Source organism: Tetrao urogallus (assembly GCF_951394365.1).
Source record: "Tetrao urogallus genome assembly, chromosome: 23".
Lineage (NCBI taxonomy): Eukaryota > Metazoa > Chordata > Aves > Galliformes > Phasianidae > Tetrao > Tetrao urogallus.
The window spans coordinates 5,700,074-5,840,918 of record NC_136836.1 but is presented as its reverse complement, the minus strand read 5'-3'; the positions used below and the strand labels follow the sequence as shown (position 1 = coordinate 5,840,918).

General features: G+C 45.7%; 13 protein-coding genes across 18 annotated transcripts in view; 9 read left to right on the top strand and 4 right to left on the bottom strand.

Annotated features, from left to right (window-relative positions):
* Window positions 1-18,213, bottom strand: part of GRHL3 (grainyhead like transcription factor 3) — a gene marked incomplete at both ends in the record, with an annotated part of 21,207 nt that extends 2,994 nt beyond the window's left edge. Inside the window, 13 exons of one of the 3 annotated variants that reach the window (XM_079546089.1) lie at window positions 1-54; window positions 736-770; window positions 1,625-1,758; window positions 2,128-2,206; window positions 2,995-3,153; window positions 5,167-5,261; window positions 5,945-6,056; window positions 6,864-7,017; window positions 8,171-8,250; window positions 8,516-8,852; window positions 10,088-10,149; window positions 10,824-11,010; window positions 11,308-11,399. The exon at window positions 1-54 is cut by the window's left edge and continues 35 nt beyond it. In XM_079546089.1, coding sequence (XP_079402215.1) covers window positions 1-54; window positions 736-770; window positions 1,625-1,758; window positions 2,128-2,206; window positions 2,995-3,153; window positions 5,167-5,261; window positions 5,945-6,056; window positions 6,864-7,017; window positions 8,171-8,250; window positions 8,516-8,852; window positions 10,088-10,149; window positions 10,824-10,991 — 1,469 coding nt within the window. Of the gene's footprint in view, window positions 76-735; window positions 771-1,613; window positions 1,759-2,127; window positions 2,207-2,994; window positions 3,154-5,166; window positions 5,262-5,944; window positions 6,057-6,863; window positions 7,018-8,170; window positions 8,251-8,515; window positions 8,853-10,087; window positions 10,150-10,823; window positions 11,011-11,307; window positions 11,400-18,196 lie in introns of those variants that run through there. The other 2 variants (XM_079546088.1, XM_079546090.1) reach the window with 2 other exon arrangements.
* Window positions 18,214-47,123: 28,910 nt separating this feature from the next.
* On the top strand, window positions 47,124-51,691 carry IFNLR1 (interferon lambda receptor 1; the record flags this gene model as incomplete). Its single annotated transcript, XM_079545923.1, has 7 exons — window positions 47,124-47,181; window positions 48,000-48,123; window positions 48,384-48,565; window positions 49,082-49,224; window positions 49,727-49,883; window positions 50,435-50,559; window positions 50,774-51,691. The coding sequence occupies 7 exons, from the start codon at window positions 47,124-47,126 to the stop codon at window positions 51,689-51,691; spliced, it is 1,707 nt and encodes a 568-aa protein (XP_079402049.1).
* A 3,083-nt stretch (window positions 51,692-54,774) lies between these two features.
* On the top strand, window positions 54,775-62,737 carry IL22RA1 (interleukin 22 receptor subunit alpha 1; the record flags this gene model as incomplete). The annotated part of the gene is made up of 7 exons (XM_079546176.1): window positions 54,775-54,817; window positions 56,519-56,651; window positions 57,350-57,528; window positions 59,175-59,359; window positions 59,835-59,970; window positions 60,190-60,311; window positions 61,730-62,737. 7 exons carry the CDS (start codon window positions 54,775-54,777, stop codon window positions 62,735-62,737), a joined length of 1,806 nt encoding a protein of 601 aa, XP_079402302.1.
* A 5,933-nt stretch (window positions 62,738-68,670) lies between these two features.
* Window positions 68,671-91,454, top strand: MYOM3 (myomesin 3; the record flags this gene model as incomplete). The annotated part of the gene is made up of 36 exons (XM_079546175.1): window positions 68,671-68,777; window positions 68,938-69,012; window positions 69,662-69,821; window positions 70,072-70,229; window positions 71,335-71,430; window positions 72,086-72,174; window positions 74,265-74,309; window positions 74,522-74,662; window positions 75,208-75,369; window positions 75,642-75,783; window positions 75,873-76,072; window positions 76,410-76,463; window positions 77,207-77,334; window positions 77,911-78,094; window positions 78,898-79,072; window positions 79,693-79,814; window positions 80,362-80,549; window positions 80,714-80,840; window positions 81,292-81,470; window positions 81,542-81,656; window positions 82,129-82,285; window positions 82,463-82,572; window positions 83,043-83,087; window positions 83,220-83,356; window positions 84,513-84,657; window positions 85,943-86,002; window positions 86,365-86,432; window positions 86,721-86,831; window positions 87,206-87,293; window positions 87,934-87,972; window positions 88,514-88,619; window positions 89,535-89,698; window positions 90,311-90,347; window positions 90,459-90,481; window positions 90,567-90,622; window positions 91,155-91,454. The coding sequence occupies 36 exons, from the start codon at window positions 68,671-68,673 to the stop codon at window positions 91,452-91,454; spliced, it is 4,293 nt and encodes a 1,430-aa protein (XP_079402301.1).
* Window positions 91,455-94,232: 2,778 nt separating this feature from the next.
* On the top strand, window positions 94,233-96,489 carry LOC306954917 (fatty acid-binding protein, liver; the record flags this gene model as incomplete). Its single annotated transcript, XM_079546122.1, has 4 exons — window positions 94,233-94,299; window positions 95,096-95,268; window positions 95,593-95,682; window positions 96,439-96,489. 4 exons carry the CDS (start codon window positions 94,233-94,235, stop codon window positions 96,487-96,489), a joined length of 381 nt encoding a protein of 126 aa, XP_079402248.1.
* Window positions 96,490-98,979: 2,490 nt separating this feature from the next.
* SRSF10 (serine and arginine rich splicing factor 10) lies at window positions 98,980-105,334 on the top strand (the record flags this gene model as incomplete). Of its 2 annotated transcripts, none has more annotated exons than XM_079546243.1 (6): window positions 98,980-99,044; window positions 100,805-100,935; window positions 102,610-102,705; window positions 104,330-104,492; window positions 104,814-104,864; window positions 105,037-105,334. In XM_079546243.1, the coding sequence occupies 6 exons, from the start codon at window positions 98,980-98,982 to the stop codon at window positions 105,332-105,334; spliced, it is 804 nt and encodes a 267-aa protein (XP_079402369.1). The 2 variants fall into 2 exon arrangements, with proteins under 2 accessions (XP_079402369.1, XP_079402368.1); XM_079546242.1 differs by having other exon boundaries at window positions 104,811-104,864.
* A 6,241-nt stretch (window positions 105,335-111,575) lies between these two features.
* PNRC2 (proline rich nuclear receptor coactivator 2) lies at window positions 111,576-112,001 on the bottom strand (the record flags this gene model as incomplete). The annotated part of the gene is made up of 1 exon (XM_079546123.1): window positions 111,576-112,001. The coding sequence occupies one exon, from the start codon at window positions 111,999-112,001 to the stop codon at window positions 111,576-111,578; it is 426 nt and encodes a 141-aa protein (XP_079402249.1).
* Window positions 112,002-118,389: 6,388 nt separating this feature from the next.
* On the top strand, window positions 118,390-119,445 carry CNR2 (cannabinoid receptor 2; the record flags this gene model as incomplete). The annotated part of the gene is made up of 1 exon (XM_079546108.1): window positions 118,390-119,445. The coding sequence occupies one exon, from the start codon at window positions 118,390-118,392 to the stop codon at window positions 119,443-119,445; it is 1,056 nt and encodes a 351-aa protein (XP_079402234.1).
* Window positions 119,446-120,418: 973 nt separating this feature from the next.
* FUCA1 (alpha-L-fucosidase 1) lies at window positions 120,419-124,971 on the top strand (the record flags this gene model as incomplete). The annotated part of the gene is made up of 8 exons (XM_079546174.1): window positions 120,419-120,762; window positions 121,098-121,232; window positions 121,442-121,579; window positions 122,243-122,348; window positions 122,654-122,854; window positions 123,065-123,255; window positions 124,025-124,124; window positions 124,831-124,971. 8 exons carry the CDS (start codon window positions 120,419-120,421, stop codon window positions 124,969-124,971), a joined length of 1,356 nt encoding a protein of 451 aa, XP_079402300.1.
* Window positions 124,972-125,498: 527 nt separating this feature from the next.
* On the top strand, window positions 125,499-128,763 carry HMGCL (3-hydroxy-3-methylglutaryl-CoA lyase; the record flags this gene model as incomplete). Of its 3 annotated transcripts, none has more annotated exons than XM_079546129.1 (9): window positions 125,499-125,549; window positions 125,777-125,851; window positions 125,963-126,070; window positions 126,416-126,511; window positions 126,850-126,998; window positions 127,591-127,654; window positions 127,937-128,125; window positions 128,247-128,372; window positions 128,549-128,763. In XM_079546129.1, the coding sequence occupies 9 exons, from the start codon at window positions 125,499-125,501 to the stop codon at window positions 128,648-128,650; spliced, it is 960 nt and encodes a 319-aa protein (XP_079402255.1). The 3 variants fall into 3 exon arrangements, with proteins under 3 accessions (XP_079402255.1, XP_079402254.1, XP_079402256.1); XM_079546128.1 differs by lacking the exon at window positions 125,499-125,549 and adding an exon at window positions 125,646-125,696; XM_079546130.1 differs by lacking the exons at window positions 125,499-125,549; window positions 127,591-127,654; window positions 127,937-128,125; window positions 128,247-128,372; window positions 128,549-128,763 and adding an exon at window positions 125,646-125,696 and having other exon boundaries at window positions 125,777-125,809; window positions 125,987-126,070; window positions 126,850-127,002.
* A 632-nt stretch (window positions 128,764-129,395) lies between these two features.
* On the top strand, window positions 129,396-131,226 carry GALE (UDP-galactose-4-epimerase; the record flags this gene model as incomplete). The annotated part of the gene is made up of 10 exons (XM_079546173.1): window positions 129,396-129,516; window positions 129,587-129,702; window positions 129,794-129,907; window positions 130,007-130,183; window positions 130,264-130,377; window positions 130,460-130,526; window positions 130,604-130,689; window positions 130,780-130,857; window positions 130,981-131,095; window positions 131,171-131,226. The coding sequence occupies 10 exons, from the start codon at window positions 129,396-129,398 to the stop codon at window positions 131,224-131,226; spliced, it is 1,044 nt and encodes a 347-aa protein (XP_079402299.1).
* A 2,967-nt stretch (window positions 131,227-134,193) lies between these two features.
* Window positions 134,194-136,712, bottom strand: LYPLA2 (lysophospholipase 2; the record flags this gene model as incomplete). The annotated part of the gene is made up of 9 exons (XM_079546117.1): window positions 134,194-134,244; window positions 134,359-134,535; window positions 134,632-134,733; window positions 134,891-134,964; window positions 135,211-135,281; window positions 135,445-135,492; window positions 135,631-135,696; window positions 136,251-136,282; window positions 136,635-136,712. 9 exons carry the CDS (start codon window positions 136,710-136,712, stop codon window positions 134,194-134,196), a joined length of 699 nt encoding a protein of 232 aa, XP_079402243.1.
* Window positions 136,713-138,822: 2,110 nt separating this feature from the next.
* PITHD1 (PITH domain containing 1) lies at window positions 138,823-140,248 on the bottom strand (the record flags this gene model as incomplete). Its single annotated transcript, XM_079546104.1, has 6 exons — window positions 138,823-138,924; window positions 139,087-139,195; window positions 139,344-139,448; window positions 139,789-139,866; window positions 139,952-139,995; window positions 140,066-140,248. 6 exons carry the CDS (start codon window positions 140,246-140,248, stop codon window positions 138,823-138,825), a joined length of 621 nt encoding a protein of 206 aa, XP_079402230.1.
* Window positions 140,249-140,845: the final 597 nt, after the last annotated feature.

Here is a 140,845-nt window from a genome sequence, read left to right as displayed (position 1 = left end):
GGCACTGGGTCAAATTCATCTGTGAATGAGGCCCCGCTCCGCTTTAGGGGCAGCCTGAGAAAGAGGAACACGGTACTCTCAAGAGGACAGAACAATATAGCAAACAAAACAGTGGCAGCAGTTTGACTTTTGACTGAAAAACTGATTATCCCAATAAACACCCAGCAAATAAATATTGGTTCTGTAATTACAGCCACAGAGTATCTCCAGATCTGCAACTTCCTGCCTAATGCATATGGGACATTGGTGAATGTGGGCAGTGGTTTTGGTACCATGTAATTAAAAAAGCGTTTTCTGTCTCCATGTCCTCATTGCTCTGTTGGTATCAGCAGACACTGGATCAAGCCAGGGGGTAAATCCTGGCTTTTCCCCACACTAAGCTCATTACAAGCGTGATTTCTACTTCATTCCAGTTTCTTTTATAGCAGTGAAAAGATGATGAGAACACTTAAGTGATCATTCTGTGAATTATTTTTTGCCTCTTTTCAAATTTGGTCTCAGTAAGAGCAGTGGCCAGACACCTGGAGAGGGTCTCACTGACAGGGAGGAAAGAAGTGTCCTCTTAGTATCTTCTAAGCCAAACTTTAACATATACTTTGACATTCAAGGCTTCAGGGAGACACCATGCTTTTATTTTACATCTACAGATATGTACTACAGAAATTAATCTGCCATGATATGCCCAAAGAAATAGAACAGCTGATGGATGGAAAATACAGACTGCTGCATTCTTACCTGTTTGCAGAGTTGGGAACAGCAGGAGTAAGAGCCTTGAAACAAAAAGGAAACATCGATCATTTAGTTTGTGGTGTTGGGAAACAACAAAGCTGGCGGAGAACACAAGGGCACATTCTTAATGTAATTCCTTCTCCCAGTCCATCCATTTTTCCTTAAGAACACAATTAAACTCTATGGGCATCTTGGATTAAATGAAAACTGACATAAAGAACTCTCTAGACTCCCCTCCTCTGCCTAGAAGAGGCCTGAATGCATATCTGACTACACCAAAAAGCAGCTCAAATCCCATAACCTGCTTGGGATCAAGCACCAACTCCTTTCTCAGCGAGGTCTTTAGTTGCAACTACATTCTTCCAGTACCTGTTTTGCTGTGATGCATCAGTACAGCAGCCACTACAGTGCTGTCACAGGTGGCTTTTCTCCCTTCTTTTGATAAACCGACAGCTGTTTCATGAGGAAATGGTGATGAGCTCTGAAGGAGGCTATGTCTAGGATGTCTCAGGCTCAAGGGCAGATAGAAGGGCAGAGGAGCAGTGAGAGATGTCTCCTGCACAGGGACAGATGTGGCTGTATTTTTCTACAGTTTACTTTCTGCCAATATTTCTCCCACCACTCTCATCCTCTGTGGCTCCAGATGAAACGTGTAAACCACAGGACTATCTGCAAGGAACACAGAAAAGTCATCCTGCCCATCACTGCTGCGTGGCATCTAGGCTACTCCTGACAGCTGCATCTTCAAGTTCACCACATTTCCACAGAGGAGCTGTGGTTTGGTTTTCTTTTTTGACATAACACAAGTCATGCTGGCGGGTCTGATCAGGTTGGAAATGATGGGGGTGATGAGAGCAACAGGTTGGCTGTTCTGCAAAGTCCACTTTGGACTTACCGTGCCACATCTCTGCTGGTTTGAAAAATGGAGGTTGGGGATGAACAGGACTGGCTGGGTTTCGAGGTCAGTCTCTGGCCTCAGGAACGTGATCTCATTCCCTCTGAAGCCAGACAGCACACAGCCTTTCAGACCTACAGATGGAAAGTGCAGTTCACTTCAGTCCAAGCACTTAAGAGGTGACTACATGTGAGTGGGAAAGTGCCTGCTCAGCATCACTCAAGAGAAATATTAGAAAATGGATGGATCCCAAGGGACCCAAGTCTTCAGGGCCTGCTTACTACCATCTCCTCCAGGACTATTCTCCTGCATGATCCCATGGCAATTCAGAAGGGTTGGTAAGTATCAGTAATGAGCTTTGAGAGTCTTGACAGGAGGAGACCTGACTGACGAGTTGTTTCTGAATAGGGCTGATTCCATCAGACATGGCAATACTCAGGGCCAGATCTCGTGGAAGTTAACAGACAGGCCACCACAGATTAGGTGACAAACATCGCACTAACCATTGTTATTGGAGTCCAGGCATTTTCCTTTCCTTCTGAACTGTTTCCGTTCATCATCCCTCATTTTCCTCTCTGCTCCCTGTGGGAAACGTGAGGCAAAAATTAGGGCACTGACAGCTTTAACGTAATGTTGGGAGTAGAGGGTTTACTGACAAGAACTTGAAGGTGAATCACAGAACGGCTGAGGCTGGAGGGGAACCTCAAAGCCCATCCAGTTCCAAGCCCTGTCATGGGCTGGGTGCTCCCACCAACTCAGGTTGCCCAGGGCCCCATCCCACCTGGCCTGGGGCACCTCCAGGGATAGGGGCACCCACAGCTCTGGGCATCGGTGCCAGTGCCTTGCCACCCTAAAGGCAGCCTTTATTAAAAGTGATCATCTCAGAGACCTCCTAAAGGCCATCTGAAAAAAAAAAAAGAAAAAAAAAAAAAAAAAAAAAAGAGAACTGAACTTTCTCATATTTATAATTCTTATTATTTTTTTAAATCTTTTTAGAAACAAAAAATGCAGACAAAAATAGCTGTTAGAAATGTTTCAGTGGAAGGATGTCCGAGGCTGGGGAAGAACCTCAGAGGAAATTCTCATCTCTTCTACTATTTAAAAACTTGTCAGAATAGGAGAATCAATTAAAAAGGTAAAAGGCTCATGCAGGCCTGAAATGGGGAAAACTTTCTTAGGGCTCTGTTCTACAAAGGTCCTGGTGGTGCAGACACATCCTGGCTGCCCTGTCTTGCTCAACCAAGCATGCTGAGCCATCAGTGCTCCAGTACACTGTCTGCTGCACTGTTTGGCCTCTCACAACTTCTCTTTTTCACCTCCTGGAGTTTAATGTTTCTCTCAGCCAAGCTGGCGGAAGAGCAGTTTTGTACCTTATCACAGAATATCTTGATCTGGCAGACAGCGCGGTGCACCAGCTGGTTGGTCCCATTGCCATAGTCATAAGTGTCGATCTGGAGGTTCAGCGGGACACCTTTCACTCCCTTCTGAGAGGAGAAGTCGGTACTCAGGCAATTCACCCCAATAAACACCTGCAAATAGGAACAGAAATGGCTACAGCTTGTTGGCACTGCAAACATCCTCAAACATCCATCAGAAGCTTGATGGAATAAAAGGAGCTCACGAGACATGCCTCAACGTTCCCGGCCTTGGCTGTACTAGTAGGTTGTGGTTCCCCACCTGGGCACAGCTGTGGGTTGTTTCTAACTACATGCTCCCCCATCACCCACAGCAGCAATCCAGAGAAAGAGTTTTGCACAAGCAGCTTATAAATCCCCAGCTGTCTCCTGCTCTCTGTTGGGTCATCCACTCCCATCAGTTTAGGGAATCATAAAATCCTTAGAGTTGAAAGGGACCACTGAAGGCCACTTAGTCCAACTCCCCCGCAATGAACAGGGACACCACAGCTAGATCCGGTTGCCTAGGGCCTTATCCAGCCCTGCCTTGACAGTCTTCAGGGATAGGGCATCAACCACATCACTAGGCAACCTATTCCACTGCCTCACCACTCTCACTGTAAAATATCTTCTCCTTATATCTAACCTAAATGTAACCTCTTTGAACTTAAAACCTTTTTCCCTTGTTCTGTCAGCACAGATCCTCCTAAAGAGTCTGTCCCCTTCTTTCAGACCAGAAAGAAACTCTGGCCGGGGACATTCTTGGTGATATTTCTGCTCTTTCAGCTGAACAAGTGACTTTCAGATAGCAGTGCCCCAGAGGAAGGGAGAAGGTCTAGGCTTCATCTTTCAAGAATCAAGAATCACTGTTGTTAGCTAAACAAATACTCCTCTGCTGGTCTCCCTGGTCACTACTATGGAGTCAGTTACCTCCAAGTGGGAACTTATGAAGAAAAGCTGTATGCAGGTAACCCATGTTATATCTCCAAATTATCAACTCATTTGTGTGACTCTGAAATTTCCACCGGACTCCCTGGGAACAGATTTGCAGCTGCTGAAGCTCATATAGCTCCCTCCACAGAGCTTTGGCTGAGGATTTCAGCCTTGAAATCTAGCATCAGATCCACTCACTATCTACAGACAGAAAAGAAACCACTTATCTGCGAAATTTAGTTGCAAGAAAAGAACAGGTGCAATGGAAGGCCCAGACACTGGACACCCTCACACTGTGGCTCCCAGAGGAACTCTCTGAAGTCTCACTCCTAGTAGCCCCAGGCGAGTGCATGTACAGAGTTTCTGCTGAGAGTTAAATCCAGTTTTGCTGAGGTGCCCCTGAGGGCTTGCCACATACCTGACATATTTCCATTTCTGACAACTTTGCCTTGAAGACATTTGTTAACCTCTTGGGTTGTAAAAGAGTAAGGTCGCCTTTGGGCTAAAAGAAGGGCTTAATGAGATTCCAAAGCAAACCAGAATTTTCCCAAGATACCAGTTTCAGGGAGACAGAATTTATGTTCTTTTTTTTTTTCCTTAGGTCTTTCATCTTTTTTTTATATGCTCCTTTCAATCTGCACCGGAAAGCAAAGCATTAACTAGAGACGAAGAGATGCAGAAGAGACAGCAGAACTCTTTCTCTTTGTAGGAAAGATGTTGATATAAGCTTTGCAGATTTTAAGGTCAAAAGGGATTTTGTGACCTGCTTGGCTACCTTCCACATCACTCAACTCAGAAAAGGGTGGTCAGTCACTTCTGCACCAAAACTCCGCCTTGGAAGAGTTCCCTGAGCTTTGTTCCCTGAGCTGCAGTTTATTTAAATAGGCTTCAGCCACATGTGAGTACAGCCCTGATCACTGCTGGCTGCAAAGGGCTTTTTTCAGGAGTCATCCATCAGCACTAAGAAAACATCTCTGAGCCAGTCTCAGGTGTAGCCAGAATGTTTATTAGCTAATGGCAATGCTTAAACACACAGAGAAGCACTGTGTCCTTCCCTGCAGTCCTAGCAGACAAACACAACCTGGGGCCACTGGAATAGCATTGTTTGAATTTGAAACTTTCTCTGTCTTCCAGAGAACCAGAGAGTGGACGGACATGGCTGTGCTGTTTGAGAGGCCCAGGGCTTCCCATTTCCCCTCCATAAGCAGATTGTACCTTTGCTTCTTCATGGATATTCCACACAAAGGACAGCGCGTTGTAGGCCAGCTCCTCAATGTTCTGAACTGTGTTGAAGTTCTCCTTACAGTCAGCTGAAACACAATGAAGAAGCAGTTTATACTCTACCTGCCGAACTGTTCACATTCCCTGGGCTTTCCAACCCCTGAAAGTCTTCCTCTCACTGGCTGACCACTGCTTAAATCTTAGCATGCATCTGTAAAGCCAGGAATGACCCAATGTCCTAGCTGGCAACTGCTGTATGTGCAGTGATTTTATACAATGTATATTGGTTCTAAATTCAAACAACCACGTGTCCTGCTCTGAGCCATGACATGTTCCAGAAGATGCTACTCCTAACCCTACCTCTGCCCCTACCCTTTGGCCCAGCACAATGAGCTACAGACCCTGTGTGCTAGCAGTGGAAAAGGACAAGCAGCATCAAAGCCTTTCCTAACTTGGATTCCTAGATTCCAAGAGGCCATAGGTCGCATCTCTAAGAGCCAAAAGAGTTCAGCAGTTTCTGCTCCTCAGACTGAGGCTCTTTGTTGGTATATTTTGAGCTCCTTGTGCATATCCCAACACTTGGCAAACAACATCTTAAATGCTGGAGGACCATTCAGACAGAAAAGATCTGAAGCCAGCAGATCAGCCTGCTCCCCTCTGCTTCCCCCCAGGCCAGAGTTTTGAGCTGCAACAGTGTTATTGTGTATTGGAAATGCAGTAAACTGATGATAGAAGCTGTCAACCCAAGCCATTACCACAGCCGCGCTCATACCAACGTCAATGACTCTCTGCTTGGCTGTGGGCTGGCGAGAATGCCAGTGCTTCCAGAACTTGAGCTGCTCTGTCGGGATCTTCTCGTTGTCAAAAACAATCATCACAACACTCTGTAACACAGTGAGAATATCCCATATCAGTACACAGTGCAGGCTCATGCTCGGTGCCCTCACTGCCCTTTCCATCTGGTGCATCCATGCACGGGGCAAGAGCAAGGGCAGCTTAACATCATTGTTAACGTTACATTGCTGGGGAAACTAAGGCAGACAGGGAAGGGACTTGACCACGACCCTGCAGACATGCAACCACAGAGCCAGAAGCAGAACCAAGGTGCCCTGCATGTCCCCTACTTGCACTATCCATGTGTTTCCACTGACACCAAGGCATCCTGCACTGGAGAGTTGTTAGCAGTGTGGCAGTAAGTATTAGGCTGTGACATTCTAGAAGGTCTCTCGAGACATTCTCAGTTTCAGGAATCCTGTAAGCTTTGAGTTGTCCAAAATCTAGCTCCTAGACACAAGTCAGGGTTGGAGGACTACGTTTCTTTGGTAGAAGCTCAAGTTCAGCCATAGCCTTGGGAGTGACTGAGGCCTGGTCACACACACCAGAAGCAAGACAGAGCACTTCCCTGCAGCTCTGGTCTTTCTACCAGGCCCCTCAGCCAACCAGCAGCTGGGGGAGCATTTTGTACTTCCCAAACTCAACTGCAAAAAGTTTCAGCTGGCACATTACATGAAGGCTGTTGCTGTGCATCAGAGGATTAGCCTGCTATGACTGAATCCATTCAATTCATCACTTTAAGTCAACAAGAGCCACAAAGCCATTACTCTTTATGTTCAGCTGCTTTCCCAGGCCAGTACAATTGCTGGATGCCTGACTATAGCACATGTCAGCAAAATTGTCAGCTTGTCTCTTACCTTCACTTTATTTGAGGACAAGTGTAAACATTTGCTGTCTCCAGCTGTCCGCAGCGTGATGGGGTAGAACTGTCCTTTGTTGAGGTAGGCCATGGGAGAGTCCCCAGATTTTATATGAATGGCTTTGGGCGACCCCAGAGTATATTCAAAGTCACTTGTATTGAACAAAGAGAGAATGATGAATAAGTACATGCTGCTGTTTCACTTCAAAAGCAAAACAAGGCATGCCTCCATCCTTACAGGTGACAGACACTGCACACACAAGTCTCTACCCTATTCCCATCTCACATCGAATCATAGAGCCCTTAGAGGGTCAGCTAGCCCAACTCCTTTGCCATGAACATTCCCCTACGGCTGAGGCCAAGCACCTTGAAGCACAGCACATACTGATCCTCCCAACACCCTGAGGAACAGCACTTTTCCCATAGCCACATTTTACCATTTGTTATATTTTCTTCAAAAAAGAAAAATAACATACATTGCTTTGACCCATCTTTTTATGTGGATGGCTACAGAAACAGCACACAATCAAAAGCCTGAACCCAAACAAACCAAAACAGGCACTGCCAATGACACTTTCAAAACATCCTAAACTCAGATTCCAGTCGCCAAATTGTCTCCTGTCACCTGTAAACGGGTAATCCAAGAGGACTGTGTCCTAATGGGTCTGTAGAAACAGGAGGACTTGCAGGATGGGGATATCTCCAACTCCTGTTTAGTCACCTGCTCTTTTTCCTGCCCCGCCTTCCTGTGATGCCATCTCTGAAGACAGACTCAGCAGCTTCTCTTCTCTAGAGCCAGGAGAGCCTTCAGTGTGGGGACAGACAGCAAGCAGAAAGCCTCTGATTCATAAATGTGAGCTGCTGTCTGTCATAAAACTCCCACAGCTGATAGCTGAGTCATAGAGTCAGGTGACTCAGGAGGCAAATGAAAGGTGGGAAGTGGGATAATGCCTACTTGGAGGTTTGGTGCAATATCAAGAGCAGGAAAGCTCTCTCTGAGGGAAGGATGGGAAACGGAAAAATCTCCCATGTTTTAGGAACGAGAGGCAATAACGTTACAGCAAAAGCCTTCCAACACTAATCTTTACTTCAAACACCAAACACTAAAATTCATAACTCCTCTGCATCTAAAAAATCAAAGAAGAGCAATTTGCTTTTGAGACACAACCTCTCTGCAAAAGATCTTGGAGTTTGCTGTGGCTGCTGCCAAGGCCAGTACTGGGACGGGGAGAGGGCTGCAGCCATTCCCTAGGAAAGGTACACAGCCAACAGCACTGGAAACACAGAGTGTGGACTGATAATTACCTCTTAACATCACCTGTAGAATAACTCTCAGAGCAGGGTGGCTCTGGCTGGGGCTTGAGGATATCACTGAAGAGTAGTGACTATGGAAAAGTGGAAATGAAACAGTCACATTTAGAATCTTTCACCGCTTTGTCTGTTCACCTTCTCCCGCTCATTACAACAGAGGCCTCATTTCAAAGCCTTCTAAAACTAACGTAACACCCCCAGTAATTCAGTGGAAATGCCACCAAGCTTTTAATGCACAAGCAAAGCTCCCCCTGACTCCAGCACAAGGAAATCCCACATTATAGACATTCTTGTGTGGTACCCCAGCACTGCCAGCGTGTAACCCACTGTATCTCTGACCTCCTGAGGATCCTCTTTGAAAGTGCTGTCTGGCTGCCACCTCTGCTGTGGTGTGGCCACGGGGTTGGTCTCGAAGAGGGAGTTCAATGAGCTATTGTCGTACAAGTCTCCTGGAGGGAGCATGTAGGTATTTGGGGTGGCATCCAGTTTGCTGGTTCCTGGTGGAAGCATGGCTGGCTTGTGAGGTGTAGGGATGCCTTCAAGACTTAAACCATTCTTCTTCTGTGGTTCACAATATTCTTGGGTCATGGAAGTGTTTTCAGACAAGAGCTTCATGAGATGGGCTGAGCCGTCAAAGGACATGATATCTGAGTCATACTCCATTCCGTGGCACTGCCTGGTGGAGAAAGGGGTCCATCTCAAACTAGAGAAGAGGGTGGACCACCCCAGCAAGTTGTTACACCAAGGTGCAGATGTGCCGGTACACAGCTGAGGAGCAAGCTGCACAGTCTAGCTGCTGAGCCAGCTATGTACATCTGCTTGGTACGGGAATCTGACAGGGCCAAGGGTGATCTCCACTCACTCAAACACCTCGCAGTGTGAGCCAGAGGTGCTCTGCAGGTAAGAGCTGATCGCACAGAATCAGAGAATATGGTTTAGACTTGGTTGGGAGCTGCAGGTCCAGAGCCTATATCCACCATTTCTTGTTATGGGCTATTAAATGTTTAAAGCAGTGGGGAATATGAAAAAGAGAACTGCTATATGGACAAAAATGCATTCCCGTCCCACTCAACAAATCATCCTTCAGTGCAGCATTCCAAGAACTGGTCCCCTCTGCTGGAAGAGGCAGTTTGTTAACCCCGTCACCATGCTCAAAAAAAAAAACCAACAAACCAGCCCCCACACCTTTCGGGAGATAGAGCTGAATGGATAGCTCCCACCCGCTCTGCTTCAAGACTTTCACCTTTTGGTATGTGCTGGAATCTGTGTAGTTAATAAATATACTGCTGTTATAAATACGGTCCAGAAGTCTTTCAGAGAGAAGAAAATAACTTACTAATGAAGAAGGAATGGAGGACCATTTAAGAGGCTTATTCTGTTGAGGATTTAAAAATAGACAACCAGAAAAGGTTGCCAAAGTACACAGCACCCAGGAAGAGGAACTGAATCCATAGTGGTGAATGAGCTATTAATTTCATAGTTAATTATCTGAAAACCTCAAAGGACAAATGGGATTCACCGGAAGAGAATCCTGGGAGACTGCAAGCAGTTGGAACAGAAATCCTTATGAGCCTGGTGGAGAGGACTTCACCATTACCTTCCCTCAGTGCCTATCCGATTGGCACGACATAGGAAATAAAGATAAAATCTTCAGCTACTGCACATTAGCGCAACTCCTTCTGAACACAGTGAGATGGATCCTCAGTAGTGTAAATGGGTGTAGCTCAATGTATACCTGCTTGGGATTTGGCCTAAAGAATTTTAATACATGTCTCAGGGTTAATAACCTCCACTGTTGCTGGTAATAACACTCTGCTTTGATGTTTATTTTATGCAAGTGAGGAGACCTATCATGCATGCAAGCAGCTGCAGGGAAATGAGACAGCTAGGGAGAGCAAAAATGAAGCTCACCTCTTTCCTAGTTCATTACGTCCCATCATACCCGATGGAAGAATCCTCTTCTCCTTTGGGACCTAGAACAAGGCAGAACAAAGAGTTAGTTTGTTGTTAGATTTTATTCATGGAAAGCAAAGGCAAATTCCACCCTGTCTGCTTTGGCACAGATAAAAAACCAGGTGAATAATAAACACAGGGTGAGGATGCAGAAGACCCAGACCCTCCTTCTGGTTCTGGCATAGATTGCCAAGGTAACCTGAGGCTACCCAGCACATCATGTTCTCAAAACAACTCTGAAAAGCACCCAGGTGAATGGGAACATCAGTTTGTTGGTTCCATTCAGGTGTAAATCCTATCTGCATTTCATGCAGCCCCAGCCTAAAGCACTGCTGGAAGTGAGAAAGCTGGAGAGTCTGCAAGGCACCTGGCTGTTTCAGCTTTGTGCCTCTCAAAGCATCCCCACTTCTTATCAGAAAGCTGTTATATACAAAGAACCCCATCCTGAGACCCAAGACACTCATGTTCAGTTTTCCACTCTGTTCCAGCTTTGTAGAATTACGTAGAATGAGATCAGTTTACTTCTATGACTGGGGTCAATAGTGGTCCTCTATTGCTGGGTGTTTCCTAAGGATCACTGCACAACCGACAGAGAGCTTGGGGAGGTTCCCTCAGAGGGCTCAGCATGTTTTACCTTCACACTTGTCCTGTGTGACTGACTTCCCCAGGAAACCCAGCCCCAGTAGTAACGTACCATATAGTAGTCATAGAGGAGGCTCAGGGCAGCCACACTGTCATCATCTCCATTCACCCTCATCATTGCCTTAGTTGCTGCAGTCAGGGGGTTCTCCAGGTAGGTTTTCCAGGCTTCATCTTCATTAGTGTAGGAGAACTTCTGGAAGTTCATGGTGTCATTCTTCATCAGACGCACAGATCTAAAACTGAGCCAGACAGAGGGAGAAGGGGATGAAGGATATGGATTTTTCGCAGTAACTTCCATGCCACCCAGCTGGAGTCATGAAGGGCTTCTGAAAGGCACTGCTGCAATGGAGGAAGGCCACCTTCCTGGTCCTCAGCTCCCAGTCTGGGACCCAAAACCCAAGATCTCAAAACCAGGCCAGGGTCACGCTGGGGGCTGCATAGAGGGGCAGGATTTTCTGTCATTTGTAGGCGATTTCTCTTTGAGGGAAGCAGACAGGCCAATCTCAGCACACTCCCTTCCCCTAAGAAATAAATACCTGTCAGAGCTGAGGCTCGTGGGACTACGCGTGCTGAGAAATAATGCACCAGAATACTGTCCCTCCTGTTCTCTTCTGGCACTTTCTCCAGGTCTCTCTATCTGACGTTAACGAGCTGCCAGACACATAGTTATCCAAACACTGGTCACCCTTCCTTCTCCTCCAGCAAATCCTACATGCATACCCCCTGAGGCTCTGCACTGTGGGCTCACCCCACTCGGGGCGGACGAGTCAGTGGCTTCACACTGTCACATCCACGCAGATATGCTGTTGCTGCAACAGCTCATGGTATTCCCCATAAGAAAACACAACCTCTGTGTCCAAACTTACATTGGTTCCCAGCCTCTCCCACAGCAGCACAAGAGGCCAACAGTTGCCCCGTTGTCCTCGCACAGGAGAGAGCCTGCTATGGGCACTGCTAACAGCCTAGCACCCAGTCCCCACTGTTGTCAGTGCCCCCATGGAGGCATGGCAGCAGCTCCTAGTTACGGACAGCCCCCAGCACTGCTGTAAGGACATGCTGAGCTCACTCCTCTTCCTCACGCGCCAGGACAAGACACCAGCAGAGGTTTTAACCCATGCATGAAATCTCACCAGGTGCTCTGTGAGTTCTGTTGTCTTTAGCGTTTCTCACGCAGCCTTCCCTCCCCGTCAGTGCCACTGCCATCTCCAAGGCGAGCAATAGGCATGACTCAGATTTCATCGGGTTGGCTTGGCGATAGGCAGACGGTCCTGTCTGGGCAGGACTGCTCACCCGCTCCCAATCCTATCTTCTCAAGGAAGAATAGGCAGCGACAACACACTCTCAGGGTGAGATGCAGCTCCTGTTGCTGGTAATCAACACAGATAAACACACCATGGGAGGATGTAGCAACAAAGCACCCAGGAGCTTAAAAAAAGAAAAGATATCACAAGGAAGAATGCTTCAGAGCATTATTCTCCCTCACCTAAGCCCTCAACCAGGCCACTGTTGGTCGTGAAGATCCATGAGCCACTGTGAGCTCTTGAGCACCTTCCCATACCGTGGGGGAGATGCAGATGGGGCACGGGCAGAAGCTCCTAACTGCTCGCAGCTGTGTCCAGTTTATGAAGAATTAAGTTTGACAGGTGCCCCAGGAGCCTACATCTTGTGTCCACATGTGGCTCTGTTTTGCTGGCCAGCCCAGCCGTGATGCTCACAGCATCACCACCCCAGCACGTGCCTGCCCCATCATGGGTTCCATCCCATCTTTTTGCAAGCACTCTGCTCTGACCTGAAGGCTAACAAGGTGAGCCCAAACCTGCAGAAAGAGGGTGACCCAAGGAGATAAGCAGATATGATAACAGATTTGAGCCACCTCTTTGGCACCAGGTGCATCTCAATCCATGCAACTGCAACATACAGTCATGTCAACATGTTCTACACCTACCTCCAACCCAGCATTAGCAATCTCTGTGAAGTAGAGATCCGGAAAGAAACATTCAAATCCAGATCCAAAAACATATGAACTTTACTTTCATCACTCTCCATGATGCCTCTTCTGTGTGGCTATGTCAAGTTTGTCCACAGCAAACTGTCTGATCTGTTGAACAAAATGATCTTTCCTTTGCAGGCACTTGCCATGGTGCAGAGGCTCAGACAAAGCGGGGATCAGTCAGTAGAACACAGACCCATGGGGCCAGAGCTCTCCTTTCCTGGGAGCCTTGGGATCATGTGCAAAGCAGATTTGGGAAGGGAGCAGTCTGTTTCCAAACAGCTCCCAAGTTCGACACAAGGTGATACCAGCCCTTTTTCCCTGCTCCATCCTATTCCATCCGTTTTTCCGACTTATCTGCCCAGCCTACCATAACAGAGGCCTCCTGATTATGAATAAACACTCAGGGCTATGCTGAAACAGAAGAATGTAACCAGAGGATCTGGGTGGGGAGATCAGTCCTGAAGGAAAGAAGCACTCATACTCCTTTCACTTTTTCTTGGTTTCAGTGGATGATTTGCTGGCCTTTAAGCTTTGTGTTGCTCATCTTTGTTCTTGTCTGTCTAACTGCAACCCAAACATGAGCAGTGCCAGATACTCTGCAGAAACATCAAATTGTCCATGGCAACCAGCAGCAGAACTCAGAGCAGCACAGCAAAGCCCGCAGCTTACAGCACTGCAGAGACACTGCTGGTTCTTAGCCCCGGTTTAGTGCATTGTGCTCACCTCCCTGCTGGGATAGCCCCAGTGTTCCCCAGGGCCCCGTACGAACACATGGGAATGGACCAACACCACACTTAAGAGCAGGGCAAAAAAAGGAGCGCTCAGCATAATGGCTGCATCAGAGCAGAAGTTTTATCCATATCTCAGGCCCTCCTGCAAAGGAAGGACAGCATCCCCATGTCTAAACCCAAACTTCTGAGCAACATTCTAATTTTTACCCTATCTTTGCCAGTTTAATAAATAAGCACATCTGAAAACGCTCAGCTCAGAGCCATCCTCAGCTCTGTTGTCTCCCCCAGAACTGGGCTGTGCATGAGGCAGGCTGACCCTTGCACCAAGCAAAGATCCCACACTGTTCTTTACTGTGTGTGGAAACCGCCAAGCAGATGCACGCTGCCTGAGATGAAGAGGAAAAAGGCTGTTGTGAGCACGTTTGACAAATGACTCCTGTTCCCCACAGACTTGATCCTGCTCAGTGAGCACAAATGAACAGAACTAGGCCCAAATCTCTGCTCCCAGCTGCCCTGGACCATTCCACATTGGGGACACTGCTGGCACCCTGCTGTACTTAATTAACATCATCCCAGAGGCATCCACCTATACAGCCATATTTCACAAACAATAGCACCTTTCAAACAGCACCTTTCCTGCCTAACATAACAGATTACAGCACAGAGTTTGTTGGCAACTCAGGAATTACAGCTGCCTTTTCCCAAATCTGCATGTGATATCATGTGCTTCAGCCCTTGGTTTCAGGGTGATCTACCTTCAAAGGCTGGATATTAGAAAACCTTCTACCAAAGAGTGGTTGGACAATGGCACAGGCTGCCCAGGGAGGCTGTGGGGTCACCAAGGAGTGTTCAAGAACCATGGAGATGTGGCATTTGGAACCATAGTCAGTGAGCAGCATTGGTGGTACGTGGATCATTGAACTGGATGATCTTAGAGGTCTTTTCTAACCTTAATGATTCTGTGAATGCACAGCACAGCAGGCCCTGAACCAGTGTCCCTGGCAGCATCTGCCATTCACCAGCACATCTGAAGCACTTCCCACTCATATTTGCATGGCAGACAGATCAGGACACACCTCATGTATGTGTTCAGAACACAAACCATCCTCTCCACCAACACACATAGTTCATTTATTTTCTACTGCTCTCCAGGTAATTAGTTTTTAACATAATAAATATTTGTGGGTTATGAGGTTCCCAACAGAGACTGTTTCTGCTCACAGTTCCATTCTTCCCTCATCACATCCCCCAGAGAGTCGTGCAGTCAAACACTAGGAGATGGGGCTGTCTCCTCCTTATGTTGTTTCATCTACTTCTCAGTGCTCATTTACAAATGCCATAAGAGCAGAGGTGGCTGTTAATCTCACAGAAGGTTTGCTCTGTCAGGTACATAGCCAGGTCAGTGCTGGAACACACAGAACCACTCCCCCACTCCACGATGCATTTCAAGAAATGCTTTGCCCTACAAGTGATTCAGGTTGTATGTTAGGAAAAGTTTCTTTTCTGAAAGGATGCTCAGGAGCTGGAATGAGTTGCCTGGGGAGATGGTTGAGTCATCACGCCTGGAGGTGTTCAAGAAATGTTTAGATGTACTGAGGGACATGGTTTAGTGGGGAAATATTGGTAGTAGGTGGACGATTGGACTGGATGATCTTGGAGATCTTTTCCAACCTTGTTGATTCTATATAATTCTGTGATACAAGTATGAATCATCCCATCCTGGGTGTAAGCCTGTTAAACAATGCATTTCTTGAGAGCAAGCATTCCAGCTCAGATGCTCGGTAAAGACAAAAAAAAAAAAAAAAAAAAAAGAAACAAAACTTTGGCACCAGGAGTCAAGTGTGTTGGTAAGCAACTCCTGCTCTTTGTCTTTGAATGCTAAAGATTATAAACACTGCAGGGACCAAGAAGTACTCTGGGATCAGGTGCCTCACACCCTGCTACTCTCACCCATAACCACAGCCACCAGCCAGAACAGCAGCACTGGGAAGGACAACAACAAACATCAGTGCCACCACACTCCCTCATCTCCTGAGCCTCCGAAACTTGCATATTGGCAATAGAGTTCCAGCCAGAACACAATCATACTCTACTCCACTCACTGTAGTGCTCACAGTGCAGTGCGACCCCAACAGAACAGTTTACATCAACCAACAATTCCAGTGCCAGACTGAAATGGAGAGAGCAAACTCCCATCACTGTAACTTGTATCCATCAGTTGAAACTGTGATTCAAAACAGAGACACAATGTAAATGTTGACTTATGTCTGCTTTGAGTCTCCAGTTTATTTGGGGGGGGAGGAGAGGGGGGTTGGTTACTCCTTCATTTTGAATTGCATAGCAGTTATTGCATCTTTAATTTGCAAATCCCTACTCATACAACTTATAAAAAAACAACACATCCAATGCACATTTGCCGTGGAAGTGTACTTTGCTTCAGTGCAGTTATCCCTTGTATGCTTTGCTGCCAGCATTTCATAAAAGGGCTTTAACTTTTCATTCACTAGGAGCATAACTCAAGTTTTAATAACACGCCTTATGCATGACAAAAATTTGCTTCTGGCAATCATGGTTTCGACCACAAAACCACAACTGGGAGTAACTCCTGGTTAACTCCTTCAAGCCCACGCACTGCAGCACTAGACACAAGTTCAATACAGGCGACAATGGAAATTATCAGTCAGAATATTTTAGAATAGGCAAAACATCTCATTCTCTCATGTCATGCTAGCATCTTCCCAGGCCTTTCTGTGAAATTAAAGTCACAAAGACAAAGATAATAGAATTACAGAATCACTGAGGTTGTGGGGAACCCCAAAGCCCATCCAGCTCCCACCCCCCACCATGGGCTGCTTGCCCCCACCAGATCAGGCTGCCCAGGGCTCCATCCACCTTGGCCTCAGGCACCTCCAGGGTGGGTGGGATCCTGGGCAGCCTGATCTGGTGGTTAGCAGCCCTGCCCATGGCTGGGAGAGATGGCTCACCCTGCCAATTTTATGGCAGCAGCAGTGCACGGGACTACAGCAGGTACCTGACAGCTCTGCCTGGCATGTCCCACAGCTTGGATCCATCCTGGGATCTATTCTGCTATCTGTCCTGCTGTGCTCAGCCTCATGTGAGGGCTGCATTACAACACCTTATTTGTGAGAGGCACACAGACACCCACCATTGCCTTTCCTGAACCTTAGCTGCAGTCCCAACAGCCTGTTCCTCACTGGGGTCTGCACACCTGCCCCCAGGAAACCCTCTCTCCAGCTGCGGGCTGGGGACCTCTAAAGGGAGATTTTCACAGAGATCTGCAAAGGTGTCCCTGGGTTCAACCTACAGGAGCCTTTCACCAGCGTTTCACTGTGCTATCTGAGAGAAGATAGCAGCAACCTTTGTGTGTTATCAGTCCTTGGAACTGAATGACAAAGGGATGCTGCCCCTGCCAGCCCCCCCTTCCCAAGTGAAAGGCCCAGGGTTAACAGTCCGTTAGAAAAAGGAGTCAAGCAACCATGTAATTCATGGGTCACATCATGCCCTGCTCCATAATTACCGATACATCAATCTCAGTCTGCAATGTGCTCATGCACTCAGGATTACTACACGGCCTGACTTGAAGCCCCATCACAGTGACTGCAAATCACCTGAAGAGTTCAGAAGGTGAAAATTTGTCCCTGATTCTTAACTGACCCCTGAGTGTAAGGATCCCAGTATTTACATTAACCAACAATTAGCTCTGAACATTTTCAGGGCTCTTAACTAGGAAGAAATCAGTTGTCACAGTGCCTCTGTCAGGTCTGTAAAAACACACACCCCTGTGCATTTCTTTCAAAACAACCTTCTGAAGTGCCATATCTGTACACAGATACATCCCTGTCTGTGCATATACTGTAAATATATCTTGTTGTACCTATATTTCTAGATACGTTTTATTACACATACGTATTTCACACACAGCCACACATCTGGGCAGCTTGGGAAAGCTGCATCAACAACAGCATTCACTGATTTTCTTCATCACTTTCCAGCATCGATTCACGTCACACTGATGTCACACTCCTTAGCTTTGTTACAGAGGTGCGGGATGCAGGGGGGCAATACACAGCCATCAGCATCCGCAGCCACACACATGGAGGACAGGGAGTTATAGGGCATCAACAAAAAGTGCATTTTCTTGTTTTAAAAAAAAATACACGTCAAAACGAGTTTGTACAGTCAACTACAGTTATTTGATGGAATAATGTGAAGCCATGTACCTTAGCATGCTGTCCCACCCCCAAAAAAAATAAAGTAAAAAATGAAAAACAGAGAAACTCATCAAAAATTGTTAAATAATTTATACATTAAAAAAAAAAAAAAAAAAAAAAAAAAAGCACAAAACAACACCCGGAAAAGCACGGGATGGCTGCAGATTGTGTTAGATGGCAGATTTCCCCTAGATAGACCTGATGTGTCACATTTTATCCCAGGGGAAAAAAAAATAAATAAACCAGGTTTGGGACTTAAAAACCTGCTAAATAACACGAGTGGAGTGGAACCTCTGCCGGGCAGCAGCAGGTGGGGGGGAGTAGAACATCCCCCAGACATCCAATCCTCCATGCTGCTGGAGGGGATTCCCTCAGAGCTCCCTGAGACCTGCAGTCCTTCAATCAGCCCCCAAAAAGACGCTCAGCCCCATATTCAGGGGGGCCAGAATGACAAAAACACTCTACTTACTCGAGTTCATTGGACATCTTTCCTTGTGTTCCCAAATCCTTGCCAACGGTAAAACCCCCAGTGACTTCTTTCGTCTAGGACCTGCTGCACACAGACATTGCCTGCGAAGTGTTTGATTTATGTTGAGGTTTTGCAGGCAGGCATGTTGCTGACAGCAGCCCCGGGTCAGCGCCCATTGGCTGCCGGCACAGGTGCGGTGGGACAGGTACACCCAGACAGGTGCAGCTGTAACCCTGTGTGCGCCGGCACGGCGCTTCAGGAGGAGGAGGGAGAAGCCCTGGGGGCAGACGGGGCGATAAAGAAAGGAGTGGGTTTGGTTATTCATCTCCGTGATAATTAGTTTCAGTTTGGCGGACATGTTCGGTGTACTGCAGTGCCAAGAAGCTGTCATTTTTATGGATCTAGTTGATTTCTCTTCTTTATAGATAAACATACGGACAAAAAATGCATACACATATATACACAGGAATAAATCAGGGAAGAAGTAAACATCTTCATTTTGTCTCGTTCCTAAATGGTATTTGCACTTACAGACCTCTCCTTCCTTTTCTCCCCTTCCCTGAGCTGCTCCCTCCAGGAAGTCTATGCAGGTTGGTGTGCTTTCATCTTAAAACAGCAATTTATAGGAACCCAACTGCGAGATGCCACGACACGCAATGAGGACACTGACTCAGAATATCTCTACCATTACACTGAGTGCGTAAAGACTGGGATGTGGGATAACTCCTCTGTATGGCCTACACAGCTCTGCCACACTCCTCTGCAGGAATACCACCCGGGCAATGACTCTAGAGCAACTCACCTGCAAAGGGCGAGTAGGTTTATGCAATAGAACAAAACTCATCATGGATTCAAGCACTCCTGTTGGATGGTTTCTGTCATCCGTGTTGCAATGAGAGGCAAAGGATGGGCTCGGTGACTCATGTTGACTGGATTTGAAAGGCAGGAGAGGATTTTATGAGACAAGTTGGTGCAAGCCTTAAGACAAAGGGAAAAAGAAAGGCTTCCACCACTCTTTACCATGCCCCCATCACACCGTCTCACTGAATCTGCCCGTTTCAGTGCCCTGCACCAGCAGATGGATACAAAAGGGAAGAGGGCTGCTGAACTCTCAGCCTGGTGGCCAGTGGCCTTCCCAGCCCACTCAAGCAGGCAAAGGGCATGTCCACACAGGCAGATGTGGAAACAGCACATTACTCTGAGTACAACACCCTTTAAACACAGCTACACAGCACATGGCCATGTGCTGGGTCTGGCCCTGGATCAGGAGCCAGAATGCAGTCACAACCCGTCCTCTGGGAGTGAAACCAAGGGCCGGGAGAGCACCTACTACCAGAGCTGGGGACAGGGGAGGAGGGCAATGTTCAAAAATCAGTGGAGTGAAGGCTGGAATCAGAATTAATGCCACAACAGGGGTCATACCATGTGAGCACAAAAAAAAGGAGAGAATACGCACACCCTTTCCAGCCAAAGAAAAACATAGAACTTAGGCAGTGGTAGTCTTAAGTGATCAATACTCTGATTATACTCCAAATTAAGGAATCCTTGCCCAGGGCATGGCAACCAGAGTGGGAGCACTGGGAACTTGCCCTTCACTGGGGTCCAGCCAGAGGGAAAGTCCCCTCTCTAGGCAGTGCAGCAGGGAGGTGCATCCCTTCAGGGCATTTCCAATCCCTTCTGAATTTTAGAGAGACTTACTAGATTCCAGCAACAAAAGTGAAGGAGGGAAAACATTAGCAGAGCCTGGCCATGCTGGTGAATAGCAGGGCACAGGATTCTGACCTTCCTAAGAAAAAGCTAAGCTGAAGAGAGGGAGAAATGCATGCGACAAAGCTGACATGCTTTCTCTTAGAGAAAGGCTCCCCAGCACCTCTATGGATAGGTCCAATCTCCCCCTCTGGATGGAAAGGTTCTGATGTCCAGACTCCACTGATGGCTTAATAGTGGGGTTGATGTCGTCTGCTGCTCTGTGACAGGGGATAGCTAGGGAAGTTTGCGAACAGTCCCATTCCCTCCACAATTCATGTGTGCCTACTGCAGCACCGAGGAACCCCACAGCCTTCAAGAGTTACAGGGCCTCATTAAAACTGCTCACATCAGAAAACAGCCCTTTAGTGACAGCATGTATGGCCTTGCACATGTCCTTATGGAAGCACTGGTGGGCTCTGCTCTCCCTGGTACCTTCCTGGGGCCGAATAAATCCTAGCTTCCCACAGTGAGGATCCTCCAAGCTGTAATGATGCCAGAGGACCAGGACTCTTCTGCACACTCCAGGGGATGTGGGGACCACCACCCTCACCCTGCCACGTCCCTTCTCCAAGGTATCTCTGTCTTTTTTCTAATAATGAAAGTTTCATTGTGCCCATGAGGCCTTTGGGCCCAAATACCCTGACAATTCTTTAGACTATGATTTCAGTATTTTTAATTATTATTTTTTCTCTTTTTTTTTTTGTCTACACTCCACCCTCCAAGAGTATCTGGTGAGAGGGTGGGATAGAAGAAAAAGACCAAGAGATGCATTCCCTGTGCACAGAACCCTCCTACTTCCCTTCCACTCCCCTGTTAAATATACCTTGAAACAAAAGCTCTTTATTATACTCTAAAAATAAAGCATGCAGCAGTCAAGACAAACTGCAAGGTTTAAAAGACAGGGCCAAATTCTGTTCACAGCTACACCCTCTCTAAGGCAACAGGGTTGCATTTGTGTTTGGATTGTTAAACCCTCTTTAAACATCCAGGGGCAAACTGTGATTAGCTGCATTTCGTTACCAGTAGATCAGCATGTGACTAAGGACAACATCACTCACTGGCCCCCCGTACTCACCCCCCAGTGACACTGCTGCCCTGTGACCTGGCCACCCTGGTGCTGCCGCTTCACCCTCAGCCACCGATCTGGCACTTCAAACCCCTGTTCCCAGCTCTGCTTCTTTTCCATGTAACCTGAAAGTAACTTCAAAGCAAGGTTTCTCACAGAGTTACAGAAGCACAGCATGGCTGGGTTGGAGGTGACTCCAAAGCCCCTCCAGCCCCACCCTCACTATAGGCTGGCTGTCTCCACCAGCTTAGGCTGCCCACGCATGGCCTCGGGCACCTCCAGGGATGGGGCACCCAGAGATCTGGGGCAGGAGTGCCAGCACTTAACTCCCTTCTGGGGAGAGAATTTCCACCTGACATCCAACCTGCATCTCCCCTCCTTTAGGTTAAAGCTATCCCTCCTTGCCCTGTCACTGTTTGCCCTGTAAAAAAGTCACACTCCCTCCTGTTCTAAGCTCCCTGTAGGTACTGGAGTCCTTTAGCACACAGGGCTTTCCACCTGAGAGCTGTCAAACATCCCTCCTGATTGCCCTGCAGTGTGCCAGGTATTTCAGCTGTGCTCAACCAAGGGTTATCAACACACTTCAGCAATTAATACACAGTAAGTGGAAGCAGCCTGAAGCGGGTTAAAACAAGTTGCTCTGCAAAGGGAGATGTGGCTGCTTCAGGTGCTTTTCAGTAAAAAAAAAAATAATAATAATAATAATAATAATAATAATAATAATAATAATAATAATAAAAAAATCGCTTGCAACACACAAATTTTAAGAAACTTTTGAAAACCAAAGCAGGCACTGCTACTCAGTGACACCCCCACCTCCAAGAGCCCTTTCCTTGGAGGCAGAACAAAAGCTGAATGGGCACCACGCACAACACAACAGCAGCCACAAAGAATCACTCTGTTGTGCTACTGTAATAGCAGTAATGCGGAAAAGAAAAAAAGAAGAATTTGCTCTGAAGTGAGCAAGAGACATGGACCCCACAGTAACCCTCCACAGCAGCTATCCTAAGCCAGTGCCTGGAGGGCTGCAGGGTCTACCGGGTCCCGGTACCACTAAGCAGCCCAACCCAATGCTAAACCATCCTTTTAACAGAGCCGGGCCTGTTTATTATTACCTTTTGTAGCCCACAGGGCTATAGGAAAATTCCTGTCATCTTTATCTAGTTCTACCTGTTCTTACACAGTAACAAGTTGGGGTTGCAAACAACTGATTCAACCAACAGTCCTTGGGGCAGCACCTTCAGCTGAAAAGAACAAACACAGCCCACAGCCTCAGCTTCTCTCTGTGGAAGGAACTTCATTTTCTCACTAACTAGAAGGATTGGAGTGCTTGGGAAATTACCAAAATGGACCAAGTATTCTGAAATATTCTGAAAGTATTTCTGAAATGGATCAAGTACTGCTCCCAACCATTCCTTCCACTGACACATTCTGATCGGTTCTGCTCCCCTCAGGAAATTACCTGCCATCTGTCAGTAAGGATACAGCAGAGACGGGTCTGGTCTCAGATACCTCAGCTGACCCTACTCATCATCAGTCAGCCCTCTTTGAGGACAGGCAGGGAAACATCACTGGCAGAAGCTGCTCAGAAGAAATAGCCCCCATTAGCCGGTGGTTAACCCCAGCAGAAGGGACTGGGCTAGGGTTCAGCCTCCAGCTGCGGCCTCGAGGGTTTGCACTCCACTGTCTGCACAGCCACACAGCTGCAGCCCAAGCATGGCACAGAAATGGATTTCATCCAGTGAATTCCTAACTAGTGAATTAAAAAGAAAATACGAATATCAGTCAGCTGTAGTGGACCATAATGAATCTGCTTACAGAGCCCAGAAAGACCTGTTTACATGACTGTTTCTTTTCTGTAATGAATTAGAAAAGCTCAGGCCAGAAATCCATAACTACGTGCAACATCTGTAACTCATAATGTCTTGGGGAGGTTGTGAACTTCGATGGTTTCATCACAAATCTGCTGATACCTGTAGTACTGTTACCAGTTCATTTTATTGCCTTTTTAAACCTTGACTTCCTGTAATTATGCGATCATACTAAAGTTTTTTCTAAAAATCTCTGTCCTACAGGATCTTTGCAATATGCCGCAGAACAAAACCTCAGTAAGCTTATGAATGGAGAGAGATACATGAAAATAACCCCCTTATACACCCAAATCAGCCCTGTGGTTGGCAGGACCATGGCAGGTGATGCTGGGGCTGGTCAGCATTGGGATCTGATAGCAACAGGACAAAGAGGGATGGAATAAACCAAAAGAGGGGAGTTTTAGCTTAGATGTTAGGAAGAAATGTTTTACTCAGAGGGCAGTGAGACCTTGGCACCGCTGCCCAGAGATGTTGGGAGTGCCCAAACCCTGGAGGCACCCAAAACCATGGATAGGGTCCTGGGCACACTGGGCTGCTGGGAGGCATCCAAGTCATGGTGGGGGTTTGGAACTGGATGGTTTTTAAGGTCCCCTCTGAGCTCAGCCATTCTGTGGTTCTATTATTTCTGCATCTCAGCCCTTTGGCAGGAGCCAACTTTCCCACAGTACGTTCAGAAGACAGGTGTTGGACCTGGTTATCTATAGAGAAAAGGAAAGAGAAGTTGGCTTACAAGCTTGATTTGACTCTAAAATTAACTCTGGATTTAGTATTCTTGTGCTTAAATCCCAGGTCTGGTTTGGAGCCACCTTTCACTCCTGGAGCATTCAAACAAAAAGGCAAACATGGAGGGAGGGAAGCAGCAACAGGCTGGGCAGGGGCTTGGTACATCAACTGTGGGAAATGCATCTCATTTCCACTGGATGCATCAGATCCCCTGACAAAGGGCTGCCAGGTGACCGAGCTGTCGTTCTGTTGCTGAGCTCTAGCTCATGGCTACTTACAGGCAGGGAGGGATTTACTTCCCTTTGAAAAGCCCCATCCAGCAGGCCCAGCATTGGCCCTGCTTGCTGCCCAGGGGCTCCAACTTCGCCATCAAGGGAAAAAGCAAGACTCCTGCAGAGCGCACTGCACACAGGTGCTGCAGCAAAGCTAACAGTGCCAGAGCCTTTTGTAAAAATGACAATTTGGGGCTGGCAAAAGGGGAAACGTGGGCTTTCACAATTTATCTTCTGGTGCAAGCACAGCTCAGCAGAGCTCCTGCAGGACATCAACTCCACCTGATGGCTCACTGACTGCTGTAGCTGCTCATACTGCCCTAACCCAACAATGAAGGTGAAAAATCTGCCCATCATAAATTAAATCTGAATTCAAATCACATCAGCATATTGCCGTTTTGGATAACAAATCTAACTAAAACTCATACAAACTCACTAGATCCTTTTTTAATTGCCCAGTGCTGGGACAGGCTGCCCAGAAAGGTTGTAGATGCTCCAAACCTGGAGATGTTCAAGACCAGGTTGGATGGGGCCCTGGGCATCCTGGTCTAGTACCAACCAGGGAGGCTGGTGGTCCTGCCTGTGGCAGGGGGTTGGAACTCAGTGATCCTTGGGGTTCCTTCCAACCCTGGCAATTTTATGACTCTATCTCAGTGAAACCAATAAATTCACAAGCTTTCCTACATAGAAAATTCAGCAGAGGAGTTTGCTTTCAGTCTGAGTACATAGGGGTAGAATCCCTGCCCCAAGGCAAGAGGTTGAGGGATTAACAGAAATTTAACGGCATGGACCCACTGTCCCAAGGAGTGGAAAAACAGCAGGTAGTATTGCAATACTGAAAGAGATACACCATGATGCCTTGGGTGGTAGTTAGCACATACAAGCTGCCGGCCCTTAGGGGCTTGCGGATTTTCCTTCCCTGTAGAAAACACCTGCTGCAAGAACAACATACCTCTTACAAAAAAAAAAAAAAAAAAAAAAAAACCTGCTGCTTCAGCTTTGCTACATCGATGACTCCATCAATTCTGTTTCACTTTCAGGTCTGTGATCAGACTCTCTTCGAAGCTGACACTTCCATGCTTTCCCCCCCAATGCTGTGTAGCACTGAAATGTGAAGTTTACATCAACTTTCTAAGAATAGCACACTTGATTCACCTGCAAGCCTCTGCTGCTGGGATTGAGCAGAATGGCACTCATCACTGATAAATCTGTTGGCACAGGGAGGATCTGTTGTCACACCTGGCACCTATGGTGCAGAAACGGGAAGCGGGAAAGCAAAGCACTGCTCACCACATATCAGTGTGCTGAGCTTTGTCTCACACAACCACTGCTCAGCAGGGTCAGCTGGAGGCCTGTTGGGGCAGTCCTGCCCTTGGATAGATGCCACCCCTGGAGCTCTCATGGGATCCCTAGCCATGACCGTACAACAAGTAATTTTATGCAACTCAGAAAAATTTGCCTACCTGGAGTGTCTAGTCACCCACGCAAACCACTGGTGGAGATGTGACTTATAGCAATGCATTTTTACCCCAGTTTGAAACAAGATCAAAAAATTGCACTGCACCAGCAGAAGCCATGTCTGTGCTAGAGCCAGAACTGTGCTTGTGGCCAAAGCCCGAATGCACCTGAGTCCTAGAAAGACACAGAAAGGAAGATACAATCTCATCTGGACCTGAAGGGTTTACAACCACGAAGTCCTTCTCCTGTGAGGTCCTACTGTAGCTTTAGGGTTAATCTCTGCCCATGAAATCAGTGCTTGCTGCTCAGATTTTCAGCACAGAACAAAATCATTTTAGGATGAACTGGAAAAAAAAAAAAAAATCTGGGTCAGTCCTGGGAGAAGCCAGAGCTCAGTGGAAAGGTTAAGACAAGGACTGAGTTTGGATGAGCGATGCCACACTGTAACAGGAAGCCTTTCACAGGAGAGGAGCCCAGAAGAAAGCCTTGGAAGTAGAGTGTATTTTCCCTATTCTTGAATAAAAAGCCAAACAAACACATCACAAGGCCACTGCCTGGCCCCTGCCTCCCTGTGTGTTCTTGTGCTTGCAGGTCTCAGTAGGGGAGGGCTTGCTTCTTGTGCTTTGGATTGCGGGCGGTTCCTTTCGACACAGAAGAGACAACTGCCTTACAAAGAGCCCAGGGGGCAGCGGACACAGCCATGGGCAGAGGATGGCATTGGGAGATATCTCCCCCTTGACCTGAGCATGACTTCTCACCAACATTCATGTAGAGCCGCCCATCCCTGCCATATCAGATCCTCTCTCCCTGTGAACTCATCTGTCCAAAGGACCCTAGGCAGCTCCCCTGGGTAATGTGAACCTGCATCCAATACTAGCCATGTGCTGCCTGAGGTCAAGTCATAAAATGAACAATCCAAAATTGCCCTGAAAGGCAGATGTACTAATTAGAGAAACTTGGGTGGCAATTCTGAATACGATGCTTTTAATAACTGCAGGGATGTTGAGAAGCAAATAAATTACATGATGAAAGTCTACCAGGCTGCAAAACTCAGATATGTAATAAACAAGACTGGCACCAGGTCTGAAGTTCTGCCCCTGGGCTTGGCATTCTGTAGGATTGCCTTTCCAGATGAGAAGCAGCTGGAGCTTCCTGTCCTGCTAACTGCCTGACAGAAAGGCATTTCTCAACAGCATCCTGGGAAATCATCCCAGAGAGGCTGGAATTAGAGAGGCAGAACTCACCAGGGACAGGCAGAGAAAAGGTGGAATGGCTTTGAACTAGAAGAGAAGAGATTTAGGTTAGATTTTAGGAAGAAATGTTTTACTCAGAGGCTGGACCTTTTGCTAAATGTGAACCCCTGGACATGTGCAGATCCCTTCAGTTGTGAGACAGCAGAGACTGCTGACGAGGAGCAATGCAGAGAGTGTCTGTTCAGCCCTTGCCCAGAGCTGCCCTACGAAGGACAGCTCAGCAGCACTGCACCTAGAAGAGCTTCCACTCTCACACAGGCTGCTACAAGTCCCAAACAAGCCACACACACAGTTATTTTCAACGGCAATTAAAGGCTAGTTCTTGTTTCAAGGGCTGAAGAAAGAAATTGCAGGAAGAGCTGCCCTGACCAGTATGCCAATTCACTTCTATTTCTCCTGACCTGACATCCTCCTGGAATAATACATGGAGTTTGTAGCCATTGCGTAAGGTACTGGGAGCAGCACTTGCTTTAGAAATAATCAGCCCAGCAGGAGTAAAGTTTCTCCCTGCAGGTCTGAGATCCTTTATTGACCCTGCCTCAGCACAATGATAGTGCACTTTGTCAGTTTTGCAGAGAGCTTCACTGGGCTTTGCACTGTTTTGTCCTAACTCCTGTGTGGCTCTATTATGATTTTTTCAAAGACCTCTGATAAGGGTTAAATGACCTCACATTAAGTGCAAATTTGGGACTAAATTTCCTATTCAGCATATAACAAAGCAACTGCTGTTCACTCAGTTCCCATAAAGTGAAGAGACCACACACAACTTCACTGCCCTCAGCCCTCTTAAGCTACTGCTGTCATCTTAGAGACAGGGAGGAAAACAGAGAGGCTGGTGGAAAATCACCACCCCAAAGCACTCCATGGACCAAACTGAAGCACCAGCAGAGCATTCTGCAGCAGCTCAGATGCCATTCATATAGAGCAGAGAATGGCTATCTTTCCACTCCCCTGCATGGCTGAATTGCAACCCGCTGAGTCACAGCCCCACAGAACACTCGCCTGCTTCATTCCTTAGCTGCTTTCCTTCTCCACAGGCTCCCTGTTAAGTGAATTTTGCTTGTGTCAATTTGATGCCCATAAATCACCACACAGCTAATAAATTAAACGTCTCATTGACCCTGCATCTGGGATGGGAGGGGTTGGGCACAACAAGAGTAGTTGTGTGACCATCACCACAAAGGAACTGCCAGCCTCATCCCATTCACTGCCACATGATTAATTATGGATGCAAAGTAGGGCAGGCTGAAAGGAAGAACAAAGCGTGACTGATGTTCCCAAGCACAGAGTTAAGACATTCAAACGGTGCCATGACTGGAGCTGCACAGCACACCATGCACCAGCACTGCTCGTGGCATCAATCATACATTTGTGGCACAGTTGAGGTTGGTAGGGGCCTTAAAGACCATCACTTTCAACCCTCCTTCATGGGATGTATGCCCCCCCACCAAGTCGGGCTGCCCAGGGACCCATCCAAGCTGGCAGAGACAGAATACAAACATGTTACTGGCCAAATGAGTAACCATTTGGGGCTCTTTTGCAATCAATAATGATAGTAGAAGGAGTGCGTGAACTTCCTGCACACTGCTCTGCAGTTCATCCTGAATGCAACTAGAGTATCTTTTACACAAGAGCTGAAATTCGCCTAGATTGATTTAAGTATAATTTCCTCTTCAGAACTGCTGGAAATTAATCATCACTTCTCCATGCTCCATCTGGAATTCACTCTGTCAGCACAGCAATAGCGGTGGCATCTAAGAGAAATGCATGGTTGTTGACTTTGCTCAAGTATTTCCTATACTTAGACTGAGAAATATCCCAAATATGCAGCAAAGGCAACTATCCCAGCATGGCACATGCTGATTTTTTCCTCTAGTGAAAACCATCATGCAGCCAATAATCCCAGTTCTTCTTGTAGTAATTTTCATGGAGGCAAGTGTATCAACTTAACAGAATGAACTGTAACTTTTAGGAAGTGAAAGTGGTGGAAGAAAATAACAATACTTTTAAAATAAATTGAAGAAATACATGCAAGTTACAATTCTTCTGCATTCACACATAAAAATGTCAATTTGTGCATGCAGTCACCTTGTTCCTTATTTTCAAGGTTACCTGCCCAATTCAGGTGTGCAGAAAGAATTTGGGCAGCTCAGAGAGCAGTGAATGTTTCTGCTGTGACAGAGTTATCTGGATTCCAAGAAATCTGTTCTTTCCTTCCACCAAACTCAATGAAAAAAATCAATAGATGGAGTAAGACAAAGAAAAACAAGAGATAGGCAATTTCATGGTATATGGGGGCACTGCAGAATTGACTAGCAGCTAAAAGACTAGAAGGCTTCAGAAAGAAAACTGTTTTGTTTATTAAAACAATTAACATAGCTTAAAAGGAAGAGCCCTTTAGTAAGTAGGTGTGAATGAACTGCCCTTCTCTAAACTGAGGTGTGGCTGCTCCAGAGGTTTTCCCAGCATTTTGGTGCCTTTTGATGTGAACCACAGAAACTGAACTATATGAATTAAAATCAGAGCTCCTTAAAATTCACCAGTTCCAGAATTATTCTAGGGATAGGTCAGCTCCCAAGAATACCTCCAGGTGTACAGTCACAAAGGAACTCACATGAAAGTTTGAATGAGTCTTTGTTGACTTCTTCCACCCAGTGCTGACCCATTTCCAGCTATCAGTAGCTTTCAGCTTTTTTTTTTTTTTTTAAAGAATCTCTATGAATTCTCCATTCTTACGTATTTAATGAATTTAAACCAACTGACAGTAAGCTTTCTTTCCTCAGTTACCATCTGCAGACTCACAAAAAGTCATGCAAGTCTCCTCAGAATCTATAGTTAAAAAGACTTGATCCCCATCCCTTCATCGCTTTTCTTGGGAAAAGCCAGAATTTACTCCAGCATATTTTTGTTCCAGGCAATAAAAGTTAGCTCAGCCATAGAAAGCAGCATATTGAAAGTACTCTACTTGCACCATCCAATTAAAGCTAACAGCATCCCTAGGAGATAAATAAACCCAGCTAATTATGTCTATTGATAACAGGAGAAAATAGAATCAAAGGTGTAGTAACTCACTCAAGAGTACAGAATGAAAGAGCAGCAGAACCAACAACAAGCACTACTGACTCCTGTCATGCTGTTTCAGATTCTAGTTGGGAAAAGAGAAAAAAGGCTCCTAAAGTCTTCCTCATGCTAACTTTCTACTTCTCTTTAGAGCGATAATGGATGGAAATTGGTTGGATATTAAGAAAAATTTCTTCTCAGAAAGAGCAGCAATGCATTGGCATAGGCTGCCCAGGGAGGTGGTGTGGTCATCATCCCTGGAAGTCTTTAAGGAAAGGGTGGATATGGTACTTCGGGAAATGGTCAGCAGGCAATACTGGTGGCAGGCAAATGGCTGGACTGGATGATCTTAGAAGTCTTTTCCAGCCTAATGACTCTATGATTCTAAGAAATCCGTTGAAAATATTTAGTCTTAGAATACCTCCATCCAGTATTGCCAATAAACCCCCTAGCAAGGAAAAAAGATAACTAGCTGGGCTCTGGGATGCAGAAACGCATAAAAAGTGATCATATAATGGATGGCAAAATAGATGTGTAGGAGACAGAGTTACAGATAATTCCAATAGGATATAGGAGGATTTGAATTTCCTTTGCAAAAGAAAAGCCACAAACCTGGGAGATGTGTGGACCATAAGGAAAGAAAAGGCGGGGTAACTGCACCAAGTAGGAAACTGCCACAACAGACTTCAAACTTTATAAGTCTTCTCTTTTATCTACAGAGCTCTAGGGTAAGAATGGAGCAAGATGGAGTAATAAGCATAGGTGCAAATTGCACAGGGCATCTCCATGGAGCTTTAGATTAAAGACTCCAGAACCTTGGGGAGTAAAGGAATCTGTTGATCTTGGAGACAGTAGGTGGGGAGGCAGCTGCACCCTTTGTTACCAACCTGCCTCCCTTCCCCATCTGATCATGTAAATGAGGGCTACAACTGCTGGAGTTTACAGCATGCAACATCTGAGCTGGGATCTCAGGAGAGACAGGGATGGATTTATTTACACATTCAAGTTATCTCTGCAAACCATCTGACAGAGGCCCCCTCGCATTTGTGCTGATGAAAGTAAAAACATTGTGCCTGGGTGTTTCATGCTTTTAGCACTGAAGACCAGGTCTCCCTCTTAGTGCTTGTACTGCTTATAGTCTGCTCCTATGAAGCCTGGCACACCCCTGACAATGAATACGCATGCTTTTTGGGGGGCGGAGAGGGGGAAAGCAGGTTCAGACTCACTCCTACAATCCCATCCCTTTGCTTTCCTCTGCCAACAGCAAAGGGGAACAATAAGAAACAAAGCTGCAATCATTGCAGGGGAAGAAATACTGCTGCTCCACCAACACCAAGCCTACCTGGCATAACACCCCAATGCTGTGCCTATACTGCTGCACCCAGAGAAGTTTCAGCAGAAGAAAATTGGCTGTAACCCTAAGACACGGAAGCTGTTGGGCTGCAGGCATCGCTCACATATCCCAAAACCCTGGAAGTTCCTTATTTTCTGCAGGGCGATGGTGGCCCAGAACTGCTGAATTCACCATGATTCATACGCTCCTACATGACTGACCTTACACCCGCAGTAACAACATCAGAGAGCTTTTGGAGCAGACTCTCATGGAGTAAGCAGTCTTCATTCTCGTCCATCCGTCCACCCATCCATCTATCCCTTAATACTGGGGGATAGAGGTAGGAAGAAGCATCAGATGAACCGCCCTACAAATCAGCCTCTGGAGCTATTTGTAACAAGTGTGCTGGCAGGTGTGTAATTACTTGCCCTCCTACTGTTATCAACTAGCACTCACCTACAGTCCTGAGAATTGCAGTTCTGCAGCAGGACCCAGCTCTGCTCTCCCATAAAATAGCTTCTGCTGCAGAGCAGTTACAGCCTTGTTTGCCATATCTGCTACACAGAGTTTTTAGTGCTGGCTCAGGGGACAGCAAAAACACAGCTTATCTATTCCTTTTTCACTAGAGCAGTTGCTCTTTAGCACGGTTGAGGAGGATTTTGCTTTCAATAACATCCTTCCTTTGAAATAAAAAAAATTTACACATGTGTTATGGAAAGATGATTCAGAGAGCTCCCAGTAGGGCTGCTCTGCTTGCAGCAGGTATTGCCAAAACTGTACTCTTTGCTACCAGCATTGTGGTGCTGAGCAAAGCAAACAGCTCCTGCAGTATCACAACAGGAAGACTCTGTGCCCTGTGCATCTCTCCTTGCAGCTCTGCTGGCCCTAAGCTGGTCCCAAGCAGGGTGCAAAATTAGGGTCAGTGTGCAATGAGCTTCTAAAAAGTTAAAGCTGTGTCCAGTGCACAGCAGAGCAGAGGTATTTGCAGCTACAGGAAGACTGCTGAGACAGTGTTGACTGGAAAAACATTATGGCTCCTAATAACATTGGCAGTCATATAAAGGAGGAAGAAAAGGGATAATGAAATCTCCTGCTTCAAGACATGTGCAGGTGGCCTCTAGGGACAATGAAGACTTTTTCTTCCCATGCACAGCGTTGCTCAGGTAGTTGGGTGCTTTCTGTCAGGTTTTTCCATCCACAGAAGTACCATGCATCAGCAGGTGATGGTAAAAACAGATACTGCACTGGACTAGCCATTGGATTGGTTTGGTAAGAGCCTAGAAGAAATAAGCCACGCAGTAGTACAGTAACAAAATAAAGGGAGTGCTGAAGGTGAATCTGGCCCTGGGATCCTAAAGAATCAACAGGGAGCTCTCCAAAGACCAGGGAGGAACAGATCAGACATAGAGAAAGAACAGGTGTGGGCCAAATCACCGTGCTTTGAGTGGTGCAGCATATTCCATCCTGTAACACAGCCAGGCCAAGTAATGCATCAGCAGGGCTGATTTTCAGTGCTCCAAAAAGGAGTTATCTCGAGTAGACTAAATGGCCAGTTCTCCTAATTGCCAGTCGGTTTGACCCAGGGCCTCTTCCAATTCACTGATCATGATTTCAGTATTGCCTTTCCTCTGAAACAGTTCTCATTTTCCTAGAACTCATTTTCCTAGATGTTCTTTTCGGTATTTCTGATAATTTCTTGCAAAACCAGCCTTGTGCAAGGGCACTTACTCTTCTCTAACTCCCCTAGAAATACTTTCTTCCTCCATGCATCCTAATAGCTCATCTGACTTGCTCCAGCCCCCATAACCCATAGTTTTGCTGTTGGTACACTCACATACTTCTTTTGTTATCTCCAAATTAAACACTCTTTGTTTATAGCTGGTTAGTTATCAATCCCTGAATGCCTGAATTTGCATTCTGCACTCTTGGTGTCCTCTGCTCCGAGCAGTTGATACTATCAGTGCACACATTTTTTGGAAACACACACATTTGGAAAATACTGAATAAGACCAGGCCCCAAAATGATTCTGGAAGAATTCTTCTACTGACCCCCTTCCTGTAAGTCCTTCAGCTTTCAGCTCTACCTACGAGGTGAGTCCTGCTGCATCCGTTCTCCCTTCTGCTTCAAGTGAATTCTCATGTCTGGACAGCATCTCATTTTCACAAGGCCTCAGACATTGCTACATGCTGATAGTTATTCTTTCTTCCTGTGTTGCATGGAGATGGACCTGTAGAGGGGAACAGAGTCCACCAGATACAAGCATCAAACCCTCTCCATTAGAATGACTTGGAAACTTCCCTCAAGGAGATCTGTGCAAACAGCAAGAGAAGAAAGTGCCTCATGAAGCCTCTCAGCTGTCATTCATGTGCAGGGATCAACAGATACTGTTTTTCTTCCCAGTAATTAATTTCAGTGTATTATTAATTGTAATAACCAGCAATTTTTAATAGCACAGTGAGCCTCTCAAAGCCCTAGCATGATTAAACTGTGGCATCCCATAATGTATAATCAATGGATATTAAGGTGTTACAATCACGGTATAAACAAGAGAATTAGGCGAAGTAGATTACGATAACAAAGGAGAATAAATGGATGGCTTACCCTTATGCTGGGCTCACCACAAAACACCAGAAGGAGGGATCTCCAGAAGAAATCCTTCCCCACTGGTAGCCAGCTCTTAAATAGGTCTAGGAGGGGTGGAGCCAGGCTCCACCCGTTCCGGCAGCACAGGTGAATTGCCTTCACCTGTGCTCCTCTCTCCTCTGGCTGACTCATGGCTCACCTCAGGTGATCAATCAGAGGTTCAGGCCGTGACTCAGCAGTTCCCATACACCTAAGCAGCAGAATGATTCCTGCCGTGTCTTTCTGCTCTGCACAGCACAGCGCCCAGGCCTGGAAAGCGAAAAGGAGATCAGGGGCTGCAGATTTCCTACAGGATGTTGAGGAAAGCTCTCTTTGCCTTCATCTCATCCATAAGATCAATCCTGCACTGCAACAGTTTACCTGGGGATTAGCTTGTTTAAAAAAATGGGGATTATTCGGGTCCTTAGGATCCATGACATGGTGTCTGCTGAGAAAAAAGGCAGCATTCTGGAGATATGGCTGAAAATGGCTCCAAAAAAAGGCCTCGTTCAGGTTCTAGGCTGACTGGATGACCTTAGAGGTCTTTTCCAACCTTAATGCTTCTCAGATTCTATGGTCAGGCAGCTGTTGCACTGGTTGAACATTTAACCCAGGCTCACACAGTGAGAGCATCACAAATGTGTGTCATTTCCTCTGCACAGCTGCACCAATTAAAAACAAAACAATGGATTGCCACATCTGCCATTCACCTTATCCTTCTCACATCACAAGTACATTATAATCAGATAGAAAAAAAAACGGTATTAACTACAGCATGAATATCTCAGGCACATCCTGGTCAAAACAAAATCTTAAAAAATTATCATTAAAGAAAAGCTCTTTCAAATGAGCAGGAAAACACCCCACCTGAACATGTTAATGACAGATCCCATAGCAGCTGTAGTCTCCTTCAGACAGGGACAATCTCCTGTTCTGTCCCGGTCCCGATGTAGCACAGGAGGCCCTGCAATTGCAAACACTACTACAGTATCAATTAAGTTTCCTATTAAGACGCATATACCTTATTATCAAGAGACAGTAGTCACCATTACTGTAACAAAATACTCAAGGTGAAGTCAGTAAATGGATAATTGTTTTATCTCAATTCACTATATTTGTTTAAAGAGCTCATTTAAAAAATGTTGTCAAGGCTCTAAGAGTCAAAACAGCTAAAAAGACCAATAATTCTCAAGTCAGAGCGGAAGACATGATTAGATTGGGATCTTGGGCAGACAGATCTGGTAGTTGGCAACCAGCCTATGGCAAAGGGTTGGAGTTTGAAGATCTTTAACATTCCCCTCAACATAAACTGTTCTATGATTCTGTGTGACACTAAAGTTCACTTCTGTCTTTAACAAAATTATGTGGATCAACTAGACAAAGAGAAAAGGCTCTTGCTGTTTGTGCCAGGTTTTGCTTGTTAGCACAAGTTCCTGTGATGCTAATAAGACCAATGGACTTCCAGGCTGAACCAGCTTCATACTGGGTTGGCACACAGGGCATGGAGATGAAGCTCCTGATACCTGTGAGTGCCCACATAAACCTTAAGATTGAATCTAAGAAAGAAGTTTTTACAGTACGGGTGGTGAGGCACTGGCACAGGTTTCCCAAAAAGGTGGTGCTGCTCCATCCCTGCAGACACCCCAGGTCAGGGGATGGGGCTCTGAGCACTGATGAAGCTGTGGGTGTCCCTATGCACTGCAGAGGAGTGAGACCAGATGGCCGTTAAGGGTTCCTTCCAACTTAAAAGATTCTGTGATGTTATGAAACCTGGTCTAAGCTGTGGGCAGTTACCTGTTTAGTCACTTCCTTGCTCTGACATGATCAAACTTACAGATCACGTAAGTAGGTGTAATGTTATCACCTAGCAATGTTTTTTTAAATGAAAATTCTGGACAATAACCCAACACGATGGTTTTGGACAACAGGTGAATCTCAGAATCTTGCTGTCATAAACCCCATCCTCCCTTATGAGTCTGCACCCCTTTGTTTATTGCAATCCCTTCCTGTAGGACATTGCGCCTGGCTTGTAAAGTCCTGAGAGCAGAATCAGATCATGACACATAAACAGCTATTTGCATCCTCTGGGAGAGTAACCTGACCCGAGACTCACTCAGAATGGTAGAATCAAGATCAAATACATTTACATACATGCAAATTTTCCCATTTGCTGTGCAAAAATATTCATCTGAGATACGGGAAAATATGGTTCTGACTCAGAATTGATGCTATCTTTCCAGTCAAGATTAGAGTCTAAATTGTGCAACATAGTTTAGCTCACAGTATCAGTTGCCATGCAAAAGACTGTTTCATGCAGAGGTGTGGTCTTCTGAATGATTGCAACAAACACAGACCGCAGTTGGCTTCTCCTTCAGATCCAATACAGTTGGAAAGTGCAGCCAATTTTTCAGGTCTGATCCTAAAATAAACTGATTACTCCTCGTGAGCTGTGGACTGGCTTTAAATAATGGTGAAATTAAAGGGATCAAAAAGGTTTTGCATGTCTGTGAAGAATCTGTCTCTGAAGACTAAAACCAGAAAAGGTGAAAGCACTTAAAAAGAAGAAGAAGGAGAAGAGAAGCAGAAAAAGAAGGAGGATGAGGAGGAGAAGGAGAGGGAGAAGAAAAAAAGTTTTATTTTTCCCACAGGAAACTTCCATCACTGCTGAATTCTCCCTAAGGATGTTTCTATATCTGTCATTAAAAATTACTGCTGTCAACTGTAATGCATCAGCACAAACCAGAGGGCTAGGCTTTGGTGGTCTGAAAGGCAAAGAAAAAAGTTGTTTTTAACCACCACCTCAGCTTAATTCCAGTTAACATATTTATTATGCAATAAATCTAATTTTGGATGATGTTGGAAAGAAAAATTGTGTGGTGTTTTCACAAGCGCATGCCTGATGCTTAATCAAGGCTGAGAGAGACATTTTGCTCACATAAGGCTGAGAACTGCCAAAACAGAGGTGAGGGGATTAAATCAAAGGTGTGTGATAGGGAAGCAAATGTAGGAATGCCAAAAGCCTTTGAACCCCTGAAATGGCAAATCCATTTTCCACCAGGGCCCCCAGACAAAGGCTTTACAATTTCAGTGGCAAAAGAAACAAGCCAAAAGATTTCCTTCATACCCCGGAATAATCCCCTAGAAAATTGCACTACTGATACAAAGCTTGTGACAATGTCTACAGGGAACAGTTTTTCCTCTCCAGAAAACTTTAACCTGTCCCTCCTGATCTTAACGAATTCACCTGCCATTCTGACATGTTTCTATGGCACTCAAAGCCCCAGAAATCAGTATGCAAGCAGCTGTTCAGTGACAGCCTCTGTCCCAGTGGACATGATGTAACTCCTAAAAAGGCAACGATTGCTCATTATTTGTTATTTGCAGAGGGAATAAAAAAGATTTATATGGAACTAACGTATGGGTAAGTGTATCATTAGCAGTAATTATAGTAGCTGCCTCTATGATCCTCCTCTGTTATATGTGAGACTTCTTAAGTACAAGTTTGTCTGCTAAAAATCCTGTCACAACAGAGAGCCCTCTGCGAGCTGCTCTCACCAGTCCTTTCTGGTCGAGTGGGCTCCTTGAGAGAAGCAGAAGGCCCTGACCCCTGCTCTTGGTGCAGTAAAACTTCTTGCTTCTAGCTAGAATTCAACAGGGGACCAGAGGTGTGAGGAAAGTCTTCTGCGTAAGTGTTGTTGCTGGGTAAGGGGAGCATTAAATAGGATGAAGAGGGTGTGGACTGAAGATTGGCAGTGAGATCTGCTGTGATGCAAGCAACAGCTTTGTGCAACAGTGCAGCACAACGCAGAGCCCAGAGGCTGCAGCTGTGTCCACCCAGTGCCAGTGGTTCCCTCTGTGTGACTGCAGAATCACGGAATCGCAGAATCACAGAATGGGGACCGTAAAGACTATCTAATTCCAAACCCCCTGCCATGGGTTGGGTGCCCCCCACCAGATCAGGCTGCCCAGGACCTCATCCAACCTGTGCTTGGGCACCTCCAGGAATGAGGTACCCTCAGCCTCTCTGGGCAGCAGTGCTAGTGCCACACTGCCCTCTGAGTGAAACATTTCTTCACAGCATCTATCCTAAATCTCCCCTCATTTTGTTTAAAGCCCTTCCCCTTTGTTCTGTCCAGGGCCCTGGCTTAGCCCGTGCTTGCACCCAAGAGGCAGTGAGGAGAGGAGCACCAACCACAGCCTCATCACTCCCACACACCCATGAGTTGCCTTCTTTCTGCTTAATGAGGTGAGGATTAATTAGAGGAGGTAATGGGCTTCTGTGGACAGTACTGTCAAGTGCCACTGGCTGCTGTGTGTTGATTCTGTCATCCCACACGTTTCTTTGCAGTGACTACAGAACAGGCATAAAAGGCACTTGGCCTTCCCTAGTTCACAGCAGATCCTTTAGGAAGGATGGCTGATGCTGCGCAGTACTGAACAACACTAAGTGTACAACTGGCACTCGAATAACTGTTCATGCCAGAAAAGAGCAAATCTGTAACAGACACACTGTTTGAGAAAAGGTGACGTGGGAAAAGCTATGTTTTTATAACTCTAAGCAAAACATACATAAAAAGGCATTTTCAACACTAGTGGCGGTTAGTCCAGGCCATCTGCCAATGGGAGCATGATGACGAAAACCACAAATAAGCTGGAGGATGTGAACCAACAACACAACATTTATATTCTATTACTGTTGAAAAACAGGGGCAGAAAATATAGGGAAATTGTCTTTGGCATTTGTTTCCTTTAAACAAAAAGTTGCTTACCTTAACTTTTTCTTATAAATGCACTTTTCATCTGCTGGGGGAAATGCTTCTCAGAGAGGGTCCAAAAATTCCCAATGAAATGGCTTTCGCTTTATTCATTCACTCATAAGGTTGGGGTAACTCTCACCACCCTGGCCAGCCCACCTGGAAGCCAGTGTGCGCCCTCCTTCATGCAACCCAGTTCAGAGAGAATGAACAAGCACTAGGTTTAAGCTGCCCCATTTCTGCATTTGGTCTACGCAGACCTCAGGGCAGAGTGCCAATGCTGTCTTTGTGTGTACAAAAATAACTGAGCCCTGACTTTTCATCTTAGATTCTGGCAAGGAAGGTTAGGAATTCACTCACCTACAGAAAACTTGGGGTCCCTTTAACAGCTCCTCCAGGACTCTGTTTGCCTGTCCTGTAGGACAGGTGATGCATGAGATTCCATTTCATTTTCTCAAGACATGACATTTTTTTTGGCTCATGGAAGGGGAAGATATCTCATGCCCCACTAACGATCTTTGCATGAGCACACCTGAGGGCAGACAAAGCTTCTGCATTCCCAGGAGACCCTGTGAAGTGGGATGTGCTGTGAGGGGGGACATGACTCCTTGAGAAGTGTCTGTCATGAAGGAAGAGCAATCATTTTGGGAACAGCAGGTGTTCTGGGCCTCTTCTACACTGCCTGAGTCATCTGGGACATAGGCAGATCCCTGCCCTATGGAACAGGGTAGAAAAATGGCACTGAGATCTCATGTTGTTGCTGCAGTTTGGAATCTGATGACCTTCTCTGATCCTGTTCATCAAAATACACTTCGAATTAAATTACAGTAAATCCAGTGAAGACCCTTTTCTAATGGTAATTGAGTATGCATGGACCACTCTGACTCCGACTGAGTGTAAAGTGTAAAGGCTCTTAATAGATCACTTTATACTCACATCTTTAAGACACTATCAAAAAAAACCTTGAAAACACAACACAAACATAACTAAGTGTTCTCAGACAAAGAGATCACCCAGTGTTTTTCTATGGAGGCGTTTGAGGAAACAGTGGATGTAGTACCTAGGGACAAGGCTTAGTGGGCAACATTCGTGCTAGGTGGACTGGATGATCTTAAAGGTCTTTTCCAAGCCTACTGATTCCATGATTCTATGAATGTAAAACATCAGGATTTTCTGAGTTACTACATTTAGCTACAGAAATGCCATCTAGAAATGTCTTGCTTACTACAGAAGCTGCAACTGCTGAGTGTACAATGCAGACATCAGAGCAGAGATCCCAACTGTGGGCCCTCCACGTGCCCTCCTGACTCATCACAGTCTTCCTGCTAAGTTGGGCATGCGGCACTGCCTACAGCAGAGATCAAAGCAGGGCCGGAGCTGGGCAAATGGGCTGAGAGACAGAGAAGCCACAAATGGAGCTGCACACTTACTAATGAAAGCCAGGGCTTTGCAGGCATCAGGGCAAAATGACCACATTGGGATGGCAAAAAGCTGGTTCTTCCTGATTTACAGAACTTGCTGTGGGAAAGGCATGTGGGGAAGGGGAGTCTCTTGTTAGGGTAAGCCAGATCCAGGATGGTCCAGTGGCAGCCAGGAAAGAGGATAGGAGTTCAGACCATCTCAAGAAGCAGAAACACACACAAGTCTTACCGCAGCCTTGCAGTGCTGAGGCTCTCAGTTAACTGAGCTCTTGAGCAATGTCTTGTCTCTGACCATTCCAGAAGTGGCTTCTTACAACTGAAAAACCAATGACTTATTTTCTTTCAGTGTATCTGATAGAGTTAAAAGAAAACACCCTGGCAAATGCCATTGCATCATAGGACAGGCTTCGATCAGCTGGAGCTGCCAATGCTCCTCGATGCATGCTGTACATCACTGACTTGGCTGGCTGCATCCATCAAGTGTTCCTGCAAGGGAACCTTCTGCTGGGAAGGGCAGCATGGGGGAGAAATGGATTTACTGGATAGCCCTTGAGTTTTCTCAGAGGGAGAACTCAAAAGCACTTTATGTTTAGAATACCATCCAGCTATGGTAAGCAAAGGCCAGATGAAAGTGCATTTCTGAGCAAGATTTCTGCAAGAACTGACCTTCCAGCAGTAAAAAACCTTCAACAGCTCCCATGGGGCTTGGGTGCTCATTCAAACTCAGCAAAGGAGGTTCTGTGCTACTGGACCTCTTAGGCACTACTATGGTGGGGAATTGTCTCTCCACCCCTAGTGTGCAAAAGTGTTCCCGCCTGGAAACAGCACTGCTCAGCTCAAGGACCAGAGCACAGATTTCAGATGGGCTTCCAAAGATTCTGCTCAGGAGAGGAGATAGAGGATAGAGACAAGTATGGAAGAAGGAGAAACACTGTTGCTGAAATGCTATGGCATTTTGACATAAAATATGCTGAGAGATTCCAGAAACTTGCTTTATGGTTAAAAAAAGAAGAAAAAAAAAAGAACAAAAGCAAGCCCCATTTCCATTAGCCTTTTATTTCCTGCTAATTGTTCAGTACTCCTTCCAGTTTGGAGCATGAAGCACCATGGCTGGCTCATCTCCTGCCTACCCAGCTTTGTAGGTTACCTGGGGTGCGGTGCAGGAGGAAGGGGGAAAGGGAATGATGGAATGCGGTGCAGATGATGCTCATTAATTTTGGAAGAAGATATAAAAAGTAAGCATTAAAGTCTATCCTAAATACAAGGATTCAGCTGACTGAGAGCTCATCTGCTTCTATCTCTTGGCTAATCGTGAAGGCACTTCTGCTGTGTCACTTCAAAGGCTCAGCACAGCTGGGAGGGTTTTCATCAAAGCTTCTGCATGTCTGGGGGAGGTTTCCCCCCCATGAATATACATCACTGGAGGCTCATTTTCCCAACTTTTCCCATGCCTCTCTCTGATTGATCCTCATTTCATTCAGATGAGTTCTTTCTCTCTGGATGGCTAAAGGGCAAGAGACAGCTCTCTCCAAAGCTTTCCCACTTGCCTGATGCCTCTCTGAAGCTTTTCCTCCCATCAGAGTGGGGGAGGGAGGGAGCTGTTCAGACAAGAGATTGAGCCTTTAAATTAAATTCTTGTCATCCAAGGGCTGGGCCTGATAGCAGCGGGGGTGGGAAGCATTTTCTCCCAGTATCGAGATTCTGGCTGGAACCTCATCTGGTGCAAATGTATATCAGTGGACTGACCTCAGCAGTCATGCAATCTGAACTCTGAGCCTTAAAACACTTCCCCTCTGTAGCAGCTGGATAAAATCAGCATCATCCCCTGTGCTCTGCAGAGTACGTGAGCTCCACAGCCAAGGAACACTTGCTATTCCACCTCTTTTGCTCAGTTCCACCTCTTTTTCAGTGGGGAGGGAGGGCTGGGCAGCCCGGTGGAATTTCAAACACTCAGCCACCCTCAGCCAGGCTGGGATTTCATAATAGCCCAGGCCCTGGGTGCACACAGCACGTGCAAAGTGCTGGTGGAAACGCGGGCCCCTCTCCTAAGCTCAGAAGTGAGCTCAGCCCTCCTGGAAATTCTGGGCCTGGTGCCATGCAGTTACAGCACGTCTCCTGGCTGGTGGCCAGGCCAGGAAGCCCAAACCTCACCCCAGCTTTTCCACCCTCCACTCTCTCGTTGCTTATTCCCTGGGGCCAAAATGACCCCAGTAATCGGCAGGTCAAGACAGTGCTGGAGCAACTAGAAACACTCCCTTATACCACTGATAAAGGAACTCAAATTGAGTGATACTACATTGTTGGTGATGCCTTTTTAAAGAAATATTACAAATCTCCTCTGCAGTAACCGATGGAAATGAGACAGACTTAAGAGGGCATCATCTGGTTGGTCCTCTCTTGCTCCAGTGGCACCCACAGAATATGGGGACATCCCAAGGGCAGCAGGGCAGCAGAGCAAGCATGGACCATCCACCAGCAAGTCTTACAAGCAGAGCCTGCCTGTGTCCTTACAGCAGGGAACATCCTCTCTTAGCTCAGAGTCCCACCAGCCTGGAGCTCTGACAGGGAGATCTAACAAAGTCCCTAAGGACACGTCAACCTCCTGGGGACTCTTCCACCGCCATGATGTCTGTTGACACCTCCAAATCCTGTCCATCACATTCAGTTCCAGACTGCTGCCCTCCCCTTCACAGCAAGAGCCTCTCTGGAGAGGCATACAGAACCCACTCAGTTGCGTTGCTCCTGCATGGGACCGGGATGTTCCTTCTCCCAGACCATGATGGGATTTTCCCTCATCCATCCCCTAAATGGGTAATTGGATCTTGAATAGTGTACCACTTCTTTCACTGGGATGTGTGGTTGCATCTACTTTGACACAAGCCCCTTTCCGAACTGCAAGTTGGCAACAATAAAAAGGAGAAGTCTTTAATTAGTTATCTGGCTAATTAACTTTTACAGCACTGTATAGCTTTGGCATCCAAATACTACAATGCAAAACACTGCAAACATTCAAACAAATGCTGCCCTCCCTGCCAGGAAGTGCAGCTGCCGCTACAAGTGGTTGCAGAACAGCATCTCGCTGCCTCAGCATGGAAATCCACCTCTGGGCACCCTACACACCCCCTTGAGCAGTAATTCACCTAATGTTGATGTCCACATTAAAGACAGAGTACATACATAGCTTCCCAATGTCGTGTGTTCCCTTCCAGTGTGTGCATTCACTCCACCACTGAGTGAAATCCACCAAAGACAAAATGTGTTTCCTGGTTGAAAGGAGTATGTAGAGATCCCTGCATCCCCTGTCCAGAAAGAGGAAGAAGAGCCTCATAACAATGGCCAATGCATGCATCCTGCAGTCCTGGGCCCACAGAGAAACCCCCAAATTAGGCAGGGTGGCACGGCACACAGTACAGAAATGCTCTCAAGGCATCTGAAGCCTGTGGGATGATCCCCGAGAGCATAGTTTGGCTTAGAGAATACAACAGACAGGTTGCTAGAAATAAGTCACTCTCTCTGTTGGAACACGCAGGGTCCCCACCGCTTTTCCCACGCTGATCGGTGAGAGGTGGGGGTTTCGAGAGGCACGGTGCCCCCAGGAGGTTCCCGTGTTGTTGTATCTGCACTGCGGGCTAGCAATCATTTGACTCTGTGCATTGGAGTTTCACCGTTACTGCAAGTCCAGGCAAGCTCCTTGACTGCCTTCAGCATGAATAAAAAGGTGCTGTAAAGGGGAGGGGACAGATTTCAAGAAACATGAGAAAAGCATAAAACCCTGCAGTGACTTGAGTCCACTGCCTGAACAGTGCCATCTCACACTGCTGCCCTGCTGCTTGGGGTGGGGGCACAAAGACAGGACGAGTCCATGATTTCAGGCTGGGACCCAAAATAAGTCTGCTCTGTTGCAGTTCCGGCTTTACCTGAGATCCATATAACTACTGCATTTAATTCGCTTGTGGTAGAAAACCAGGTGGCAGGTTTGTGGCCCTGCTGGAGAAGCAAGTGGTTGACTTTCTGGTGATGCAGCCAGCTGCCCATGAAGGATAATTTCGGCAAGGCAGCACGATGTTTGCACACCACATGGCTGCATGCAGAAAGCAGGTCACAGGGAAGGTGAAAATGAAGTCAGTTTGGAGCCACAGCATGAGCAACCACTCCTGCATCAGGGGCAAGGCTCTTCCGACATCCCTTAAACATGCACACAGGAGACTCTTTTCATTATTTGTTTGCTGTGAACAAATTAGCAAACTCTCGGGAGGGAGTGGGCTCATCCCAATGAGAGCAGGGTTTTTGCCTTACTCAGCAGGGGCTTCTCCTGCTGAGGAAAAAAATCTCTGCAGATTTGCACCTGTTTCACAACAAAGTAGCCGGGGACAGGGCAAGTACAATGGTCCACGCCACTGTCATGGGACAAGAGATGAAGAGAAGGTCTTTCCCTTTGGAAAAGGGAAAGACATGCATCAAACCTGCCCTCCCCAAAAGAGAGGAAGATCTGAACCTGGAAGTGACAGTGATGCCTGTAAAGGCCCCTGCTCATCTGTCTGAGCTGCAGTCAGGACAGCTGTTTACCTGCACACAGCAGCACCCATTCCACCTGACTGCAGCGTTAGTGGTAATGAGGTTGGTAAGGGAGGAGGGTCTGCTGACTGGTGACTGCACACTGCTTATGCAGGTATGAAAAAGCTGGAAATGCTGCACTCTCTTGGGAAGCTCCCGAGGCTTTACCCAAGCACCCTTATTACCTACCAAAGCACAATGGCCTAATGAAGCTGTGACACAAATCCAGTATTTTACACCCTGTTGGGATTAACAGGGTCCAGGTGTCTTTGTGGGATTACTGTACTCTCCTTACCATGCAGAAGCAGACTTTGAGGTGCATACATTCTTTAATTGTGAGCCTTGTATCTGGAACTGCATCAGTTATAGCTGCTGTGTGTGCTTTGGCGACCCTGAGTTCCTTGAAAAATCCCAAACCAGAAATAAAGAATTTGTAGCATTTGTATGGAAAATATGGTATGTCATTTGTTTTGTTTTTCATTTTAAATATTTCCAGGCTTGGTTTAAAAACCAAATCAAGACTGTTCTTTTTTTCTTGGTGACAAGTTGCTGAGATGCCTGTCTGGGTCAAGGGGACACTGCTGTATTTTATTTGGCATCACTCAGCTCTGCTGACTTTTTAACCCTCTCATTACCAATAGCAATTTGTTCTTTTTCAGCAGAAAGAGGAAAACATTTTCCCCACCAACTCAGGCTTCCCAAGGCCCCAACCAACTTGGCCCTGAGTGCCTCCAGGGATGGGGCATCCACATCCTATCTTGGCAGCAGTGCCGGCACCTTATCGCCCTCTTAGTAAATAATGTCTTCCTAAACATCTGATCGAAATCTCCCCTCCTTTAGTTTAAAGCCATTCCTACTTGTCCTGTCACTATCAGAGCGTGTAAAAAGTTGGTCCCCCATTATAGTCTCCCTTCAGTACTAGGAAGCCACAGTGAGGTCTCCCTGCAGCCTTCTCTTCTCCAAGCTGAACAGACCCAACTCCCTCAGCCTTTCTTCATAGGAGAGGTGCTCCTACCCTCATATTGTCACAGCCCTCTTTTGGACCCATTCCAACATCTCTGCATCCCTCCTGTGCTTGGAGTCTGGACACAAAACCAAGCAGAAAACACCTAATCCTTCCTGCAAATTGTGGTCAACTGAAATGTTCTTTAACTTTTAGTTATGGATCATTATGGTTTGGTTTCCCATGGTGCCACTCAGACCAGAGATGCCTTATTAAGTGTTGCTTACACGTGGGCTTTTTCTCACCTGGATCTCAGCACGCAGCACACAGCGCCCTGCCAGGACGAGTGCGCGGGTGGGGCAGGGCAGGAAGGAGTGGCATGACAGCACTTTCTGCCGGCCAGTCCCCCCAGCGGTTTCACAAAGCCACACCACAGCATGCAGTGACCGCCCCGCAGCACGCTTCCTGCAGTGCCCCTCCTCAGGAAGGGATCGGGCAGGAAAGGTTACTCAGACAGGGTTTGCCCTCGTAGTCTGAATCATGTAGCGCGGACAGGCCAGAGACGGCAAAACAATGTGTTCCTCAGCTGCCAGCTGTACGCAGAGGCCCAGGTACAGCGCACTGAGGAGGGACAACCCCTGTCCCAAAGCATGGACATGACTGAGTAGGCCAGTGGGAGAATGCGGGATCTGCGCAGTGATGGATGCACCAATGCATCACTAAGCCCAGACTATGCAGCAGCCGCACGGTCGCTATGTGCAAACCGCCAGGCTCCCAGCAGCGCACTGACGGCTGCAGCAGCGTTCTACCCCACACATCCCTGTAGATGTGGCTCTGCGTACCGTGCAGGTAAGGCGGAGGGGGGGTCAACGCCCAGTGGGACGGGACGGCCAATCGCACTACACAGAGTGTGGCGCGCACACAGCCTCCACCCGGAAGTAGGTTCCGGAAGTAGGAGTGGGTTCCGGTAGTCTGTTCCGGAAGTACCCGCGGCCGGAGCGCGGCTCATCTCTCCGGGCGGCAGCGCCTCCTTGCGACCGGAGCTGGGAGAGCAGCGCAGAGCCCGGCCCCGCCCAAACTGGCCCTGAACGCCCTCAGAGATGGAGCTCAGAGATGGATAACCTCTCCGGCCAGCAGTGCGAGCGCTTCACCGTCTTCTGAGCAAAACATTTCTTGGTACCATCTAACCCAAATCTCCCTCTTTTAGTTGATGCCACTCCCCTTTGTCCTGTTCATCCTGGTTCAGAGCAAAATCCAAACATGGAGCATCCCAGCTCTGCACTCTTCTTTCCGCGCGGCGTCATTCTGTATCTTGTAGAACATACTCTTGGCCTGATAAAATACACTGAGAGAATACACCTTGGCTTCTCATAAGTATGAGACTGACATAACTTCACATAGTTCTGCTAACAGATTTCTATACCTGCTAGGTTATTATCAGGTATCTCATGCAGTAAAACGTTGTTTGATTTCTATAAATATTTGACAGCCACACAGGTAAATTCCAAAGGTCACTTTTTACGAGGTGCCTCAGAGGAAAGGGCTCATGCCATGTTCTGTTCTCACGTAGCCCATTCCAGAGATCAACTCTGTTACACCGGAGGGCATTGTGCTGCAATCTTTGCAGCATTTCTGCTTTCATCCTAAGCAGTCTCACCTCTGCTCCCTCTTCAGTTCGATGAGTAGTGCCACGCATGGGCTGCACAAGGAAGTGAAGCTGTGCACATGCGTGTCTGTAATTAACCACATATTCCTCCACCATCTATACAACTTAGTACAGGAAAACAATACGATGACAAGGTAGCAAGGAAAGAAATAAATTTCATGTGGAAAAGTTCTGCTTCAGTATGTCTGCATGGAGAATCAGAGTGCTGGCAGTTCTGTGCTTCCTGTGGCAGCCCAGAGGTACGTCATGGCTTTGTCACTTTCGCTTTGCTGGGCTATGTGGCTTTGCTTGGGGGAGGGAAGACATAGACAACATGTTGAAAGCAGTAAGGATGGGAATTATTTTCATAAAGTAAAACATTTCACTGTAAAGAAATGGCAATTTAAAATCAAAGAATCATAGCATGGCTGAGGTTGGAGAGGACCCTAAAGACCGTCCCACTCCAACTCCCTACTGTGGGCTAGTTGCCCCCCACCAATTCAGGCTGCCCAGGGGCTCATCCATGGTCTTGGGCACCTTCAGGAATGGGGCACCCACAACCTCTTTGGGCAGCAGTGCCAGTTATCTGACTACTGAATATGTCTTGTTGAAGATTGCAATGTACGTGTTTATTTACCGGAAACAGCTGGTGCCAAAAAGTGCAAGCAGTGAGCCTGCATGCTGCATCCTGTTGTACTTGTGACATGTCTGCCTTTATGAGTTGGAAGTGGATGGATGTGAGAGAAAAAGGGAGTCAGGCTGGAGTTTGTGGGGTTGTAAAACAGATCACAGGAGAATCCAGTGAAACTATGGGGGATGCTGCTCCAATTACAGAATTGGATGGCTCACACACATTGCAGTCCTAATTCTGACAGCTGTTGAGATGAAGATGTTTTGTGGTGAGGTGAGGAAAACACAACAACATCACAGACATACCTGTTTCCTCAACTAGTTTACAGTCATAAGTGAATTGAGCTGCTGTGCCCCAAATTTTGAAACCACCTTTGTCAACAACAAGTGATATTTCCTATTTCCAAAGCAATGTTTAATAACTCACTTAATTTTCCTTTTTGATCAGGTCATGGTCAACTTCCTCCTCCTCAAAATGTTACATTACTGTCAAAGGATTTTGATATGATTTTGACATGGACTCCAGGAAAAGGATATCCACCAGATGTGTCATACACTGTGAGATATGAAAGGTGAGTGCTTACAAAGGGATCTGATAGGACGTGTGGCACAGAGCAAACATCTCTGGGTGTGCTTAATCAGAGTCATTATGATCAGTGATCTGACTGCATCCTTTCACCGAAGTCAATCCTTTTCTGTCCGGAAAGCAGAAAAGCATTCTGCATGGATGCTGAATCTTTCAGCAAGATTCAGCATCCATGCAGAAAAACACTTCCTTCACTTGCCATATAAATTATAACAAAAGATGTTTGATGTGGTGCATTTGTTTTAGCAAGACACGCATGGACAAATGGATAAAGGTTCCTCATTGCAGAAACATTCACAGTATCTCTTGCAACCTCACGTGTGTGATTCCAAACTTCTTCATTAAATTCCGGGCTCAAGTAAAAGCCGCTTCTGGACGACTCCATTCGCCATGGGTAAAATCACAGTTCAAGGAGTACCATTTAGATGGTGAGTGTCTGTTAGGTACAGCCTGGCTGGAAGGACATCCCAGCAACAGTGTCTGCATGAGCAAATTAGTTAAACCAGGAAGAGAAACACGAAGCTTTATGAACGCCAGAATTGAGTGGGCACAAGCAACAGTGAGCCATGATGATTTGAAATTAAGTTTTGTGGCTGGTATCAGAATTTGTTTCATCAATGCTCTATGTGAATGAAGTGGTTTCAAGCTCACCACAACAGAAAGACAGTATCACTGAAGTTATGTTTCATTAAAAAATGAGATGTCCCTTTACCTTTCTGTTTCTTTTCTCTGGAAAAATAGGATCTTGAGCCTTAACAACTTCAGAGATCTTGGAAAGAAAAGCTGACCATAAGTGTCCATTATTAGCATAAAATATAGCACCTCCTTCCCTCATGTCCACCACAAGATATCAGCTAGAAGTTTAGATCAGCGAAATAAAACATTAGTTCTGTGAAACTATGATGTCAGCAAGCACTACTCTTATGTCTGTCACTCAATTGTAGTGGAACTGGCTCCCCCACTGCTAAACATGAATGTAAAGGAAGACGTAATCCATGTGAGTGCCACTTTTCCTATGGCCATCTGTGTGGAGAGTTTATCTTGGATGTATGACTTCAACTTTTGGGAAGCTGGATCTGAAGACAAGGTCAGTAAAAGAAGTACTATGTAGATGAAACAGAGGAATGAAGCTGAAATGAAATAGATGCAAATATCTATGCAGGGAGTGATTGGAGGCTTGCCCAGAGAAATTGAAATGGCCAAATCAGAGTTAACTAAAGCTGGAAAAGATATGAGTGTGTTACATTCAGTATCTTCGTTTTATTGGTAGTTCCGTTTCTTGCTGTATTTTTATCTATTATAGATGTGATGTTCAGAAGCAAATGAACAGTCAGAGAAAAATCCATGGTTTAGAACAGCTAGTTTGGGTGCTGCTAACAGCATAGCTGCGGCAGCAAAAAGCATAGCACAGACATGAAGAGATGCTTACTACAAATAGCAAGCAAGGCAAGTGCCTCACTATGCACCTTCCAACCACTGGTGCCATGCAAACAGGATGATGAGACTCACGGCAAAAAGGGTAGAGAAACACCATCCCAAAAATGAAAGAGTCATCTTTCTAACCCTCTGTTCCTTTTGTCTCCAAACAGAAGCAATACAAAAGTATCTTTAGGAAAAAGGCAGTGACTATCGACACCACTGCACTCAGAGGCAATTACTGCTTGAATGCCAGATCTTCCATTCAAAGTATCGACTTCAAGCACAGCAAATTCTCTCAGCCAGTGTGCATGCTGTTAAACCATAAAGGTATGATCTTCCTGAGGAAGGATGTACTAAGATATCAGATGAGGTTACAGAATGTCAAAGAATTCCATCAAAATCAGCTTCTCTGAAGAAAAAAAAAAAAAAAAAAAAAAAAGGCTTTCTGTTAAATTGTTTGGATTTGGATTTTCAAGTAAAAGGTTTCTGCCTTCTGTAGCAATGTTTTCATTGGAAATATCCAGTCCTAAGATATTTCCCAAAAATCCTGAATTATTATACTTCAGTTATGCTACCACTAAAGCCTTGTGAATTTTCAAATTTCTCCTGGCAGAGAGAAAAAAGAAATCAATAAAGCCTTACTTTTTACCTCCTCTAATTAAGGCACTGGCTGGTATCAACAATCATTTCTGACATTTCTGACTTAGAGGCTGGTCTTAGGCACGTCTGCCATCCTTTTCTCTAGAAAAACAGGATCTCAAGCCTTAACAATTTCAGAGATCTTGGAAAGCAAAGCTGACCAAGACACAAAAGTGTGTTATTAGCATAAAATATACCACCTTCATGAAATTTGTTTTTGTCTTTTTCTGTTTCACTAGGGGAATGGAAGTTCCCTTTTTCCGCCACGATCCCGGTCTTTGTCCTCCTCATCCTTCTGACAAGCGCCTCCATCATTTGGCTGCTGAAACAAGATGCAAAGCATAAGCAGATGCCTCAAGCTTTGGTATGGCCCAAATGCTGGAGTACCTTCCCGGATCGAAGTCTGGCTGATTTTCAGAGGGTATCTGGGAGGGAGTGTAAAAGTTGCTTATGGTCTGTGCTTCTCAGTTCTGCATTCAGAAGTCCCCTTACAAGACAGCTTTGATTCTGGCATATCCTATATCCAAAATTTTCTTTGAAAAGCATCACTGACCTATTTTGTGTCTTTTCTCTGATAGGATTTATCTAATTGTAAAATTGCTGGACCAACCTTTTGCTGTGAGCGCAAAGAAAATGAATTCCTCACAGACTGTCTTATCTGCACAGATAGGCCAGTGTCACAAGGGAAGAAAAACAAAACTTTAGCACAAAACAACAAACTATGGATGGCTTCCTTCCTACCATCATCATCATCAGAAGAAGAGGAAGAGGAGGAAGAGGAAGAAGACAGTAGTAGTTTCATACCATACACTGAAATGCTTCAGTTTCCAAGGAGACACTTCATCTGTCAAACATACAGAACAGCTGACGCAGAAACTATCTTGGGCTCCGCATCTGGAGGTCTCTCTCTGGATGGTGGATCCGCATTTGACTTAAGTGCCCTGCGTTTCTCTTTCTTTCCCACAAGAAAGAATGAGGTGGACACCTCAGGATCCCAAGGAAATGAAAAGGCATCACATTCTCACAGTTCCTCTTTGGGAAGAATATCACTCACTGATGTGAGATTCCCAGCTCCCAGGGAACATGGACAGCATGATACAGACAGCGATGAGTGCCTGGAAGGGAGCATTCTTCACCCACTAGCGAACAAGAGTTGCACCAGGCTTCCAGCTGATGAACACTGTCTGTATAGGAAAGATCATGATTTTACCATATATTACCAGAAATCAACACTTGATCAGCCTGTCCAGGTCAGTGAGAACTCGCTGCTCAATGAGGATCCCACCATGGAGAAACTCATTTACTTTCAGACATTACAGGTGGCAGAAGATGAAGGTATTGCAAGTGACTGTGACAGTGATAATTGCACAGGAGGAACACCTCCTGCATCCACGGTGCTAGGTGATGCATTTAGAACTTCAGATATGGAGAAAAGATATGATAAAAAGTTTAAATTCAAAGGCTATCAGCACTCTCATTACATGAGAAGGAGCTAGAGTATACCTTGCAATTCTGCAGCATGCCTGGAAGATGCTAGAGAGCTATACAAATCCAGGCAATGATACCTGGACAAGAACAAGGACAAATAATCGATAGTGCTGTGGATTGATATGTTTGTTTTTTGATGTCTTTGGTTTTGTGTTTTTTTAATTTATTACATACTTTTTAATTTATTAGATATTAGGTACTAGATAAGATTTTTTTTTCTACTGATCTCTGATCATCAAAGATATGGCTTTGGGACACAAAAGGTATATTTTTACTGCTAAGTAATGTACATTAACTGTGCCCCTGTAGGAATACAGCTGTGACAGACGTTAAAACTATGACATGGGACACCATCTGAACCCAGCAGGGGCGAGGCATGCAGTGATACCTCCTGTAGGTATCACATTGCAAACACGCAGTGCCTTGTGTTCTCTTGAGATTTGCCATCAACCTACAGAGATCACCTTCTATGTTTCAGTGGAGTGAACCAAAGTCACAGTGAGAAATGTGTAGCATGTTTATTTATTTATTTTGCTTTTTATACAAATGTACTTACTGTTTTCCCCTGCTGTGCAGGATGTCTGGGAAATGCTATATGCAGAAGTAATATATTTTCATAGATAAATCCGTGTGTGTGCTTTCATATTTCGCAGATCTACAAAGAGTGGCTCAGCTATTCTTGAAAAGCAATTTAAAACAGAACTCTGTCATAGGCTTTCCATTTCTACTCTTTTTTTCCTGAGTGGGGTTGTATGAGACTTCCCAGCCAGGTCTCCATCCGGGTCACTGAAAGAGAAGGATTGCAGCTCTCTGAGCCAAGAATCAAATCAGAAGTCCACCAAGAAAAGACACAGGAGATACAGGGCCTCTCTTTGCTGGGCAATGCTGACTTCTTCAGATTATTTTTAATTTGTGCTCTTTGCATCTCATGGAAACACATTCTCCTAGGTTTCTTCCCTCCCTCCTACCCCCCCCCCGTCCCCCGTCCCCCCAGTAAAAGGACATGGAGGAAAGCAATGTGTTTGAAGAAAGAGGGAGAAACAGAACTGTTTCATGTGAGGGAGGGGGTATCAATGTTAACATCTCTACAGAACCTGAAGAACAACATCAGAAAGAGGTAGGGAGGGATATGAGGTGCTGGGGCTGCTTCAGAAGAGGAGAGCAAGACGCACTAATTAAAATCCCACCTTAAAATTAAAGAAGGAGGTGGTTAAAAATATTACTGGAGTAGAATATTACTACTCTATTTCTTACCCATCACCCCCAAGGTATCCTTAGGTTCATCCTGTATTGAAATCCCTCCTCTTAATTTAGAAAGATACAGATCACCCAAATATAATTACCAACCAATTTCTTGTGCAATCAAGAAAATCCCTTAAGCCTTTAGTTACAGGAAGCTGAGAAGTTGAGTAACTTCTACAGAATTACTTGGATGTGTCATAACTTTCCCAAAAGGGCCTGTGATCAATTCTCTGTCTTGTCCAGGTTCTCCCAGGATGAGAGCTGGAGGGAAGGCTGCCAACCAGATGAGCCTTACTGGTGGAGGCAACATCCCACTCCTGGATGTCCTCTGCCCAGGCTTGAGACCTTCTGTCCACTGGAAAAGGATGAGGAACACCAGAGCACCTTGCTCCCTCTGTCAGTCTGTACCCTCTACCCTACCTAATGGCTGTAGCTATGCAATGAGTAAAGAAGCTCTCCCCTTTCATTGGAAGAGCTGTGATCCAGTTCACTAACAAGTCTGGCTATTGCTTAGCTGCTGAAGAAGCCTGGAGGAATTTGAGCCTTATGCAGTGGCCTAGTTAGCCCTACACATAATCAAGAACTCAGGACAGGACTTTCTCATTTTGTCAACAGTTATGTCCATGGGATAAAGTAATCCAGTGGGGTTACCCAGTCTGTGTTGAATGAGTAGTTAGATGATAAAAATTCAAAAGCAGTGCCTAAGAGAGCTTTCTAAGCTTCAAGTTAGGCTATACGTGTGAAGCTTTCTCTACCAATGATATCATAGGAAAAATAAGCAGCATGCAATAGTACCAGTTCTTCTGGTTTTACACACTTCTGCTGGTTCTAAATCCACAGCTCCTGAAGACAGACTACTGGTTTTCACTAAAGAAGGAAATGTCTTCCCTTTTTCTGAAGAGAAGTTGAAAATGTAACTGAACAACACCCTAAAAGCCTAAGAAAGGAATGGAAAACTATGAGCTATGTCTGTTTCTTGCTTAGATTTCATATAAATGTGTAGTTTTTTATTGGATGATATTGATGATATCCAGTATAGACCCTCATAGTGTCATCAGCCGCTAAAATTAACTGTAGGTCTACAGATGAGAAAAGCTATAAAAAAAAAAAAAAAACAAACAGTGGCAAGACACTCCTGCTACAGGAAAGCAGCCTCCCATCTATGTGAAAGGAAGATGCTCTGCAGCCACCCAGCAGGATGCACACCTTGGCAGACCTGATTTGTGCTCTGCCCAGTGCAGCAGGGCCATGTGAGTCATTTGGCTCCCATTCACACCCACTATGAATAACAGCTGAGCTTAAAAACTACTGATCTATTTTGACTTTCATTTCAGGAAAATATCAAAAGGTATTTCCTAGGGAAATAGGTGTCTTGTTCGCAGCAGTTACAATGCCAGCTATGTGCAGAGCAGAAAGTATTCACTTCCGGAGTTTTAAAAAGTTAAAGCTACCCAACTAGAAAAGCAAGCCCCAAAACTGAAAAATGTCAACAAGGGCCTTTAGTCAAGGAGCTCTTTGTCAGGAAAATGGCATTTGGCTCTCTTTCAAGAAAAAAGACGGGGATTTTCTAAGCCTCTGGCTTGTGCACCTTTGTACAGTTACGTGTGTACACTCGGAAGGAGTGTTCCTGTTTGTCCCTTAAATGCTCTCTTATGTGCTCACACATGCGTACAGATCTTTTGCTGGTGATCTCAGACGAGCACGCAGGCGGGACAGCAGCTCTGCAGCCAGTTACTGAGCAACAAATCCAACCTGGCCTCACAAACAAGAATTTAGCTGCTGTAAAAGGTGATTCACCAGCACACTGGCTCAACTGCCTGCTCTCCCAGCCCGCCTTGCACTGCTATTCATGAAGAAACTTCTGGTCGTCTTGGCTGTGTGTTCAGTGGTCGGTAAGTCCTGACTTCTATCTCTGATGGTGGTTGTTTCAGTTTGGATCTGTATTAGTGGAGGTAGTTCAGTTGTGTTTCCTGAAGTAAGACCTAGAGAATGAGCTATCATTCAAGACTGTCCAAAAGCTCTCTCCTGTGTTGCTCTTACCTTTTAACATTTTCAAAGACAAGAAAAGACTCCTTCAATCTAAAGTGTTTGCCACCGATACAATACAAGCTGAATCCCAGAAGAGCAAAGGATATTTACGGAGTTCATTCCCTTTGTCTTGTGCAATGAGGCATGTGAACAGAAGAACCGGAAGCTCTGATTTTAAAAGAGATACAAACAAATCATGGAATCATGAAATTGTTGGAGTTGGAGGGGACCCTTGAGGCCATCTTGTCCCTCTCTTCTGCAGCACACTGGAATGCCCACTACTCCATCAGTGCTCATCCCCTGACCTGGATGTCTACAAGCACGGGGCACGACCACCTCTCTGGGAAACCTGTGCCAGTGCTTCACTGTCTGTAGTGTAAAGAACTTCTTTCTTAGATATTGAATCTCCTCTCTTTTAGTTGAAAACCATTTCCCCTGTCCTATCACAACAGACCCAGCTAAAGATTCTGTCCCCTTTCTTCTTATATCCCCTCCCTAAATACTGAAAGGATCTTGTCCAGGTCACCTCCATTCTGGTTATGAATTTTCCTATAGGTGAAACGTTGCTTCTTCTACCTGCTTAGCACACCACTTTTTTCCAGGGATGAAGACATTTACAAATGCCATAAGGGGGCTGCTCCTTTCCAGCAAGATCAGGCTGAAGCCCAAACTATTTCAAGGAGTTGGTTGACAGTGAAAAGCAAGAGTTAAGAGTAATGTATGTGCTGTGTAACTTTGAGGACTTGCCTACAGTTTGAATTTACAGAGCTTATCAGTTCTGAAGGTTACTGTCCCAGTTAGGTTTTCTGAATCATCCTTCAGGAAATTCTGTGCTGTGTTCCCACGATGGAACGAAACCCATCTTCTCCAGGATATGTCATGTGTCGCAGGTGGATCGCCGTTCTGGTGTGCTCTATGTGCTTATCAGACACAGCAGACACTGCTGCTTAGCAAAGCCAGAACCCACTGCCCCTGGCAGGCCAAAGGCTGCAGAGAGCCTGGAGAGCTGCGTGCTTTACACTGGCACACCCAGAGCAGAGTCCAGGCCCCAGGTTCTTGGCATGTCACTCTGCACAGGCAGTCTTCAGCCCATAAAACATAGATTGTGGGAGGTTAGTGGCTGTCATACCCACAGTGGTGTGAAACTGATCTCAGCACATTACTTCCCTGAGTCTGGGCAGACAGCAGTGGCATTCCTAGACATGAATCTAGCCTCAAAATCAGTCTGTTCTTCATTTTCCATCCACTCAGCTGCTTTAAGAGAAACCTGATAAGACACTCCTGCATTCTCTTTTTGACTCTTAGGTTTTGAAGCCCTTCTGTATAAATTCCTGGCTTACATTCCTTTGTGATGAGCCAGTGATCTGCAGGGCCTACACAGCAGTGTGCCTGATCCAAGTTCTGCTTCTGTTCAAGCTTCTGCTTTGCAGCCCCCCTTTAACAAACTGGGAGTGGGATATCTGCTACTTCTGTTCACCAAAGGGCTGATCATCCATGGATTCATGTTCATCTGAGGGCTGAGGTGCCAAAATACACATTTTAACACGGTTTCTTTGTTACCATAGGCATTGCGACTACAGAGAGGTTGTCATGTCTGAAACGTGCGGCATTTTCTTCTACAAACTTTGAGAACATCCTAACTTGGGAAACTGAAGCAGATATCCCTCCTGGCACTGTATTTGATGTCCAGTATAAACAGTATGTGAAGTTTGCTTCCTTTTGGGATTTGGTGGGTTTTATGGCCACTTTTCTCAGAGAGAAGGGCCATGAAAGAAAAGTCAATGTTGCCCTTTCCGCTGCTTATTTTGCTGTTACAGGCATGGTTCTGCTTAGACAAGAATTCAGTAAAAGACAGGATTATTTAAACTGGCAGATGGTGCTTAGTTAAGCAATACTTTTACACCTTGACTCCATAACACAGTTTTGCCTTCAGCAACTTCTCTCTGTTCTGCTGTTTCCCAATCTGTAAGTGCCATTAATAGCAATTGCCTTCCTCTGGTTCAGCACCAGAGCTGCAAGAATTCCACCCTCTACTACATTAACTACATTATACTTTTGTTGCATTTGTGCAAGTCTGCAAACTCAGCAGCAAATCTGCATGCAGTCATTGGGTAAAAGAGCCCAGCAACTGCTGGCTTGCAGGATGCTCCTGTGTGTGCACCTTGAAACAAGCTGTCCTTCCTCAAAGCAACAGCCATGCAGAAGTGCCAATGGGAATAGACTAAGGGCTGTACCCGGGGGGGGTTGATTGCCATTTAATTCCCAGCCGCTTGCTAATTACAGTAATGAATTTTAAAACTATTAGAGTCAGCAGAGCAGCCTGTCTGCATTATTCTGAAGGACTGTATTGCATCTACTCTACCAAACAACCTGAAAAATTTTTTGTCCTGTCAAAGGTATGGAGAGAAAGCCTGGCTTAACAAGCGGGAGTGCCAGAGCATCACACAGCTCTTCTGCAATCTCACTCATGAAACAGAGAACTTCACAGAGCATTACTACGCCAGGGTGAGGGCTACTGGCCACCGCTGCTCCTCCAACTGGGTGCGCTCAGAGAGATTTGAACCCAAAAAAGAAAGTATGTACCACTGCTGGGGATTCATCCTAAGCTGGGGATTCATCCTAAGTCTCGCTGATGTTTAGGATCATGTCTCCTCCACTTTCAGTACTGCAAGATTCTGTGCTTGCTAGGGAGGGAGTGAAAGCTTTCCAGGGCTGAAGAGGTGTCCAAGGCCAGGTAGAATGGGGCCCTGGGAAGCTCTATCTTCTCGGGAGCAACCAGCCCATGGCAGGAAGTTGGAAGTGGATAGCCTTTAGGGTCCCCTCCAACCTCAGCCATTCTGTGATTCTATGATTCTATGAAGAAGATTTGCTGGACAAAGCAGCAAACAAGAACACGGGCAGGGCCACCCCTGAGGTCTGGCACCCAGCTGCAATTACATGGGAATGTCATCTTGTCTTTGGAGGAAGAGCTGCTCTTAAGGTGGCAGAGGAACTTAGTGAGAGAGGTGATGGGCACCCTGAGTCCAGACAGTAATGCAGGCATCAAAGCCACGAGACATTAACTCCAGCAAACAAGCAGCAAGTCCACTTGATGCCCCGGGTTCCCAACACCCAAGCGGGCTGTACCAAACACACAACAAAGTCTCTGGAAGTTCTCTGGCTGACTCTGTGTCTAAAGTTTTTCCACTGCATGTGTCAAGAACAATTCAAGGATTCAGTAACAGTCAATGGAAGTGAAGAGCCTTCACATCTTTGCACAAATCAAGCCATGAAGGAGCCATATCATTGCTCTGATCATTAAACATTCTCTTTCCATTACAGCATAAGCCTTAACAATCCCAGTTAGGTGATCATACTCCTCAGAGCCATTCTTTTGACTTCCTTAAGCAACGCATCCTTGAAGGAGTACTGAATGCTGCTTTTAAACATCATGTTATAGATTGAGTTACACCTGTGTATAATCAATGGCTATCAAGATGTTACAATCACAATGTATAATCAATGGCTATCAAGATGGCAAAGTGGACTATGATAACAAAAGAGAATAAATGGAAGGCTTACCCTTATGCTGGGCTCACCACAAAACACCAGAAGGAGGGATCTCCAGAAGAAATCCTTCCCCACTGGTAGCCAGCTCTTAAATAGGTCTAGGAGGGGTGCAGATTGGCTCCACCCCTTCCGGCAGCACAGGTGAATTGCCTTCACTGTGCTCCTCTGGCTGACTCATGGCTCACCTCAGGTGATCAATCAGAGGTTCAGGCCGTGACTCAGTAGTTCCCATACAACCTGTGTTTAAACATTCAGTATTGCCCACACTTTTCACTGCAGATGAGAGTAGATGCACAAGAGCTGAATGGCCCTAAAGACACAATCTGAAGTAGGAACAGGGATTTAAGCAGCAGTGACCTGTGATGTGATCATCTCATCACATGTGAAGGCAAGGGAACCAGTACACAGTGAGAACTTGGTCCTAAGGAAAAGCCTTGGGAAAGAATTTACAGAGACAAATGTTGGCTGTAGGCAGCAGAAACCTGAGGGAAGACAGTATCTCTCGTCTCCTGATTTTTCCAATGTCCAACAAAGCACAAATCAGAAACTTTTTTGTATGTAAGCAGACATCATCTCTTACAGACTGGGGTGCATGTATAAGATAGATTTAAAATTTGATAACCTATCAGCTTTAATCTAAACAGCTGACACTTTCTGTTCTGTATTTTCTAGCTATTATTGGAGCACCAGAAGTGGAGTGTATTCCTCATGTACGGTCCATAAAGTTTCTTATACACCCCCCTTATACGCCACTGAGAGGTGAGGATGGCCACCAGCTAACCATAGAGGACATTTATAACAAGTTCGGTGCTGTTGATTATCACTTAACAATATTCAACCTAAGGACACGTCAAAAGGTAACGGACAACCTCAGGGCATGAGGCATTGACTTTTGTGATCAGATTTTGCGATCAGGTGGAGAAGGGCATCGAAACTGATACACGATGGATGCAATTTCTGATATACTGAAATCCCACAGGGGATTTTTCCACGGGGGGAACTCTAAGCCTTTGACATTCAGCGGACAAACAGAACTTTAAGCATTTCTCTGATAATTTCGAAAAGAAGCCGGAGTTCAACAGTCCAAGTAGCCAAAAGTACCTGACAGAGACTGGAAAAGCAAGGGATGTAGTTCTAATCTCAATGAATTGAAATGCAAAAACTGAATACAGTAATAGTGAAAAGTAATTGTATGTTTAGAACTATACAGAATTATTGTTTCCTGTAGCACCTTATTAGTGAATAAAATATGCTGTATTTTGCAGTCTGAGTTCAGGAAATCGTATGTATGTAATCTTTCTGACATACAGAATTTGCTTTTGTTTTAAATAGTGGATAAAGAATGAGCATAACAAAGAATTTGAAGTTTCCAATCTGGACCCAGACACAGAGTATAATGGAACAGTGCATCTATATCTCCTTGAGAGAAGCAGCAAATCTCAAGTATTTTGGGTTAAAACACTACCAGGTGAGGCTGTTAACTCTGCTCAACTAAAAGTCTTTCTGGGATACCAGGTGCACAAAAGAGACCAATTTTTAGCTGGTATAGAATAACACAGCTTTTACAGAGGTGTTGAAGCAGTGCTAGTTTAAAATTCTTGTCCAGTGCAACCTATAATCGTTTGGGTGATCCCTTGCAACCGTTCTGACACTACATTTTCTCCTTGTTCTTTCCTTCATTGACCAGATAACACATGGCTCTTCTACTGTTTCGTGGCTCTTGGATTCTGTGCTGGGCTGGTGTTTGCTGCTATTGGTTATGTGATCTATAAGTACGTCAAACAACACAGTGCACAGCCCATGTCTTTGGTGAGTGTTCTTAAGTCAATACTGCAAATCTTTGAACTGTTCGGGACTTTGTATATTGCTAGCTGGGGAGGATGCATGAGCAGGTGAGGGCATCGTCTAGGTCATGGTGTCCAACCTGTTGGCTTGCCTGGGCTGCACTGAGTGAACAGGAACTGTCTCATACGTACAAAAACATGTATTAGCAGAGGGATCCCACTGTTGCTGCCACCACTGCTAAAATGCAGCAGATGCTGCCTCTCTGTGCTAAATCCTCTGGTGGGTCTCCTTAAATGCTCACAAGTGCCAGTGAATGTCAATGAGCATAGTTTTCCTCCACATGGAGGAATTCAATTCCACCATTTGCTTCATTCACAAGTCAGTGTCAGATGCCATTCTATCAGACTGTCCCTCTGCTGTTGTCTGTCTCAGGGAATGGCATATTGGTGGGAAGGTTCAACCACTGCCATACCACCAACATCCGCCTCTGACATTGGGGGGCTGAGATCATAAACCAGGAGGCATTACTTTAAGAGCAGCCCTCATTAAATATAAAATTATGTATTTAAGTAATACAATTTAACTTTTAATATTTGCATTAAAATGTAAAAAAAAGAGAGCAACAAAACCAAAATTCCTGTGGGAAACGTGACTTCTTTGTTGAGAAACTGACACATCAGTCCCTGGTTTGATGCCAGTAACTACAGTTCTCATGGTGTTCATCAGAGATTTTTGATGAAATTTTACTCCTCCTGCATTTCATCCTTGACAACAATGGTTCACAAATGTGCTTACTGCCAAAAGGCAATGATATGAATAAGGTATGATGGAGAAGTGAGGGGTATTTCTCTCTAGTAAAAGAGGGATTATGGACATCTGGCAAAGAGACATGATCAGATTTTTGAGCTGCATATTTGATTGCAACTCTATACGTTCCATTTGGAAATACTCAGTTCATGTGTTTAAGTCAACTGAAAATGGAGTTGCAAGTATAAATTGATACTTTTTTTGGCCATCTTGAAACCTACCCTCAGGTTTCGGTATCACAATGGAAAGCGCGTCTGCATATTTTCTGCTGCTTGCAGGGCTGCATTTGGCCAATTATCAGAATGCATGCAATGATTTGCCATCATGTGAGTCAACAGCACTGCGCTTTCCCCACGTCCTGGATTCAGCCCAGACAGTGCTCATCACACATCATTCCTTGTATCAGCATTGCAAATGCCTGGTGGTGGTTGCTGGCTCTTATTGGTGTTTCTCCAAAGAAAATTTCATAGACTCATGGAATTGTTTGAGTTGGAATTGTTTGAGTTGGAAGGGAACCTTACAGGTCATCTGGTCCAAATCCTCTGTGATGAACGGGGAATTTTTAAGACCCTTAAGCAGATCTTCAAAGTCACAGAGTTCTTGTTGATAACTCGTTTGTCTGTCTCCTTGAATAGGACTTCAGAGGGATCTCATCGTTCCAGCCTCTAACTCTGACAGTGGAACATGTTATAAAGCCTATAAATTTATCCAAACCTTCACTTCTCATCCCCGAAGCACAGTTCCCACAGGTAGGCCAATGTTTGGACAAAGCACTGGAGCCGCCACAACCATTCCATCCATCACTGTGTACCTACCAGCAGCAAGCCAACCTATCGGTGTTCCAGGGCGCCCATCTGCTGTGCCCAGTGAGTGCAGCTCCTACTGGATATGCTCCTCAAACCTCTGAGCAAAGCACTGCCAACCTCCCCATGACCTATGGTGTGTGTGTTGATGGCATAGACCATGGCAACAAGAATAACTTCCGTCTGAACCAGTTGCTAAAGGAAGTTTTGTCAGATAGCTCTGCTGGTGGGAAGCTTGTCAGTCATACACTGGGTGAAAGCTGCAGCCCTTGGAATTACAAAGAGCAGCGGCCAAATGTGGCACTGTGGGATAGCAGTGCCACGAGAGACTCAGCTCTTGTACGTGGGAGCCCTCAGCAAATACAGAAACTGCTGTTGCAGACGGATGGGGTTGAAAGCGAAGAGCATCTGCTACAGCTGCTGCTGCCTTCAATGGAGCAAGGAGGATGCTACAGGCAACAGACAGCAGAACTGCCACTGTTACTGTCTTCAGTGACAGTTAACACAGACTGTGTTCCAGAGGGTGAATCTCTGTCACGGCCATCAGCAGCCCACCTCCTCTCAGTCAGCACTGGTAACAACTTCCCTGGAGAGAACACAGAGTGGTGGGTGTCACCAGATTCAGTGTCACATTCCGAAAATAAAATGCAGTTTCAGGAAATTTGGGAAGCAGAGAAGCTACTGGAAGCACAGGAGTTAAACTGCATGAAACTGGACCGTGTCATGTCCCAGGACACCATCTCGGAGTACAGCAGTGGCATTTCTCTCACTACACTGTTCAAAGACCTGAACTTAAAAGTACTGTGGGATCAAGCAGATGAAAACAAAGAATTTTATTAAGGAGAGTTAATGATGTTAAAATCCAGGTTCTGTTTGTTTGTATGAAATAGAAGTGTGTCCTGCAAACAGCACATGCAAATAAATGTAGATAGTCTTGTCTTGTATGTAACACAGCTCTGACAGTTTCCACTATGGTTCCCTCATAGACATAAGTATCTTACTAATGTAAGTACTTCCTTCTGTACTATCATACTGTATCTTTTCACTTAGTACATTTTTAGTCTGCGGGTATTCCTCAGGTTGCTTATGAATTGGACTACTTTAAAGCTGAGTTAAGATTCAAGTTCTAATTCCAGATCCAGTTTCCTGAAAATTTAGCTGAGTTCACAGCAGAAACTGCATCTGCTCTTTACCAGCACCAAACCTCCAGGTCCAAAACAAACCCTCCTCTGAAGAAATTAAAGTGCAGACATATGCAAAGCTGAAAGAATTAAATATAACATACTACAGTGGAAGAAAGAAACAGAAATTGGTGTTCTACTCTCGCCATATGTGATTCTTGCAAAACAATTGGCTGCTCTGCAGAATGGACTTTGCCTTCAAAGCAGTCATTGAAACTGAGGCAACAGCTCCTAACGTGGCAGTTCTAAGAAACCGAAAGTGCTCTGCCCTGCTATGTTCTTCAGTTCTTCTAGAAAGATAAAGCCTTTTTCATCTCTACAACAGAATTATGCAGCCTTGTCCAAGTTCTAATGCATATTTTTCAGCTGCTGCTCATTTCTTTCTGATGAAATAGTTATATTCTCTTCTTTCCTTGAGAGCTTGAGGCATAAGGCAGTGAGGCTCACACTCCACATAGGTAGGAACACTGGGATTTGCACTAATCTGGGCTCAGCCCCAGGAACCCTGAATGAATTCTGAGTGCATGACAGCCAGTGACCTCCAGAGGAGAACAGGGAGGTGCTGAGCTGCTTCCTCTCATCCTTTACTACCAATGAAGAACGCACTCCATTGGAATGATGGAGAGGAATCTACAACTGCGGAGCTCTCCTTTGCTCCTGCGACCACCACACTATGTCCAGGGCTGAAATGAACCCAAACCAATTTAAAATGAGAGCCAAGCTCCCTTAGCGCTGCACCTTTACCAAAAGCAAAATGGTATTTATTTGAGGGATGGAGGCAGTAATCATTTTGCACTAAGAGCAGAGTGTAGTTCAGTCTGTTGGTTTCCACTGATGTAGTGAAAAGTGCAAGTGTCTGATGACCTCAGGTTTACAGGATAACTGAAACCAGGAAAAAGCAATTTAGAATGGGATGAGGAAGTACTCACTTGAAAAGTAATGCTAGGGAAAGGTTGACCAGAAGCAAAAATCAGGTGCTTTCTGAGAAGCTGAGACTAAATGTTGAATTCCACTTTTTTTTAATGTGCAGTTTTGCAAATAATCTGCGGCTGTATGAAGAGCTTGTGATGATTCAGCCCGGGATTGAAAGAGTAATCTTAGAAATGCCGGACTTTATAGGCAAAAATTCAGCCCCTGGCTCCAGCATTAGTAACAACCAAAGCATTATGGCCACGTCATATGAGATCAAAAGGTTGTCAGAGGCCCGAGGTAATGCTCTGTGCTCCTAACCCCCCTGGGGAAGCTGCATTTCAAACCAGTGATGCCCGTTCCTTTATCCATAGTTGCCACAGGTGACAATATCTTATGTCAACAACATTCCCAAGGATGCTACTCAGGGAATCATCAAATGCCACAGTGCCAATATTTTGGCTCATGTTGTGGAACACAGTTTTCTGTTCAGAGTCGGTATGGGCAGCACAGAGGGAAAGGGAAGAGAAGGGAAGGGAACTGGGTGGGCTTTAAGGTCCTTTCCGACCTCCGCCATTCTGTGATTCTATGTGGTGACCTTATTGCCTTCCACTTAATAGCTTTTCGTAATAATATCGATAGCCTTGTTTGCTTCAAAATGCATCACAGCCAACAGCTCTGGTAGGATCTAATTATCTCATTCCTATTCCATGTAAGAACACTTTTAGATAAACAGCATGGTTTCAGTGCTGTTTCAAAGGTCATGTCATGCAAGCCATCTGCACCAAACAAGAGTCTGTTCTTTGTTTCTCTTGACTTTCCCAGACAACAGCATTGATAGCTCTAGATAAAGAAAAACAGCACCGCTTCACAACAGAGACTGTGCTTATTCCCAGGCAGATGTCATGACGGTGACAAGTGAGCAGTTCCAGTTGTCCCAGGGATGGCAGTGCAGCAGGTGGCAGCTGTAACCCTAGAGCAGAGCATTGCTCTTTGTCTTCTCGGCTAAATCAGGGAGCTGTCACCGAGCTGCTCCCCGTGCCAGCAGCCCTGCTCCAAGCAACCCGGGGAGCTTTGCGTATCACTGGAGTGAGGCTCACATTCTCCACGTCAGTTGTTTTGGCACAGGAAGGCAAACTAGCTGAAGACACTCGTAATCACGAAGTACTTTTTTGATGCATTCCTTGAGGAAAATCATACTGAAGGAACAAATGGAAAGCTCCTAATTCTGGAGATGGGATGAGGCAGAGTTGAGGGGCAGCTCTGAAAGCATTAAGACCAGGTTAGAACAGACTTTATAGCTTCCGTCTGGCATCACTGTGGCCTAAATATCACTGTTTGCGATAGGGAGGAATGATGCAGCAGAGCTGCGTGAAAGAACTTGCACAGCAGCCGGGCAGTAGCCTTACACTCACTGGTTCTTAAATCATGGAATGGCTTAGGTTGGAGGGGACCCTCAAGATCATCTCATTCCAACCCCCAGCCCATGGGTTAGTTGCCCATGTGGTGCATGTAAATCTTTTTCTTTTCAGAATGAGCGTTTTTATTTTGAGAATGAGCATTTCATTTTCCCCACTGATGACACTAAGAATGATTCCCAGAATCAAGCCTTCATTTACGTGTTATGAGGAACACATAATAGTCACAGCCAGCTGAAACGTAAGAGCTGGTGTTGACCCTGATCTAATAATACATTGACATGATTTGGCTGGAGTTGCCATTCACTAAAGAGACGTCAAAATAAATGATTTCAGTCCATTATGCATTAAAGGCAGCATCAAACCAAGGGAAATTCCCAGAAGAGGTTAAAACATTCGTAATTACTTTTTGTTCCTCTGTGAGCCTCTATCCTAAAGAAGCAGAGGATAATACAATGTTCAGTTACCCAAATTTTGGAGGCACCTCTCATTCCTTGCATCACTGGCAATGGCAATAATTTGCTTGATCTAAAAATCAGTTTGCAATTAGTTGTCACTGCAGCAAACGGCTCAGGCAGCCCTGCATGGGTCTCCCCATTGTCACAGCGATGGCATGGCAGGATGCTATATTTAAGACTTGAGGATGGGCACTCCAACATGGGGAACATTCTTTTGGGGAGAGTCATTCTTAGTGTCATCAACAGGGAATAGGAAACGCTCCTTTGTCCTTTCTCTTTCGTGGAGACAGGAACTCTCACTGTAGTCTTCATAGGGTAAGTTGATTTATCTGCAAATAAACTCCGGTTTACAGCAGGATTTTAAATGATTTCATAGCAGCATCTTTGTATGATCCTGTTATTTGCATTGCACCACAGAGATGGGTTGTGCTTTGTGATTGATCTGCTCTGAAGTGTTGTTGCTGTTTTTCCAGTGTTGTTCTTAGGCAACTAGTTTTAATTCATGTTTGCTCACATGAATCTATTTTGCTTTGTTGATTTGTTAAGAAAAATGCACATATTTGGATTCAAAAATCTATCTTTTAACTGCTCAGAACTCTACTGCTTTGCAACAAACACCAGATTATAGAGCACTGGAAAATTACCAGGAAGAAAAACAGAAAGCAGTATATATTAAAAATAACCTCAGAACAGTAACTGTCTGTGTATGCGGAAGCAAAGATTTGATGCCCTGCAGTCATTCTGTGGCTGAAATGGTCCTGAAGAGAGTCATATTCTGGGAAATAAAAAGATATTTCTTTCTATAAAGATCTGTTTTATTTTTCCGTATTTTGTTCTTGCCAGTGCTTCTTTGTTTCTGCCAAAGTCAACATCCGCTGAGGAAATCTGTATTTTCATTTGCATTTGGGGATATTTTGCTCTAACCAGAACAGTGCTTTGCCATGCTGCTGTGCTTCTCCATGGGCTGGTCTTGCACTAGTTGTTTACTTTGACAGAAAATCAGAATGCTTGTCAGAGATGTGGGGCAGTCATGTTTATTATGTAGTATTAAAAAGAGGTAAAGCAAAAATGCAGTGAAAAATCTGTCAAGAGAAAATTCCAAGAACAGAGTATAAGACAGGAGCAGATTGGCAAGTGTGTTTGGTATCATTCAGCACCATTACATCTCCAAAGAGGCAAAGCAGGAAGAAATGAGTGTTGAGCATTCAGAGTGGTGGCTGAGCCTCGTGCTTTTCCCATGCAGGCAGGCTTACAGGAAAACTTAGAGCTCGGAAAAGAAGAATTCCATTGCTTCAGGTGGCAAAAATCAAAGAAATAACAATCACTGACATTTACTTACTCCTGTATATTTCCGAATCAAAGCCCGACTCCTTTCCGTAATAGTCTACAAGACAAGAAGGAAATGCATTTAGGAAATCTATTCCGGTGTTCATCTTCCCCTCAAATATGTACAATGACACTCAGCAAACTGCTCTTTTCTCTCAAAGCAACTCTTAATGTGACCTTCAAAGTGTCATCAGGCAGTAAAACATCAATTTGCTTAATGACAGAGGTCGTTCCTCATCTGGAGGGCAGCGAGTCTCCCACAGAATTCCTCTTTCAGCAGCTGTGGTTCTTTGGAGGCATTGCCCGCACCACCCAATGTTGCCCCAAGAGCTGTTGGTATCACAGCACAAAATGAGATGATTTGGAGCTGGACTCTAAGAACCAATGCACTGAAACGGGATGAAACCGAGGTGCTCTCTTACCTCTAAGCCCCAAGAAATGCACATAAAATAAGATATTTTTTCATTTTGGCAATAGCAAAGCTCACTCATAAGCACAAGACAGGTATTGCCTGTAAACAGCAGAAGTGGAAAGAAATGGACAGGATGAGAGGGGAAGCACAGCCTCATGCTGGGTCCTGTGAGACCTCCACGATGTCTGAAGGCACAGTGAGTTATGCTGCAAGAAGCATTGAGCCCAGAGACCATTACCAATTGTTTTCAGGGAGAAACAAGTGATTCCTTGGGATTCACTCGCAGGACTGGATAAAGCATTACCCTTTTGAAGTAGTCACTGTAACTGTCAGCAGCTTCGATATGCAGTTGTGTTATATGGGGGAAGAATTGCCCTGTGTCAGCAAATGATTAATTCCAGCTAATACAGCCCCCATGTGATTCCTGCCCACATGTTTGGTGCAGCTGCACTATATGATCCAACCTCTGCCACATTCAGGCAGGGTCAGAACACGGTGCACTTACAGTCTGAATAGCAGGGCACAGGCTATTTGGCATCCACTCCCCCCACAACATTGTTTCCAGACTGAAAATCTGCTGTTATGTGTTAAACTTTTCATTCATAGTTCACTACCTGATGTTCTGTATCTATTTTATCCCTAATCATCAGTGTTCCTCTCATTTCGCTTCTCATGGCTCTCCTCACTTGCCTGTATGCTATATTGGGGGTCTGAGCTAATGGAACACCCTGGAAGAATATCCAGCGGCTTTAGAGCATCAGCCTTCGGAAAACAGATCAGCCCACAGAACGCCGCTTGCTTACTCTTCTGTTTAAACTTCAGCCACCTTTAAAGACTTTTTGACTTATTTGTCTGAGTTCACCTTCGGCTGATGGGTCACAAAACATCTCTTTCTTAGTTCAAATGACAGAAGGCGGTATTATATGAACTTTCATTTGCAGCATTTGAATGTCAAAGCAAAGTAAGGACATAATGTTAACTGAAGGGCACTTTGTTCAGCTGCCTTGTTTGAAAGTCACTTTATGTTTTATTCCATTCCAGCAAGAAAGTTTGCCTCTGACTTCACAGCATGGGAACTCAAACATTCTTCCACCATAGAGAGGAGGAACAAAAGGAGGAGAGGCAGCAGAGGTTGCAAATGACCTCCACAACTAGAAAGAAAAGGTTCAAAACCAGGTAAGCACAGAGCTAGGGATGGTCTGAGTAAATCAGGTCCACACGGGACTTTCCGAAGCACTGCACTCAGTTTTGAATACAAACAGCTTTGTTGAATGTTTAATTTATGAAATTATGGGCAATTGTCTGGATTCTTTTTATGTGCATCTATCTCTGGAAGTGAGGAAGAAGAAACTTTCAGCCTTTCGGAGTTATCCATAGCAGCTGCCCTTGCCTTGACCTCTGAAACACCACGGTAAGTCAAAAATCGCTATAACAAAAACAAGCATTGTGTCCAACATCACCTTTCTACGGGGGTCACAGGTTCCAACTCATTCCATTGGAAGCAAAAAGACCAGGTTCAATCAAGAGGTTTTTCTTTGAAAAACGCCATCTGCAAATGCAGGAAACTAAATTATATTTCCTTGGTTCCTGTAGTGCTGAGTAACATTACCTTTCTCACAAGCAAGAGCTTAGGAGAAACTGTATTTCATGGGAATAAATGGAAAATACAGATTCAAATTAATGAATAATGGCAACAGATGGAACTCCCTCCTCTTTTATAAAAAATCTTGGCACTGGTCCTGCTGTCCATCCTTTTGCGATGGCTGAACAACACAAGTAGTTAGCAGCATCTCTCCTCTCTTTAGCTCTTCTGCCAGCTCTCCATGTGTGATTAGAAGTGATTAATAGCAGATCCCTTTCATGTGCCTTTAAAGCACTATAACTCATGGTAGCAGTGTTGGTTTCTGTGAGGCACAATTGCCTGACATCATACTACATATGACATTCAAATTGATATTTCTATCCTTGACACTTGTTTACTATAAAACAACAAAACAGAAAGATCAAAATAAAAGAGCATTATCCTAACTTTTGTTAGCTTTTGACATCCTCTGTTGCAGGAATTACAAGCTAAGAAGAGAAGCTGCCATCTTAGAGCTTGAGCAGAGGGGGCAGAAGAGAGTTTGTTTTGGGAATGAGATGGAAAAGTTGGAAGAGGAGGTTATTAAGAACTGCAGACTGCTGCGTGTGAGAGCCGACCGGAGAGTGCTTCGGAGGAAGGTCAGATCAGATATCTCTATTGATAGCAGAAATGCCTACAGGGTTATAATTTCCAAGACTAACTATCATTCAGGAGAGGATACCAAACCTAATCAGGTGATGGGACCACCTCAGTACTGTCAGCAATAAGGACAAGCCCTTGCATCTCTGTCACTGAAGCATTATCACACATGTCCCTTATGTAAGAGAACTTGTGTAACTGGAAAACAATCTCTTTCCACTGCCTTTATTTAGTCTGTCCCTGTCACAGGCTGTAGAAAAGGCACGCAGGGAGAAGGAATACATTGAGCTGTGTTCGGGTCGAGCACCTATGTTCTGGATCCCCCTCAGAGTACACGCAGTCTGGGAGAGGATGGAAGTGACACTGACATGTACAGTCCTGGCTTCCCCACTGCCACAGGTGACCTGGTATGTCAGTTGATGCCAATAGCTCATGTTGACAGCATGGCTAAAAAGTCTGTGTGCAAGTCAGGAGGCAACCAGAGCGGTAACATCTGTGTCCTGACAGAAGAAAGGGAGAGCTTAACAGGTCACGGAGTTTCCCAATTCCACTATTAGGACTAGTGAATATGTGAAGTACTCAGTGGGTCCTGAAGACAGCGGACAGTCTTATGGGGCTCCTTTGAGATAGCACAGACACTTTGATCTCCAGGCCTCCCTTGGTGCTATATACTCTGTCCTGTGGGCAATCTCGGGATTTAAGTGCTACATTTACTATTAATAATCAAGGGACAGAAAGAACTGTTGATGTATTAACCATTCCTCCCATGAAAAGTTCTAAGTATGCAAACATTTGAATTATTAATGACTCTGCAGGCAGATAGTGCTGGTACTGTCAGAACTCCTGATGAGGAGGACAAGAGGGAATGGCCTTAACTTATACCAGAGGAAGTTCAGACTGGGTATTAGGAAGAATTTCTTCTCAGAAAGAGTGGTGAAGCATTGGCACAGGCTGCTCAGAGAGTTGGTAGGGTCACTGTCCCTAAAGGCTTTTAAGGAAAGGATGGATGTAGTATTTAGGGATATGGCTTAGTGGGTAATATTGGTGACAGGTGGATGGTTGGACTAGATGATTTTAGAGATCTTTTCCGACCCTAATGATTTTATGATTTCAGAACAATCTCTTTGAATTATTCAAAGAACAGAGTAAGAACCTCCCACACATCTCCAGCTGACAAAAGGAAGCAAGAGACATTGTCTCAGACTCCATCAAATGACCGGCACAGCAAAGAGCATGAGAGGAGGAAGCAACAAACCAGTGCAGAACAGCCTACAGGCAGTTTCCAAGCAGCCCTAGAGCAGAAATACATGTAAAGTTAGGGTGGATTCTAGGTTAGCTGCAAGACTGTTCCAAGTTGATTTGGGATGAAAATAGTAACAGAGAGATGTGACCAGTTTTCTACTCCTCTTCTGTGCCTCTGTGGTGTTAGACATTGCTAGCTTTAAAAGGAAGTGTTAATTGCATCAGTCAGTCTCTTCATCCCTTTCTCATGTCACCTGTGTGTTCAACTAGGTATAAAAATGGAATCCCGATTGACCTCCGTTTAGCCCCAGCAGGAAAATACAAGATCAAAAACAAGTTTGGAATGTTGACCTTGTGCATCAGCAGGTAAGGTGTATGCTCTTGTCTTTGAGGAGGTTTATTTTACTTGAATAAGACTCACTCTTCTAAAACAAACACTTTCTGTGTGCTGGAGAAAAAGAGAGCTGTTCTGGAATCTGACCCAGCTTGGCATCGTTGTGTTGTGTTTGGGCTGAGCCTTTGCCATTAGTAGGCAATCTCAACAGTTCATAATGTTAAATATTTGTTATTACCAAAATTTTACAGCCTCGTTAATTTTTACTTCTGGGGTTTTTTTTGGCATGGCCAGAAGCCAGAACTTTGTCATTCGGGATGATACCATGCTCATTAAGAGCAATTCACCAAAAAAAAGGTGTACCAGTGTGATTTGGGACTGATCAACATGATTACAATTACGGCGGTTCATCAACCCTGTAACCCATGTGATAAATATTCCTGCATATCTTCACTGGAATATGGTGTTTGATGGGTCTCTGCTTGCATATTACATGTGATTCAAGATAAAAGAGCTGATCCCTAAGAAATTCTTCCAAGCAACAGGAAAAGCAGCTTCTCAGTGGAAAAAAAAGTGTCTGCTTCTAACTCTAGGGATTAAAGGGAACCTCTCTGAATTTGTCCTGTGAAGTATGATGACTGAAACCTAAAAAGGATGGGAATTTTTTTTTATTTTTTTTTTTTCCAGATGCTCCATGGAAGATTCTGCTGAATACAGTGTTGTAATTGAGAATCAGTATGGCAAGGCTTACTCATTTGCTACAGTGCTTGTCAGGAGTAAGTAGAAAATGTTCCCTTGCTTTTAAAATTTTCACATTCTTGAGATTCTTTCAAATATTTTCAGTACTATATATTATATCATTAAAAACCACCCAAGCACCCTGGAAAAAAAATAATAATTAAAAAAATTAAAATAGAAAGAAGTGAGCACTCTGCTAATGTGAAAGGAGAACACCTCTCGTTTATTAGGGACGGGAAAGCACAACTGCATGAAATACTATTTAGCTACTGCCAACCAATGTGCAACCGCAGATATAATGGCCCTTCTGTCACTTCTGGAGTCAGGCAAAATCTTCTGGATTGCATATGGACACAGCTGTCCTATCACTACGCTGAAATTGTACTAAATTTAGATAGTTGGATATATCTGGACTGATATAAAACTTGTTTTGATGTAAAACAGACAAACACACACAACATACAGAATACGTAGCACTCCTAGGAGTCTGGTTCACTTCTAAAGTTAAGCATGAACTTGGTGAACAATTGGTTTTCAGCGGGCTGTCTTAATGCAGTACTGCATGGAATACCATATTCGTCTCCCACAGTAGTAACCAAGAGCTAGTACAGCAGCTGGCGCAGACTCTTTGGGGTCTGGTGCAAGCCAAACTCAAGCGTGGTGAAGGAAGTAAACTATGACTGCCTGAAAAGGGAAATTATATCATGCTTTAAGAAATGTGCCACGTAATCTCACAGAATCATGATTTGGCTGTTCATACTTCCTAACTACATATATAAACATATATAGATCATAATTTTGTATCTAAAAGCCTGAATAGTCTAGGCCTACAGAACAGCAGACAACTGAATGCTTTCAGTATGAGTCCAGGGTTTCTGAACAGTTTGCAAGTGTTGTTCCTTGTGATTGTGGTGAGAGGCCCACACTTCTCCTTTTCCCTTGACCCTGTCTAATATTATCTTAGTAATACGATTCTTCTTTTTGCTATTTGTGTTTAACCTTCTGAAAATAGAGACTATACCAAGGCATTAATCCTTCCTCCACTGGAAACATTCCTCTTCTTGCAGGCAGGCTGATCACACCTCTTCTCCCAGCCCTATGCTGTCTGGAATGTCTTTGGTGCCAGGGTGAGGGTCTCTAGGCTCAGTGATTCACTATTTGCTGGGTGAAATTGGTTGGAGGGCCAGGTCCAGCAAGTGGTGGTGAATGGAGATGGATTCAGCTGGCAATGAGTCATATCAGTAGTGTTCCCCAGTGGATGGCTGGGGGGCTGGCCCTGTTTAATATCTGTATTGATGATTTGGATGAAAGAGGTGATGGCCTCAAGTTGTGCCAAGGGAGACTCAGGTTGGACATAGGCAACAAATTATTCTCAGAAAGTGTGGTGATGCATTGGCACAGGCTGCCTAGGGAGTTGAGGGGTCACGGATTCTAGAGGTGTGCTTTAAGGAAAGCATGGAAGTAATACTTAGAGACATATTTATGGACAATATTGCCAATAGGTGGATGGTTGGACTGCATGATCTCAGAGGTCTCTTCCAACCTTAACAATTCTATGCTTCTTGCAGCATAACTCACTGTGCCTTCAGACATCGTGGAGGTCTCACAGGACCCAGCATGAGGCTGTGCTTCCCCTCTCATCCTGTCCATTTCTTTCCACTTCTGCTGTTTACAGGCAATACCTGTCTTGTGCTTATGAGTGAGCTTTGCTATTGCCAAAATGAAAAAATATCTTATTTTATGTGCATTTCTTGGGGCTTAGAGGTAAGAGAGCACCTCGGTTTCATCCCGTTTCAGTGCATTGGTTCTTAGAGTCCAGCTCCAAATCATCTCATTTTGTGCTGTGATACCAACAGCTCTTGGGGCAACATTGGGTGGTGCGGGCAATGCCTCCAAAGAACCACAGCTGCTGAAAGAGGAATTCTGTGGGAGACTCGCTGCCCTCCAGATGAGGAACGACCTCTGTCATTAAGCAAATTGATGTTTTACTGCCTGATGACACTTTGAAGGTCACATTAAGAGTTGCTTTGAGAGAAAAGAGCAGTTTGCTGAGTGTCATTGTACATATTTGAGGGGAAGATGAACACCGGAATAGATTTCCTAAATGCATTTCCTTCTTGTCTTGTAGACTATTACGGAAAGGAGTCGGGCTTTGATTCGGAAATATACAGGAGTAAGTAAATGTCAGTGATTGTTATTTCTTTGATTTTTGCCACCTGAAGCAATGGAATTCTTCTTTTCCGAGCTCTAAGTTTTCCTGTAAGCCTGCCTGCATGGGAAAAGCACGAAGCTCAGCCACCCTCTAAATACAAGACAAAAAATATGGTACAAGCTAGAGATCTCTGGGACATATCTCTCATGCTGCATTTCATTTTTGTTTCATAGGATCTCTTCTCGCCAGAGAGGCAGACTTTGCCTCCTTGCTGAAACCACTATTTTCAAGAGAAAAGGAGCCTTTCACCCTCTCCTGTTACTTCACTTCTGATTTACTTGAACACCAGCGAAACATTACCTGGTTCAGAGATGGTTTGTATGCAGTTGCTACGCTTATACATATAGAATACATATACATATATGACTACACCATTTGATTTTATAGCTATATTCTAATGCTTATATGAGAGGATTAGAATTAGGGATTCATGAGCTGCTCTCAGCTCTTATCTCAATAGAGATGTTATTTATTTGCATCCTCAGGTAGAACTGCTAAATTATCTATCAGAATTCAGTGCATCCTGTTCCCAGCTGTGAAGAGTAGCTTTGACTCAGTAATTTCACTACTCTTTATTGCTTGGATTGTTCTCCAGGACAGGGACTGTTCTTTTTGATCTGTTCTTTCTGTGCACAGTGAACACAGAGGGATGGCAATAAAATAGGATCAGAGTCCATGAGTATAACTGTGAGGTATATTATCAGGAGTGTCTTGCAGATCCCTTATCTTGCTGCTCTAGTTTTGTTTCTCTGGTTTTTGATGGTGAGTTTGGTTGTATTTTATTTTTCCATTTGGAAATGCATCGATCCTCACTCCACCAGTTCAGGTGGATCTCCTTTACCCTTTTCATGCTTTACAGGTGAGTTGCTGCAGAACTCAGAACATCAGGAACTGAAGTATCAAGACCAGGAAGCTTCTCTAAGAGTGTCATGTGCTTACAAAGAAGATGAGGGGTTCTACACAATCCGTGTCCCCTCACTAGGTGGATGCAAAGAGCAAACCACTTATGTGTTTGTTCGAGGTAATAACAGGGTGCTGTCCTACTTAGAACAAAGGCTTGTCCCCTAATACTTTGGCATAAAGGAATTCACTGCCTCATTCTCAAGAAAGTCTGTCCCAATTTTGTACTTTTTTTCTGTTACAATTAACAGAATGTCCAAATCTTACATTCAATTGTGATTAAGATGTAAAAATATGACTTGTATTGCTGGGACACACTTGACCTTGACTCAGTAACTTAATTTTTTGATACAGAGAGAAAGTCTTAACCAAAATAGCTTGGTGTTCCTGCAGATGCTGCAGCAGAATCAGCTGGTGCACCTGGATCCCCTCTCAATGTGAAATGCCACGACATAAATAAAGATTGCTTGATTCTTTCTTGGATAGCGCCCAGTGATGATGGAGGAAGCCCAATCCTTGGATATTTTATTGAAAGGTCTGTACTTCTATCTGTTAGAGAAAGAAACCTCATGATTGTGTTGCGGGAAATCACAAAGGAACTCCATGGGATACATTCCATTCCAGGTGTACGGCTGGGTCAGAGAACTGGGTTCCATGCAATGAAAAGCCTGTGAAAACCTGCAGATACCCCGTGCTGGGCCTTGCTGAAGGACAGGCATATCAGTTCCGAGTGAAGGCTGTCAATAAAGCGGGGATCAGTCATCCTTCAAAAACCAGTGATCCAGTTATAATGTATGACCCCAGCAAAGGCAAGAGAGTGACAGGTGTGTACTCAAAGCAGGAAAATTTGTTCCTTCAGTACAATGTGAGGCTGCACTACAGATGAATGCAGTTTGTCCAGATTCTCCTCATTGCTAAAAACACCAATGCAGCACCCTGCTGTGCTGTTCTTTCACGAAGCCCACCTCAGTACTACTCTGGAACAGAAGACATCAAAACACTACAGATATGAAATGTCACTGAGTATGTCGTGAAACATACATAGTTATGCATAAAATTATATTACACAATTCTGATCTCTATCTTTTTCATCAGTCTCTAAGCATTCTGACACAGTTCTGTATCTCCTGCTGGATAACACTGTTCTGTTTGATATTACAGTTATTCCATATGATGAAGGCAGGATGATAGAAATTTTCAAGGATGACCTAGAAGGTAAGCTCAATCTATACTGAGCTGTTCCCTTAAAACTGATTGTTAGAGAGTGTATGGGAACTGCTGAGTCACGGCCTGAACCTCTGATTGATCACCTGAGGTGAGCCATGAGTCAGCCAGAGGAGCACAGTGAAGGCAATTCACCTGTGCTGCCGGAAGGGGTGGAGCCAATCTGCACCCCTCCTAGACCTATTTAAGAGCTGGCTACCAGTGGGGAAGGATTTCTTCTGGAGATCCCTCCTTCTGGTGTTTTGTGGTGAGCCTAGCATAAGGGTAAGCCTTCCATTTATTCTCTTTTGTTATCATAATCTACTTCACCTAACTCTCTTGTTTATTTTGTGATTGTAACATCTTAATATCCATTGATTATACAGAGAGCAAGGAGAAAACCTACCTGTAAGCTGCACAAGGATGTAGAAGCTATCATAAACAGTACAAACTCTTGTGAAAATCTTGGTTTTCCTGTCTCCAAAATACTTAAAATACTTAAGTCTCCTCCTTTATACTGAAGGATCTTATTTTACACCAGGAGAAAGTAATCTGTTTTACAGTAACATCGTTGTTTGTTTTTTTTTCCTTTGGCACTATATCTGAAGGCTGGATCAGGCCCTGAGCACTGATGAAGCCGTGGGTGTCCTTGTTCATTGCTGAGTGGGATCAGATGGGCTCTGAGGATCCCCTCCAACTCAAATGATTCCATGATTGTATGATTCTAAAGCATATTCGGTTCTGACTTCCCATAGGACACATTAAGATTCCCTTGCCACCCACCAATGTTCACGCAAGTGAGGTCAGGGAAGATTATGTGGCTTTGGCCTGGGATGAACCAGAACCGAGAGGCAGAGAACCACTGCAATATTATGTGGAAAAGGTAAGGAAATAACATCACAAAGAAAGGAGATTGCTGCTACTCCTGGACAGGAGTGTTTATTTCTCCCATGGCCTGAAGCACAGGAATCATTATTGAATGCAGTTAATTGCTGGTGGCTGTTTAGAGTGGACCAGTAGAAATAAGCCATCACTGCGCATAAGGTGGGGGGAAGCCTTGCTCTTAAAAAGACAAAGCGTCAATTAGTAAAGTGTAATCCACAGAATGGTAGAAGAGCGTTAACAGGAAAACTGTTTCTGCCCCATGGGCCTCCCAGGTGCAGAAAGGCTGTGAAGAACTGTACAGTAGTCCACTTTTCAATTCCCCTTTAGTCCTTTTGCTGGTTAATGAGTACCTCCTACCAATTTACCGGTACTCATTTCCCGTTTGCTGTACTCTTCCTGCTGCAAAGGGACCTTCTGTTTCCAAGGAAGAAAAGATAACATATGTCAACAAGAAATTGATCATTTACACTTTTTAATAAAGGAAATACACATATTTTTCTAGGAAGACTGACTCTGTTGTCTGTCAGGAGTTTTAAGCTTTTGTGAATTGTAAATGCCACCTTTTTCCTTACAGTTGCTTGTGGGCAGCAACTCCTGGCAAATGGTTAACCTGGATATGCCAGTTAATTCCCCAAGATTTGCACTCTTTGATCTCACTAAAGGAAAACCGTACCGTTTCCGAGTGCGGTCCATTAACAAGTATGGAATCAGTGAGCCATCCCTGCCCAGCGAACCCATCACAGCTGGAGCAAAACTCGGTAATTATTTCACTGCTATGCACTACACTAATGATGGAAGAGGAGATGTGCTACAAAGCTAATGTGTGGATTCCCCCCGTCCCCCATGCCACCTCCTTTAAACTTCATGTTATTTTGTTACACAGCCGTTGCTTTGATGTCAGGAGACCTCTTAAAGCCTTAAATCCTCCTTCAATTACTTTGCAGTTGGTCAAAGCAGTATAAATCTAACCAAGCCACAGTAGGGGAATTACATTTAATTAAGTAAGGGACGGTGGAAGCCTGTGTTTAATCCAAGTGTGCTTCCAGCACTTGGTTACATGTTGGTGTTGGAAGGAATGATACAACTGTGATTGCAGAAGCAGCTGCTTTCTAGGGCCTTCAGATAAAGAGCGGTGCTTAGAGCGCTGATTTGTTTGGGTTTCTTCCTGGGACTGATGAGACAACAGTCAGACTCATGTCCATGCTTCCATTAGGCAGAGAGGAGTAGCTGTTTCTCTTATTTCATATTCTTGCATTAAATCTTCCCTAGTGTTCATTAATACTGTCCTTTGTTTCTCAATAGTGAAGCAGGTCCCGTTTCATAGAGGTTACATGGGTGTAACTGCTGAAGCAATGGGCTGTCAGGGGAAGGAGAACGAGGAGCAACAAACCCAAATGTGAACAGACAGGGACAGGGACAGTGTTTATGGTGATTTGCTCTAATTTGTAAACAAAGCTCTGGGGAAGGTGAATAAATCAATGAACTCGCTTAATAAACACATTTGAGTTTACCTATTCTTCTAAATAACCAACTATTTTTCTGTGTTTTTTTTCTTTTGCAGCTCCTTTACCACCACCGTCTCAGGTTTTAGCTTTCAGAGACACCAAGACATCTGTTGTTTTGCAGTGGGATAAATTAAAGGATGGTCTGGAACCTTTGGGCTACTACATATATTGTCGGGAGACTGGGACAGAAGAATGGCAAACTGTTAACAATAAGCCCGTGATGTGTAATGAGTGCGTGCAGCTATTGTACTCCATTGAGATAGGGTGCAAGCTTGGATTCTTCTCTTTATGGCCAGAGTCATGTTTCAGTTAAAAAAAGAACTTCCTTCAGTGCACACACAGGCATGCATGCAAACACCAGATCGTCTTTTAGCACTAAGCGCTGCTCGTCAGCCAAAGTGCCCAGTCGCACTTTTATGTCTAAAGCCAGACTGACAGCAGCGTCTGTGTGTATCATCATAGACTCTCAGTCTGCAGAAGATAGACTTTGTGGCATGACTGGTAGAACCACATTCCATTTTTTAATTTGCTTTCCAGCAGAGTATTTTGGTGTCACATGCACAGTATTTAGAAAATCTCTCTTAGTTGTGAGAGTCGCACGTCAACTGCGAAGTCCACTGAAAGTCCTATTTGTTGTACTGGCAGTGCCAGGCAGCAGTGTGACACCTTGCTATCTGATCTATGCTAACTGTCTGACCTATCAGTATCTATTTTATGTGACGCTTCAGTTTGTAATGAGAAATAAGGATTTTGCAAGGAACAGTTTCTTATTAAAATATATTGCCATCTATTCAAAAGACCTTTCATCTGTTTTCTGAACAATCAGCACAAACGGTAATTTTTTCTCCTAGATTTACTGTCCCTGGGCTGAAAACTGGAAAGGAGTATGTCTTTTGTGTGAAATCTGTCAGTGAGGCAGGATTGAGCGAAAGCTCTCCAGAAACAGACCCTATCACTGTAAGGCCAGCAATAGGTAAGTAACAGATGTGCATGTAAATCCCTCCGAGACAAATCTGCCATGCACAGATATTATTACAGGTTATGGGAATAATACTGAGCAGATAAGCAAAGCAACAGGGAACTGATTTTCTTGTATCCCCCTGCTTCTGTTGTCATTTATGCTTGGCAAGAGTGGGCGATGTTAATTAGCGTTTTGATTCAGCAATGTGTTACACTTTTAGTACTCGTTTGGCACTGGTACAAGTGATCATTTTAAATGTACTGTTATCCTGGTAGCTGCTTTTACACAGCAGAAGTCATGCTGTGAGATCTTGACGTAAACAGAGTCACATCAAATGTGCCAGATATTTCTCCAAGCTGGTTTGTCCAATATGTACCCCCCTTTCCCTAATCCCTAGATCGTAAGCCATTAATGTTGGAAAAGAACTCTAAGATCATCCAGTCCAACCATCCACCTACCGCAAGTGTTACCCATTTGACCACGTTTCTAAGTACTACATCCACCCTTTCCAAACCTGCACTGAGCAGCACTGTCCTTTGTCTGTCCCTTTGCTGCTCAGCTCGCCCATCAGCACCACGTGGGTTTGTTCTGCTGAGCTGTGGGAAGACCAGCATGACCATCGGCTGGAAACCCCCGAAGCGTAAAGGAGGAACAAAGATTCTGGGTTATTTCCTGGATCAGCATGATGCATCTGAGCTGGATTGGCATGAAGTCAATAGTCAGCCGATTCCTCAGCGAGTTTACACGGTATTAATTTCAGATACAACGCTGTCCTTCTTTATGTATAGTGGGAACCATGGGATAAGGTGCTTTCTTCTATTTTCTTCAGTCCAGAACTTTCTTCATACTCTCGTAAGGTTACCACCATGCAAGGCCATGCTAATATTTTCTCTGCTTTTCTGAACACGAAGGTTAGCAACCTTGAAGAAGGCCATCTGTATGAATTCCGTGCATGTGCAATGAACATGGCAGGTGTTGGGGAAGTATCTGAGCCCAGCGACTTGTTCAGATGTGAGGAATGGACAATGCAAGAACCAGGTACCTCTCACAAAATGAACAGGCAGAAAAACACTTCCACATACACTAGTTCTGTTCTCACTTTTCAGTGACTCTGAGGGACTTCTCAAGACTACAGGTCTGTGTAAGGTGAGGTCCCAGTAAACAAATGCACACAAACATTTCTTGGGATGGTCTGATTCAGATGTAGGGTACTATTTCCACACTTCACTCATAAAGCATCGAAGTACTTTTAATAGCATTGTTTAAAAAAAAAAAAAAAAAAAAGCTCTAATATCTTAATGTTATTATACCAAAGCTAATAACATTAAATCATGTGTGCATTTTTTTTCTAGTTAATTAGCATAGAAAGTGTTGCTTCTGGACTCACTGTTCCCAGCTTATCATAAAACTCTGCTTTCTGATTTCTAACTTGTATGATGCATCAAATCTTTTAATGCCATAGCTTGACAGCACGCTCTTCCTTGAACAGGTCCTCCTTATGATGTGAAGTTCTCTGAAGTGAGAGACTCTTCCCTGATGCTGCACTGGCAAGCCCCATTGTACACAGGCGCAGGTCCAGTTACAGGCTATTATGTAGACATGTGTGAAGAAGGGACAGAGGAATGGAAGCAAATAAACAAACAGTCCACAGCTGCCACTCATATGAAGGTCAGTATATGCACTCAGTATCCAAGCATTGCTTTGCAACACTTATTGATTCCTGGCACTGGTTCCTGCAGGTTTCAGACCTAGACACAGGGAAATGCTTTATTTTCCGAGTAAGAGCGCTGAACAAGGCTGGAATTGGACCCCCTTCACTTGCCTCAGATCCAGTGGTGGCTAAAAGCAAGCCAGGTATGAAACTGAGTGATGAATTGCTATGTCTGTACGTGTTATGTTCATTCCTGTGAAAAGAACCGTGCTTTATTAAATATTTGCTACGCATTCCATGGCAAGAAAAAACCCCAGTCAAAATAAAGTTTAGTAAATTAATCTGCCCAAATGAATTTACTCTAGCTGTACATTCTGGCTTTAACATCCAATGTTCAGAATCAAAGAGTCATCAAGGTTGTGTAAACTTCTAAGATCATCCAGTCCAACTGTCCACCTGCCACCAATATTGCTGACTAAGCCACGTCCCTAAGCACCGCATCCACCCTTCCCTTAAACACCTCCAGGGATGGTAACCCCACCACTTCCTAAGCAACCTGTGCCAGTGCACTGTCTCTGGGAGAAGAAATTCTTCCTTATATCCAGCCTGAGAAGCTAAGCTGGTCTTTGTAAGTAATATTTTTGTTTACTTTTTTTCTTTCATTCTATCATTCAGGCACAAATGAAATTGAACTCGGGGTGGATGAAGAAGGGTTCATTTATATGGCTTTTGAAGCTCCTGAAAAGAATGATTCCTCTGAATTTATCTGGTCAAAGGACTATGAAGGACCACCAGATGCTGACAGAGTTCAGACAGAAGAGAAAGGCAATAAGTGAGTAGATAATGTGCAGAGAAAAACGTCCACTCGCTCCTCAGTGTCACATACAAATGACTAAGTACTAAATTTGATGTTGCAGATGTATCAAATGTGTTGTATTCTTTTAAAAAAAAAACGCCAATGTAAATTCTGAGTGAAAAATAAACATTTATTATTACCTTTATTTTTAAGATCTAAGCTTATATTGAAAGATCCATCAGAAAAGGATCTGGGAATATATTCAGTGGAGGTTACAGACGTAGATGATGATATCTCTGCCAGCTGCACTTTAACACAAGAAGGTAAAAACTTATAATTAACAAGCACAAAAAACCAGTATGCCATAATTTTCTAGTATTAGATGTCTAAAGGAAAGCTTCTCCCAGAACAGTGGTGGTTGATGTCGCTTAATGATAGTTGTGTCACTGGAAAGATGTTTCTCGTTCCCTGACAGACAGAGGACAGTTTTGTTTTCAGGCTCCTAAGAAAAATTACGATGATCTTGGAAGTCATTTTTTCCATTCACATTTCACACGCTGTCATAATTATCTAAAACTTCTCTACTGTATTTCTTGAGTTGATACAGTCAATGTTCTCTTCAGACAGAACTAAGAGTTACCTCCACCATCTTCTCTAGTTCTCCCTGTTTGGAATGTTTTGTACTTACCTTCTTGACATAAATAAGGCTCACTGACAAATTAAATCCAATTGCTATAATGATTTTGCTTTGGTCTAATTGTACTAACCTAAAAAATTATTTTTTGTATTTCAGATCTGGACAAGTTACTGAAACGTAGCCATGAAATCAGGAACCCATGTAAGTTGGATGACTAAATAAGCCACTTCCAGACATACAGATTTTGAAAGGGGAACACTGGCAGAATCTGGGCTCAGCTGAATTCTGTGGCTTACATACGAATTCCTGTGGGCAGTTCTCTTTGTTTTCTAGTAATAAAGCTGATATCTGGATGGAATGTTGATGTTCTGGAGAAAGGAGAAGTGCGGCTGTGGCTGGAGGTTGAAAAGCTGTCACCAAATGCAGAGCTGCATTTAATCTTCAATGAGAAGGAGCTTACAAGCACACCAGTACGTTCTGGTATTTTTAATTCTGACTTACTTTCCCCTTCCTGAACAGGGATACAGACCAACTGGGCACATGCCACATTTTCTAAATTTTCATCAGGCGTTTTGATGTGCGTCTTTGGGAGGCTCTGGGACTTGGTTTCACACTGTGCATAAACAGAAAGCCAACTGTCTGATTCTCAAGCTGTCCAGATCTAACGTCAGGCCAAAAATGGAGAAGAGAAATGGAAAGGGAAAGCAGAAGGAAAAGGGGAAAGAAAAAAGGAAAGAGGAAAAGGAAAGGAAATGAGGGGGGGGAAAACACACACACACACACACACACACACACACACACACACACACACACAAAATTAAAAATAGGGAAAAAAACAACAACAACTACCAAACAAATAAAAAGCAGGGATTAAAAAAGGGATAGGAGTGTGCAAAGAACTTCAGAATTTCATTGCAATGTTTTGGGGTTTTTTTGTTGTTGACTTTTGTTGTTGATGTTATTTTTCTCTTTTAAAGCAGTATGCAGTAAACCTTCCGTAGACCTTGTCCATTCTTAGAACTATATTTTCTGCACTGTTGAACTGACACAGAAATGCACGGTTACAAAGTGTTTTCCAAGCTCTTTGTAATGATATTATGTGCCTAAAGCAAACAAGGCGGTAAGGCATAATGATTGTATTTGCATGTGAGCATTAGGCAGGTTTCGGGGTGTGTGTGTATAAGGGATTCAGTAGTGCTTGCATGGTGTCAGAGGGTGGCAGTATTATTTACCATTGCCCAAACATGCAGTTACATGCCCCAGATATGTAATTACGTGCACTGCTTTCATTATACTAAAAATCACAGAGATCCTGGTAATCTGAGAAGTCTGTAAGACACAACAAGAAAGAAGACATTGTGTTATGTGGTTGTAACAGAAGCTGTCCTGGAGGAAAGTTTTGCTCTGTGCAGTTCTATTATACCCAACCACATAAAGAAACAGCAGATGAATCTCAGGATACAGAATATCAGAATGCATTGGTTCTTCATACCCGTGAGATGGGGGAAATGGATGAGGATGCACACGCAGAAGGGTTGTCTCATATCTGAGTGTTGTAGAAGACGCAGTGCTGGAATCTAGTTTTGAAAACCATTGAATTTATTATATTTGCTTTGTTTTATGCAGACACATAAAATAAACTTCGTCAAAGAAAAAGGTCTGGTTGAACTGATAATCCAGAACTTCTGTGATGGCGATAAAGGAGTGTACACAGCCCAGCTGCAGGACGGAAAAGCTAAAAATCAATTCACCCTTGTTCTTCTGGATGAAAGTAAGTGAAAATTCAGTACTGAATACAGGCTGTCATGCTGAGTGGAAATTTTTCTAGGCATGTAAGGACTCCAGGGACTTCTGGCAGTTGCACTGACTGCGCTGACACTGAGAACGTGGAGAGCAAATTTTAGCACACGTTGAAGTCATAGAATTGTTAACGTTAACAAAGACCTCTAAGATCATCTAGTCCAACCATACAGTTTCCACCAATACTGCCCACTAAGTCCATGAATCATGTAAGAAATAATCTGAATTCCTCTTCTCTTCAACATAAACTGGAGATTCTGATGTTATAAATAGGGTCTCTGATAATAAAAAAGATCTACTGGAGGAAAATATCCAAGGGAATCTTTCGTTGCTGTTTCCAAATGTTTCACATATCATCTTGCTGTGTTGAACACTCTGTATCTTGGCAGTAAACAGACTGACAAGAATTATGATTTGTACGTATTTATCTCAGCCCAGGATCAGGTTGAAAATTCAGAGTATTTAACAGCTGATTAATTGCATCAAACTGAATGCAGCAAGGAGACCAGTGTCGATTTTACTGGAAGATGAGTCCAAGCAACATGCAAAGGCTAACATAAATCACACTGGGTGAAACACATAGGGTGTATGTGCTACTACAGAGAGGCTCTTTAACTATTTAAAATTAGAAAGCAAGAAGTTTAACACTAAAATACTTCCTATACAATATCTATCCCTATTTTTAGTTCCTGTGAACAGTTTGACCATTTTAAATGACCTTCCAATGCTTCCATGTTCTGTGAACAGAAGTTACCCACACAAATGTCACGTTACTGGACTCTCTCTAAATGCAGTGGGGAGAATAAAGTGCCTTTATAGAGCAATTTGGCACGTGGTAATTTCAGAATACAAAATGAGTTTGACTTGTAAACTGTCAGTGATCATTTTTACTTACTGATGATGAAGAAAAACAGTTGTCTAAAACTGAGATAAATTTTACAATTGCTGCCCTATTTTGTTTCTTACTTTTAAAACATTTTATTTTCAGGGTTTCCAGCCTGTGTTTTTGCAAGGCCAAGCTCCTGTTTCATTTCTTAAATGCATAATGCTCAAGTCTTCAATGACACTTCTATTTTCATGACAGTAATATTACATACTGTTAATAAGTTAAGGTTCTCAGTGGGGCATTAGAAATGCCTTATAGACATATGTTACAGCTTTTAAGAGAAAGCCTTCTGTAACCACGATCTCTACAGCATTATATGAAGAAACTGTTGTTGTTGTTATTGTTTTGACTTTGATTACTGCTCCTACAGGTTTTGATAAAGTTGCAAAGGAAGCTGATGCAAAGCGAAGGGAATGGAAGAAAAAGCAGGGTAAGATAAGCAGAAGATTAATGACTTACCAGGACTGTGCCAAAAGGATGGCAAAACCCGAGCAAAGGCATTTCATCAAATGCTCTAAATGTTCATATCAACTTTACTAAGTGTATTATTTATGTTGATTAGTTCACTGACATTTTAAGATCTGATTCCTCAGTGAATACAAGATCTGTTGCCTTAGGACATCACAAAGCCAGCAGTAACTGTGTGATGTAAACTGTGTGTCTGGTGCATGTCTGGTGCATGACTGCCCCTCCTAGGCAGCACTGCTGGGGCTCAGCATGAGATGGGGGCATCCCAGTGGATCATTTTTGAGCTGTGGAGCTGCACGGCAAAATATTTATTTTCTTTTATAGGGCCGTATTTTGTAGAGAATTTGAAATGGAAGGTTACCGAGAACTGTGAAGTGCTCCTTACCTGCAAGGTATGTGCATCAGTGCAACTTTGCAGTCTGAATTCCTTTAGCGTTACATTTCAGATGTGCATTTTAAGGTCTGGGAATGAACAATGCTCATTCCAATGGTTATTTGCAGACTGATGAAGGGTAAGAGACAGCAGAACTCAAACAGACTTTTTAACAGAGAGGGAAGCTCACAGTACTCTACAGCAATCCTGTAGGACTGTTGTGATGCTTCACATTAAAAAAACATCTCTGCATTTATAAAACCAGATGTTTTGGGGACCCCGACTTCTAAGTCTTGACTTTAAACAGGCAACAAATCTGAGAAAGGACACCAGCTTCCAGTGGTTCTTCAATAAGAAAGCCCGAACAGGTGGTGTGTTTGACCCAAGGACTGGGATAGGAACTCTCCATATTAAAAAGGTGAAAACAGAAAAGCAATTTGTTGGCTTTGGTGACCACACTAACTTGCAAAAAATAATTATTGACCTTGTGCTTAACAGTCTGCATGTTGGGTGATGCCAACTAAGTGAAAGAAGAATTAACGTTATAGCCTGATGAATTAGAAATGAGATGGTTTTTAACAGAGGCTAAAAAGGAAAGTGTGGGCTCTTCAGGTTCAGGCAACCTGTCATGGTCAGGTCATGTTCTAGAGACAAACTGGAAGAAGAAATAAAACCTCAGCTCTCTGCCTTTTTTTGTGTCCTGTTTCAAGGGCATGTGAAAATTCTGTTGAGGGTTGTAATTATTTATTTATGTTTAGTTTAACGTTATATATTTGGATATATATTTGCCAGATAACCAAAGCAGATGAGGGTCAATACAAAGCAGTTGTTTCGGATGAGCGAGGAGAGGACTACACCCAACTTGATCTCATAAAAGGAAGTAGGACTTAGTTTTTATATACATATGTATATACATGGTGATCATTTTAAAAATCAAAAGCATTTAATGTCAGACTGGGGTCATAAAATAAACTGTTTTTAAAAAAAAATCTCTTACTCTTCAAAAGTTATACAAAGCCCAGTGAACAGATTGTTTTGAGAGGGCTTTGTGTACAATCCCTACTCTTTTTATCTATCCATGCCAGGATTCATTTGATAATCCACAAATTCTCAGCCCTGGAACTTCAGCCAGTCCAAACCACTCAGAAAACAAAATTCTGTTTCCATTCTGCAGCTCCACCTGTGGATCAAAACTCACATCTGAACCACAACCACAGAACATCAGTTAAAGACAACACAAAGCACAAAAGAAATGCCATATTATTTCAGCTTCCTGCCTTAATTACAAACTGAGTGCTAACAAAGACAGGAACATCTAAATGTAGTAAGAAATGTAGCTACCAGCATATAAAAATAAATAAATCTGTGGCAAAAATTCCATATCCTGCAAGATTTACAGCAGAAAAAGACAATTAATAACTGATATATTACACACATAAGAAAATTAAGTTGCCAGATGAGGTGTGATTTGCTCACTGTACTGTATTTATAAGTACTTAGATATCATTATATCTTTGCAGCCTTTGAAGACCTTCTCAAGGAGCTGTGTAGGATCAGTGGTATGTCCTTTTCTCCTCGGTGACAACAGCAGGGGAAGGGGGTGGGGTGCCAGGATAAGAGCAAACAGGACGGGAGCTGCCCCTGGATCTAGAGTCAGTGTGTACCATCTCAAGTACAACATACTGCCCTTTTAATATTACTTTGGCAGTAGAAGCACCTTCAAACTGTCAGAAAGGGCGGTCAGTAAATGTGTCCAGGGACACAAAGCCCTGTGCACTTACAAATTATTTCCATGATCTGCACGTGCCAGCAGCCTTTTCCTTGTCATGTCATTCGCTATGTGGATTTGGACAAGTTGTGCTTTTTCTGTCTGTGAGATGCCTACTATAGGTCTCCAGAAGATATGATGTCATTTTTTTGCTCTCTGCTGGCTAAAAGAGGAGCCTTGCAGAGGCAGAATACCATCCAACATCCAACCAGTCGCATTCTCCAGAGATAAATGTCAATAGGTTGCCTGGGATTTTCTTTGCATAACAAGTAAGATTGCGCGGATGTTTTTGGATTCCCTCTTCAATTCCAGTCTTTCAATTATACCATCAGCTCTTTCTGCTACACCTCTGAAAATTCAGCCTACTGACGAAGGCATCAAAATCTACACAGACGTGAAGTACTACACAGACTACATGAAAACAACCTGGTTTCACAAGTGAGTCCCCTAAAGGCACTGGGAAGGGTTCTGAGGGTACTGTTGCTTGAAATTGTTTATCACAAGAACTGGGTATCTTAAGCCTCAGACCACAGTTTTTTAAGGCAATGGGAGATTTTTCAGAGTCAGGGCTGAAAATCACGATTCTCTATGAATTCTGAAACACATCTGGGAATTCCAAAATGAACGATCATGTTACAAATATTCTGGCAGTGCTGAGATACAAATAACTGGTCATCTTAACTGGAATAGTAACTTTGGTTACAAACAGGAAAGGAAGCTGTTATTTTCTTGTTTCAAGCTCTTTATTTCTACTATTTTTATGCTTCCACAAACCACTGTGTTGCCCCACTCTGAATAATACAGCTCCCAAACATTACAAGACTCTTGCCAAACGTGAGCTCATTTAGTCTCACAACAACTTGGTAAAATAGAGAAATACTGTTTCATTACGCGCATCCTACAGACACATGGAAGGAGGCCAGTTTTAATGATGTTTAAGGACTAAATGCATATCATAGGATCATTAGAGTTGGACTGGATTATCTTAGAAATCTTTTCCAGCTGTCTACCTACCACTAATACTGCCCATGTCCTGAAGTACTGCATCTACTCCTGAACACCTCCAGGGACGGTGGCTCCACCACCTCTCTGGGCAGTCTGTGCTAGTGTGTCTAATTCTTATTTAATCTCCCAGATAAAAACTATGAGGTATTTTGTAGAACCTGAGAGCTTTAGCAAGCTACCTGAAAGCATGGATGCCCAGTGAGATATTCAAGTGACTGAGTACGTAACCCTTTACAAAATGATGGTCAAGGTCCTGACTCCCACTCTGTTGTTCTAACAGGTAGAGGTCTAACAGAAAGCATGCAGGTCTGCTAAACTGTATTGAAATTAAAGAATTTGTTTATTTAGGGAGAAGCGACTGGAAATTCGTGACAAACTGAAAGCTGGGAGCACAATGAATCAGATCTGGCTCCACATACTGAACCCAACAGATACAGATAAAGGAAAGTACATCCTGGAGTTATTTGATGGGAATGACTCTCACAAGCTGTCAACTGACTTGTCTGGGCAAGGTAAGCTGAATCAACAACTGCATCGCCGGAATTAGATCTCCCTGAGCTGCTTTCCAAGATTCCTTCAGATCTCTGGCAGCGCTGCTTCTCTTTCATTTGAGTTGGAGCTATGGTTCTGTGACAGCATGCTGCTAAACTGGGCTAAGAACATTCAAGTGCCCAACAAAGCCAAAGGGAGGACAAAGGGAGGAGAAGGGATCAGTGGAAAGGACAGAAGCCTTTAGGGAGAACTGCTGAGCATAAGGCACTCCTGGGGAGGGATGTGGGAGGACAGCTGCTCCCAGGATGTGTCTGGGTCCTGGAGGCTGACAGAGCTTATAGGGGACATCCTGGAAACAACATGGCTTCAAGTTTATAAAGACTTATCCAAACTGTTCAAAAGATTTTTTCCTCCTGAGGAAAGGAAGTACGAGGCTCTATTTTATACACTTTTACAGTTTATAAATAGATTCAGATTTCCTTATGGCAGATGCTCATGCCAAGATGAGAGTTAATAACGCATAGATTTGTGCACAAATACCTGCAATTCCAGCATTGATGCGTTATATTAAACCTACTATATCAAAAGAAATAAACAGCAACGTTCCCTAAAACCATTTCATTTTTTTGCAGCCTTTGAAGATGCTCTGGCTGAGCACAGAAGGCTAAAGTAAGTTCCTGCCTAAATATTTTTACAGCCAAATTGATCTATTTTGAGTGTTGTGTTCGGTACCATACCTAATAAATCATTATAATTTTGTCTTTGTCTCTTCACTTTCAGAGAAGCAGCAATTGCAGAAAAGTGTAAGTAAATGAATTTCTTCTGCCAAACAAAACCAAGTGGTACATTGATAAGTAAAACTGAGGGGTCATATTTGCTCATTCCCAGGTCGTGCCAGAGTTGTTCAAGGTCTGCCAGATGTAGCCACCATCATGGAGGATAAGGTAATGTTGAGTAATCGCTCGGATAACTGGACCTTGCACAGATGTAGGGAAATGACTGCTGGGGAGAAAACTCTTGGTTTTAAATGCTCGCTGTCATTTCTGGCATCGTACTACCAAGGATGTGGAAGTGACTCAAAGTCACTATTGTAAGAATTCTCTAGTTTCACAGAAGCAGCAAGAAATATTAATAACATTAAAATGAGCACCGCTATTTACATGGATCCATGATTAGACAGCAAGTTCAACGTAACTGCGAAGTAACAAGAATAACCAAATAACACATACCTTTCAGGAACTGTCACTCTCATTTTAAGTAACACAGACCTAAGAAAAAATATGTGCGCTATTTGATGAAGTTAATCTGTTCTAATCTGTTTAGAAAAGAGAGATTATAGATAAGAAGCTCCTGTGGATTTTTACTGATCTTGATTTTATTTTATTTTTTTTTTAATTATTAACATCATCACATCATCTGAATTTCCTTGCTCATTTGTGTCTTCATAATCTATCTCTACTCTTTGTTTTACAACAGACCCTTTGTTTAACTTGCTGTATCTCTGGAGATCCTTACCCAGAAATCACTTGGTTCAAAAATGAGAAAATGATCGTCTTTAAAGATCGGTACAGAATGGATGTGAAGGGGGCAGTTGTCACGATTACGATAGAGAAAGTCTGCAATGAAGATACGGGAAAATACAGCATCTACGTTAAGAACAAATATGGCTCCGAAACAGGGCAGGTGACTGTCAGTGTCTACAAGCGTGGAGAGATACCCATTGGAATGGAAGAAAAGGAAGACCCAAGTGAGACCATAACAAGAAAGCCTAAATGAACCAGGCAACTATATCTCAGTGAATTTAGAAGGAATTTAACCCCTTTGGTTTCTTTTGAGTGTCTCCACCCTAAAATTTAGGCTCATTCCTTTATTTTTGTTTCAGTAATGTTGCAGTATTTTCACTTTTTGGTTGCTAGAAAACAATTCTCATTTGTAAGTAATTCTCGAGTTTTTTACTGTGAGAGTGGTGAGGTGCTGGAGCAGCTGCCCGGAGAGGCTGTGGATGCCCCGTCCCTGGAGGTGTTCAAGGCCAGGTTGGATGGGGCCCTGGGCAGCCTGGTCTAGTATTAAATGTGGAGGTTGGTGGTCCTGCATGTGACAGGGGTTGGAAATTCATGATCCTTAAGGTCCTTTCCAACCCTGGCCATTCTGTGATTCTGTAACTGTACGTGTGCACATGTACTCACTCTCATGCTCTCTTTACAGAGAAACTGCTTCCCTGTAAAAACATGTTGTGTAGGAAATACCAGAGGGTACGTGAGAACTAAGCTATTAGTATAGGGGCTTTTTTTCGTATTAAATTCTTGTATGTTACTTATTATCTTGTAGCTGAGAAACACTTACGTCTATGTTATTAAACTTACAAAGAGTGACACCACTGTCGTCAAGTACATTCATTTTGAAATTAGTCAGAAGTTTTTTAAGTACCACGTGAACTGGGACTCCAAAGTGTTGACCTTCACAAACATGAATCGAATGGGACGAAAACAAGGCAGCGATACTCCCAAGGCTTGGAGCTTTGCAGAAGAACGCGGACAGCTTCCCTCTGGACTGGTGTGCTGTAATTGTTACACAAGAGGGCAGAGTGAAAGTCCACAGAGATGGAAGGCACTGTTCACATTGCTCTATGGTAAGGCAGATTATCACATCCTAGAATAACTCCAGTATAAGCACCCAGGCTTTGCAGTCATGTGAGCGACACCCCGCGCACACATACAGTGTTATCCAATACCAGGACCTCATCCCTGCCACTCAGACAACAAGGTATTATTCTGTGTAAATGAAATTAGAAAAATTGTGCATCTTGATTTAGAATATATATATTCACAATTAAAAAAACTAATACAGAAAAGCATCTAGACTGGTATTGCAAAGTAGCTCTGTAAATACTGTAAACATGTGAATTCCATCTCAAGTGTGTGGCATTTCTTTTTGGTTTCTTAGTGTCAAGCTTAGCTTCCCAGAGACAACAGTGCTCTTTAGAGGACAATGAAAAGATTACTAGAAAAGCTTTATCTAACTCTTTGATTTCACACTACTGCTCAGTTTGGAAAGGACTGCTGGAGATCAACTTGTCCAAATCCTGCGCAAGCATGGCTAACTACAGCAAGTTGCTAGGACTATTTTACCAATGATGAGGTTTTTTTTTTTATAGCCAGAGACTATGTTACGTACATGAGGAGTCCTTGAAGAAAGTATGTTACACTTGCTGGTATATGGATAGTTTGCAGTAATAAGAAATTTCCCAAAGTCATGAGAAGCGAGCCATCTATTGACCTCCCACTAACTGTTCTGGTCTGAGCGCTGCTAGGAGAAAGAGATTTGTTTATGCATATGAATTAAAAAATTCAGGATTCTGAAAACACAACAAAACAGATGACAGCATGTATAAACGAAATGTGGTCTTGAAACCATAAGGTTGATTAATCAGAACTAGAGCACGAGTTTTCTCAACCCAGAGCCTTGCATGCTCCCTTCTAATAAAAACCAGAAGAGAAATAGGCTTCAGCATGAACATTTCCTCCACTTCAGGCATCTAGCTCTTTGTCTGCATTTTCTTTAAAATTACATACTAAAAATAACTGTGAAATTGTAGGAAAAAGTTCAGCATTGTTTTTCCTGTTGAAATGGAAGAATTACTGATTGGTATGGAGTAATAAAAGTTAACTTAGGAAGGTCGGCAACCCCTGGGATATGGGCTCTGTTTGAATTAAGCAATATAACTGCAAGATACGTAATCTAGTCAATGTCTTCCAAAATCAACAATCATTCTTGCACGGACAACAAGGAATATCACTCGCTATCTCTGGGTGAGGAATTCTTGGTGTAATTGGCGAGAAGAAAAATAATTCACGCATTCCATTTACTTCTTTAATTTCGGTCTCCAAGTAATGTTTTGTATTTAATTTTACCTTTAATGTTCCTGTGTATGGTGGCTATTGGAGAAAAAAAAACAAACAACCCTACATTTAATACAGATTTAGGTACACTTTACTGACATCTACTGGATGAAATCAAAACTGACTGCTCCAGAATGATTTTCTCTGCTATCAAGAAACTGGAGTACCACAATTCCGGAAGAAGCATTTGTGGCTTTATTTCCACCACTTAAGTTCCAACTGCTCATAGCGCATACACTATACGCTGTCCTATCACATGACAGTGATCATCTCACATCTAAATTATGCTATTGTATCTGAAGAAATAAAAAACATATTACAAATAGAAGTTGTACACAAAAATAAAACTAATTAATCAAGGCAACACTTTGCAACTATTATGAATAATTATCTGAGTTCAGTGACCCACCAATAAACAGAACATCCCAAAAGATTTGGTCAAGGTAGGACTCTGTAGAAAGCAGAATGAACGAGAGGTTATGATCATTGAGAGCAAATATGAGATTAATAAGTGTTACTTCGCTGTTAATAATTAGCTGATCATCTCGCAGTCTGGGCTGGTGTCACCCTTTCTATAAATAGCACCCGGAGGACCAGCCAGAGCTCTGACTGTCTGCTAGCAGCACTGCCCTCACGCTGCGCCTCATCATCCACAATGGCATTCAGCGGCACCTGGCAGGTCTATGCTCAAGAGAACTATGAGGAATTTCTGAAAGCTCTTGGTGAGTGTTAAGTTCTCAAATAATTTGCTCTGTTTGTGACACGTGCTTTGCAGACATCTTTTATTATAGTATTTCTACATTGTTTTTTTCTTTTGTTTGTGTGATAAACTACTCATCAGGTAAGTCTATTATGTCTGATTTGAAAAAGAAAAGAAACGATGACAAGTCCCTTAGGAAAGAATAAGTACAAGTAATAAAGTGTCTTATTTTGGTTAACACATGATGTTATAAATACATTTAACTGTAACCAATTTGTTAATGGCTTGCAGATTTTCAGTGCTCTTTAGCAGAGGGGCACTTTCGATAGCGCTACTGATTAATGTATGTGACAGCTACTCAGTAATCTGTAAAGAATCAACTTGGTGGTTATGATTTCATGGGTACCACATAAATAAAAATGCACTTACCTTCTTGACAATCATGGCAAAACATTCACACTTGAGTGTTTTAAAGCATGTAATAGATACTCAGTAGAATTAAAACTCAGTTATAGTTGAAAAGCCCAGTCCTGCAGCGCGATGCCTACACCAACCCCTTACTGCTAAAGGTGGTACTTTCAAGTCATGCTAAAGACGCACTGAAAAAGTACCTTAAGGTCATTATAGTGCCAAAATCTACACAGACTACGTGGAACGGAATGCTACGTCCATAGAGAAGTGAGGAACCCAAGACAGCATTTGCCTTCAACCTCGCAGACTATTTTCTGTTATTGGTTTGTACATTCTGCACCCTGATTTGCTATTTCATATAAATACACAAATCCATAATAGAAGTCCTTTTCTGTCTTTCTTCACAGCACTGCCAGAAGACCTTATCAAAGTGGCTCGAGATATTAAGCCCATTGTTGAAATACAACAAAAAGGAGATGACTTTGTCGTGACATCAAAAACACCCAAGCAAAGTGTGACTAACTCCTTTACACTTGGAAAAGAGGCTGACATTACTACTATGGATGGCAAAAAGCTAAAGGTAATGTATTTCAGAAACAGGTGAATTTCTCCGCTCACCCTTATACTTCACTTTCTGTTCTGCAATGAGATTTGTTTTTACCATTTCCGTTAGCAAAAGTAAATAAATAAATAAAAAAATAGAGCAAACGCATGCATTTTGACCAACAGAAATTATTATTCTAAAACTCTTATTAAAATACTCCTGCTTCAATCAACAGATGCAATTACAAAGCATCGGTGTGACCTGCATTTATTTCCTATCTATGCTAGAGTCACTTCCTATCCATCTCCTAACTGAATTTCAAAATCTCCACTGTTTTCTGTTTTCAATCTGCTTTAACAGTGCACTGTGCAGTTGGTAAATGGGAAGCTTGTGTGCAAATCAGAAAAATTCTCACATGAACAAGAAGTTAAAGGAAATGAAATGGTAGAGGTAAGTGATGGAAAACTATGGTTTATTAAATGCTGAATGAAAACACGTTCTCTGTTGATCAGCTCTTCGTGTAGGGTCAATATGTTCAAAGAATAGTGGCCCCCAAATGACTACATTGCTTGCAGAGCTCTTAACAGATGTGTAAATCTGCAAATTCAGAATTTTAGTATTTCAGACTAATCGCAGTGGAAAACACCAGTGTCCCTTATTATTCCTGTTATAAAAACTGGGTGCCCTGAATGACTCTCTTTTAAACAACGCTTGTACATTTAACGCATCTTTCTTAACAAGTGTTTATTAATTATTATGCTGGGGACAATTCTAAGCACTGAAGTGTGAATGGCTTTAGCTATTGAGCACTGCATAGGAAAACAAAAAAAAAGTGCAAAACACTATGCAAAAGAACCCCTTACTATTTGGGATGATGTATTTCCACTACAGGAAGTATATCTTTATGCTCCTTAAAACAGTGATTAAATGCAGCTGATAATGGCATTTATATTTAGATTACCCCTCTTCAGAACCGGTTTTGTTTAAAAAAAAAGAAAAAAGAAAGAAAGCAACCAGAAACATTCTTTGATACGAACATTTTTCACATATATTTAGGCAGACATTGTAATTTCTGTAACTAAACTGTAGAATGTTTTTCTGTGATAATCTGGATTTATAAATGAATTACAGAAACTTCTAATGACTTAACTATTAATAGCTATCCTGAAGCCCAAATGAAAAACAAGTTGTATTTGTCATCTACAGACTCTTACTTTTGGTGGAGTTACACTTGTCAGAAGAAGCAAGAGAGTTTAAAGACAGATCACCTTCTTTGTGACATCTTTACATACTTAAAATAAAGTGCACTTTCCATAAGGTGTGTCCATCTTTGCTATTGCTGTATAGTACAAAAAATAATGATGACTTCTACTTTCATACATAAAATCACTTCCCGTTACTGTAAGATTCTGTTTTCCCCAAGTATGCTTACAGATCTCTTCTATACCCACAACAACTGAGGTCTCCCTCTCAGACAACCAAAGCTGGACATAGTTGAAAAATGCTGATTTACCATAGTGATCATTGAGAAGGGACAGAAGCTGATATGTTTCTCACTTCCTTACCAGATTAATAAACATATTCAACATTAACTGCTTTTTATAGGAAAGTGCCATGTTCTACTGGAAATTCTTTTCTCTCTATGCTATTCAGCAAAAAAATGAATAGATACTTGTTTAGTTGACCCACACTGGGACTGCAGTGAGAACAGCAGTAACATCCTAAACACTGTGAAGTATTTAACAGTCATTACAGAGTGGCCCCTCGAGCCAGCCTACCTGGATCCCTCTGCATCGTCAGTGTTTGCTCTGCTTTGGCAGGGGGGTTGGACTCGATGATCTCTGGAGGTCCCTTCCAACCCCTACAATTCTGTGATTCTGTGCACCCTTTTCCAGACCTTAAATTCCACGTGAGTTAACATAACTAAAAACAGCATGGAAGCCAAGACGCTGATAAACTCAGGAAGACTTTTAAAGCATCAGGACTGCGGAAGGCCATGTAAGAGTTAGGCAAATTTCTGTCTGGAAACTGCTGTGTAACTGCTGCTAACCACACAGTGACATATGACAACACAACTGTTTTCCAACAGCATGCCTGCAGAACAGTGAAAATCTTCAATGATCAAATGCTCTGTTAGTAAGTTGTAGGATACAAAATAAGAGATATGCCAGCTTGATTTCTGAATGACTTTAACTAAATCAGATCACTGGACAGAGCGCTTCCAAAGTTACAAAACCGTAATTCTTTGCTTTTGATTTGACATAAGATAGGGTTGACATTAAAGCAAAACGCACATATGTGTGTTTCTTTTTAAAATAAACACCTTTAAAATAAAGGTCTCAGTGGTGTTCATGGACTATTCAGACATTCCCTGCACACTTGAAAAGATGCTCTTCCTATTTGAACTCCTCTCCAAAGTTCAGGCTCAGTACAGGACTGCCAGAATCGAAAGGGGCACTGCACTCCAGACTGCAGATACATCACGTTGAAAATATCACATACTAAAGCATATTCATTCATATATGGAATATAAAGTGATGTCATTTTAATTTGAAGGCACCAAAAAATTATTAAATTCTTCACAGTTTTCAGGACGTCACATTTCCAGCAACTGTGCCCATCCAGTCAATCCAACATTCTTCTGCCTTGGGACACCAAGGATGTGGGAAAATCCTCAGCACTGTTCTGTTGGCAAAGCCGCCCAAACCTGATGACTGCGGCCGAGTTGTGAGCTTTATCCTATCGCTGGCTGGTGGTACCGATCCCCATCTGCATCGCCTTCTGCAGAGGGCTTCATTTGAATCTTGATGTTAGTACTATTTGGATCTTGTTGAAACTGCTCATTTGCAATTCTAAAAGCTCTAAAGGGGTAACCCTTGCAGCAGGAGTTCCTACCCTTCAACACTCTGCACCCTTCGCTGGTTTCACTGCTTATGTGTCTGCAATAGGAATTTTCCCCGTTTTACCACAGATGTTTTGTGTCACGCACTCCCACATAACTCTGGTCTCTAACGCTCTCCTGGCTCGTGTTCCTGTTCTTTTACAGCTCGCGTACAAACGCAGCCCCTTAACGTGCTGACACACGGAGCCCGTGGAGAGCAGGGAGAGGCAGGGGCTGTTCCTTTTGTGTCTGTGGGTCTGAAAACCCCTCACCACAGCAGGACGCAACACAGCCTTCATGCTGCCTGAGGTAACGAATTCAGCCACAGAATGAGTTTATCGGCACAAGGACCATTAAATGTCAGCCACAGAACTACCTGCTTTATTGTTCTCGTCAAACAAACGACTTAACTGAAAAACGGCCGCTCGCCTCCGCGCACGGCCCCCCCTACGGCGCCCCACCCGCTGCCACTTCAACAGCAAACAAGAAGCGGACCGCGCGCTCCCCCATCTTGGCGCGGGAAAACACAGCCCTTCCTGGAGAGGCTCAGAGCGCATGCGCGGAGCCTGCAAGTGGGAGGGGTCCTCTCCCGCATGGGCCGCGAGCGTCTGGTGGTCGCATTCTGCGCATGCGTGAGTCGAAGCCGCACGCGCAGTAAGGGCTGCGCGGGTTTTGGCGCCCGTGGCTCCTTTCTGCGCGCGTTCTTCTTCGCGCGGAGTTCTCGCCGGAAGCCCTGCGAGAAGTCTCGCGAGAGGCGGCGGGCGGGCGGCGGTGGCGCTGCGTGCTGCTTGGAGGGTCGCCTCAGCCTCGGCTCCCGCCGCGCCCGGGCCCCGCAGCTCGCCGCCCCTCGTGCCGCCGCCGCCGCCATGTCGCGCTACCTGCGCCCTCCCAACACTTCGCTCTTCGTGCGGAACGTGGCCGACGACACCCGGTGAGTTGGAGCAGGCGCCAGCGCGGCGCGGGGGCTGCGCAGGCTTTCGCGGGCTCGCCAGGCCGTGCGGGACCGGGCCGCCCACCGCCTCCCCGCGGCGCCGCCCTCTTCTCCTCCACCTCGCGCTGATCGCTTCCCAGGGCCTTGCTGAGAACAAAGCTCGGCCGCCCCGCGGAGCGCCGCTACCCGGGGATGGGGGAGGGGGACGCCGGCAGCCGCCAGGCTTTGCGGTCTGGACTTAAATGGGCGGTGCTGCCCGAAGGCGTAGCGGTGCCTTCGTTATGGACGTCCCCGAAATTCCGCGCGCTTCGTTCCGTTACTGCGGTAGTTGCCGCCCGCTCGATCACGCTGGTTGTTACGGGCTGCGGCCTCCGGTGGCGCTCAGTGGGAGGGGAGAGACGGAAAACGTTTTTCTCCGTAATAATTATGTTGTAGCAAAACGTAAACGTACGTGCAGGGGCTTAGGGGAGAGATCTTCGCAATGAGCGAAAAGAATTAAAAGGAATCCATTGCACGTGGCTGTCGGAGTATTGGCGTTCTCCGTTCCGTTTCTGCGGCGCGGCGGTTCTGCTGTTGGTGATCGTGGGGTTGGTGTGGAAGCCGTTGCGAGGTCTGGCTGTGTAAATCACAAGCCTGAGCTCTCAGACCTGCTGCCCGGAAGGTTGCACAAAAGGTGTTCAGTTAACAGTGGCGTAGGCATGGCTGAATGAATTAGGAACCTCATGACCATAAAGAATATAAGTAATTTCAAATTAAAAGTAATTCTTCTTGCACGGCTTTTCTTTCTTCTTTGCCTGCAGATCATTTTCTTCTAGAAGTCATGGAAGAAGGCTCGTTTTCAAACTTCTTTTTTTAACTGACAGTGCTCCCTTTTAGGCTTTCAGTGTAAGCTTACTTGGCTCATTCCTGTTAGAGATGGTTCCATTGTGAGACCTTGAAGCTGGTTGTTATAGCTACCTTCTGCTGTCATTGATAATGTACAGTGTAGTTATTTTTCCAACAAATGTGAAAGAGGAATAAGCATCAGTAACTCCTTGATGTAATATTGTGTTTACGTGATGTGAGTGTTTCCCTATTGTCCTAAAATGACACCAGAAGATATGAGTAAAGACGTTCCTCTGTTGAGGAGACAGCACTTATTTCAAGTGCTGTCACAAACTTGTTGAACAGTTTTGTCTTCTGCTCTAAAGCCACATCTTTGGGACAGTTGACCTAAGGGCATGAATGGTTTCTCACTCCAGCTTTGTTCTTTGATGTGGTTGTAAGTATTGATTATTCCATAGAAGTCAGTAAGAGTGACAAAGTTATTCTTGTGCTTTTCCTTTGGACGTTACAGCTCATGTTTACACTTTGTAAAATCAATGTTAATGGTTAGTATAATAATTGTTAGATTCCTTTTTTCACTTTCTGCCCACCTTTGCATTGAACTGGCTTGGCTACTGTGTGTCACTTCTCATCTCTGTTTACATTTATGTTGCTGAGTTGTGCTGAGCACTGATTTCAAAATACCGAGGTTATCCTAAGCATCCTGAACCATGGTGGTGATCTTGGGCAGCCTGGCGCGTTGTTTTAGCAATGAACAGCTCATACACTTCCCCCAACATTATTTGCTACGTGCATCTTCTACCATCCAAAAAGATGAGTGATTGTAGATTTTATATATATATATATATATATATATATATATACATACATATATATAATTATTTTTTAATACCTTAAATAGTGGGAAGACATGTAAGATATTTGTGATATTCTAGGTCTGAAGACTTGCGCCGTGAGTTTGGTCGTTATGGGCCTATAGTTGATGTATACGTTCCGCTTGACTTCTACACTCGTCGTCCCAGAGGATTTGCTTATGTTCAATATCCTTTCTTCAGATGGCTGATTAGTGAGGGGTGTTGAAGTTTGAAATTCAAGTTTGTGTAAGAGGTAACATATCTAAATGAAAAAGCAGTTTACTTTTGTGTTGTTTCTGATAAGTGTCTTATATGTGTCTCGTTATTTTTTTTAAGATTAACTTTTCTCAAATTGTCTTTACCTTTTTGCAAAACTTAAGTCCAGTAATATATAAGCCTTCTTATGTCACTGAAATTGATATTATGCAATTGAAATGAAAATTTATCACTGACTCAAAATTGTCTACCAGGTTTCTATTATAACTGGTACGTAAGTAAACTTGCGCTTAGCAAACTGTGGCTAGTATTTATTGTTAATTTAATAAATGGGAACTGGAATCACTTGATCAAAAGCAGATTGTATAACAAATGAGGTGAACTTTCTTTAATATTGTCCCCTAATTTACTGTCCTCTGTTGTTGCCTCAGAATGTAAAGCTGTACAGTATTGGCGACCCCAAAGAGAAAGCATGAAAGAACCTTTAGAGTAGAGTTCAACAATTGAGGCAAGTAGACAAGCCAAAGACCTCTTAAGGATCAGGCTTGAAGAGAAGGGACAGTTTGGGAAAAGAAAAAATAAAGAAAAGCTGGAAGAAGGACAAGCCATAATGGGAGACAAAGCTTCGCTTTATCTGCAAAAGGGGGAAAAGGTTGTTTTTCAAAGTTAAAGATAAAGCCATCTGTCATTTTTGGCCAAGCATCTCATGACAAGTCCTTCTGACAAGCCCTTAAAGAGTTAAAGGTCAAGATGAAGTTGAATGGTGGCCAAGCTTAAAGGAGTCATACCTGATGTATCCTACAGAATAACAGTTTTTCTTCTGTTTGTCATGTAAGCACTAATTTTGATGAATGATGCTGGTTTAGTCCATTGGCAAAACCTGTTACATTGTGAGTGCTGTCATAACTGTGGTCTGGAATGAAAGTGCATTCATTCTTTGGTAATGGAGATACTTATACCTGCCACTTGATAGTTTGTTTTCTGCGTAGATGCTGCTGCTGAACTGAGTTACTGTGAGAAGAAAGGCATCTGGCTCTTTGCCCCATAGCCGGAAGGTGTGTGAGTTAAAGTGGCAATCAGTCTCACAGATAAAAATTAGTAATTATTCTGTTCCTGAACGTTGGAGCGCAGGGGCTTCAGTGTATGCCTTTATCTCTGGCTGTTGAAGGTCTGTATGTATCTCCTTGGCATTATGTCATTTAAACGTAAAACAACCAGTGGACAAAAAGGAAAGCATCATCCCAATTTTGAAATTAATAGATAAATATTGATTTCTATTGTTTGTGTGCCTAGCAACTTCAGAACTAAGATTTCTTTTCAGTAAAGTGAATATAGTGCAGAAAGTTGAATCACCATTAGCAAATAATGCATTTTTGAGAAGGATACAGTTTTCTTCCTTATGAGTGGAAGAAGAAAAGTTAGGATATTGCATAGCAATTGCTTGCTGATTGGTAAGTTCGTGGCTGCATTGTGAGTTTTTAATTTTATTATAGGAAGTCTCAGGTAATTGGTGGTTAATTAAAAAAAAAAAAAAGCTGCAGTACTTACTGCTGTGAACAAAACATTCAGAAATAACGGCCTGTAAAACTAGAAGATAACTGATTTCTTCTCAATACTGAATCTGTAAGCTACTCAAATTCTCAAGTACCTTAACACTGCCACATTTGAAGATGTCCGCGATGCTGAAGATGCTCTCCATAATTTGGACCGAAAGTGGATTTGTGGTCGGCAGATAGAAATCCAGTTTGCACAGGGCGATCGGAAGAGTAAGTGCCTCCCTGGGTATTTCATCAGATCATGGCTTCAGCCATAATGTTTAGTGCCAGATGACGTTACCCTTGTTATTAATTGTTATGATACATTATTGCTGATATATAAATAGTACGTGGTTGTGGGTTTTTTCCTTTTATCAAAGGATGTTTTGTATTGAAGGCACGTTATTAATGTATCCTGGCTAATTAAAAACAGCTAGCTAAGTGTAACAGTCACCATGATCTAATTCTTGCTACTCGCTGAATGTACTTAAGAACTATCTGTGCAGCTGTCAAGCTTTTTCTTTTTTTCAGGAACACACTTTCAAAAATGTTCCCTGTCAAAATGAGTAACCCAATTTTAATGCATTGCAATGTTTATATTGTGGTTAAGTGTGTTCTTGATTCTTTGTTGACGTTTCCCAGTGCGGTCCGGTTTCCAGGATTGAGGTAAAATCTTCATTTTCATTTGGTTTCAGGAAAATTAATTTCAAAGCATCTCACTTCAACTTGAAAAATAAGTCTTGTTTTCTGAAGAAATAACTGTTATGTATTTTCTGTTACTTACGAATGTATTCATAAGTATAGGTAGATACAGATATATTAAAGAGAAGATGCTTTCAAGGAGCATAAGACATGGCTACCTACTGGTATAGAGCAGAATTATAATAGTCATGTGCAGCTAGTTAATAAAAGTGCCTTAAAGATTTTTCAGTTAAAACTATCAAAGTAGCACTTGAAACGTGCACAGTTAACTTTTACTGAACTCAATGGAAATGATGCTCTGCACAGCAAGCATCTGTCCTGTATGTAAACATTGGGATTTCTTTTGAGTTTCTGAACAAAAAAATTAGCTAGTCTGTTTTAGTGTTGTCAGCAGGAGCTGTTAAATCATGGAAATGGTAGCTGCCAGTACAGGTAGCGCTCTGTACAGCGTGGTGCATTTAAATCTGTGCTTTTTTTGTTAAGAAAGAAGACTTCTGATTTGTGTTCTATCTAATGATATTAATATTGATGTTACAGGGTGAAGTGCGTTGTTATATAGGGGAGAGGGATCCTTGTAGGATCAAACCTCTCTGTGTGACTTCATCAGTTGCAGCTTCTGTATAAGTTGACTTTTAATAATTAAGACTGTGGATCAGGTTTAATGCGTGGTACTGTGTTTAATTAATTCACTGTTAGCTGCTTAGGTCCATTTAGGAATGCTGGGACGTTTTGCTCATGGTTTAGTTTTTCAGGCAGCCTGTCACTCTTTCCAGGTGGCCTGAAATCACATTACAGAAACAATTCTGTGTTTCTGGCTCTGTGAAGCATTCCACTGTTGTTACTGTTTGTGCTGTTTTTTTCTGTCTTCCTTTGGGTTGTTTTGGTGGTGTGGGGGTTTTCTGGGGGGGTTTGTTTGCTTTCTTTCTAGGACAGTATTACTCACAAGGCAACAATGCTTTTGTCCAGCATTTAAAGCAGCAAAATGCAAGTGGCTTACTGCAATCTCTGTCCTTTTCATAAGCGCCTTTGTTAGAATCACTAATAGGTTCTCTACTAAATGTCAAATGTGTGGATAGCGGGAGTGCTGTCACTAAAAGGGAAGTAGGGTACTTAGAAAACTTTCAATGTTAAATATTGTTGTTGTTTTTTCCAGCACCAAATCAAATGAAAGCCAAGGAGGGGAGAAACCTATACAGTTCTTCTCGTTACGATGACTATGACAGATACAGGCGATCTAGGAGCCGGAGTTATGAAAGGAGACGATCTAGAAGTCGCTCTTTTGATTACAGCTATAGAAGATCATATAGTCCCAGAAAGTAAGTGTAGCGTGTGTTTGGCTTCAACAGCACAGCAGTCTCTTGGAAGAAAAACACCACATAGGCTGTTTAATTGTTAAAAATCTTGAGTATAGGCTGTTTAATTGTTAAAAATCTTGAGTTTTCTTTTTTGTATTGTCTTGTGGAAGTTATGTGCTTGCATGCTGCATCAAATCAGACACTGAATGAAATGCTTTTGTGGTTCATCAAAAAATAACTGAAAAGCAAATGCATGCTAAAAAAAAAAAAAAATATTAATCACTTGTATACATACATAGGTATTTGTCACTGTTTACTTTTTCTGATGTGCCTTTCTAGCAGTAGACCTACTGGAAGACCTCGTCGTAGCAGAAGCCATTCGGACAATGATAGGTAAAATAATTTTTACGCTTTTTACATTGAAAAGTAGACCATTGTATTCCCTAAATGTAGGTTTAAAAAAACGTTTCTCCTGCAAAAAAATGGTAAACAATTTTTAATGTACTAGATGTCTAAGAATAGTGTTTTTACATTCAAATCTCCTCTCTCCCCTTTATTCTGATAGGTTCAAACACCGCAATCGATCTTTTTCAAGATCTAAGTCCAATTCAAGATCACGATCCAAGTCACAGCCCAAGAAAGAAATGAAGGCTAAATCACGGTCTAGGTCTGCATCTCACACCAAATCTAGAGGCACTTCTAAAACAGATTCTAAAACACACTATAAGTCCAGCTCAAGATATGAAAAGGAGTCGAGAAAAAAAGAACCAGCTAGATCCAAATCACAGTCAAGATCACATTCTAGATCTAGGTCAAAATCCAGATCAAGGTCTTGGACTAGTCCCAAGTCCAGTGGCCACTAATAGTGAGTCCACGTTGGTTTTAGGCATGTAAGACTCATTTACACACAGTTCAGTTTACTTAAATTATCAGGAATATGATGTTGCAACAGTGCTAAAAAAAATCTTTTCTTCGTCAGTTTTCCCTGTAGCAGACAACAATGGTTAAAGTTTAAAACAGTGTGGAGCAGCCACTGAGACAGAGGGAGAGAGAGAGAGAATGTCCTCTTGGTTACGTGTTATGGGCAGCTCTGAATTGATTGTGGTGTCTCAATGTATATTTTTGTAAAGATTTGCATTTTGAATGCTTAGATATCGGTGATGACTTGATTGGTCGTAATTTGCAACCTTGTCCTGTTCAAAATGTCATGCCCATAGCAATTGATACCAGTTTGTACTGAACAGTTAAACCAGCTGTTTAACGTGTTCTTTAACGCTAAACGTGATGAAATGGAAAACTGGACAGCTGTAGCGCAACACTGACTGCTGTGAAATGCAGACTGGTAATTTTACGTTTTCATTGTTCAGAGGCAGGTTTCTGTGTTCTCCATGCCCAGTGACAAGTAGGTTCGTAAATGGAGCTCTGTGGAGAGAGATTTTTGACATTTCTCTGCCATCTGGAGAGGTGGTGCTAGCACTGCATGTACTGCACGGGACACAGCTGGTCTTGGAAGCCCGGTCAGAGGCTGTGCAGTGTTGTGACTTGTCAGGAAAGGGGCTTCACTGCTCTTGGCCTGGCTGCTAATACTACATATGTGAGGGTTGAGGGGGGGGGACCTTGAAATGGAAAATTAAATTCAGATTCCAGAAAATGGCAGAGCATCTAAATATTAGGTTGTGTGTATATTTTACGCAGTTTTTGTATCTATTCTAAATTTTAGTGAGCAGTTAACCATGAAATTGCTTAGTTTTCCCGCTGTTAGATGCAAGTAGATTGTTTCAAGTTGTGTGTGTACAGTATATAAGAACTCAACTTTTATGCCAATGACTCCTGTGGTTAGTTGGTGTATTCATAGGTATAAGACTGTAGCCATCTCTCTTCTCGAGTAAAAAAGGCTTGCTTTTATACATTGAGAAATATTTAGTCAAGCAAGTCTGAATCACTTCTTCCTCAGAATGGGTAGTGGTTTGGTTACAAAATTTCATTTTACTTAAGAACAAGTGTTTAAAGTTGGATATGAACAAGAGCTGCATCTCTAGCTATTTAGTTTCACTAATGCAGTGCATTTAGTAAATCGAATGTGAAAAATAACAAAACCAGTGTGTAATCTTAACAGTATTTCTCTAGAAGAAGGCAAGATATTTTGTTATGAAAATGGCTTTTGGCATTGTTTTTTTTTTCTCTTTGTCTTAAAAAGCCAGCATCAGACACCCGGTGTTCCATGCTGTCTGTGTAGTGAATAAAGACACAAATTTCAAAAAGATCATCTTTAGAGAAGTGTTTTAGGGTTTGGTTTTAGTGTTCAGCAGGGCCTTTCAAGAAATGCAAATGGCTTTTAAATGTTAGTGGCAGAACGTGCTTAGGGGATTGATTCTAGGAACCTTGGTACGTTTGATGGTGTTTCTAACTTTTTCCTTTACTGTTTGCAGTTACTGTTCATGTTCTGCTATGCAATCATTTATATGCACGTTCCTTTAGTTTTGTAGACTTTCCTGGATGTATAGTTTAAAAACAGCATAAAGTCTATTTAAAACTGTAGCAGTAGTGTGCAGCTCTAGCAGAGGAAAGTTGTGGGATTAAACTTTGTATTTCCTTTCTTATAGAGGCTTCTAAAAAGGTATTTTTATATGTTCTTTTTAACAAATATTGTGTACTACCTTTAAAACATCAATGTTTTGATCAAAATAACTAAAGACCCAGCTTATTTTCTGCTTGCTGTAAATTTAGCAAACATGCTGTAATAAAAAAAATGAAGGAAATACTGATCCACTGGAATTATTGTAGCTTTAGAATTTGACTCCAAAGCATGGCTAGGAAGAGCTGTGCATCCCCTATGGAGTAAAATCCTTACTATAGTATTTCAGTAAAATCAGGAATTTATCATTTGTTGCCTGAGTAAATATCATTTTCTATCTTTAAAGGGGTACTAGATGAAATAAGAATGATAAGCATATGCTTTGGTCTAACATATTGACATTTCTTTTTGGTTAACTTTCATTATTACTGGATAGGCTTCTCTATGGTTTTAATTCAGATATTAGTCACATTATGAACTACTGAAAATCAGTGACTGAAGATTCACATATAACCAAATTTCTCGCAATGGCTCATCGCCGTACATTTGTCATATTAAAAAAGTGCCAGCTGAGGTTCTCTAGCAACTTGGTGCTTAGAATTCAAGCTGCCTGTGGTATATACAAGTAGTCCTTTGTCAGCTACAGAATAAAAACTATTCTGAGAATCACTTGAATGCTTAGGAAGTGTAAGAGTGGGCTTACCGGTCACTGGGCTGTGGATATCATTGTTGTGCATAGAAATGGCTTGCAACAGCAGAAAGCCCACACTTCTTAAGCTTCTATAAATGAATGTGCTTTTCAGAACTGAAATACTGCTTAATGGTTCACCGTTCTCTTGGGAGTGTGCAGTTGTGTTTTAATCAGCAGCCTGCAGAGGATTGCTGCACCCAAAGTTCACATTAGCCCAGCCAGAACTACGGGTACAACTACAGGGAGGAAGGGAAGGAGAACATCCTTGTAGTCCAGACTGTTTCTGATTTGTGTTGAAAGAGTAATAGTGACATACCTTAATTATTGTGTCCTTATATTGTGTGCCTCAACATTTGTATATAGCACAGTTTAATTTTTTTTTTTTTGTTTTGAAAATCCAATTCATTGCAAGTATAATGTAGTATCTGACACTTCTGATGGTTCTTTCTTTCTCTCCCAGAGGTAGGACTAAACTTTGACTTGACTTGTGTATATGAACAAGCCAGAAAAGCCGAACACAAACCCACGATGTTTCAAGAGTGCATGAATAAAGATGTTGTCCTAGTTCTTGCTCCCATGGAAAAATTGTGAAGAAGCTGTTCTGTGGGCCTTTCAGTTGGGGACGAGTTAGCAGGATGTGGCCAAAAGGGCAGGGAATGTTTATGCATTCATGCAAGTCAAGCCACAGCCTATCTAGATAACATCTCCCTTCCTTGATGCAGGTATCCCATTCCTGCTCTAAAAAAAAACAAAACAGTAGCCTGTCTAGTGCAAGCTACCTGCAGGTTATGCACAGCTGGAATGCAAGAACATGCAGGCTGCAAAAGATCATGTATAAGCATCTTTCTTTTGGAGTCTCAAGAATGGTGGGAATTATGTTTTCTGTGGTAAGCTAGATCTTGTCATTCCTGCAAAATTTGTAGAATTGAAGTAGTATGTAAAATTCTGCTGAAAGTAATGGCTGTACTCCAAAATATTTGCAGAATATTGATTCATCTCAGCAGTAATAGAAGGCTCTATTGGAACTTCTTTTTCACTAAAAGCCCATGCACCCAACTGATAATTAAAAATCTTAAATTTAGTGGTTAAGTAGCTGGGTGTTTAAACTAGGGACTATGGCAGACCGGTCTCTGAAAGCTGAATGTTATCCTTTCTGTGTCTTTTAAATATGTTTAAATGTGCAGTATAATGGCTTTATTCAAAGTGGAAATTTTCAATTTAAATGTTATTTTGAACTCTGCTCTTGGAAAGAGCTTTTTTTCTTTTTCCTTAATGTTTAGTCTGGGGTAACAGCTTGGAATATACTCAGAGGCCATCTGGATTGATAAACGCTGCAGCACTGCTATGATTTTTGGCAGGAGTGTTGCAGATAATGGTTTGAAGTACAAAGGAAAAATTCACACATTTTTAGAACGTAATCACCCATTAATATTTGCTGGTTTTCTCCATTTATCTTGTAACATGCTTAAAGTCTGTAGTCCATTGCTATAATAATTGTCTAGAGATGCTCTTACTGATGAGACTATAATAGGAAGGGAAAACTATGTACCCTGTAGTGTGTTTGATCAAAAGATGCTAATGTTTTATTCATACACATCCTTTCTTCTGGAGTTTTGTGTTCCATCTGTGCAAATAACCCTGTGAATTGGGAATAAAATGTAAAAGTTTTGACTATAACTTGAGAGCACCTTCTGACTTAATTAATACAGCTGTAGATTGTTGCAGATTGGTCACCAAGCACTGAAACAATCAAGGATGTTTCTCTTCTAGCTCAGCTCTTGAGCCAGCCACTTATGAGGTAACAGAAAGCAGGAGTGCAGCTCTGCTCAGTTACACATGATCTGCATCTGCTCAGACTGGGTTGTCTTGCTTGCGAGTCGCCTTCTGGAGCAGAGCCTGACAGAACTTCAGTGGACGCTGAAGTTTTTCTTAATTCCATTGGAATTAAGAATTGAGCTCTGTGTTCATAAATCATGGGCAAGACATGAATGACAAGGCCATCGTTCAAAAAACATCCTTCACTGCTGAGTAACTTCCAGGTTCCTCTGACATTCATAGACTAGAGACATGCAGTCAGTACTTTATAGCACTCCATAAAAAGAATGCCATCCCACTTTTCCACGACCATCTTAAAACACTTTTTGGGGGGTATTTTATTTTTTTTTCCACTTCCAATTTGTACATGTGCAGTAAATGACAATTTGAAATAGAGTATACACAATTATAACAATTGTACTCTTACAGCTGTAAAGGTCCACATCAGAAAGACTTGAGTTTAAAGACAGCCACTTCTATCACATTTTGAATTGACAGATCTGTAAGCATTCAACCAGCTGCCACTGCATTTGAATGCACAAAAGAACGTTAAGAAGCATTCCATGATGTCGCCAAAATTCCCTTTTGAGTTAAACCACTTTTTCAGTTGTTACTGGATTTTTGCATAATCTCAGACTCTAATTGCTACAGTTCAGTTGTTTTTATTCTAGGATCAGCTGAACTGTGACAGCACTGAAATCAGTATGTTGACACTGACCCAAGAACTGAACTTCACAAATTTTAGTAAATACTGATTCATTTTGGAAGCAGTCCTTCGCTGTCATCAAACTGTCCTTTGTGACACCCAATTTGATTGTAAGCACAACATTCAGAGCATAAGTATCTTAAACTAAGCAGTTCTGTTAAATTTTATTACAAATTTCTAAATAATTATTTTTTGCACTGCTTTCATTTTAAAAATGACCCCAAGACCAAGTAAAATGTACACATTTGCTGTATATTAAGTCCAAGGCTACAGCCACAAATGTCCTTTTGTGTTTAACAAAATAATTTTTTAATTATATTTTTTAGATCAGGCCACAGACTCAGCATGGTCATCTTACATTTACCAGTTTCTAAAAATACCTCTGTGCAGGAAAGCCCAGCATAAATTTACATATGCTACAAAGTATTACATTTATTTACATGGCTCTCTTTTCCCTATCAAACACTATGTGTGCCTACACAAGGTATCGTAACTTAATTATAGGGTAACCAACTTAAAGTTATCTTAAGTAACCACTCCAGCTTTCTTAAAATTAGCAAATGATACAAAAAAAATTTTTTTAGAACTTATCAGTGCATCAGAATACAAAGAATTTTTGGAAGATCTTTTTGGCAGTCACCTGGCAGTGCATGCGTGTCATTAATTGGCACAGTCTACCTTGCTGAGGTTCCAGTGAAATACTGCTGGAATGAGACTGAAACACAGACCTCCTTAAAGTGTTCTTCCACCTTTTCAAGAACATGTAAAAATGTTTCCTAACACTAAATTTTAGTCGCAAAAGTTTGAGTGTCAGATCTCACAGGTATGAAAAAAATTATCTTTGCATTTCCACTGGCAGCTGGGTATAACTAGGAAATTCTGCTCAGAAGACTTTTAACTAGAAAATCTGATACTAGGTTAAAAGGCAGAGTACCTGACTAAAGCTTTCAGCGTGTTGGGTTTTTTTGCTGCATTAAGTTCAATAAAAGCTGGTCTTCCAATACCATTAACAAAAAGGACTCTCAATTTCAATTTTTAGGGATGGTCTCATTTACTCCTACAGTAAGTGGTGACAGTTTAGGATTTAATCAAATTAAGTATTGAGAATTTCCCTATGTAACAGCAAAATCAACAAAGTACACAACTTTTGAGGTAAAACACTGGGGATTTAAACTTCCCCACCTATCCCCTTCTCTTTCATTTATACGCAGCAAGAACATCTGGTCCTGTTACCTGTGCATCTGCAGTTCTGAATAACTACTCTCAAATTTGGAGGCCTATAAATTTAAATAACTGTAAAAGATTTAAAGTTCCATCTCAAGCCTGGACTTTAAGCAGTGTTTTAAGCTGAAATGTCATTATTTCTTTATCAGAAGGTTTAAAAGAAACAGGTACCCAGTGGCTCGGAGGCTTAGGAAGAACACTTGGTGAGGGTGGTTCACTAAACTTTGCTCCAGCATAGTTCTGGTTGGCTTGAGGTGAGAAAAATAGCTTACAATTTGATAAATTAGGACTCCAATTTTGATTACAGGGGAAATCAACGCTGTTCTTTCCTGCCTTCTGCATGGCCTGCCATGCACCAGACAGTGAGTTGCATCCATGTCCTCTTTCTTTCTTCATATAGGTTTTCTTCATCTGTGAATTCTGGTCTTTATTCTTCTGCCTGTTTTTAAGTTGTTGATGGTTCTTGGTAATATTTCTAGACTGGGGAACCTGAACGTTGAACCTCTCTCCACCACCCATTTTCAACTTAAATGTCACCTGTAAAGAAAGGGAAAAGTTTGGATTTTTCTTTTTTAAACCCAGGAAAACTGATGTGTCTTAACAATTCTGCTACTAATGGCTGACCTGCTGGTCATCATGCATTGATCCATCCTGTATACAGACCACTCCTTTGTGTGCAGACCTATACCAATGCACACCTTTGTCTACCTATTTATGAAAAAGCTGGTCCTCTGGACAGCCCAACCACTGGACGTGCCACCACTTCTTCCCTAACAAATTGTGCTACTAGGAAAATGTGAAAGTTTTACTGTTCGCAAAACACAATATCAAATGAAAAGTGTTAGTATTTAATCTTTAAGACATTTAAACCAAACCTATATTATACTTAAGCGATCTGGGTGAAATCTGCACTGATAAAGCATGCCCCAGTCTAAAAAAAGACTTATTTTGATTCCTGATATTCCTAAGTAGTTACACAGTCAGTCAAGGCAAAGTAGAGATCTACTTTCCAGAACCGATTTTTCTGGAAGGAGACAAGGAGGTAGCACACAGAGGCAGACCAGGGCACACCTGTGGAATACAAACTAAAAACCTAAGTGAACTGAAAACACACTCAAGTGTGAAGGAGCCATTTGTAACTGGATCTCTGAAGGAAAACCAAGATGCTGCCACATATTTGGCACCTTGATGCTGACTCTCCTGCAGTCATCCTATTTCCTCCATGTCTCATTTACCTTTCAGTAGTCTTCTCCGATTCCACTCTCTCCAATTCTTGCCCCCTTTCTTGCTTCCAAGCCTGAAAGAGTAAGTGCTGCCTTTCGCTACACTCCTTCCTTTGGCTAGGAACAGAAGTTTTCATGGGCCGATCCGCTGTATTCAGCCAGGCAGCCGAGCCCAACATCAGATTCTCGGCACTAAACTCCAAGGGGAGAAGTCGCAGCTGCATAAAAGAGAGTCTGAAATCAGGCACAAGAACAACTGTTTTCCCTTTCAAGTTTGGAACTACAAAAAAAAAGTAACCAAAAGAAGATAAAATTCACAGAATTAGCAGTCAGTTGTGTCCCTCTTAGTTGTTAATGCTGAATATACATTCGAACCTGGCAGCACTGGTTTTACTTTATTTATATTAACCTAACATCACACTTAGATTTACACAGAGAACAGCGTTTTTCCTGTACTGCTGACATCTTAGTCCAATGAGCATTTTAATTAAGGAGAGACGATCAAGACCCTCATCCTTGGTCTCATGGAAAAAAAGTCAAATCCAACGGGAAGCGCCCCGCGGGAGGCCGAGGGCCGAAACCTGACGGCACGCAGCGGGCGCAGCTCGGACCGCAACGCCAACCCCCACCACTGCCTCGGGCCGCTTTCCCACCTTTGTCGGCCCGTCGTCGTTCCTCGACAGCTCTTAAACAATTCCTCGCTCGGCCCACGGCTCGCCCTCTCCTCAGCTCCGTTCTCAGGGGCCGCGTTCCCCTCTCCGCCCCCGCCCCGCTCCCAACAATGGCGCGGCGTCGCGAGCACAACATGGCGGCCCTCGGCCGTTCCGCAGCGCCCCGCCTTACCGACTTCTGTCCGTGCCGTCCGTCTGTAGCCACAGACGCGCGCGCAGGCCCTTCCGAACCGACCTCGCCGCTCACCGCCGTCACTTCCCCGAACCCCCGCGCAGTAAAATCCAACCACACCGCCGCTTCTCCGTCTCCCACACAAAATGGCGGTCGCTCCCGTCGCTTTTTAAAACCTCTTCCCTCTCCATGCCTCCCAGGTCACCGTGCTCCAACCAATAGTAGCGCGTTGCGTGCTCCCTACAGCCAATGAGAGACAAGCCCCGCCCACCGCCATGACGGGGCGGGGTCCGGTTCGAATCCCCGCAGCGCGGGAGCGGCGCTTGGCGCCTGCCCGGAAGCGGCTGCGCTCCGCGTTCGCACAATAGCCGGCCGGGGGCCGCTCCCTTTTCTCCTATCGTTCTATTTCCTGGCACCTACTGTTATGCCTGCCTTGCGGTGGTTCTCTGTTTGAAAACTACAATGCCTGCTGTAACCGGGCATTTCAGCCTCGGAAGTGCCCCAGCCACCTCAGACACGGCCTGTGCTGCACCGCTCAGCTCTGGTTGCGATCGGTGCGTTCAGGTCAGCAGAACCATCAACTCATGGGGCCCAGCCCCGCGGCACCACCTGCACTGAGCTTTCAGCAGTGGAAGAAAGGAACAGAAGCTGTGGGCACACGGAGCTCCAGGTGCTGCTGCATCCTTAAGACCCAACACAGACCTCGGTCCTCACCAGGGATCTGCCTTACTCAGCTCTTCTACCGCACTTCTACAGCTGTGACAACTGAATGAGGCTCTTCCAGCCATAACGCCCTGGTCCATACCACCTGTCCCTCAGACAGGACACTGCAGGAGACAACATTTTGCATAAATGTTCCATTAAATCCTCAGAGCTTCATTAGCCCCAAACTGAGATGCTCCCAGCTACTCACCGTCTCGCAACTCCTGTTGGAACATACAGCAGTAAGTCACAAGAGCTCATGAAAGCCCTCAGCCCATTTAAACCAACTGACTTTTCATCCTATCAGCAGGAAAAGCATTTCCACCCTTGCAGTGCACACAGAGGAGTTCTCAGAGCAGCTCCCTTTGATGCAGGCACTGCCTGTGGGGATGGAGGGTGAGCCCAGCATGCTCTGCTTCTGAGCCACAGTATGCAGAAAAAAATAATGCTGTGTTGTTTTTTTCTTTTTTTTTTTTCCTCGGCGTTTCTTCAGAAGCACAGTCTTGTTGGTGCCTGGGTGTGCTGCTACGTTCAGTACTGCTAAATGAGATTGATGCACTGAACTCAGCCACCCCAGGTGATAGAAGCAGACCTTTAAGCGCAGCAGAGCAAGGGGTGCTCCAGCAGTGGTGCTGTGGTTGGTTCTATGCTTGTTCAGTGCCAGCTGACAAAACAAACAGGAGGAGGGGAAAAAAGAAAAAAAAAGAAGAAAAAAAAAAAAGCAGAAGGTGACTTTTGTGGGAACATAGAATTGACCACTGATCTCAGCAGTTGGCATGGAGTGGGGAGTTTCCAAGCCAGGGCTGCTCGCAGCTGTGCTAGCTGCAGATAAGGGAACAAACTCAAGCTGGAGGTGAACACAAAGTCCTCAGGCTATCGCAGTCATTCTGCCAGGGCGCATCAAAGTGCAGGTCGGACCGTGCTTCTGGATGTGCTGCGGAGAAAACGCTTCTTTCCTCCGAACCGTGACAGAAGAGCAGAGCAGGCCGGGCGGGGGCGGCCGAGCGCCGCGCACCGCAGCCGCCCGCAATGGGGCAAAATCCTTCGGTTTGGGAGCAGACTCTCACGTTCCCACCATTGCGATGCCCGTGGGCTTCCAGGGGCAGCTTTGCTCCGTGTCACCGCCTCCCGTCCCGGCTCTGCAGCACAGATCCTGCTGCACGGGCAGCCCCAGGCAGTGGGAGCTCCGCCCTTGTTCTCTAGGCCATGGTCTGTCCTGTCTGCAGGCCTTATTGTGTCACTTAGGCTATTATTTTTCCCTGCCATTTACAGTAAAAATACAACCTTACTCTTCTGGCATCAGCAGAGCATGTTGGTGCACAGAGAACTGGCCCCAGTGGCACAGAGAGGAGGATTCATGCTGTGAATGGGGCCCAAAGGCTCACATAGCAGTTCCCCGTGTGTGACAGCTGAACATAAATTATCTGCCTTCTGACTCTTTTCCTTCCCTTCCTCTTCCATTCCCTCATAGAAATCAGGAGAAGATACTGGAGGTCTCTTGCCTCAAAACTGCGTGAGCATAGCAGAACCGGGGGGGATTGGGCACATGTGAGCGTGGCTGAACAAGGTGGCATTCATGGCCAGCAGAACACAGACACAGAGGGGAACTGGGGAAGGAAAGAACCACACGCTCACTAAAAGAATGCGAAAGAGAGCAAGAAAGGATGCGTACTGATGGGTTTGCAGCACTGATGGGTTTGCAGCACAGGAGAATAACACGTCATTATGCGTGGAGCCCAGATGAGAGCAGAAGAGCTGTGAAAGAAGGGGGAAGCAGTTGCAGCTGCAGGAGCTGCCCTGGGCTGGAGCTGGGAAGGCCCAGCCACAGGAAGAGGTGAGAAGCAAGCCCCAGCCCCAGGGACGTCCCATAGCGCACCATCCTTTCTCAGGGTGAAGCATCATTCGCTTACTTCGAGCCACAATGCTGATGTGGGGGAGAAGTCTGGTAATATTCAGAACTAACTGCACTGTGTAACAATTTTTGTTTTGTTTCCTTTTTTTGTTGTTGTTTCTTTTCCTTTTTTTTGGTTTGTTTTTTTTTTTTTTTTTTTTTGGATGAATGCTTTCTTAACAAGAGCAAAAAGGAGGTAAGTGTTTCAGTGAAGACTGACTCTTTACAGCTGGTTTTAAAAAATATTTACGTTAAATATACTGGGGAGACTTCCAAATGCTTTTTAAACGTGAGTGGTGCTGAGCTCTGAGGCCAAGCACTCTGCTGATTGATGCTGCGTTTGGCTCCCTGTGGGATTTCAGTGGAGCACTGCTCTGCCATGTCATGTGCTTCGTGCTGGCACAGTGTTGCAGCTCTGCAGCAATGCACTAGTGTGCTTTGGACGCTGTTATTGCAGTCACACGTGGGCAGATAGTGACTGAAAACAAATAAAGTAAATAATCCTCAACGTGGCACTTGTGCCATAGAGTTTTTAACGTCAGGAAAATAACTGCTGGGCATTTCTTAATGTAGCCAGAGGGACTAGCCAGAGGGAACAGCTACTTCCAAAATAGTGCCAAACTGTGCAAAGAAGTAGAGCTAGGGCTGAGCAAGGCCCTGTGCCTTCCCTTGCAGTCACCAGAGTTGGAAGGAGGACTGGGGGGAGTTCAGTCCAAACTGCAGAAAGCTATCCTTGTCTGATATCCAGCCTGAGACACAGCAAATATGGGAAGAGGAGGTCTGGGCTGCCTGGCTGATGTCTACAAGCCCAGCACAGTGGCTGCATTTTGAACCTAAGGGCTTCTCTTAATTGTACCAGGTTAATGGAGGAAACTGTCCTAGAACAGTCAGTATGGTGGTTATTTTGCCACTATAACCAGTTTCTCCTGATGCAACACTGCACAGGGGACAGCGCTTTGCTTACCTACAGGCACTTGCTTTTTGTTCAAGTGGTTTCCCATCTCCTCAGCGTAGAGACATAGAATCATTAAGGTTGGAAAAGGCCTCCAAGATCATCAAGTCCAACCATCCACCTGTCATTTCCCCAGTAGACTGTGTCCTGTAGTACAATATCTAAACATTTCTTGAACACAGCATTGTAGTGTTCTTTGGACACTACATAAATGCAGGTATGGAGAATTTAAGAAAGGGAAAGCCGTTTGCAATTAATAGATATCAAAGTAGAGTTTGCTTAAGTGATGTCTTGGTTTGGATGGCAAGGTTTTGCTGAGGGAGTTTTGGGTCCCCAAGGGCCCTGGTGAGTCCCTAGATGTGTCAAAACCCACCTGGCTGCACAGTGCACTCCTCTGGGGAGACAAGGGCTGTCAGATTTGATAATGGCATCGAGCAACTACTGCTGCATTTGTAATGTTCTGTGAAGAGCTGCAGGAAACATGAGATGCTGAAGTTGGAGTGCAATAGCTGTGGTCCTGTGTGGTTGCCCCATGCCAGAAAACCTGACGTAAGAGGAGAGCAGCTTGCTGCAATGCTAAGCCATATTTCATCCCAAGGTCCAGAACTACTCCAGTCCAATAAGCCAAGAAATGCAAATCAGGATCAAAATGCTCTGGGTGTAACAAGCAACTGAATACCCTGCAGCTGCCAATGTTTGTTTCCCAGTGGGCAGGTGGGAGGAAAGTGTGGGGTCAGGGTCTTCTCAGTGGGTTCTGCACAATATCACAGGCTGATGGGTGTTTGCAGCTGCTGCAAAGCACAGGAACAACGGCAGCAGTCAGAGGAGTGGGTACTCAGTGGGGAAGGAAGTAATGGAGACAAGTACAAACATCTCTTGCTGCTTAAATGTGGTGGATGTGGTTTTCTAGAGTGTTGGTCTCTGCTATCTGTTGTAGCCTCCAAAGACATCTGCTGTCCTTGATGAATGAGAACAAGCTCTTCAGTGTGGTAAAAATGAAGGGATCTGAATGCATTAAACTGCAGAAGTGTAGAGAAAAATGGGACTTGACTGCCACAGCATGCACTGAGTTGCTCTGCACCCCCAGCAGGCATTTCCCCATCACACTACATTTCCTTGAGAGTAGGTTGCAACAGGATCATCTCCTTTTGTGTAAAAGGAGGGATACCACCAAGGGAACTGAATTTACTAATTGTAGTGTTCCCATCCCTCACCTTCCCCTCAATCTTTTTCAGAGCGTTTGGAGTACAGGAAGCCAAAACTCTCCCTGCACGTTCCTGGCTCCAGTTAAGTATAATGGATAACTGTGAGATATATGAAAATACCTCCAAATGCACTGCGAGCTCCAAGAGCATAGAATGCTTCATGGTGCTCAGCACACAAGCACAGAAGATCAGCATTGCCACACTTTGTGGCCTCTTTGGAACACTGTGCATTTTTGAGAACTGTCTGGTGCTTTACCTGATCTTCTCCTCCTCTGGCACAAGGAGAAAGCCTTCTTACATCTTCATCAGCAGCCTGGCCTTGGCGGACCTCTTGGCCAGCATCATCTTTGTAGGAAGTTTTGTTAACTTCCATGTCTTTAATGAAATTGATTCTTCTAAAGAATTGTTCCTGCTGAAGCTGGGAGGGGTGAACACATCTTTCACGGCCTCCCTGAGCAGCTTGCTGCTAACAGCCCTGGACCGCTACATCTCCATCAGCCGCCCCTCCAAATACAAGCTGCTTGTGACAAGAAAGAGAGCGTGGACAGCGCTAGGAGTGCTCTGGCTGGGATGTGTGGCCAATGCCTTCCTGCCTCTGATGGGCTGGAACTGCTGCACACTCAACTCAACCTGTTCCGAGCTGTTCCCTTTTGTGGACAATAATTATCTGTTCACTTGGATCTGTCTTGTCTTGATTTTGCTGGGGTGTATTGTCTGCGCCTACTCACATGTGCTGTGGAGGGCTCACCAGCATGTGGCATACATGGAGAAACACCAGGGGCATGTGGGAAAGCAGAACGCCAGGATGAGGATGGACATCATGCTGGCCAAGACCCTCGTCATGGTGCTGACCGTCCTTGTGCTGTGCTGGTTGCCGGCCCTAATTCTCATGATTTACAGCATCTTTGTGAGTCTGAACAATCACCTGCGCAAGGTGTTTGCCTTCTGCTGCACCCTCTGCCTACTCAATTCTATGGTGAACCCGATTATTTATGCCCTGCGGAGCAAGGAGCTGTATTGCTCCCTGAGGATGCACCTTTCCCGATGCAGGAGGCAGCTGAGGACCTCAAATGACAGCCCGAAAGCAGAGAGCGCTCACAGGTCCTCCATGATAGAGACCATCTGTGAGGACATACATGCCATGTAGGGATGCAGTGCCAGGAAGTCTGAGCTCAGCTGGAGTGTGGATCATTTCTCTTTCGGATTGTTTTTATTTTCTGTCCTTGTAGAAATCCTGGGAGATGACAGATCGGGTCGTGGAGTCAGCTCCTACTGATGCTTTCTAAGACACCGGGACACCAAATGCCCAGACCTGTACAGACTGCCATTCCCAGGACTGCCAAGACCCGGTGCCATGCCATGGTGTGCTGCACACAAAGCAGAGGGTGATGCCATACCTCGGAACAGCAAATCCTGTCTGCCTGCCAGTAGCTACCTGACACTTTTCCTTGTGCTCAGTTATGTCTGCCTCAGCATTTCACAAAATGTTGTCCCAGCCCTTTGCTTGGCACGGGCAGAGTTACACAAGCACTGCCAGCAAAGCTCTAGCAGCACATCACTGCATAGTAACAGTACACCTATTTATTCCTGCCTTGCAGACTTACAGAAACTTAAATCTCAGCCACACATTGTTGGATGTTATACAATTAAACATTAAAGAAATGTTTCAGCCTTTTCTTCCACTAGCCCCTAAGGCAACAGATTCTTTTGCAAATCACACAGAAGCAGCAGCTTTGGCTGTAAAACCTACAGGGCCCTTCACCAGCGCCCTGAGGACCACAGGGCTGCCTCAGGGACAGGCCTGCCTGTGCTGTCTGGGCAAGGGAGCGAGGCCCTTGGACTCTGCCCTGGCTCAATTGGAACACGCAGGCGACTCGACCCGGGAGTGAGGGACCTCAGGAAAGCTGAAGTGCCAACCCTTCAGCCTTCCCTTCCTCCTCACAGAGTGCAGGCAGCAGTCACGGACGCGCCGCGGGGCAGAGGCGGGTGAGGAGGCGGAGGGCAGCCTCCGGCCTCGCCGCCGGGCGGCCCGCAGCCTCGAACTGCGGGCTCTGGGTTGCGACGGCGGGAGCCTTTGCCTCGGTAGCCATGGCGGCGGCCGCGTGACGTCAGGCGGCAGCATGGCGGCGGGCGGGCTGCTGTGGCTGGCGGCCGCGCTGGGGCCGGGGCTCGCCGCGCCGCGCTACAGCCCGGACTGGGCCAGCCTGGACGCACGGCCGCTGCCCGCCTGGTTCGACCAGGTGAAGGTTGGGGTGTTCGTGCACTGGGGCGTGTTCTCCGTCCCGGCCTGGGGCTCCGAGTGGTTCTGGTGGCACTGGCGGGGGGAGCGCCGCGCCGACTACGAGCGCTTCGTGCAGCAGCGCTTCCCGCCCGCCGCCTCGTACGCGGACTTCGCGCCCCATTTCACCGCCCACGACTTCCAGCCCCGTGAGTGGGCTCGGCTCTTCCGGCGGGCCGGTGCCAGGTCAGTGCGCAGCACCGGCCAGGTGGCACCGGTGGCTGCGGTCCGTGAGGGGATGGGGCCGCGTCGGGGGGTCCGTGAGGGGATGAGACCATTTCTGGGGATCCGGAAGGGACTTGGGTCCCTGACAGCCGTGCCTGAAGTGCCGCAGAGACCCATTTTAAAACTTGCTATTCATGTCATCTCTTTTTAATTTTAAGGATAATGAAAAGGGCTTCTAACGAGGACCCCTCACGGTGTGGTTTCTCAGTTCCTTGCTTTCGTAGTTTTGGATTTGGCAGTGAGGACTGGGGATAACTCAGCTCCTTTGTCACCCTGATCCAGAGCCTTTCCCTCAGGTACGTGGTGCTGACCACAAAGCACCACGAAGGCTTCACCAACTGGGGGTCTCCTGTGTCCTGGAACTGGAATTCTTTGGACACAGGGCCCCACCGCGACCTCGTGGGAGAGCTGGGACAGGCGCTCAGAGAGAAGTATGGCTACACTTTGCTGCTTTGTCATCTTCATGCACTGAATTCTCTTGGCTGTTCTTGGCAAACAGCAGAAAATGATGAGTTTGATATGAAAACATTGCTTGCAAAGTCACGAAACTGTGAAATAATAATGCCAGTAATCTACTCTACACTGATTCTCAATCCCTGCTGCTGGCCTAACTCTTTCCTTTGTGTTTTCTATCCTTCAGCAACTTACGCTACGGACTATATCATTCTCTGTTAGAGTGGTTCAACCCTCTCTATCTGTCTGACAAAGAAAGCGGCTTCAAGACCCAGAACTTTGTTTTAAAGAAGACAATGCCAGAACTCTATGATCTTGTCTTAAAGTAAGAGCTGCAACTAGTCAGGATGCAACAGCAGTTCTTGGCTTTCACACTATCTAGAAAGATGCTAAGTAGATGCAGAGAACAGAGATGACAAATGCTAATTTTTGCCAAAGGAAATCTGTTTACTTAGCAGTAATGATTTGAGGTAATTAAAAAAGGGGTTCACGTTTGCCTTGTCAGTAATCTAACTTGTACAGTAAGATAGGGGCAGATCTTGCGTGCAAGAGAAATGCCCTTTAATGCTGCCTTTTCTGAGAGCAGCTCTGAAAAAGCAGCAAGCTGTTTAGTAAAGTAGAAGAGCAATTTTGCTGTGAATCTGCATCCCTCCTTTGATTTCCCAGTTGACCAAACTACCAGGCTTGGACACATGCTGCTCACAGTAGCCATTGTAGCAGGTAAAGGATGTACCTCATAACTGCCTCTAAGATGCAGTCTTTTGTGTTTGGAAGAACTGCATCCTGTGCTTTGAGCCATGATAATCACTCTGCTGCTACAAGAAAGTCACTTGCAGCTTTTTCTGGAGCGGGAAGTGGTAGCACGAACCTCCTGGTAATGTCAAGTGATGGGAAATGAAAGTGACTCCAGAGACAAGAAACTCTGAAGTGCTTCTTTTGGGGTAGGAGCAGATAAGCCATTCGGAAATAATGTTAATCTCTCTGTTAGGTATGAACCAGATTTGATTTGGTCAGATGGAGACTGGGAAGCTCCAGACTCATACTGGAATTCTACCTCCTTCCTTGCCTGGCTGTATAACGACAGTCCTGTCAAGGTAAAACCTTCAGCTGTCCCTCATGGCCTGCAGCACTGTATAGGTGTGGAAGGTATGGCAGCATGGAGATATGAATGCGATCAAATGAGTAACCTTCTTGGCAGGTGCCAAACTTGTTTTATTCTTTCACCAGAATTAAAAAGTCCACATTGTGCTTTTAAGAGAAGCCTCTGGGATTCAAATCCCAGGGGATAAGTACTTGGCCTGCTAACTTAGATGCCTCAGGTAACTCAGGACAGATGGATGCAAGCTGAAAAAGTCCCAGACAAAACCTTCTCTTTTCTGAGCTACGTTTCTTCTTCCAGGATACTGTTGTTGTGAACGACCGTTGGTGTAATAATTGCTCCTGCCATCACGGAGGCTTCTACAACTGTGCTGACAAATACAAGCCAGGGACCCTGCCTGCTCACAAGTGGGAGATGTGCTCCTCCATTGACAAGCTCTCCTGGGGTTATCGAAGCAACATGCACATTGATGAGTTAATGGATGTAGCCAGTATCATCAAGGTAAGAAATCAGAATTCAAATGAACAGGTGTGGGAGTTAACCAAGTATTAAAGATTTCTTTCATTCTGCTACATGGAAAAAGATCTGGCATGGGCTTCGTACAGGCAAGTGGAGCTAAAGGAGCGTTTCATGAGGACAGAGCACTCCTTGAGTTTCTTTGTTGTCAGAAGTGAAGAAAATGCAATTGTGACCTTAATTTGTCTGCCACAGGAGCTAGTGCAAACTGTGAGCTTTGGAGGCAACTACCTTCTCAACGTGGGGCCTACAAAAGAGGGAGTGATTGTTCCCATCTTCCAAGAAAGGCTTCTGGCCCTCGGGAGATGGCTGGGCACAAACGGGGAGGCAATTTATGAGTCAAAGCCATGGAGAGTACAGATGGAGAACAGCACAGACACCATCTGGTAAGGACTCCATTGCTCAGCTGGGCTGGGACTTCCAAAGCTGATGCTGCTTCTTAAATTTGGCATTTTCTGAAGGGTTGCCATTAGGCACAGGTGGCCTTTAGGTGATATCCTAGAGCTGGAGTGCTCACTTACTGCCACATGTAATCTAAGGAGCATCATGTGGAAAGAACGGAATAAAATTCAGATCTTCAGCCATCTTATGTGATTTAAAAAACAGTCGTTCTTTGAAAAAAAAATCCATACCATTGCTGTCAGGACTGTTTTAAGTAGTGGTGATGGCTAGTTTCTTTCAATGCATATAATCTGAAAATGCAGTAATATTTGCTTTTAGGACATTAGATAACAGTCCTGCTCACTGTTACCCAACCATTGTACTTTCTGAGAAAAGCACAGTGAGTGAATCAATAGCCAGAAATGCTACAGAACAGAGCTTTTAGTTCTGAGTGTGCCCAAATGTGTTCAGTCTAGAAATGCAGAGCAATGACAAGATCAGCACATGGCAGCTCATCTGATGCATTGACCACAGTCTGAGGCAAGGACTGATGACATTTGCTTTTAGGCAGCATGTGTGGACTTTGTTTCTTTGTTTGGGTTTTATCAGCCAGCACTTTCTGATGGGTCCAAAGTGAGAGATTTTGGAATAAGGGGAAAGTAGGTGACCCCTGTGGAGTGACAGTGGGCAAGCCAGTGTTCTCATGCTGCCAGGTTGGGCCATGGTTGATTCTCTCTTGTGGGCTCTTTAGCTCAGTGAACCTTCCTGCCTTAGGTACACTTCCAAAGGAGCAGTTGTCTACGCCATCTTTCTGACCTGGCCTCAGAACAGTGTGTTGCAGCTGTCCGTGCCCATTCCATCCCCAGCCACACAAGTAAGGAACTTGAAGGAAAAAGACCTAATGCACTTTTGGAACCCACCTTGGGCACACATGGGCTGAGAAGGCCCAGCTTGACTTCTACAGGAGATAACATGAAGTTGTTATCCCTTCCTGATTGGTATGGGGTGCTTTCACCCACACCCTTGCAGCATCCTCTGTTATTCTTCAGGTTTGATCTCACTGTTTAACATGGAACAACAGACAGGGTGAGTTCATCTCCCATAGAATAGGTAGGAACATTTCTCCCTGCAACTGTTCGATCCTATTGACGCATGGAGGTAAAGTAAATAACAAGCCTCACACACAGAAGGGATCACTGGTATTACATCTCCAATTCAGATGAGGTACACTGACTTGCTAATTGTAAATGTAATTGTGACGCAAATGCTACTGTGCCCTTTGCTCTAAACAAACACAGGTAAAGCCTTCTCAGTTGCTTTTTTTTTCTTTTTTTTTTTTTCTTTTTTTTGGGGGGGGGTAGGGGGGCAAGCCACCCAAAACCCAGCACACTGCAGTCAAATGTTTGGCCCAAAAATATCCCTTATGCTGTCATTTGTGTTTCCACCACTCTGAACGGTGGGTGGAAAAGTACAGGGCTGCCTCGAATGTGTGGCAAGTGCTGCAGATGTAGGGACTGGTGTCCTGCAGTGTTCAGCGTCCATCTGAGCTGCAACTAAGTGTCCCCGTGCCCTTTCTGCAGGTGACGATGTTGGGTTTTGCAGGAACTCTGCAGTGGCAGCAGCGTCTGGGTGAAGGGCTGCTCGTGACTTTGCCCTACGCACCTCCGTCTCCTGAGCGCTCGCAGCCAGGTTGGGCTGTTCGGCTGGAGGGGGTGCAGTGACAGCCACAGGGTGAAAGCAGCCCCCTGTCTTTTCGACTGAGTCTCAGATGAGTTGTTCATTCACTGTTAAATAAATGGTTTTTCAAGACAGGATTTCTCTTTGAGCCATTCTGTGAGGCATCACCAGGCCTTGCTGCGAAAAAGGGGTCTTGGTCTAAATCTGAGCCTCCGCCCCACTGCTGCTGGGGCTGGGGGAGAGGCTGCGTGGGGGCCAGGGGGCGAGGCCGGGCAAGGGCTGGCACGGGGCAGCCCATCGCGTCCCGGCACCGTGTCAGCCCGCGCGGTGCTCCGCGTCCCAGTGGAGGCGGACGCGCTCGGAGATCTGCGGCGGCGTTTCCCCATTCGCGGGCTGCGGTACGGCCCGCGCTGACGGCCCTGGCACGGGGGGCCCCCCGGTGACGCCGCGCGGGGCGGCCCAGGGCAAACACGGGCTGTTTGCTCAGCGGCGCGGCGTGCGGCTATAAGAGGCGGCGCTCGGCGCATCCCGGACGCATCCCGAGCGCGGCCCGAAGCGCCCTCAGCGCACAATGCCGCGCTTCGCAGCAGGACCGCTGTCATGTGACACCACCCGGCGCCAGGTACCGGCACACTCTGGCGCCGCTCTCACGTGACTGCAAAGCTCCGCCCGCTTCTAAGCACGTGGCAGCTGTCACGTGAGGGGAGTTCGGGCAGCCATGGCGGCGGCGCGAAAGTTGCTGCCGCGCTGGGCCGTGTCGATGCGGGCGGTGAGCGGCGCCGGGTCGGGGGTGGGCGGTTTGTTCCGGTTCGGTGCGGTCCCTCATGCTGCCCTTCTCTCTGCCCTCAGGTCAGCACCGCGGCCTTCCCGCAGAGAGTGAAGGTGGTGGAGGTGGGGCCGCGCGACGGGCTGCAGAATGAGAAGGTACCGCCGGGGCGGGTGCGAAGGGCTCTGTGCGACGCGCGGGCACCGCCGTGTTTGCTTGGTTTGCGCAGCGGCTCAGGTCTCATCCCCGCTCTACTCCCCTTTCCTCAGAGCGTGGTGCCGACGCCGGTGAAGATCCGCCTGATCGACATGTTGTCGGAGACGGGGCTGCCGGTCATCGAGGCCACCAGTTTCGTGTCCCCGCGATGGGTGCCGCAGGTCAGCGTTGATGTGGGGTGGCAGCAGTGCGCTGCCAGGAGCACCCGGTTGATGTCGGACCCGGTGACGGGGCACAGGTCTCTCTTGCAGTGCCTCGTGCAGGCACCTGCAGTGCCCAAAGGCTTCCCTCCGTGCCCGAGGTGCACGCTCAGCTCAGGACGTAGCTCAGGTGCGCACAGCTGTGGTGGGCTGGAGACCTGCGGTGCACCTTAGGCACTACTTCCCCCAGTTTCCTGAGTGTTGTCGCTCCCTTTCATAGAAAGTGAATAATAATAACTTTAAAAAGTGTTATAAGTTGTGGAGTGGGTTGTCACCCTCAGAAATCTTTCCCTGTCTCCCTTGCAGATGGCTGATCATGCTGAAGTCATGCGAGGAATCAATAAGTTGCCTGGTGTGAGTTACCCAGTGCTGACCCCCAACTTGAAAGGATTCCAGGCAGCGGTAAGAGGTCACAGAGCCCCAGGGCTGCCCAGGAGGGAATACTTAAGCCGTGGTTAAAGGTGGAAAACACATCTGCAGCTCTGACAGGCAGCAGCTTCACATCATAGCTCCTCTACAAAGGGATCATTCTGCTGGGGAAACCTGTTGCTTATGATGGAGAATAACCCAATATATTTTATTAAAAATCATTTTTAAAAATTCAAATTTAATTTTTAATTAGGTTGTCCAGGGAAATACTGTGGGGAAAAAATAAAATGAGGGAACTGCGGTCTTGATCATACTTGTCATTTCCCTTGCAAGAGAAGTCATCTAACATGGTTAATGCTTTCTGTTGGCAGGTGGCAGCAGGGGCCAAAGAAGTGTCCATCTTTGGAGCAGCATCTGAGCTCTTCACGAAGAAGAACATTAACTGCTCCATAGAGGAGAGTCTGGAGAGATTCAGTGAAGTAATGAATGCCGCAAGAGTAGCCAACATCCCCGTCCGTGGGTAAGGAGAGTCCAGCGCCAAGCAGCCCAGGGGCAATGAAACTGCTCCAGGTTTCCACTTTGGAGTCTGACCCACGCAGCACTGGAGAGCGAAATTGCTTTTAAACTTCATTTTATGGGGAGGAGTGCCTCTGTCTGGATGAGTACAAAAAACAAGTGCGAGCTTTGTGCCTTGGGAGCGTTAATTTGAAAATGACAGCAAGCAGATACAATTTCAGGTGTTGGCTTGCTGTACTCTGGACAGCTTGTGATAGTTTACACTCTTCTGCTCATTTGTTCATTCTATCTTCAGCTTTATCAAATAATCTAAAATAATACTGGCTTCTTGGCAGACTGCACACTGAAATGCTTAGATATAAAACTCTCCTGGTCTGGCATACTTGTCTTATCTAACTTTTTATTTTTATGAAAAAAGTAATTGTAGAGTAACTAATGACATTAGTTTTGTCCACTGGAATGTGTGCTGACTTTTAAAATAGAAAATTAACTCTTCTGTTGTATAGTGAACACAAAATGCTGCACAAGCTCTGAACAACTTGGCTTGTATAATCTCATGCAGTTCTCTTTCTAAAGGTTTGCTTTTTTAACTATAGATATGTTTCATGCGTCCTTGGATGTCCCTATGAAGGGAAGATTTCTGCAGCTAAAGTTGCAGAGGTGAGTTCATAAACATAACCAGAATTTCTGGGATGTTTTTGGCTCCTTCTGGACTCTGATGGCTGGAGAATGTATTGAACCATTAAACTAAAGATTGGGGGAAGAGACGGAGAGAGGTTGCAGCTATCTAGGCTGCCTAGCTGATATGGATGGGGACATTGGGCAGGTGAATGTTTCCAGAGAAGAGTCTACTGGCATGCTATGGTTCCTCTGTACTGCTCTATCCAGCTCTGGGGAAGGCCATGACAAAGCTGTCTTCTCATCGTCTTGGCTTTTGGGCAGGTCTCAAAGAAGATGTACTCGATGGGATGCTATGAGATCTCCCTTGGTGACACCATTGGCATCGGAACCCCAGGGAGCATGAAGGAGATGCTGGCAGCGGTCATGAAAGAGGTGCCAGTGGGGGCTCTTGCTGTTCACTGCCATGATACCTATGGGCAAGCCCTTGCCAACATCTTGGTGGCACTTCAGGTAGGATTCTTGCTTTGCAGCAGAGCACACTTGCTTGAGTTTCTTCTACTTTTGTTTGTGAACCATATGTTTTGGGAGCCTTTTATGTAAGGAGAATTTACTGAAAATGGTGTTTTTGCAGATGGGTGTGAGTGTGGTCGATGCTTCTGTTGCTGGCCTTGGAGGCTGCCCCTATGCCCAGGGAGCATCGGGAAATGTTGCTACAGAGGACCTGGTGTACATGCTGAATGGCCTGGGCATTCACACGGTAAGTGTGAGGGGCTTGAGTGCAGAGCTCAAGGACCTGGCACAGAGAGCCCTGGAGTAGGGCAGGGTACTGTGGGCCTTGTGCAACTTCGTGGCCCCACTGCCCTGTGCTGTGCCATGCTCCTGGGGCAGTGTTGTGGCAGTGGCACTGACCTTGTTCCCTCTGTGTCCTGGAAGGGTGTGGACCTGCAGAAGCTGATGGATGCTGGCACCTTTATTTGCAATGCTCTGAACAGAAGAACCAATTCCAAAGTGTCCCAGGCCTCATGCAGACTGTGATGTACACTTGATGTGGGTCAAGGACAGTGTAGCTGTTGTGCTAGCCCTGCTCCCTCCACGGTGCTGCCTTTGGGGCTCCTCCCAGGGCTGTAGCGGGAGAGGAAGTGCATAATCTGATGGAATCTCTGAAGAAATCAAAAAATGGGAATATTTTCCTGAGATGTGGGAGGAGAGGAGGGGGGGGAGAAGAGGCAGCTGCTGTGCAGCTGCGGGTGGTGGGCTCAGCACTAGTGTTGCATTGTGATTTGGGTACCAGGAGGAGCCAATGGCCTTCTCCGTGGTGCTCAGCACTGTGAGAACCTTCAGTATCTGTTGTAAGATACTTCTGAATACTCGGCGTAATAGACACGTTGTTTGATCTAAACTAATAAAGATGTCGTTTAACGATTCGAGATCGCTGCCGGGCTCCTGTTCCACTTGTGGCCTCCCGCCGCCGGGGGGGGGGGTGCACCCCGCTGCTTCCGGCCCCGCTTGCCGCTCGCCCCGCCAATGGCCGTAGCCGTTCAGGCGGAAGCTCCCACCCTCAGCGCCCGGCTTCCGGCCAGGCTGACACGTCCGCAGGTGGTTCGGAACGCGTGGCAGCGGGGGCGGGAGGCCCCGGCCGGCCCGGCCTTAAAGGCGGGGCGGATTTGGGCGGAGGGTGAGCGGCGGGATCGCGGCCCGAGAGTGGCTCCTTACCCCGCGGGTCGCTGGTGGTGATCTGTCCGGAGCGGGCCGGGCTCAGCTTCCCCCTTCCTCTGCAGCCATGGCGGAGCGCATCCTGGTGACCGGCGGCGCGGGGTATATCGGCAGTCACTGCGTGCTGCAGTTGGCCGAGGCGGGCTACGAGCCCCTGGTCATCGACAACCTCCGTAACGCCGCCAGAGGTACGCGCGACCCTGCCGGCTTCGATCCCTCCGATGCGGAGCCTTCGGACCCACCCCCCCTTCCCCCCAGGGCCCGGCGCGCTCCCCGAGAGCCTGCAGCGCGTGCAGCGCATCGCGCGGATGCCCATCGCCTTTCAGGAGCTCGACATTACGGACGGGGCCGCGCTGCAGCAGCTCTTCAGCACGGTGCGGCCGCTGCCTCCTGCCCCCCCGCGCATTGAATACCCCTGGGCGAGGACCGAGCTGCTATTGCCCTAACGCGTCTCTTCTCCCTCAGCACCGCTTCTCGGCCGTGATGCACTTCGCGGGGCTGAAGGCAGTGGGTGAGTCTGTGCGACAACCATTGGAGTACTACGGTGTGAACCTGACCGGCACCATTCGGCTGCTGGAGGTGAGTGGGAACGCGAGTGGGGCTGCGGCACGATGCGGTGCTGTGGGGCATGATGTGGTGCCGTGTGCTGGGCTCTGCAGTGCTGCTCTCCGCTCCTAGGCCATGGAAGCACACGGCGTGAGGAACATCGTGTTCAGCAGCTCCGCCACTGTCTATGGTGACCCACAATACCTGCCCCTGGATGAGAAGCACCCAGTCGGGGGCTGCACCAACCCCTATGGCAAGTCTAAGTACTTCATCGAGGAGATGATCCAGGACCTCTGTAAAGCAGAGAAGGTGCGGGGCTGGAGCATTGGTGTTATGTCACAGTGTGCTGGGGTTGGGGTCAGGGCTGCCATGTCTCTGTCTCTCCCCAGGGCTGGAACGCCATTCTCCTGCGCTATTTTAATCCCATCGGTGCCCATGAGTCTGGAATGATCGGAGAAGACCCTCAGGGCATACCCAACAACCTCATGCCCTATGTGGCACAGGTACTGCCCAGCAGGAGCTGCGGATTCACAGTGCTGTGTGTGGCAGAGGCTGAGCAGATTATGTGTCTGTTCCTCTGCACAGGTGGCAGTGGGGCGCCAGGAATTCCTGAGTGTGTTTGGAAATGACTATGAGACAGCAGATGGGACGGGTGCGTTACTGTGGATGGGTGGTGTGAAGCTGTCCCGTGACTCAGGAGGACTTTGTGCTCATCGCCTGTCCCCACAGGTGTTAGGGATTATATCCATGTTGTGGATTTGGCCAAGGGACACATTGCTGCTTTGAAGAAGCTCAAAGAGAGCTGTGGCTGCAAGGTATGAGAGTGGGGCTTGGGTGAACAAAGGGTGTCTGGCCCTCCTGCCTTTGCAGCAGGAGCTGATGTGTGTCCCTTGTCCTCCTCCCAGATCTACAATCTGGGCACTGGCACAGGCTACTCTGTCCTGCAGATGGTCCAGGCCATGGAGAAGGCCTCAGGAAGGAAGGTAGGTGCTGAGTCAGTGACTCCTGCAGTGTTCCCTGCCTGCTTGAGAAGCCCCCATGCCAGTGTTGGTGCCTTCTGCAGAGCCCTGGCAGTTCCCTGCCGCATAGTGCTGCTCTCCCTGCAGATCAAGTACAAGATCACGGGCCGGCGGGAGGGAGATGTGGCTGCCTGCTATGCTAACCCAGAGCTTGCTGAGCGTGAGCTGGGCTGGAAAGCTGCATTTGGCCTGGACAAGATGTGTAAGAACATCCCCGCTCCCATCTGCACCATGCCCACCTCCCAACCCTTCCCTCACTGTCTCTCTCCTTGTGCAGGCGAGGACCTGTGGCGCTGGCAGCTGCAGAATCCCACAGGATACAGCAAGAACTGAGCCCAGGTCCGAGGGCTCGTTCTACGGTCCTGGGTTCAGGGCCTGACCCCCCCCACCTGCCTCCATGCTTCCTCATCCTTACCCCGCCAGGTCCTCTGCATCTCACAGAACTGAGCCAAGGCCCAGCCTCACTTTCCAGAGCACTAAATCCCCTCCCAGAAACGTCTGGGACCTGGCACAGGAGGGCACTTGGTGGGGGTGCATACTGCAGGGGAAGATGTTTCCAGTGCTCCCACATGCAGTCTTGGGTGACCAAACTGTGGAGGAAATTGCCCATTCTTTATAGCCCCAGCCCTGGGACCTAAAAGGAGGCCTGGGCAAGGACCTCCCACCTCTTGCGTGGTCCCAGGCCTTCCTCTCTTCCCCCACAGGACCACAGTCTGAAGCCCCCCAAAGGACCAGCCCCTGCTGGCTGCCAGGGGCTCCCCTCCCTCCCCTTTAGGTGATTTTGGGGACCAAGTCTTGCCTGCTACGTGCTGCTGTGGGGCTGGAGGAGCCCCTGCCTGCAGCCGTGAGGGATCTGGTAGCTGGTTCTGCTTCCACAGTACCTGTGCAGCTGCTTCTGTAATCATGTTCCTAAAGATTGCTCAGGAGCAGGCTCTGCTTGGCTGTCACACACTGATCCTATTTATTACTGGCAGCAATACTGGCTCCCTTAGGAAATGATGACTCAGCTAGCCCAGTTTGCTGTCATGTAGATTAATAACTTATGTTACTAAATTATGAATAGAGCTTTTGATTTGTTTCTAAATAAATTTTCTTACTTTCTGAGTAGCAGCTCTGTTCTATGCCTGCTGCATCTAGGCCGAGCTGCTGGGGCACAGCCAGCGGAGAGTGAATGACAAACACTGCCAGCTCATATGGGAGAGGTTTATGATTTATTTACCTTGTATCTGACTCTGTGGACCACACACAAAAAGAGACCAGACGAGGAAGACAAAATAGAGCGAAAAAGAAGGAGAAAAAAAAAAAAAACCAACCCTAACAAGGGAAAGGTGTTTTAAGGAATGGAGAGAAGCCATTCTCCCTCCCTGGATCCTCAGCACAGCCCAGCTTAGCACGTGCTGCTCCCTGGGAGCAGGGAATGCGCTACAGAGCTGTGCCTGAGAATAGCCACGGCTCCACAGCCCCTGCTGGCCCCACCATGCGCCCAGTTCCAGTTCACAGCTGAGATCGGGCTGCCTACCCCCAAGCCTCACTCCCCTCCTCTTGCCAAGAGCAGGAGGGACAGGCTGCAGCAGTTTTAAACACACCAAGCAGAAGAAATAGCAGGACATAATCCCAAGCAAGGGGAAAAGCTGGGCTCCCCTCATGCCAGCAGTGTTTGCTGGTTTAAGACTTTCTAAAGGAAAAAACAGAAAGCCCAACACAACCCAAAAAACCAAGGATGGGTCTGACAGACCCGACTCTCCAGTAAGCAGGTTATTGCTTTGCACATCCCCAGGACTGCAACGAGGTTTCCTCTGTCCCACACAGCCCCCGGGCACAGCTGCAGCCACCAAGCAGGGCTGCGCAGGGCGAGAACAGAACAGACCCACAGAGGCAGAACACAGGGGAAGGAGCCGCACCCCGTGGCCCAGACAGGTTGGTTCGTTTCTTTTTGTTTCTTTTTTTAAAGAAGACAATGACAGCTCCAGCCCAGCGGGCCCAGCAGTGCTGCGGGCTCAGCCCGGGGAGGTGAGAAGGGCAGCACTGCTCAACAGCCTCTGCCCGTAGCCTGGCAGGAGGGGAGAGGGTGATGGAGCCCACCTGCAGCAGTGGAGGAGGTGACTCTGGGCTGTGCCCTTCCAGGCCAGGGAGAGGCACAGCTTCAGCTGGGTGAGGGGCACGGTGCTGGCCCTGGCCAGCCTGTGATTGTACACTGAAAGGCCAACACGGTCTCCACCCTTCACCCAGACCCAAGCAGCACAGAGACCTACCCCATGCTGCCCCACAGAACCAGCACAGCAGCTCCCAGGCATTAGATGCTGGTGAGGTAATGACTGGGAGCCAACCTGTTGCCTCCAGCCATGTCAGCTGGGGCCAGGATGCCTCATCCCACTCTCCACCTCCCTGAGCCAGCCAACCCAGGTCCAAAGGGAAGGAGACGTAGCAGCAAGAGACATTAAGGACCCATCCAGCACAGGGTAGGCATTGTGGCAGAGGTGCTAAGCAGCCAGCTGTAAACAGCAGCACCTGGATGCAGAGCTGGGCTGATGGAGGGTGAGATCCCTCTGGGCCCCCATCCAGGGCTGAAGAGGAGATTGTAAAAGCAAAGACAGGAAGAGGACGAAGGAGGTGATTATCTGTATGACACAGCTGCTGCTAGCCCATGGGAGTGTGCGTGTGCGACAGGGCAGGGGCCACAGCCCCATGCAGAGGTGTGGGAGCTGCACAGCTGTCGCTCTGCCAGCCCCTGGGGTTGGGGCAGCCTTTGACAGTACCAACCCAGAGCAGAGCCTCTCCCTGGGCCTTGAGGATTCTGCAGGAGAGTCCCGGGTTCCTGAGCTCTGACTGAAAACCCGTGAGTCACCTGAGTAGAGGGCGAGAGCAGCCATGAGGCCCTGTCCCGTGCCCGCCCCCCTCCTCCCGCTGCACCAGGCGTGTCCCACCCCTAACACTGTTACGGAAGAAACAAATAACAAAAACAACTGGCTTGCCCCACGCCAGCCCCACACACTGCAGTGCCTGAATGGGAAACTGAGGGAATGGTGGTCCCCACGGAAACTGCTCAGAGTGAGAGGAGAGAAAAGGTATCTCAAGGCTCGCCTTAGAGAGCTCCGACCTCAGCTCTGAGAGCAGCAGGGGGGCAGGGCACCCCCGGCAGAGAGGAGGCAGCGCAAGGAGATGGGAAGAGGTGGGGGCCAGACTGCGGTGGGAGGCAAGGGTGGGTGCCATGGCTTCCGTTTGCAGCAGACAGGTCACAGGGCAAAGATTGGCAGCTGCAACCTCGGCATCCTTCCCTGCGACAGTCTCGACTGGCTCTCCTTAGATCCGGGGCAGCAGCTTCTCGATGAACTCCTTCACCGCCATCATCTCCTGCAAGAGAGCAGAGCCCATCGCACCAGGGCTGCTCAAGGGCCATGCCCACAAACCGATTCCAAAGGTGTGGCTGCGAAAGCTCCTTCCCCTCCCTCTGCCCAAGGCACTGACCTGAGGACAGGAATTGTGCATCACACCAGGGTAGGTTTTGAACTGGACCTTGGCAGGGGTGACAACTGATTTCAGCTTCTCAGCTGTGAGGGCGCCGAAGCGGACAGGGATCATAGGATCCATCTCCCCATGACACTGCAGGATGGCAATGTCCTTGTTCATGCTGTTACTCGCTGCCTGCAACAAGGAAGAAGCACTTAAGGGTGCCCAGAGAGGGGATCCCGCAAAGGCAGGTGCCCCATAGACACGCAGGATAGCAGCAGGGCAGGGTACCTGTGGGAAGGCCTTGTGCAGTGGGAGCCAGCAGCTGAGCGCCACGATGCCAGCCAGCTGGTGCTGGCAGGTGAGAGCCGTGTACAGCGACAAGGCACCGCCCTGCAGTGAGGAGGAAGGTGTTGGCGCCACGTGGCCACACAGCCCCAGCTCTCGGCCCCTTCCCTGCCAGCAAAGCTCCTCCCCGTCTTTAGGAAGGAAAGAAGGGGCCCAAGCCCTGTGTCTGCCCTGCTCCAAAGCCCCATGCAGCTCAGCTCACCTGTGAGAAGCCTCCCAGGATGATGCGGTTGGGTGGGATTCCATTTTTCATCTCATGCTCGATAATTGCTTTAACTGGAAAACAACAGAGAAATGGTCACTAAAAGCAGGGGAGTTGACCAGCATTGCCTGAGGTGTGCACAGCACACAGGGACAGGCAGCCTCTAGAGGTCCCACAGACTGAATGAGTTTGGCTGCAGCCTGGGAGAAGTGGGCTGGAGCCACAGGGCAGGAGAAAGGAAGGAGAAGTAGAAACAAGACACCCGCCCCAGAGAAGGAGAGGCACCCAGGAGGCACCCAGAGGCATCCAAAGCCTCTTACTGCTCTCTGCAGCTTTCTTGATTCCGGCTTCATCTTCAGGTGCATCTGGAGTCAAGCCCATCAGGTCAAACCTGGAAGAAACAGCACAGTCAGCCCCAAGCCTCAGCCAGCACCCGGAGTGCAGAGGGAGAAGGGAGTTGGGTGCTCTTCCCCAATCCTTCTCACTCCCCACAATACCCCTCAAGGATTCCACCCTCTCTGGAAGACCTCACCTCTGCCATCCAAAGCACTCACCAGGAAGGCATCACCATTTTCATGTTCAGGGTTACTGGGATCCGGGGTCTGCAGAGAAAATAATTTGGATGTTTCAGGGAAACAAGAGGCAGAAGGGGCCCGCAGCTGCAGGACGTCTTTACCAAAGGACCGTGGCAGGCTGGGGCACCCACCCAGCCCTCCCAGGACCCCTTACCAATCACTTACGCATGAGGGCAAATGTACTTCACGTAGGGGAGGCGGATGGAGGAGAGAGCTTCAGCCCAGCTGTGTCTGGGGAGAGAGGAGAACAGAGAAGCCTGAGCACTTGGGGATGTCGATGAAGATGAGAGACTTCCCCTCAAGGATGCTCAGCTTTTATGCTCCTACTCCCTGGCCTCAAGCAGCTCAACCCTCACGAATCTCCAGCAGCACACAGCGCTCATTAGCTGGAGGCAGGAGAGCTGCCATCAGCAAGCAAAGGGGCAGAACCTCCTGTGCAGGGAGCAGTCTTTTGCTGCTGCTGTATCTCACACTGTCCGTTAAGGCAGCCTTGCACACTCACTCAGATACTCCTGGCCCTCCCAAGGATGGGAAAAAGTATGGCGCCTGTCTGTTTGTCTTAAAGCAGAAAAATCAAACCCATAGGGGATAGGGAGCATCATAAATATTCAAGCTCAAACTCAGACAGCCACTGGCCAGAGATTCCCTGTTTGGGTAGCACAAGCTCAGCTGCTGTGGCTGAGATCAAAGGCGCAGACACATCCCCGAGATGCTCTGTGCAAAGCAGCAAATGGCCAGGCCCACATCTGGCCACGTGACACAGATGCAGCCCCAGCAATACTCACCCTGTGTCTCCAAGGCCATGTAAAAAAATGACCTGTTAAATAAAGCAGAAAAACGAATTAGCTGATGTGATGACTGTGTACCAGGAGAGAGACAGGGACATTTAGTCACTAAGCAGCAGAGAATCAAACAGGCAGAAATTAGCTGACGCCAACGACATTCCTTTGCAGCTCTGAGCATTAAAGATGGGCGGGACAGGCACGCCATCCCCATAATCGCTGTGCCACAGGGCCCTGGGTGTCACCTTCCTCAGCCCAAGCCACCAAAAATCCCAGGAAACCCATCCTCACTGCTCCCCATCTAAGAGCAGAGCAGCCCCAGAGCCAGAAGGGCCGGAGGACAGAGGGGTGAGGTAGGAGGGGTCCCCACCAATGCAGCCCCCTTACCGCGGCAGTCTCCCGCTCTGCCCCTGAGACAGTCACTGCATCAGCGAGGAGGGGGACAGACATGTTGTTACCACACATACACCGAGAGACTCAGATACTGGCACCTGTGGGGCAGAGGGACAAAGGTGAGGTAGGAAAATAACTCTAAGCCAGCAAATGCTGCCCACATTGCAGCTCTGTAGACACACAGGAGCCAGGCGAGTAGGGCCACATGCTTGTGGGGCATGAAGAACATTAAAATTAGCTCAGTGACACCTTATAACCAAAGCTATTCCAGTGACAGCAGCAACATGGGCAGGGAGTAGCCTCAGCATTCTGACTCTTGGTGAGGCGAGGAGGAGCCTGACCCAAATCTGCAGCAGTGGGGAAGCAGGAAGCGCCAGAGCAGGCACGCAGCAATTTTTATGGGCATTGATGGCTGTGTAAGAGCTTCAGCTCCTTATGGAACCATCCAGGGACGAGCCAAGCTGTTAGTCCACAGACCCTGGGGCAGCAGAGCCCTCCTGTGCTGCCTGCACAGTTCATGCAAGGTGCTGTGCTTCACACAATAGGCACAACTCCCACCTCTGGCAGCAGCCCATGCTCAGCACTAACTAGATGAAGTGCGTCGGAAGCATCATCTCCTGGCTCCCATCGGGAACACAATCAGACTGCAGTGTACCCTGTCTGGGCTACGACCTGCATGGTTTGTCTCACTGAGCACTCTTCAGCTTATCCCCAGCTCCAACAAAAACACTGGAAGCTGGCAGATGCACGCCTACACACTGCCATGTGTACTCCAGGGTCAAAACAAGCAGACAAACAGCACCTGCCAAAATCCCTGGCAGCCACAGCCACAAATAACAGCAGCTCTCCTGTGGCCTTCTTGGGCACAACACAGCCAACACGAGGCAACAGGAGCTGCAATTCCATCAGATAGATAGCCTGAAAAGTGCTGCCCAGAGCAAACAGCACCGCAGCACAGTTGGGTTGGAAGAGACCTTAATGTTCACCCCCTCTGCCCCGTACAGTGGGCTGGCTACCCCACATCAGCTCAGGCTGCCGAGGGCCCACATAGCCCACCCCGGAGCTCTGCCGTCCCCACGGGGGTCTGGGGCAAAGAAAGAACCTCCAAGCGCTGCCCACAGTGCCGCACCCCACAGCGCCCACCTCCATCCCCCACGAGAGAACATCTGCGTGTTCCCATCCGCTGCCACGCGAACACCGCGACCCGCGGGGCCGAAAGGTGAGCAAGACCCCCCACCCCGGACCGCCAGAATCGGACGAGGCCGCGACCGCCCGCGACCGCCCCCGGACCTGCCGCTGAGCAGCGCAGGGTCACTCCGCTCCGACGGAAGTGGCAGCGGCGCCGCGAGGCGCTTAATGACCATCGCTTAATGATGGGCCGCGGCCCCGCCGCTCACGCAGGCGCAAAGCGAGGTCAGCAGCGGGAGGACAGGACGGGCCTGCGGGACAGCTTCTCCGGCTCCGACACGGCCGCGGCTCTCTGTGCAGATCGAGCGTCTGGGGACTGGCTACAGGCCGTTCCGGCGCAGCGCCTCGAGCCCGGGCACGGAGCGACGCCCCACGCGGCCCGCTCAGCGCCCGGACCGCCTCAGGGCGCGACCGCCTGGAACCTCCTCCCCCCCGTGCCCCGGCGTCTTTGGTACGATCTGCCTTCCCCCTCCCGCCCCGGTGGTTCCGGTCCAGTCCCGCCCCGTCCCGCACCTCCGGTCGGGCCGCCTGCGTGCTGCTCCCGGCCCCGCCGCGCTCCACCGGAACTTCCGCCCGCGGGGTGGCGGCCGGGGCAGCGCGACGGAAGTGACGCTGCCCCCGGGTCGGCCATCTTGGCTGCGCCCCGCCCAAGCCGGAAGTGGTCTTGGCCGGCACGTGGGGCAGCGCCGGAAAACGCGGCCGAGCGCCGCGACCTCCCATCGCTGCTGCTGCCCGGGGCTCCTGCGCACACACGGGAGAGGCAGCCGCGACCCGCCGCCCCCTCGAGCCCCGGTGAGGCCACTGCGGCTGCTCTGAACTCGGAAGCTTTATTGGCAATGAGAAGGGCACAGTTCAGCAGCAGAGTGGGCAGGCCCGGCCGTTCAGCACCGGCGCTCCACCCCGGCGCACCGGGGCACGGCCGCAGTCCCCGGGGCCTCGGGCACCGTCTCTGTCCGTGTCCGTTTCCAGCCCCAAGCACAGAGCAGTGCCACAGTCAAGAGATGCAGTGGCTCTGAGGGGTGACCTGCTGCAGCCGGTGGTCGGCTGGGTTGGGTGATGCTTCGTAGTTGCAGATGGTGACCTTGTGGCGGTGCGCCTGAATGGGGACATGTCAGTGGCACTTAATTCCTTCCTGCTCCCCACCTCACAGATCTATCTCAACCCTTCCCACCCCTTCCCAAGAGCCAGAGTTCAGCTTAAGCCCTGATTAAAGCTCTTCATGCACCAGTAGCGCAGTCCTGCTTGCCTTGGCTCTCACCTCCGTCCATTCTCCTTTCAGACCAATGTAAAATATCTTCATTGTCTCAGCTCCAAAGTTCTTTGGGAAGTACATGGAGAGGTCATGGACATTGGAGAAGCGAGCAATTCTGGAAGAAAACAGACCGACAGCAGAGCCTGCACACATCAGGCATGGAGCGAACAGCTGAGGTTGCAGATGCAGCTTTTCCCCTCCCCGCAGTGCATATCTGTCACCACCAGCAGCCATGGGCAGAACTGCACGGGCCAGGTCCATACTTGGTGGGGTACTCGAGCTGGCCCACAGGGTCGGGGTTGAGGCTGAACGTCTGCTCTGGCTCCCGGGCAGCATCATCAAAGGACATGTGAGGAATATTCTTGAACCTAGGAACAGACAGAAGAAACCCAGAAAGTTATTAAAGTGCAGTGTCACTAATGCGCTCCCTCCCCACATATTAATGCTTTCTGGATCCCCCTCAGCAATAAGGCAGTGCTTTGCCTTCTGCAGCAGAAATTACCAATGCCACCACAAAGCACCACCACAGTCCCAAGCACCAGGAGCAGGCTGGGTTCAGTGCAGCTCACAGCTGTGGCACGAGCAGCCACGTTCACTCACATACGAGCTCCAACTTCTTTCTCCTCGTGGCTCCGGGCTTCTGCCCAGTACCCAGGCACCGCATTGACCTGTAGCTAAAGAACAGCGCAGCCCAGCAGTGTTACTCACAGCCGCAGCTCAGAGGGGTGCGAGTCATCGTCCTCCCCCATCACGATGACGGCCTTCAGCTTCACGCTGCCTGTGAACCTGGTGGGAGGGAGCACAGCAGAGCGGTGACAGCGGGGCACCGCGGCCTCTCACCACCTCTCGCCCGCCCGGGCCGCGCACTCACGGGACGTTGAAGAGCAGTTCCGCGTCCTCGTCGCTCTCCACGAACTGCGGGCGGAAGAGCGGCTCAGGACGGGCCCGGCCTCACCGGCACCGCCCACACGCCCCGGTACCGCACCTGCTCGCGGTCGCCGCGATCCTCCCAGGCACGGAAAACGCGGGCGCCGCTACCCTCGCGTCGCTCGTTGAGGCACTGCAACCGCCCGCGGTCGATGCGCAGATGCAGGCCCCAGGCCGCGCCCGGCTCCCCGCCGTCCGCGCCGCAGCACCGGCAGCGCCCGGGCCCGTGTCCTTCCGCCATGCCCGCAGAGTCACGCCCACCCCGAGCCACGCCCCCCAAACAAACATCCGAGCCGCCCAATCACACCGCGCCCCCTGCAGGCATCGCTCGCCCGTCGGCCCCGCCCAAAAGCCGTGTGCTGGGGGCGGGGCCGCGCATGCTCAGAAAGGAACAGGCGGCCGGGCTTCCAGTGTTCGGGTTTTATTGAGACACGATTGTTCTTCTTTTTCATATAACTTATCTAATTAAAATATTCATCTTAGTTACCACAAAAAAAAAGAACATAGAAAACTGTATATACACATCGGGGACAAAAATACAAACACACGTCAGAGTCACCCCCACCCCGGCCGCAGCGGGGCGGGCAGCGCTGCTCGGGGCCGTCGCTGCAGCTGAACGGACTGCGCGAGGCCGAGGGCCGGCAGTGGGGGGATCCGACACCCTCCTGCCATGGGGCGTGGGATCCCTCCAGCTGGGAACAGGGGGACAAATGAGGATGGAGGAGGGACGGGTCCTAGGGGCTGGATATGGTCACAGCTCAGCACCTGCAGCCAGGCCCAAAGCCAGAGCTGTGCCCCAGGGTAAGAACCGGGAGCACAAGGGGCAGCAGAAGGTCGT